We start from the raw sequence: 137,263 nt of genomic DNA, 5'->3' as shown, positions 1-137,263 counted from the left end.
GCACCCTCCTGCGTGGGCTCAGCAGAGAGCAAAGCCTGCTGCAGTACCTGTGATGAGCGAGGTCTGTTCTCAGCAGGTCGGGTTCAGCAGGTGTTAGGAGGAAAACTAGGGCTGTCCCTGACTTGAGTCGTCACAGGAGAAAATGAGCACAGATCCCCAGCAAACGGGTGTGCTGATTAGAAGAGGAGAAGGTGACTTACACTGCTCAGAGGCTCCTATGTCCAAGAGTCAGTCAGGTCCTGGCCTGGCATGGGGTCAGTTCTGACCTCGGACTGCAGGGTCCTGAGGAGCTGGATGTGCATGGTCCCTCTTTTTGGATCAGACTGGCACCTCGTCTGCCCCAGGTGCTGCTGGTTTGAACTCAGCTTACCCTTCCCCAGCAGCACTGAGAAGATGCTTTGCCTCCTCCCTTCCCTCTCCTCCACTGGGACAGCCAAAGGAAGCTGAGAGTGGAGTGGGACGGGGCTGCAGAGGTGACACCAGCACGGGATATGCCTGAGGTTTGGGGGGAGGAGGGCCAGGTGCTTTGTGCAGCACAGGGGGACACTGCCTGTGGGGCACAGGGTCACCAACCAGTCCAGGTTTTGCTGCTCAGCACACACTGACAGCAAATTTAGTGTGATGGTATTAACCACCCTCCCACTGGGGACTGTCCCTGTGTCCCCAGGAGCCACCAGCCTCTCTGTCCGGGGGAGCCTGGTCTGCCTGGCTGACATGGCACAGTTTAAATATGCACTCTGTGGAGGTGGTCTGGGGACACTGCTGGGGCTGCAGCAGCCAGAGCCCCTGGGCAAGGTGTTCTACACCACGGGCAGAGGTAAGGGTCTGTCAGGGCCCTGGGGTGCCATCGGCTTTGGCTGTGCCCTGGGAACCCCTCAAACACCACTCACTGTGCCCAGGGGCCGTGGGACTGGGGCAGCCATTGTTTGACTCGTTTCTGCTCCTCCCGGCACAGCCGTGTTTGCCTGTTTGCCTTCACATGGCACCCAGAGCTGAGCAAACAGCACATGGGGAGAGCCAGCAGCTGGCAGGGAGGGACAGTGCTGGCCGTGTCCCCAGGGCTGCCTCCCCTGCTCCCCCCGCCACAGGCTTTGCAATAAAAACACAGATCCAGTTTGAGCTGGGAGGCTGCAGGGTGGGGATACTGGTGAGCCACGATTGTCAGAGCAGAAGGGTTGTTGTGGGGCACAGGAGGGATTCACCAGTCTGCTTTCAGGGGTGGACAGGACTGTGTTAGCCCACAGATGCTGCCACCCTACTGTGATGGTCGTGGGGATGGCACAAGGATTTCTACCCAGGAAAGGCAACTTACCCCGAATGGGCAGGTGCTGGGAACAAGGGTGCACCCTGGCTCTGTGGCAGTCTGGCCATGACACCTGAACCTGCACCTTCCTCCAGCTGTGTTTGTGTGGAGAAGCCCAGAGACGGTCCAGGCTGGCCTTGCCACCCCATCACCAGCATCAGCAGTGCTCAGAGAAGCAGCTACAGTAGATTGGGGGTCTTCTACACCTCCCCCCCCCTCCCCAACATTGCTAGACCCCATCCTAAAGCACTCCTGGTCATCAGCTTCTCCTAGTGATGAGCTGAAATCCCACCTGCTCCCACTGAACCTGCTCCAGCCTTGGTGGCACAAGGGCCACGATGGTGTTCTGTTGGGAGGCCACCAGCCAAGCTGCAGCAGGACCAAAGGCTCCTGTCATCACACCATCATATCCTACTGCTCATCATCCCACAGTTCCCTCCAGCACACCTACCAGCTTCTCACCTGGCCTGTGCCCCAAAGCACACAGACAACTCCTGTCTGCAGGAAGGTTTCACAGGTGAGTGAGCTGCACCTTGAGAGTGGGTTTGGCCAGCCCAGCTCATGCCATGGAGAGCTCTGCTGCTGCCAGCAGAGTGGGAGTGAAGGCTGCCAAGACCTGTAGTTTGGGTAGACATGAAGCTCCTCTGCCCACAGGGCAGTCCAAAACCCTTTCTTTTCCTAGCTGTGACCTCACTTAGTTTGGCCCCTGATCTTTCCTGCCCACTGCTCCCAGTCCCATGGGAGCATTAGGTGTCATGCCAACCATTCTGCAGTAGCCCAACGGCACCTTCACTGTGATTGTGAGCCAAAGGCAGGGAGGAGCTGCCTGCTGTGGGTGCAGCACTCCATGGGCTGGTCCCTGCGTGGGATGTCAGGGTTGGAGTGGATCCAGACAAGCCCTGAAGGGCTGGATGTGGTGTTTGCCTCAGGTCCTGGCCATGGGACAATGCTGCAGGGATCCTGGACCGGAGCTTTTCCTGTCCTTCCCTTCTTGCCACGGTCTCCCCTTTTCCAAGCTGCCGCAGCAGTGCTGGGGGGTGGGCTCTGAGCCGGGACTGAATGAGACCTGGGGGCTCTGAGCCCTTCCCACCCTCCAGGACACATGCCCAGCCCTGGGTGCCCGTGCTTGGCCGTGGGGAGGCACCACTGCCCAGAGGGCCCCGAGGTGCGTGTTTTCCTTTCAAACAAGCTGTTAGCATTCACCTCCATAAATAAATAAATCCCGGGAGCCCGGCACCCGCCTGCTCCCGGCCATGACAAAGAGGCCAGTGTTTGCATCCAGCTCCTCCTCCAGCGCTGTCAGGGCTTGCTCATCCCGGGGTTTTGCAAAGTCAGGACATGGGCTGTTCTCCAGGCACGAGGGAGCGCGGGCCGCCCCGGGGAGAGCCCTTGGGCTGCCTGGGTACCGAGGCGGAGCAGGTCCTGGGAATGGGAGGGAAGTGGGGAATTTCCACGGCCAGCAGCTGAGCCGAGCCCGCTCGTCGGGAAGCCCAATGACACACGGGGGCACACGGTGGCCAGCCCAAGGTCGGGCAGCAGCGCAGGCAGCAAGGTGCAGGGCTGAGGACAAGCCTACGGGCTCCGTGGGGTGTGTGCAGCATCGGGCACTGTCTCTGGGGCTGCAGGGCTCCTGCCAAGGGTGCCTTAGGAACTGCCCTGTTTCCAGGCAGACAGGAGAAAGTCCAGAGGGTCCTACAGTCCTTCCCCTCCCTGTCGGCTCTTCCTTTCTCTGGGAAATGTGGGTAAGGTGCTGCCTTCATCTGGGTGGATATATCATCCAGTCCTGATTAAAAGGAGTGAGAGCTCTGCCACACTTGGTAAGCCCCTGCTCTGCTGTCCAGGGGATGCACAGCTCTGTGCCAGAGCAGAGGGCAGTGAGAATGGGGCTTCAAAATGGGCCTTGGTTTGGGGTCGCCACTGGCAACCTCAGTGTTGCATTTTATTTCTGTGAGCAATAGATTTGAAGGCAAATTAGTTTCAGGATCAGCACATGTCTGAAGAGTGACAGAGCTCCCCAGAGCCTGCAACCCCACAGGGTCCCATTCCCTGCAACTTAAATGCCCTCTGCAGCTGAGAGACCCACCTGAGCTGCAGGAGGAGCAGGGCTGTGGCAAGGCTGACACATCCCTCTCCTGGGAAGCCACCACTTCAGGCTGATGAGGTGGCCTGGGGTGTCCCTGTGCTGTGCTCTGATGTCCCTGCCTGCAGGATGTCTGGGCTGGGAGGGTGGAATAGCAGAGAGTGGGGTCTGCAGCCACTGGGGGACTGCAGTGATAGCAGGGAGGGAGCTGTGCTCACAGGGCCGGGGCAGGCAGGGGCACCTCAGCCAGGACATCCAGCCCTGGCTTTAGCTGCTGAACCAAGGAACAGGTAAGTGGTGCTGGGGTTATTGCAGCTAAGCTGTGCTAAAAGCCCAATCCCAGCAGGATTGCAAGATCCTTAGCTGCCCTGGAGATCTGGGTGGGTGCCGGGAACCTCCCTGGCTTCCCACATCTCCACCGGGAGTCTGGCCAGCCAGTTGTGAACCCTGGAGCCACGTGCCCAGTGCAGGGGCAGGCGTGCAGGAATGCAGCCCCAGCTGTTGCAGACCCACCAGGCACTTGGCTGGGGGAATCCTCAGGCCCTTGGTTTTGCATGAATTGGTGCTGTGCTTTCTTTTTCCGGGGCAAAGGGTTGCTCTGCGTCCTCCACTCACGCTGTGGCTCTGCTCTCCCGGGCTGACCTGGATGAGGAGGCACTGTTCAGCACTGGCACAGCCTACACCTGCCCTTTACGTAGCTCGTGATCCCACCGTTTGCAAAATGAATGTGTGGGTGGTGCCACAGCCCGGCTGACACAGCACCCTTGGCACCCTCGCTCAGCTCCACGCTGGGGGGCCCTGCCCACAGGCACAGGCTCGTGGACACACACACCTCCCATAACACAAACAGTGCTGGGGTCACACCAGAACCAGCAGCAGGAGGGGAGGGGGTTGCTGCAAGCAGGTCCCTCCACCCACCAGGTCAAGGAGGCACCCAGGGACCCGCTCTGGCACTGGCTCCATCAGCCATGGTGCAGCTCAGCTGTGCCTGGCTGTGCCCTGGGAGGGTGTGGGGTTTGCAGCTCTCCCAAACCCTCTCTTCTTTGCACTTCTGATGTGCCCCCTGCTCTGGGCTGGTGCCCAGCAGCCCTCTGTATGGGGTCCCCCCTTTCCAGGGCATCCCTCTGCCCTCATCCAGGGCAGGTGCTCTCACCTCTGCTCTTCCTCCCATCCCCAGATCTTGGGGTGCAGCTCTACCTGGTGGCCTCCCACAGGCTCAGGAAGTGGTGGACACCTCTTCTGACAATGGACAAAGGTCACAGAAGAAGAAGTGACTGGACAGTCCTTGACCATACTTCAGCATAAAAAGAGAAAATTTCCAGCCATCATCAGGGCAGGGAGGAGCTGCAACCATTTCCCAGGCAGGTGTCTGGAGCAAGGACCAGACACACTCTTGGGGCAATGCTTGACCTGTGTGGGGGCACATGGGGTGAGCACAGGGGCTGTGGCATCTGCCAGCAGGAAAAGCAGCTGTTGGAGAGGTAGAGGAGGAACAATATCCTGCGAAGCATCACCAGATCTCCAAGGTGCCCAGGGGGTCCAATGCCCTGGGATGGCAAAGCAGAAGGGCTGCTGTGCCTGGTCCCTGTGTCCTGCAGGGTCGTGGCCCCCCCAGAAAGAGTTTGTCCAGTTTGGTAATCTGGTGGCAAAGGAGAACCTGGGAGGGCAGGAGGGGGCTCCAGGGGTGTGGAAGTGTTCTGGTCCATCTGGTTACACTGAACCTGCTGGTTCTCAGGCTGGGAAGGTGACAGTGGGGGACACACTGACTGCCAAGGAGGGAGGTCCTGTCCCAGGCAGCGGCAGGAGGCTGTCATGGTGCAAAACCCATCACAGGGGATTTCTGTTGATCCCATCCCGGTCAGGTTTCCTGACCTGACCCAAATATGACCCATCCTGACCCCAGCCTGCCTGTTCCGGCTTTGATGATAATTATGCCCTGCAGACTGTTCAGCCTCTCTGCCACACCCTGTAGGCGGGGGCAAAGTCTGCTGCTCCCCCGATTCGTGCCCCGTGGCTGTACTGCAGTGCCTGGCACTGCTTCCCAACTCCCCCTTCCCGGAGCTCCTGTGGGAAGAGGAGGGGGCTGCACCCTGCCTGCCGGCCCTGCTCTCCCACCCGCAGCCCCTGCGCTCACCTGTGCGTGCCCTGGGCCCTGCAGACCTTGAATAACCTGTTCCCCCTCCTCCTGTTGCCTCATGACAAAGCACCTGGCATGCAGTTCGGAGGTAACCACAGTGGAATGAGCTCACAGCCACTCTGGGGACTGTGTGGGGCAGTCACAGGGTCATTGGAGCTGCAGCCTCTGGCCCCTTCCCCAGCCAGCTTTCCCTGTGGCACACCCTGTGTTAGGTGCCTGTTTCCCAAGGATAAATGGGATTTGCTCACTGTTGGGCATGGGGGGAACCAAGCTGGAGGCTGTGGTAGGCTCTGCTTTGAGATTCCCAAGGTGCTGTTGTAGATCCAAGGGGAGGAACTGGTCTCTCCAGAACCCCAGTTCTTCACAGTTCCAAGTGACCTCTTGCTGTGCTGCACTCTCAGCCCTCCTCACCTTCCAGCTGCAGGAGTTTGCTTTGAACCCTGGCCAGCGTGTCTACCTCATGGAGACCTGGTTGCTGCTTTCATCCCAGTGAGCTCCATCACCCTACCCCTGTGCTCAGGGACTCGTGTCCTTCACACCCCACAGCCCCAGGGACTTTCAGTGGCCTTTGCCTGGGCAACCAGTCAGTTGGGCTGGCGTGTGAGTGACCCACTGTGGTTGGCTTGCCAGTGCAGAGGGGTGCCCAACTACCTCTGCATCTGGGCAGCTGCATGGCATTCTCAGCCCAGCCTGGCAGGCACATGGGAACCTGGAACAGGCTTGGCAGTACCCCCTGAGCAGGGGAGGTGCAGTGCTGGCATGTCGAGCAGGGCCCTATGGGATCTCTGGGTTACATCTAACGGGCAGGAGCTGCAAGAGGACACAGACCCTCCTACTGCCTGGAGGAGGGAGGCACAGCCCAGATCCCAGCTTGGTTTGTGAGGGGGTTGAGCTGTCTGCAGCCCCTTTGCAAGACCTCGAGCTGTTTGGTTTGTTTGGAAGTGGCTGGGCAAGACATTGTGGCTCGTCACTCAGGGCTGGAGTGGCCTGGCCAGATCTGGGAGCTGTTTGTGCCCCTCAGTGCTGTGAATGTTGGAGGTCTCTCCAGGCAAGCCTGTCCCTGCATTTCTGAGCTCCAGCCACCAATCCATGGGGATTGAAACTAGGAAAATAAACAGTGTGAGGTCACACAGCCCTTGGACACTGCCCAGCTGTGCCCCAAATGGGCCCTCATGGGACACACTGGATGGATGGGTGCCAGGGCAAGCAGGGTGCTGGCTAGCACTCCCACAGGTACAAGCCTGTCTTCATCATCTCTGATAAAATGGGCAAGAGTCCACCCATGGTCTGCTTGCACCTTCACCAGACAAGGTTGGGAATTAGCTTCTGGCTGCTGGAGGTTCTGCTGCCCCAAAACAGGGAGCACTCACCCTGTGTCATCAGGTGCCCTTCCCTGTTGCCTCCAGCTGGGCTGGAACAGGGCATGACACACCACTGTGATTCCCTGGTCCCATCAGCACCCCATGGGGATTTCTGCCCATCCCAAAGCCCTTCTCATCCCAGGGGGCTGGGAGCAAGGAGACAGGCTGGGGTGTGGCTGGCTGGCCATGGCATGGCTGGAGGCACCCGGGCACCTTCTGCAGGGGGTGGAGGTGGGACATGAGCATGACTTGTGCCACCACCATGCTGGGTGCAACCTGCCTGAGGGAGTGTGTGTGCCCATGGCTGGGGAGTTGTGTGGGGACTTGTGTGAGTAACTGCGTGTGAGTAACCCCGTGTATAACTGCTTACATGCCTGAGTAACACAGTGTGCATCTCTGTGGGTGTCTGTGTGAACACCTACAGCTCACACACTGTGTGTACCTGTGTGTGTGCAGTGCACTGTGCATGTCCATGTGTGACTGAGTGTGCCTGTAACCCTCATGCTGTGCCTGCAACTGTTGTGTGTCTGCCTTTGTGAGTGTTCCCAGTGTAACACCCTCTGTATGTGCCCAAAACCGTGTGTCTGCAAGTGTCTGACACTCTGTGACCCTCTGTGTGTGTGTAGGTCATGTGTGTGCAACATGTGTGTGCTTGTGGGTAACATCACACGGTGCAGGATCACAGAGTCACAGAGTCACAGAATCACAGAATCACAGGAAGGCTTGAGTTGGAGGGGACCTTAAAGCTCAGCTCGTTCCACCCCCTGCCATGGGCAGGGACACCTTCCACTAGCCCAGGTTGCTCCAAACCCAGTCCAACCTGGCCTTGGACACCTCCAGGGATGGGGCAGCCACAGTTTCTCTGGGCAACCTGTGCCAGGGCCTCACCACCCTCACAGGGAACGATTTCTTTGTAACATGTAGCCTAAATCTCTCCTCTTTTAGTTTAAAACTGTTCCCCTTGTCCTGTCACTATCATCCCATGTAAAAAGTTGCTCTCCTTCTCTTTTATAAATCCCCTTTAGGCACTGGAAGGGGCTCTAAGGTCTCCCCAGAGCCTTCCCTTTTCCAGGCTGAACAACTCCCAATATGAGGATATGCCCACCCAGCAGTGCCACCCCCTCGGTTTCTCTCTGTGCCAGGGCAGAGCTGTGCTGTCCCTGCACGGTGGCACTGCTGGCTGGGGGCACCACTCCCCCTGCTCCTGCAGCAGGCGATGTCTGGCAGGACCCTGGCAGGTTGGGACAGGCAGCGGGTGCCAGTCGCTGCCCCCACCCTTGCTCTACCTGTCAGACAGGTGGGGCTGGACTCCTGCCACCGCCTGCCACCGTCACTGCTGGGAAGGGAGGATGCAAGAGGGATGGGTCTCTGCACAAAGGCTGAGGACCTGCCCACAGCTAGGGTGAACCTTGGGACCTGCCCCCCAGCATGGCTCGGGGGCCAGAGTCCCCTGGAAGCCTCAGGGCTTCCCTGAGTGCGTCCAAGGAGAGGGGACAGACACTCAGCCCCTCCATGTGCCCATCCCCTCTCCTGCTGTGCTCAAAGAACCCCTGAGGCACATCCCAGGACACCCTCCCTCTTAGTCCCATTGCTGGAGAAGGGTTTCTTGCACATGGATCCCAGCAGCCTGTTGGGGGGGAGGAGAAAAAGGGCTTCTTCTGCACATCCTGGGGGACTCAGTGCCCACTTGCCCCTCTGGATCCTACCCAGAACATCTTGGCCACTGCTAGAAGTTGACCTGGGGCCAAACGCTTTCTGTCCATCCTGATGGACCTGGTGCCTGCTCTGGCCTGGCTCCTGACAAGGCAGCACCTCAGAAGCCACCAGCTGGAGCCCAGAGACAGACAGAGACAGGTCTCGCTGTGCTCAGCTGGGTACACTGAGAATACACAAGGAAGAAAACTGGGACAGGCAGCAGCTCTGGCATCTCCACAGCCTGTGCAGATCTCCTGATGGCACCAACCACACTGTGCCCACTGGGTCAGGTGCTGCTCGAGCTCAGAAAGCACCAAGGCTCTTGTTGTCCTGGTGGGGTACAGCGCTGGGACAATGCAGATCCCGTGGGGACAGGATAACTGTCTCAGCCCTGAGGACCTGGCCCCAAAGTCCCTGTTTTTGCACCTCCCTGGGCTTCTTCTCAGTTTACTGTGCTGCCTGCCCCCCTCCCCAAACATGCCTTATGTAATGGCAGTGGTGTTTGTGGCTCCCACAAAGCACGCTCTGAAACTCGGCTCCTTTTAGAAAGGCCTGGAGCGATGAGATCCTCTCATCAGACCCACCCTTTGCCCGAGAGCAGGCTCAGGCCTGGACTTGCTCACCTGCAGTCCTGAAGGCAAAGCCTGGAGGAGTGCCAGCTCTCCAGGGAGCCTGAGGATCACACAGGAGATGCCACCACCACAATGGCATCCCCTCAGCCAGCTGGACACGCCCCAGCTGAGGCCAGAGCTGTCCAGGGTCACCTTGCCCTGGTGTGTGTTGTGGCAGCAAAGACCTGGCCACCCCAGAGGTCAGTCCCCTGGATGAGGAAAGCCCAGGCTGGGGAATTTGCCCCCAGCCAGATCAACACAAAGGGACATCCTTCAAGGTTTTCTGTTGGGATGACCAGGACTGGATCCTGAGCTCACCTCAACCAGGTTCTTCATCTCTCTGGCTCACCCCCATCCTTTGGGGATGGAGGGAGCTCTGCCACCTGAACCCTGAGCAGACCTTTGCCCTGGGGCTTTGGCAGAGAGCTGGGCTGACGCAAGAGCAGGTCTCGTGCTCAGCGGGTGTGCCCGCAGATCGCGGGGCACAGCCATCCCTGTCCTGCTGAACGGGCACACCAGGCAGCTGGAAACCTCTGATGTTCTGTCTGGTGACAGGACACATCCCCTGGGGTGGCAGGTGTGTCACCCTGCCCTGATGCACGGCCGTGGTCTCTGGGACTGTGCTCTTCTAGGGGCTGTGGGAGAGGTTGAGCTGGGAGATGTGCTATGAGGAAAGGCTGAGAGAATTTGGGATTGTTCAGCCTGGAGAAGAGAAGGCTCTGGGGAGACCTTAAAGCCCCTTCCAATGCCTAAAGGGCAAGAGAGGGACTTTGGACAAGGGCCCTGAGTGACAGGACAAGGGGGAATGGCTTCCCACTGCCAGAGAGCAGGGTTATATGAGGATATTGGGAAGAAATTTGGGTTGGAAAGGACCTTAAAGCTCATATCATTCAACTCCCTGCCATGGGCAGGGACACCTTCCACTAGCCCAGGTTGCTCCAAGCCCTGTCCAACCTGGCCTTGGACACTTTCAGGGATGGGGCAGCCACAGCTTCTCTGGGCAACCTGTTCACTGAGTCTGTCCCTGAGGAGCAGGGACCAGCCACTGCGGTCAGCAGGAGCCTCCAGCAGAGTCCTGGTCCCAGAGAAGAGGGAAGCACAGCACAGGTGACATGGGGCTGGGACAATCCCTCCCCATGGGTTACAGGGCACCAGGCTGCAGGGAAAATGCCTGGTGCCAAATCACCCAAGGGGGCAACCAAGAGCCAACCATTGAGGAGCCTGAACCCTTCAGTCCCATCCTGGATGTGCAAGCAAAGGACATGCTAGTACAGCTCTGGGAGCTCTGGCTGGAGGCACAGGATAGGTGGGGTGCAATGCTGCCCACAGGGAGAGGGGAAGATGGGCATGAACAGGCAGAGGCATGTGGCGTGTCCCAGGGTGGTACCCCCATGCTCTGGGGGTGCTCCCTGGTGTCGCTGACTGCCAGCTGTCTCTGGTTCCAGGCAGTCACTGCAGCAGTTCCCCATTCCTCCAGTGGGAACAACCATCCTCTTGTTAAACAACCAAACAGCCCAGGGTTACCAGAAGAGCTCCTGTCAGCAGGCAGCTGCCCTGGCCAAGCAGGCAGCCCTGGCAGGTAGTGATAGAAGTGACTATCAAAGGGCTGTGAGGGAGGGGAAGTGTGTCCTGGGAGCCCAGGTAACTGCAGTTACCCTGGGGAGGAGAGATGCAGCCCCAGGGGGCCTGCCCAGCCCTGGGCATGCCAGCCCAGCCCTGAAACCGGGCTGGGTTGGAGCCTGTTGTGGCAGCACCCTGCTGCAAACCCCTGGCAGCACTGTCCTGTCCAGCTCCTGTGTGATGTGGGTCCCCAGGGCAACAACTCTGCCCCCCCCACATCCCACCTGAGCGAGAGTTCTTCCCTCTGCAATTCCAATTCTGGAAGTGCAGGTATGTAACACAGTGGCTTCCTTGCTCTGCCATCCCTGAGCACTGACCTCGGCTGCTCCCAGGTCAGCATGGGGGGTGCTCTCCTGTCCCATCAGGAGGAGATTTTTCCCAGCATGTTTGTGCCAGCTGATTGTTAGTTTCCTGGAAAAGCACCCAAAACAGTTGGGCAGCATAAATTTCCCAACACTTTTGCTTTCTAACAACTTCCATGTCAGAGTCTGGGTACTCTGGAGCCTGGATCTGTTCATGCCAAATCCTGCACACCTCCTCCAGGTACAGCCAGTCCTAAAACCTGGGAGATATCAGGCTGGGTGGCATGAAGCAAGCCTGACTGGTGAAATCCAGTGGGGAGAGGGTTTCTTGTCACAGCTGCACCACAGGCACCTCTCCCACAGGCTTCCAAGGTTTTTCTCTCTGGATGCTTTTAGGAGGACGAGACCCAACAATTCACACACCTTTCTTTCACTCTGCAATCTTGCTCCCAGAGTTGGAAGGGCTAATTCCCACCTGAACCAGGTACCCCAGGAGGAACAAACTAAAGAAATGTCCCACCAAAGGGATGTTTCCCCCAAGGAAAGGAGACATTGGACATTTTGAACCAACCTTCCTTTTGGGTCAGGGTGCTGCCCTGGCCCCAGACCTGCACTCTCTCCTCCTGCCCCCTCTGTGGATCTGGGGCCAGTCTCCATCCTTGTGCTGCTGGGAGCTCCTTTGCACATGGCAATGGGACAGCAGCTGGAAGCCCTCACCCCCAGTCACTCCCAGTCACTCCCAGTCACTCCCAGTATGGGGGTCAGTCCTGCTCCCTGATCATGCTGAGCCAGAGGCAGGAGGATAAGGAAGGGTGAAAGCCAGCAGGGACTGCAGGGAGCTTGAAGGAATGGCAGTGGGAGCAATGGGAACCAAGGAGATGGTCCCTGCCTCCCGCAGGCTGTCCCCGTCCCCATCACATTCCCATCTACCCTGATCTGCTCAAGGATGGCCACAGTCCGGCTTGGCTGGAAAATCAGGTCGTGCTGCTGTGCTCAGGGGCAGTTCATGGTCTGGCATGTGGGACACTGAACACCTTCTTGCTGGCTCGGACGAAGCCTCTCCCCTCACCCCACTTCTCAGCTCCCACTCAGGACATTTCAGCCACAGCAACCTGCTCTGAGCCCTGGCTTCCAGGCAAGTGCTGGCCAGGGCAAACTGCTCTCCTCTTCCCTAACTGGGACCAGGGACAAGCAGTGTGTGTCCCTTTGGAGAGTCTTGAGGGAGAGAAAACACACTTTAATGATCAGACTTGAAGGATGACTGAGACATTTCCATGGGAACTGCGTTGCAGAAACATGTTCAACCTGATGGGAAAAGTCTCCCAGCAGACCCAGGATAAATGTGAGAGGGGAGGTTGTTTTGAAGGAAAATCCTCTTTTTCTCCAATTCTTGTCATGGCTTGCCACAGACATAAAATCCAGGCACCTCCAAGGAGAATAAAAAACTAAATAAATCATCTATTTTTCATGCCAGTGTGCCAAGAGGCTCTGCTGCAGTGGCTCCCTCTGGACTTGGAGGTCACTGTAGGGGTTGCCCTGAGTGTGTGCCTGTATGTTGGTGTGTCAGTGTGTGTGCATGTCTCCGGCCTTGCTCTCTCTCCTCCAGTCCTCCCTGGCTCTTTGTCCCACAGACCAATACAGATTTCATGAGAGGCTGCCGGGTCTGATTCCCCCGCCTGTGCCCACACACCCCTGCCTCCTCTTCCTCCTCTGTCACAGGGTGCCCACCCAACTGGGGACCCCAAGGGACAAGGGGAATACCTTCATACTGACAGAGGGTGGGGTTAGATTGTATTTTAGGAGACAATGCTTCCCTGTGAGGGTGGGGAGGCCCTGGCACAGGTTGCCCAGAGAAGCTGTCGCTGCCCCATCCCTGGAAGTGTCCAAGGCCAGGTTGGATGGGGCTTGGAGCAACCTGGGCTAGTGGAAGATGTCCCTGCCCATGGCAGAGGGAGTGGAACAAGGTGGTCTAAGTTCCTTCCAAACCCTCTGTGATCCACAGCCTCTGCTCAAACCTCCTGACCGGTGTCCCTCCACTCAACGACGGCAGTGGAGTGACAGGGTGGGCAGTGGGGACACGGGGGGCACAGGAGGCGAGGCAGACAGGTTCCCTGCTGCTGTGGGTGCTGGTTAAACATTGTCCCAGGCCAGTTAGGTAACACAAACTGCAGCGGGAAAGAAATGAAACTGCTTGAGCAAACAAGGCACGCTTGGCAGGGCACCAGGCTGCGTGACAAAGTGCTCCCCTCTCACTGCCAACCTGCTGGGGTTATCTATTGACGGAGAATAAACACCTCGCCCACAACCCCAAACTTCAGGGACAGCAGCCAGGAGCACAGCCGGCTCCTGTGAGACCTGGCCCAGGGCTGGGCTTGCCCCGCTCGCCGTGTCTCCTCCTGGACCTGCTGGTTGCCACCAAGCGCCATCCAAGCCCTCTCCCAAGTGTGCCACTTGTGTGGGCAGCAAGCCCCTCAGCACTGTCCCTCCTGCCACCACATCCAGCCTGCTCCCTGCAGGAGCTCCAGGAGGTCGGGGATGGGCCCGGAGCACCCTCCACTCGCTGGAGCCAGCAGACACCAGCCGGGAAAACCTGTTCCCTGGGGAGGGTTGCGCAAGGATCCTGGCGGAGGTCTGGCTGCAGCCCAGACCACGGGCTGGCTCCAGGTTCACACCCAGGGACTGGGACCTCTTCTTGCACCACAGGGCAGCCCTGATGGCCTCATCCCAGTATGTGGATCTGGGAGTAGTACAGCTCCAGCCCGGCACATCGGAATGCAAGGAGTGGAGGTCTTCCATGTGAGACAAGGTATCCCAGGTGGACCAGCAGGGCAACTCCCCACGTAAAGAGCACTTGAACCCACCCAAAAGAGGCTGGATCTGGCCCATGGGCACCTCCTGCCCCTGCAAAGCAGCTGGGTCACGCCCTCGATGTTACTGCAGCATCTCCAGGAGGATGCTCCAAACCACCAACCTCACGCTTAAGCTGAGGCCGGGCAGGCTGGGACCAGTTCCAGCTGCTGCAGCCACCACAGCTCAGGGGGGACAGCCCACATGGCCCATGTGAGACCTTGCTTTGAAGGGCTTGCTGCTCTCTTTTGCATTGGGTCACACTCTTGCAGGTGTGGGATGGGGAATGTTTAACAGAGCGATGTCTCTGGCACTAATGAAGAGCAGTTGGGGAATATGGGCAGATAGTAATAGGACAAGGGGAAATGGTTTTAAACTCAGAGGAGAGATTTCAATTCTTCCCTGCGAGGGTGGTGAGGCCCTGGCACAAGGTTGCCCAGAGGCTCTGTGACTGCTCCATCCCTGGAAGTGCCCAAGGCCAGGTTGGATGGGGCTTGCAGCAACCTGGGCTAGTGGAAGGTGTCCCTGCCCTTGGCAGGAACTTGAGTGAGATGAGCTTTAAGGTCCCTTCCAACCCAAACTGTTCTAGGATTCTATGATAATGGCTGGATCCTCCTGCCAAAAAGTCATCTCATGCTTTGCAAGGCACCTTTACTGCTGAGATGCAGTAAACTTCCTCTCACCACCCTCCTGCTGGTGGTCTGGCTCCCCTCCTTACTCCCTCCAGGCACTGGCTGAAAGTGTTCAGAAGGATGTGGCACAGCTTTTGCCTGGGCATCCCAGACTTGGTCCAGGTCCAAGCTCCAAAGATGGGCACAGGGTTTTTCTCCTTGGGGGGGTCAGGAAATGAGAGTTCTGTCCTCTGAGCGCCCACATTCATCAGGCCCTGAGCACCAGCAGGAGCTCAGGGTGGCACCAACATTCTCTGGTGCCCAACAGTGTTCAGAAAGACTTGTCATGAAATGCAGGCAGTCTGTGCCAACCGGGAGCCACGCGTGGACCACTGTTTGCCAAGCTCGTGGTAGAAACATCTGAGAATCTGCCTGGCCTCCAAGCCCCTGAATTCCTTCTTGCCACCCTACAGACATATCCTGTAGATTGGAGAGATCCTCCCAGCACCTCTGGGACACCCTCCCTGCCTCCTCACAGCTAGGCTGGCTGGGGGAGGCTGGCATTGGGCAAGAAGAGCTAGATAATGGGCTGCCCACACTGCCAGGCCATCGTGGTCCTTCCCACTGAGATATGGTCCTTGAAGGCACCCCGGTCCTAGGAGAGGCCAGTAAACAGCCAGGCTGGAAGATGAGCAAGACTGAAACATTTTGCAGTACTTGTGCTGCTCCTTGATGTTCCTTCACGTCTCACTGGCCAGAGAGGGGCTGAAGGTGCTCCCACAGCCTGTGACTCCCAGCCAGGCCGGGGATAGTAATGGAGAGAGCTGAGAGATGCCCTCCCCAGATCACCCAAGACTTTGCTTCCCATCAGGCTGTGACTGGCAAACTCTAGTTTGCAGCAGTCCAGGAAAGGTGAGTGCCAGGGCTACAGTTCTGAAGGGTCAAGGTTTAGGGACCTGTGTAAGATGCTCCTGCATGGCTTTGAGCCAAGGCTTCCACATCTCACTCCCAGCAGCCTGGGACAAACTCCCCTCAGCCTGAGGAAGACCCTGTGACCCTGTGCCAGGATGACCAGGACAATCCAGCAGTCAGGACACGGTGGCAGACAGTGTTCTTGCCATGGGACAACCCAGATAACACAAGCCTGGTCCCTACCAGCTCTTTAAGAAAAACAAGAAAAATGACAGGTAGGTACAAATAAACCCAACAAACCAAAAATTTATTCATGTTATGTTCCCATTTGAAAAGGAGGAAACCACATGCACCTTGCAGGTTGGGCTGGCATCCCCCTCTGTGGCGGGCACAGCACCAGTCTGTGCCCCGTGACATCACTTCAGTCCAGCTGAGCATCACCACCTACCACCACACACCTGTGTGCCCCACACTGCACACTCTCACACAGGAACATCTCACTTATGAAAAAATATATCTGTACATTCACTCTGTGCTATTTTTGGCGTCTTACATAAATTAGATGCTACTTCTAGGGGAAAAGGCCTGTTTCTAGACAGAGGTAGCCAGACTGGAGGTATGGCCCTGCTTGATCCTGTCCTCTCCCCACTGAGGGCTCTCTGGGGCCAGGTGAAGCTCCACAACGTTCCCATCTTCTCTCAGCAGGTGCCACACTGAGAAGCTGCTACAGAGGGGGCCTCACCCAACCCACGTGGAGCAAATAGGACGAGGGGCACCTTTGGCACAGCGCAAGGAGAGGGAGGACCCCACAGCTGGGACGATGTCTGTCCAGTCACAGGTGACACAGAGGTGCTGCCCCTCTGCCCAGGCAGGAGACAGGTGACAGCAGGAGACCTGCTGGGCTCTCACGGTGGGACCAGCTGCTGCTTGAACTTCTCTTCCCCTTTGCATCTGTTCAGGCTTTGAAACAGGCACAGTCCCTGTGGCTCCGAAGCAGAGGTACAAAACCAGCAAGGGAAGTCACGGTTTACAATAACCTACTGGAGCCAAAAATATTGGCTCTAAACACCTCAGTGCTGGCAGTCACCAGCACACACGAGCATGCCCATGCAAGGGTCGGAGTTCCACACACTGCACGGAGCAGCAGCTTCCAGGTACAGCTGCAGGTAAAGTTTCCTGCCAAGGAGCCCCCCAAGGGGTTCATCAGACCCTGGCTCATCCAGGACTCCTACAGCTCCTTGTTCCTGTTGAGCACCTCCTCCTCCTTCCAGCCACTGGAATTCTTCCCAAATTTGTACACCAGCCGCCGCCCATCGACTCTCTCCAGGATCTCTCGTTTGTAGTAATATCTGCAGGAGGTGGAGGTGGAATCAAGGCTCTGGATGCAGCCCCACGTGCTGGGGGGATTAGGCTGAGCCCTGGTGGGGCTGACCCAGCCCTTTGGGGCAGGTCCCCCAGGACAGGGGAGGGAACTCACCGCATGGCTCTGCTCAGCTTCTCGTAGGTCATGCTGCTGTTCTTCTTTTTCTGGCCCCAGAGCTGAGCCACCGCTTCCGAGCGCAGGAACTTGAAGACCCCTTCCCGCCGGTCCTCCCACTTCATCAGCCCCTCATTCAGCTCGGGGTGGATCAGGATGTCCCGGATGAACTCCCACAGATGGGTACCTCTTGGGGCTGAAAGAGGAGAGTGAGCTGTAGAGGAGGGAAGGTCCTGCACTTTGGATCTCCCTAAATGGAGACATGGACCTTCCTCCCATCATCCCAAATGGAGCCAAGCAGAGGGAGGCACAGTCCAAGCTCCCAGGCCAGAGGGTTCACGTACAGTGCTTGCCCTTCCGGTTCTCCAGGCAGTCTCTGCTCTCCTTGCTGAGTTTTCGGGGCCGTCCCCGTTTCCGCTTGCCGTGTTTGCTGTCCCCTTTCTTGCTGCTTGTGAAGTCATCTGTGCACACAGAGAGGGGCACACGTCAGGTTGGGCAGGGCATGCCAGGATACAGCCCCCTCCTTTGGCACAGGGATGTGCTCCTCAGCAGCAGAAGCACAGGGGAGAGCTGGTTCAGGGAGGGGAGAGACAGGAGGGACTGCACCCTCTTTTCAGGTCCAGGTAGTAGGGAAGTAGTCTCTGAGAGCAAGGTCTCCTCATTCCCTCCAGCCTCATCCCACCCTCATCTGTGACACCATGCTTAGGGCAGCATGCTGTTCCTTCCCCAAGCCCTACTGCTGCTTTGCATTCCTGCTATTCCCAGTATCATCACTAGCTGGGATCAATACTGAACACTGATTTGCATGCCCAGGATCTCTGGCTGCAGCCTTCACTCACCTGCCTTCCCACTAGAATCACTGCCCAGCTATCCCAGCCCTGCCCAGAGCCTGCACCATCACCCTGCTCAATGGAGAGAAACAGAAGCAGAGTACTCAGGGAAAGAGACCCTTCCCTCCCTTCCCAGTGTGAGGATAGGTGTTCAGGTGTTGTTCCTGTTGGCCAGGTGGGATATGCAGAAAGGTCCCAGCCCTCCCCTCCCAGCTCCTGTCAGGAAGCAAACAACTCACCGTCAGGGAAGAGCTTTGCTTCTGCAGCGTCGAGGTCGAGGTCACTTCCACCGGAGTCCTGAGAGTTGGGGCTGTGGGACATCACAGGCCCTGAGAGGCAAAGGAACAGGGCTCAGACCACCTGCTGCTGGCATCTGGAGGTGTTTCCCCTGCCACCTCCTCCACCATCAGACTTCTGGAAGACCCAAATCCACCTCTGGCAGAATACTGACCTGAAACATCAGAGCTGCCTGGGGACATGGCACCAGGCAAGCAGGTGAAGTCTGTGGATAGGAAAGGGTTTGTGGGCTTCATGTCCTCCAGGGAGTCCTTGGCACAGGGATTTCCTAGCTCTGGAAGGGGTAGAGAAGGGAATAAGGGGTTAGCCTTGCTGCTGTCAGCACATGGTCTCTGAGGAGAAGGCTTGGCCAGGGCCCCTCTCTTACCCGGAGGGATGGGGTCCAGAAAGGTCTGGGAAGTCGTATCCTCTTTTTCCAACAAGTCAATGATCCAGTTCAGCTCGTCAGAGGCTGTGGGGGTGGAGGACTGGGATTAGTGAGGCCTGTTCTGCATGGAGGGCAGTGGCACATACTGGGAGCTGAGCACAGCCCTGCCTGGACTCTGATCTGTGCCCCCATATCCCCGCACACAGCCTTTGCAGTGCCTGGGAAGCAGAGGATCCTGGGCTAGTGGGGGTCTCTCAGTCTCATGCTTTGAGCTGCCAGGCCTGGGCATGAAGGAGACCTTGGGACACTCACTGATCTCGTGCAGGCGGTCGTAGAGCTCATCCCCCAGGGGCCCAAAGATGAGGCGCATCTGGTCCCTGGTGCAGTGGCAGAGCGCGTGCCCGTCCATGTTGCAGCAGGAGAAGTCAATGGAGCTGGCATCGTACTTGTTCTTCTCCACGTGGTAGCTGATCCACTCTAGCACCTGCACCTTGGTCCAGAAGTACGGGAGCTCACTGAACCACTCGGGCTTGTCTGCAAGGGATGGAGAGTGGAACTTAGGGCAGGGTGGCTGTGCCAGTGCCATGTGCGGGCTGCCGGTGGCCACTGGGCACGGTCCAGTGGCAATCTTGTGGGATGCAGCAGGCCTTGCACTTGAAGGGCTGTGGGACTAAAGGGTCCTTAGCGCCCTGCCCTGAAGACAGCGATGACCCCACACTCTCCCCTGCGCTGGTTTTGGTGCCATTCACCCTGTTCATGCTGAGATCTACCCTGCTCTGCTGGTGTGCTCCCCACACCTCCCCCAGCACCATCCCATAATGGTCCCCCATCACCAGGACTGTACTGCCAAACTGCTCCTGGTGAGCCCCAGCAGCCTCTGCTGTGCTGGGGTAGGGGGACTGTGGTTCCCCCATCACCTGTATTAACCAGGTGTGCTCCCAGCAGCCGTGCCTTGTGCCACCCAGGGTCTCCTGCCACAGCCCTTTGGCCTTTCCATGGGGAAACTGCAGTATGGTGGAAGCTGCTGATCTGTCCCAGTGGGAGAAAGACCTTGCAGTGCTCTTCCCAGCCAGTGGCACTGCCTCGAGTGCCAGGTCCCTGGTGCTGCCACTGCCACTCCCCTGGTCCTACCTGTGCTCTGTGCTGGGGGCTGGCTGCTGGGGAGGCTAAGCCCCAGGCTGCTGTCCTCCCCGAGGTGTCCCAGCATGTCCAAGGTTGGCTGCACCTCCTCTGGTTGGTACATGGCGCTGATGTAGTTAGAGAAGATGTTGCTGATCTCACAAGATCCTGCCATCGAGCTCTGTGCCGAGAGATGACAGTGAGCCCCGGCCCCACGGAGGCGGGAGGACCCAGGCCTGCGGCACCCCGGGACAGGGCTGGGTGAGGTCGGGCTGTCCCTCCCTCCACCCATCGTCACCTCTCAGGTCACTTCTGCCAGAAACATCCACCCAGCACCTGCCAGCTGGGGCCTGACTCACCACCTCCTCGGGGGCCGGGAGAGAGGGAGGCTGAGCCGGAGCAAACCGGGGACGTGGCGTCACCCTGCTTTGCAAAGAGCCCTGTCCCCAGCAGCCCGGCCTCGCCCCGCCGGCAGCCAGCGTGAGCGGACAGCGAGTGGCTGTCAGAGCTCGGTGTGGCACAGCCCCTCCGTGGGGACGGGCACTCGGCCCCGCACGCTCCCGAGCCCCATGGCACAGCCGGCTGCCCCGCTGCTGGGGCTCCAGTGCCAGCGGCTCCAGTCCTCTCGACCAGTCGCAAGAAGCACATCCCAGTAACTCTGAAGCCAGAGGGGGACCAAGCCCCTGCCCGGCCCTCGTAAAAGAGCCAAGTCTTGCTGTTGGCTGGGGGCCGGAGGGCACCCGCTGTCCCCACAAAGGGCTGGCAGCTGCGGTGGGAGAGCAGGCGTGGAGCAAGAAAAGACCAAGCGCTTCCCCCGGCGAGAGCGAAGATGCGCAGGGAGGGGAGCAAAGCGTCTGTCCTGGGCTGGGGGACGTCAACAGGCCTCGGCCAAAAATAGCTTTGGTACCTTCTGCGATGGCAAACCCCGGAGCTGCGGCTAATCCAGAGAGGAACACGGGGAGTCGGAGCCCTGCCTGGCCGCTAGCCACTGCTTATGAGCCCCGGGAGGCTGGTGCCGATGGGCAAGCCCTGCCCTCGTCTCTGCTTTTATAGCTTGGGCGGCGTAACAATCTGGCAGCCTGAGGGGAATTCCAGCCCCAAACGTTCATGCTCCCAGATCCAGGTGATTTGCATAATAGCACAGGGTCCCAGCCCTGTGCTGCCTTGCCGGGAAAGCTGGGTTGGCCAGTTTAATCATTGTCAGAGCCCGTGCCCCGCCGGTGCCCAGAGTTTCACCCACACTGGCTTCACGGGCTCTTTTCTCTGCTGCCGTTTGCCCTGCCCGTGTTTGTTTGCTCACAGCAGCAGGTTCACTCAGCTCCCGCAGCCAAAAACATCCCTGGAGCCAGAGCTGGCCCTGGGGGCTGCAAATCCCTGCCTGGGGCTCTGCCCGCGGCAAAGGGGCCGCAACGCTGCCCCAGGCAGCCACAGGGTGTGGGTGCCCGGGTGGGCAGCCCAGCCCTTGCACTCAGCAGGTCTGTGTGGGGGTGCTTGGCCATGCCTGGAGCACGGGCTTGGGATGGCACTGGCACAGCTTCTCCCAGAGCAGGAAGAGAGACCCTGTGACCAAGTGGGACACATGCTGGGATGAGATTCAGGTGGGGATGGAGCAGAGACGGGGTGGGCACCTGAGAATTGCTGCTCTGTCTGTCAGAATGGGTTGATTTTGCCTGGGAAAGGTCTAGGACAGGCTGCAGAGCTCTGATGGCCCATTTCCTGCCAATTCACAGGTGCCTGGCACAGGTAGACCCTTACACCAGGGACATGTGCCAAGGGGCAAGGCAGAATTGTGGGATGCATTTGGAGAATTACCTTGGTGGCTTGTGCCCCTCTGGCCCTTGGGCCCTCTCGAGGTACATTCCTGCTGGTTTTAGCCCCATGCTGGCAGGGGGGACTCAGGCCAGTCCCAGCCAACAGCTTGGCACCCCTTTGCCCAGTGCTGGTACTTTGCTGAGCTAGCCACGTCCATGCCACATGCAGGCTGAGGCAAACCTGGGCACTGTGGGCAGACCCTGGCATCTCACAGCCACCTCTGGCTCTTTGTCACTTCAAACTGGCAGCTGGCAGCAAACCACCTCCTGTGTCACAGTGACAGGCTGTTGCAAACGTGGATGCTCTGCCTTGGCATATGGACAAGCAAGGGCAGGGTGGCTCATGTCCCGTCCCCCTTGTCACATCCCCTGGCCCTGGGGCAGGCAGGGCCAGCGTGCCAGCCAGGAGGCACCAGGTCACGCCAGCTGATCACCTGCCCCAGCTTCATTCCTCTGCAGCACAGTCACGAGTGCTGGGTGCTGCCAGGCCCTTTTGTTTCCTTGGGCACAGCATCCCACAGGGACGTCCCCATGCCTGGGAGCAGCCCCTGCCATCGCTGCCACGGGGCAAGCCAAGACCACCAGGGAAAGCAGACAGGGCCTGAACCTGCATCCAGCCAAGGGCTGAGCCTGGGGCTCCTCCATGCCCGGGCCTGGGCTGCCAGTGCCTGTGGTTGGAAACCTGCCACTGGGGAAGCTTTTTCCATCCATCGTTGCAATGCAGGTGCCCTTGGAGCAGGGTGGGACATGCCAGCACTGTGCCCTGCCCTGGGCCACAGACTAAGGGCTGATGGGGAGGGCATGTGGCACTTGGGAGTCTCCTGCCCGAGCCATGTGCAGCCCAATCCCTGGCTCTCCCCATCCCAGGAGATCTGATGGGTGCCTGACAGAGCTGTCTGGCATGGACCACACTGAGCATCCCCTTTCCCAGGTCTCCTTTCCCTGTAGACCCACAGCAACACTCAGGGAAGCATCGTGGTCAGTCCATGCACCTGGGCTATGCCACTGACGGGAGAGGTGCCCTCAGTGGGTGACACCCTCAGCCCTTGCCGTGTGCCCAGCATGTTGGGAGCCCTCCAGGTCTTCTGGTGCTCATGTCCCACCTTCCTTCCCTTGGGTTTGGGAATCAGGAGGCCAGTGGACCTGAGCAATCCTCCCCAACCCCCTGCAGATACTCTCCAGCTTTCCTGCCCAGAGAACTGCCCTTCTTTCCCCTCTGTCCACTGATGTGCCACACGACCTGGGCCCTGTAATGGGCCATGGGGAGATCACTGTGGGCAACACTCCCTGGAGATGCTGATGCACTGTGCTGGGGGCTTGAGAGGTCATAAGCCTCTCCTGAGGCATCCTCATGCCTTCCCCAGAACCACAGGGTGCCACAAGGAGCAGGATGGTGCCCATGGGACCCTCCTCTGCTGAGGAGCAGCTGCAGCACTGGTGGGCTCAGGGCAACTCCTCCTTGAGCATGAGGATGGGTGGCAGAGGGCTGCCACCACCTCATGGCCAGAGCTGGTAGCTCCCAGGGGAGCTACCCTTGTTGTCCCCTTGCTGCTAGTCCAAGCTCCCAGGGCACCTTCAGGCATGTGGGGTACATGTCAGAGGGTGCTGCCTGCCCAGGCTTGGCATCTTGCTGCAACAAGGGAGAGGTGGCTGTAGGTGTGAAGTGACAGAGTGACATGAGGACTGGCAGGAAAAGGTGTCTGTGGTGCCGTGCATGGCTGAGGCACCAGGTGGGAAGGGGATGCTATGATGTCACCTGCCCTGCCAGGGGTAGTTGGGACCATGACACCCCCACGTTTCTTGACCAAGGATGCTGTTTGCCCTGGCAGAACCATGGTGGCTGTGGGTACGGAGGATCACGCCGAGGTGACAGCCATGGCACAGGCTGAGGGTGAAGCAGGGCATGGTGCTGGGGGCTGGGCTGGCTCTGGGCACTGCCACCCCCAGGGACACCTCAGGGCCGGCCCAGCATCACTCAGGACCAACACTGGTCCAGGGCTGGAGCAGAAAGTTTTCAGGGTGGGAGGTGCCCCACGCGGGGAGCGGGGGTGTGTGTGGGAGGAACTGCATCCGGGGGGTCAGTGTGGGCACAGCCCCGGGGCTGGCGACTGCCGCTCGGCTGCTCTGTCTGACCAGCTCAACCAGGGATAGCCGGCTGGAAAAGAGAAAGTGGAGGCTGCAGGAGCTGAGCCCGGTCCTGCGGGGTTGGAGGTACAGTTTGCTGCCCCCACCTCCCCACCCTGCAGCAGGTTGGCTGCCCGGTGTCCTGGGGGGCAAAAGCTGGTGCCATAGCACCGGTCACCTCCGGTGGCTCAGCAGGCACCGCACAGTGGCACCGTGTCACACACACCCCTTGCATATCCCCCTGACTGCATCTCCCACTGGCCGGGTCAGCGGCGCCCCCACCCCCCAACATCTCCCTCAACATACCCCTCCGGCAGGACCCTGCGTCGCCCCCAGCATCCCTCCCCACCCCTCACCCTGCATCCCCCCCAGAATCCCTCCTCAACCCCTGCATCACCCCCGACGTCTCCCCCAACCCCCGGCCCTGCATCGCCCGCACTGTCGCGGTTCCCCCGCTCCCCGGGCCGTGGTCCCGCAGCCACCGCTGCCCTCTGCCGTCGGCCCCGTGCCACCGCTCCCCTCGGCAGCCTCTGTCCCCCGAGAGCCTTCTCTCACCTTGGCATCCCATCCACCACGAGCTCCGTCCCCCAGGAGCACCTTCCCGCAGTGCCAGGGTCCTGCCCGCCGGGGGACCTGGGTACCCCTCAGGGCGGGGGGTTGACGCGATGCTGCAGGGTCAGGGATGCTCTGACTTCTGCAGGGGTTGGCTGTCACGCTGGGTTGGGGCTGCCTGGTTGGAGCCCTCCTCCTGCTCCTCCTCGCCAGGAGTAGAGCCAGCCGGGTTTGGTCCGGGCTTCCTCCACCTCAGCCCCTGAATTCTGCCCCAGCAAGGTCAGTTGTGCCCCATCTGCCTGAGGACCTGGTGCCTGGAAGGATCCACGTCACCTTCGAATCATGGAATCGTTGAAGTTGGAAAAGCCCTCTAAGATCATCAAGTCCAACCCCAGCACTAAACCATGCCCCCAAGTGCCACATCCACATGTCTTCTGAACACTTCCAGGGATGGTGACTCCACCACTGCCCTGGGCAGCCTGGGCCAGTGCCTGAGCACCCTTTTGGTGAAGAAATTTTCTCTAATATCCAACCTGAACCTCTCCTGGTACAACTTGAGGCTGTTTCCTCTTGTCCAACCTTCTCCCAACACATGGGATTATAGAATCACAGAATGGTTTGAGTTGGAAGGGACCTTTAGGAGCCACCAAGTCCAATCCCCTGTCATGGGGCAGGGACACCTTCCACTCTATCTGGCAGGGCCAGAAGGGCTGCAGCCACAGTCCCCTCCACCTCTGTCCCACTCCTTGGGCCAGGCACATGGGGATAGGAGGAGATGAGGGCTCCCAGGTATGTTCTTCTCTGCCTCAAAGCAACCTCTCTTCTCCATCCCTTCATCTCAGAACATTTTATTTGCAAAGACAAAAAGGCAAAGAACAAACACAGCCATTGAAAAACGTACAGCAGGAGACCGCAATAACTTACACTATTTACAGGAACACACCAAGGTATAAAACACACGCACACACCTCGTGCTCTGACAGACCCAGACCGGGGCTGGGTTGCACAACCCCCCAGAGACACCACCAGCCTTCACAGCAGTTGGCCTCTGGAAACAGCTCTGAGTGAGAAAAGGCATCTGCTATTGTGCTCCTTGTGCAGCAGGAAGGGTGGCGGAGCAGGCGACACGGTGCTGCAGCTCCCCAGCCTTGTGTGGGGCTGGATGGGGGGTCCCAGGCCAGGTGGAGCAGTTGGCAGGGACCAGGGCAGAGCTGTGATGGATGAGGGCACACGCCCTGGGGCAGGAGGAAGGCAGAGGGTTGTATTTTCCTGGGGGTTCGGGTCTGTGCTGGGCTCCCTCTCAGTTACAGGTGAGCACCATGCAGCACCTGGAGGGGCCGGGAGTTCCCTTCCCTCCCCAGGAGGGTGAAGGGGGGCTCAGGAGGGCGTGCAGACTGCAGGACAGAGTGAAGTTCCAGTGAGCTGCTGAAAAGCAAGTTGGAACCCTGTGCTCCACAGGGATCGTACCTGGACCCTGTTCAGCGTAGGGCAGGGGAACTGGGATGGGATGGGGCACTGGGAGAGCACCCTGGGAGGCAGGCACTGGTTTGGCAGCACCAAGGCAGGAGGCAGTATCTGAGACCCCAAAGCAGCTGTGCTCAGAGATGGGGAGAAACAATGTACCTGGGGGGGACAGGATGGGACCCCAGAGCTCCTGTCACAGCTGGCCAGCCCATCCTGTGCCATGGGGGCTGTAGGAGCCAGAAAGGAGACAGTGCTCAGGCTCCCACGGGGGCTCACAGTGGTTTGGGGATCCAGTGCTTTTGGGCTCCTGAGTCTTGTCCACCCCTGTTGTGCAAAGCTCAGCTCTGGGGCAGCCCTGCATCCCCCACAGAGCCTGGAGCCGACCTCTGCATGCTGGGGGTGAGGAGACCCCTGGTGCAAGAGTCAGGCCCTGGGGACAAAACCATAACCCAGAAATTTGAGGAAGGACTGCAGGTATGATCACATGCTTGGCACAAACCAAGGCACCCAAGGGTGAAGAGAACGAGGTGCATGGTGCGAAGGCAGCTCCAAAATGTCCCTGCCCTGAAGGGGCTGTCAGAGAGGCTCAGGGATCACCAGAGGGGACTTCAGTTGTGCAGCAGGGCAAGCCCTGAGCCCCAGAGAGCAGCCAGCAAAGGGATGGAACAGCTCACCCGTGGCCACTGGCAAGCAAAGAGCCCTCATTCCAGCCCACCTCCTTCTCGGCTGTCCCAGCCCACGGCCCAAATCTGAGCTCTGAAGGACCAGAGTCCAAGGGGCCACCCCTCCTAACCCACCTGCATGTGGGGACCTTGTGCTTTAGTGTTTGGGCAGACCTGCCCCCCGAACTGACAGTGTGGCTCAGAGCTTCCCAAACCTCACTGTGCCAGGGGATTGAGGTCCAGCCCAGAGCAGGAGGCAAGCTGAGGGCTCCAGGGCTACCCTCGTTTATGTTCAGTGCCTGGAACTGGACCCAAACTCAACTACGTTTTGGGAGTGGAAAGTCAAATATCACACACCAGAATCAGCTTCTCACAGACCACTCCCAGCCTGAGCAAGGGTTTTAACAGCACCCAGTTCCTGCTGCCATACAGCTGCAGCAGGCTCTGGAAAATGGGGGCTAGGACCAGCCCATTCCAGCAATATGCTTTGCAGGGACATTTCCCAGACAAGGACTTCCCTGCATCCACAGAGAATATCCGTGAGAGCAGAGGCAGGAATGTGGGCTGAGCTGAACCTTCCAGAGGTTCCTTTCCACCCTTCCAAGGGCAAGATGGACCACTCCTAGGCTGCCAATCAACCCAATAATGAACAGCAACACTCCCAGGCCTCAGTCCAAACATCCCACCAGCAATGGGAGCAAAATCTCAGTGTTGCAACTAGGCTGGGAAATCCCACTGCCAAAGGTGGGAGCTGGCAGTGCAGGGGAGCAGGAATCCCACTGCCAAAGGTGGGAGCTGGCAGAGCAGGGGAGCAGGAATCCCACTGCTAAAGGTGGGAGCTGGCAGTGCAGGGGAACAGGAATCCCACTGCCAAGGTAGGAGCTGGCAGAGCAGGGGAGCAGGACACTGGTCCTGCTGCCCTGCCCAGGAGGAGGCAGGTAGGGGGACACAGGGGGCGGCTCAGACATGCAGGAAGGTGGGAGTGAGGCCACGTGTCCCCAGGATGAATTCAAGTGTCAAAACCATAACAATAACAATAATAAAGAGGAAAAAAATCTCCCCACCCCATCCCCAGTACGAAACCCAAGGACGACAGCACCCAGCTTGCACCGTGAGGTAGCTAAACCAGATCAACACCCCAGAAACGCTCTCCTGCATGGGAAACATCACCCCACACAGGCACTAAGACATACACACACACATACACACACACAGAGATGGGATCACAGTCACCCCTGCCCTTGTTCTGGTCAGGACAGGGTGAATTTTCGCAGTAGCCAGGAGGGGGCATAGCCAGGACCCTGAGGTTATTTTAAACCACCTCATGTTGTCTCTTCCAGCTGCGGTAGCAGGCTAAGCTCTTAGGTGAGCATTTTGCATGTGAATCGCTCTCTTTTGTACACTTCTGTTATTAATATTGTTGCTGTTACTGTTTGTTTTCTTATCTCACTGCTGTTTGGAGTAAATTGTTCTTATTTCAACCTATCGTCTTTACCCTGGAGCGGTGCATGGTTTTAGTGGGAGTACTAAATTGGAGAACACCAATCCTATTTGGCACCCAAGGTGGGGCTCAAAGGGTTGAGATAACAGCAGATCTGCTCAGAACAGGTTGGAATCAAATTGGATCTAAGCATTGCTGTACTGGGGACAGAGCCATTGGTCACAATGTTGCTTGGTCTGTTCATGTGGGTGTGGTACCTAACCCTGCATAAATTCCCCTATGTGCGCCTCCAGGTGCTGTTTTTCAGAGCAAGGAGAGGGATCAGAATTGCTTTGTTGATGTAGTGTGGGAATATCAGTTTATGACATGATAACATCAAGAGCAATGAAGGTCATTTGGGATGTGTTTTCAATGTTACTCTCCTACTCTTACCTTTGGGAGTCCATTAATAACAGTACCCAGCCTGTGGGGGGATGGGGGGGCAGGGGAGGATGATTTTCCCCAGCCTTTCACCCCCTTTTACTCCTTCAGGCCTGTTACAACAGCTTTTGAGACTTTTGAATTCCCTTTGGATGTTAAGGAAAGCATGTTCCTGTTGCTAAGCCTGCCAGGTCTCCTCAGTGCAGCCTACACTGTGTTTAGAACCAAGAGATTTCTAGAAAGGTTATTCAGAGATCTGCCCCAAGGAGGGGTAGTCATGAGTGGCATGGAAGTGGGAGAAAAATGGGACAGTTTTGGGGAAAATTCTCTGCTCCAATGGTTTGGAAGTTCACCCCTGAACAACTACAGGACCCTAATAAAGTAACAGAATATTCTGCAAGGAGAATGCTGTGGCAACTCCAGGGAGAAGCAACTCATTGCTGCGTGCTGGGCCCTGGCTGCTATTTTGTCAGACACTGCTTGTCACCAGACAGCACCCTGAGGGGGAGGAGGAGGAAAACAGAGCAACAGGCACCATGGCCACTCAAACTACAGCTGAACCAGAGGAACAATCCATGCTGGTAACAGTCACCCCTGTACAGAACAAGAAATCCAAGATCAAATCAGTTTGCATAGTGAGGGATGAAGAGAAGGAGGGCCCTCAGAACAGGAGGAAGAGGCAGGGCCAGAGATGATCACCCGATCCCCATCTCGGTGAGCTGCAAGATGTCTGAAAAGGTTTCAGCTGTCACCAGGAGAGCCCCTGCATGAAACTAGAGAGTAGTGAAGTCAAGAAGCTGGGATCCCTGTGCTGGGATGTGGGCATTGACCAGGGAATTGGGAAGAGGACAGAAACTCTCAGCCTCTGGAGGCAACTGTCAAGTGTGAGGGAAAGGTGTTCTCTCAAGGATGATCCAACAGTGCACCGAGACAAGTGGAACACACAAAGAAAGGTATCCAGTGCCTGAGAGAAGTAGCTGTGCTGGAGCTAATCCACAGGGATTCAAATAAAAAGCAGGCCCCGGTAGACCCAGAGGAGGTCCAGTGCACACAATCCATGGGGCAGAAGTTTGTACGGGGTGCACCATCATTGTACACCAACTCGTTGGCATTGATGTCAGTGAAAGAAGGAGAACAAACAGTGCCTCAGTCACTAGCTGACTCCAGCAATATGAAGATCATCTTTTTTCCTCCCTACTGACCTGCAACTCCGCTGTGGAAAGACTGTCCAAGACTGTGGACAGACTTGAGCAAGTTATAGAGTAAATGTCTGACGCCCTGCCAGTGTGGATCAGTCTCTGCTGTTGGGAGCAAGTGCCCCCCTGCTCCAGAGAGGGGGGACACACCATGAGATAACCTGTGGTTTTACCTACATGACCACAGAGAGGTGAGGAAATGGGATGGAAAACCCACCTCTGCCCCAGCAGCAGGGGTACACGAGTCGAGAGGAAGAACAACCATCACAGAAATTCTTCAAGGATAAATACCACTCCACTTTCCAGTCTTTTGTCTTCTCAGACAGAAGAGGAGGGTTGATGTTACTTCCCATCCTCTTGAAGGGACCTCCAGTTCATATTTACAAGAAGTGAGCAACGAGTATTTGTGACCAAGACTAGAGGGGCCTCCAGCCAGGTGGAGGAAAGGGGCAGTCGGATCTGCTGGACTGTGTGGATGTGGTGGCACATCAGACCCACAAGAGTATAAGGCTTTAGTGCCCAGTGCACAATGCACCCTGATGCCACTGAGATATGTAGGGGCAGAATCCATTTCTTCTCTTCCAGGGAGAAGGGGCCTCTTCTGGTCAAGGTCACATGGCTGGGGGTCAGGTCAGGGGCTCCATGGTGAACATTTTTTTATTAATATTTTTGTTGTTACTGTTTGTTTTCTTCTCTCATTGCTGTTTTTCAGTAAATTGTTGTTATCTCAACCCATGATCTTTACCTTTTGTGCCTCCAGTTCTCCTCTCCAGTCCACAGCAGGGGACTGGGAGGGGGAGGAGCCATGCATGGTTTTAGTGGGAGTACTAAATTGGAGAAAATCATCCCTAAACCACAACACCCCTCGCTTCAAAGACCCCCCACCTTGGGATGCCAGTGCTGCAGTATGAGCTCCCTCCCTCCACAGGCAGCAGGAGCCTTGAAGCCCCTCAACACACTGCAAGGACTGCAAGGGATGCTCAGCACATCCAGGACTGGCCACTCAGCCCTGGAGCATTAAACAGGCACCTGTAGCCTGCACATGGGAAGAAACTGGTGGTGAAAAGCAAGGCAGGTCCGACCCTAGGCCCCCCAGAGCTCCCCTTCAGCAGGAGCAGCAGGAGATTTCAGGGCAGGCACTGGCAGATCTCAGTGCAGACAGACATCAATGCACATGTGACAGCTGGCTACAGCCAAACACACCCCACCATACACACACCCCCCCCGGCCAAGCAAAGGTTAAACCAGCTGAGGAATGAGCAGGGAAATCCTCTCCAAGACAGGCTTGGGGGGGGGGTGACACATCCTCCAGACCCCCATGTCTGTGCGTTCCTGGGTGGCTGAGGTGCCCCAGACATTTCTGGCTGTGCCCCCAGTTCCACAGGTCCCACAGGCTCCTCACCTCAATACACTCATCAGTCCTGGCTATGCAGGGCTCAGCCAAAATCACAGGGGACCAGTGACTGTCCTGGGCAGGGTCATACACACACATGCCATACGCCCTCCAACAAGGCAAGCCAGTAGGATGGAATTTTCCCCCCAAAAGGCAACCCCTCCCCCATCAATTCAACAGAGATGCTCCTGTCTTTCACGATGCAGAGGAATTCCCATTCTCCAGCCAGAATACGTAAAACAAGGGCTGATAGCAAATGACCTGGGGTTGGTCCAGGTGTCACCATGGCTGGAGAGAGCAGAGGGGAAATGGTCTGTGCTTTATAGGGCAGGTCCTGGAACCCTTGGCCTCCAAGATCCCAGTTCAGTGCTGGTGGGATCACATGGAGAAATCCTTAAATTTGAGTTCAAGTGCTGCTTCTTCTGTGACAAAGGGGAAAGGAGAGCATGTGAGGCAGCACCCATCCTGGAGCCTCCTCGGCCACCCCATGAGAGCTCTGCGTGGCCCAGGGCAGGACAGAGCAGGGGATGGTCCAACGGGCCAAAGGAGAGATGGAGGGAAGCTCCAGTGTGAGACCAGGGCCTTGCCAGCCCCTGGAACAGGAGAGAGAGAGGAAGGAGGCTGGAGAAGGTGCATCCTCGGGGAAACACTCCTGGAGGGAGCTCCCAGCCCCTCATGGAGATGGGATTGTGCATCTGCTGCAGGATTGTCCTTCGAGCGCAGGGAGAGTCAGGGGACTTGTGCGAGACCAGTGTGTGCAACCCCTTCCTTACTCTCCTCCTGGCACAGTAGATTCCAGCTGCTCCAGGCCTTGCTGGGCCCTCTCCATTCCCAGATCCATGGAAGCCAGCAGGCCCAACCTAAGCTAGCTCCAACCCAGGCAGAGGGCCGAGGGCAGAGCCCAGGGGAAGGACAGACAGGCCACCGCAGTGGGGTTGACAAATCCAGCCTTGGCTGTTTTGCCCTGTAACCTCCATTCTTGCTTCATTTCTCCACCTCGAGGGAGTTAATGTGCTGCAGGAACACACCACAAACCCGTGCTGGGGGTCACAGTGTCCAGAGCAGGGCTGAGCAGCCCATCCCTCCCCACTGCAGAGCAGGGTGGGCACGTGGGGAAGAGCCCAGAGCCATGGGGCAGTTGTGGTGACAGCTGGGGTTTGAAGAACTTCGAAGGGAACTGCAGCAGGTTTGTCTGGAAGTTGCCTGACAGAGATCTTTCCAGGCTTGCTGTGTCTCCCAAGATGGGACATGGCAAAGGAGCTCAGAGGTGCCCACCTCCAACTGCAGGGGACAGGTACACAGAGGATGGGGAAGAATAGGAGTACCAGGAAATCCTTCTGCAGCCCCCACAGCAGAGGTGTCCCACGAGTAATGGCTCCAGAGAAGCACCCTCTGTACTTGTGTCCTGGCCAGCAGACACCAAATGTCCTCGTGGTTGTGGAGAAGGACTCCTGCAGGAACCAGCCCCAGAGCAGCACATCACAGCAGAGGCCACACAAGCCCACAGTGGCAGGAGGGAACTGGGTGTCTCCAAGAAGGAGCCAAGGAGCTCTGACCCCCAGAAGTCCTTACAGCAGGATGGGTGAGAGGAGAGATGAAATATTTCCTGGTCACCGGAGAACCACTGAGAAACCTCAGCAGGAGGGAAGGTGGAGCTGTCAGTGCCCCACAGGAGCTGCCAGTGCTCAAAGTATCACATGAGGCATCATCCACCCCGTTGGGTCAGGCACAAAGAAATCCCTGTGCTGGGTTGAGTGCTCCTGTAGATGACCGAGTCCTAATAGCAGGGGGAGGCACCCTGACCTTCACCCTGCTCCCAAGCCTTCCAGTCTTTCTGCAGTTCCTAGTTTGACCCCGCGGGCAACCTCCTCCCACTCCAGAGCTTCACTGTCAAGTCGCTGAGGAACAAAGGTGAGAGGGACAGCATGACCCAGGGGTTGGGGCAGGAGCCCCGCAGACGCTGCACGGAGGACCACGAGGGGACATGCTCCCCTCCCCACCCACGGCAGCATGCAGCCCCCAGAACTTCCAGGCCCTTTTCCCTTGGCAGGAGGTTGCCCAATGCACTTTGGGGAGCGGGCAAGGCCCAATGGGGCTCAGCCCACTGGCAGCAGGTGGGGACAAAGGGAAATGGTGACCTCCAGGGCTGACCCCACACCATGACTCCTGCCCCCCTTGGTCCCAGCAGTGATGTCCAGGGAGCTGCTCTGCTCAGTCCCCCCGGGGCACGGGCTGATTTGGGGGTGGCTGCTGATTCCCAACCCACTATCCATGCAAAGGTGTGGGCAGGCCACGGCTTCCACAGAGTTGCCACAGTGAATGTGGGCACTTGGCAACGAAAAAAAAACCAAAAAGCAAATGAAACCAAGGCAGGGGGTATGGCTGGGACAAGGGGACAAGTCCCTTCTACCAAAGACTTATCAAGTGGGGAAAAACGCAGAATAGTTTCATACCGTGAAGAAGCAGCTCAGACCAGAGAGAAAGGGGGGAAAAAAGAGAGAGAAGAGCAAAACTGACAGTGAGAGGGACAGGGGGAGGGAGAGATGGAGAGAAAAGGGAAGGAGAGACAGAAGAAGAGCACATGAGCAAGAGAGTCAAAGAGCAGGAGGGTCAAGGCAGACTAGTAGCACGGCCCTTTATGGCAAGGACGCGTCGTGGAAGGCAAGGGGTGAGCCCAGGCACGTAATTCCATAACTTTACCCGGCAGTCGCTGTGGCACAGATGGGAGGTGGGGAGGAGGAGAGACAGAGAGAGACAGAGAAAAAGGAAGGGAAAAAAGGGACATGGTCGAAAAGAGGGTATCAGAGTCTTGCTGCCAAAGAGCTCCCCAAGAGCAGCAGAGGATGCCCAGCCCCGGGGGAGAGGGGTCCCTGCATGGGGGGTAACCCAGGGCGTCACCAGAGAGTGGGCAGGGGATGGCTGGGGACAGCTCTTGTCACCGTGGTGGGCAGGCCGTGCCATGGGCAGGCTAAAGTGGGCAAGAGGAGATGAAGGCGTGGAGGGACTAGAAAGCTGTGAGACTCTCCCCTTCCCTCCCTCCCCGCTCCCTGTTCACCCAGCACACACCCACCCAGGCCCAGGGGTGACAGCTCAACCCCAGGGTCTCCCCCTTCCCAGGGGCTGTGGGAGCAGAAAGCCTGAGGCTCACCTGGAGGCAGTGAAGATGTGCTTTGAGTTGGTGCAGATGGCATTGATGGGGCTGTCATGCCCCTTGATCTCCCCGACTGGGGTGAAGGTGTCCACGTTCCAGACTTTGATGACACCTCCTCGGCAGGCGCTCAGCACCATGGGGCGGCCGGGGATGAAGGCCAGGGCACAGACCCAGTCTTTGTGGGCATTGGGGATTTGCTGTAGGTAGGGGCACAGAGCAGAGGTCGTGACCAACCTCAGCTGCAGCACCACCAGCAGCCTCACACACCCAACCTGGTCAGCCTGGTCCTCAGTGGCACCCTGGGATTGTGGGACTGGTGATGCCCAGTTAGGAGCCAAGGGGATGGACTCAAAAGTCAGGGCTTGGTTTCTCCCCTGGGCCGGAGACAACCATCCTGAACTCAGAGGGGAACACAACCCCCCACACTACAGCTGACGCTGAGCCTGTCTGTGGGGGAGCTGGCAATCCCGAGTGCCCTCACCCACGCCCAGCCCAGCATCAGGAATGTCCTCCCTGGTGAGCTCCATGCAGGACACTGGCACTACATCCCTGGACAAGGGTCCCTCCCCCAGACCCCAGCAGCAACATTCCTCTGCCCCACATCACTACAGAACTGGTGCTGTGCTCCCCTCCAGACCTGGGTAAGTTCCTGCTGCTCCAGATCCCACTTCTTAATGCCGTTGTCCCTGGAGCCACTGAAGAGGACATCTCCCTGGATGGCCAGGCACTCGATGCCATCGTAGTGAGGGGGCTCAAAGTTGTGAGTTGGGCCAATGTTGCCCACCATGCCCTCCGTGATCTCAAACACCTGGGGAAGAGCAGGGGGTAACAGACCACAGATGGCACTGGGCACAGAGCTGGCCCTCTCCCGGGGACCTCTGTGTTCTAAGCTCAGGGCACCCAGAATGGTGCTGGGAAGGGGAGTGGGCATTGCCAGCTTGAGGCTCTTTGGGGCTGAGGGTCCTACCACCACCAGAGAAGATCTGTCACCAGGGACAGCACTACTCTGTTGCATTTTACTCCTGGTGAGCGTTTACACTCCCCATAAGCCAAGTTGACAGCTGAGTGGGATCCTGTCTCACTCACCATCTCACCATCCCTGCTCACTTGCCTGGTGCCAGTTCTAATTCAACTTGCTAAAACCTGAAATGAAGGGACAGGCTCCTGCTGTGCTGGAGCTGTGACCAAGTGGGCACAAAGCATCTATATCAGGCAGGGGGGGAGAATTGAGCAGAACAGGGTGAGCTGCTCATCTGGGTCAACCATCACAGGCCAGTCCCAGCCACAGAGTCTGAGGGACAAGAGAAATGCAAATCCTTCTCAGAAGGTGCATTGTGGACCAAGCAAAAGGCAAGATTTGGGAAGAGGATATAAGTGAAAACCTCATATTCAGAGGCAAAACCAGAATCTGGGCTCAGCTTTCAAAAGGAGAGAAGAGACCTCAGGGGTTGCCAACATCTGGGCTTCCCTACAGGACATGGGGTGCTGATCCCCAAGGAAGAGAGTACCTTGACGTAGTGATCTTTGGAACCTGTGACCACCAGGTCGTGGTTGCTCGCTGTCTGGTTCACTGTGAGACACATCACGGGCCCGATGTGGCCGCTCAGCTTTCCCACAGGCTGCAACCTGGGTTCAAGGGCACAGGTCAGCCCCCTCCTGGGTGCTGGAGCTCCTCCAAAGGGCCCTCCCAGGCAGAGACCACCCACCCCCCAGCCAGCACTGGAGCCCCACAGGAGGGGTTGTTCCCTTCGGGGGATAGTGGGCAGGGAGATCTCATTCCCAGTGATGCTGGGGAAGGAAGGCAGTCTGGGGGTGTGCCAACATCTGGCTACACAGCCTGAGAGTGTGACAACATCTGGCTGCAGAGCCCAGGCTGAAGCACAGGGTGTGCAGCTCAGTACCCAATAGGCAGGTAGGAGGGCAAGGGCAAAACCAGGGGATAGTGCTGCTCATCCCTCTTGTCTTCCCCCTTTCTCCTGAGCTCTGCCCAGTGCACAGACAAAGCCCCCACCCCAAGTAGCTCCAGTGCTGCTCATCACTCCTCAGGTCTCATAGGAAAGGGTCCTGAAATTCCTTATTCCAGTCAACTTCCATTACTAAAAAGGCTTTCACTTTTCCCAGGGGGATAATTTCAGGCAGCCACAGGATGTCCTGCCCAGCTCTCAGCACCCCCCTCACCTGCTCAGCTCCCAGATGCGGACGGAGTTCCCGGCGGCGGCGTAGAGCGTGGTGCCTGTGGGGTTGAGGGCGATCTGGTTGATCTGGTGCTCCCCCTGCACGCTGGTGACTGTGCGGGTGGTGGTCCCAGCACAGGCATCCCCAGAGATCACCTGCCCAGAAGATCTAAAGAGGGGAGAGAGGTCAAGGGGGGAGGATGAGTGGAGATCAGAGGCACTGAGGAACTGTCCCCCTGGCCACAATGAGACCAACAGGAGCTCTGTCCCCCAGACCAGTGCCCAGCCTGCAGAGGCAGCCAAGGATGTCGGGTCTGTGCATGACACAGAGCATGGGGCCCTGGTTTCCATCTGAGGGCCATTCTGCTCTCCTCCCATTCCTTTCTGCTTCACACAGGAAGAGCTGGTGAGTGCTGGCATCCAGCATAGGGAAGCAGAGGTCTTGACCTCTGCACCAAGGGGAAAGCACCTTCAGGCCAAGGCAGATGAGCTGAGGCTGGACAGAGAAAGGAGCTCTGGGCCAGAGTGAGTGGGTAACTGGCCCACCATACTCTCCCCTAATGTTTGAGCCCTACTTCAAGCTGGCAGCCACAGCTACAGCCTGCTCCATGCTCCTTTCTGGTCCTCAAACTCCTCACAGAGATCTGAGTTCCCCACTGGAGAGCTTGAGATTTACCCAGCCACGATGCTGTTGGGGCTGTGTCTCCCCTCTGGAGCTGCTGGCTCTCCTGGCCACTCTCAGAGTAGCTGCAAAACCTCTTCAAAGCTCTTGACCCTTAACAAGGGAAAGTACTGGATTCTGCACCTGGGATGGGGCAACCCTGGCTGTGTGTACAGACTGGGGAACAGGAGGCTGGAGAACAGCTGCAGGAAGGGACCTGGGGGTCCTGGTCAATGGAAAGTTGAATGTGATTCAGGAGGGCCAACCATGTCCTGGGTGGCATCAGGCAAAGCATCACTGGGTGAGGGAGGGGATTGTCCTGCTCTGCTCTGCACTGGGGTGGCCTCACTTCAAGTTCTGGGAGCAGTTTTGGGCACCACAATACAAAAAATCTAAGCCATTGGAGAGCGTCCAAAGGAGGATGGGGGTCTGGAGGGGAAGCCAAGGAATGGCTGAGGTCACTTGGTTTGTTCAGCTGGAGAAGAGACTAAGAGACTAAGAGGAGACCTCATTGTGGTCTTCAATATTCTCATGAGGGGCAGGTACCCATCTCTTCACTCTCATGACCAACGACAGGACTTGAGGAAACAGCTGGAGCAGAGTCAGGGGAGCTTTAGGCTGGATATCAGGAAGAGGTTTTTCACCCAGAGGGTGGTTGGGCACTGGAACAGGCTCCCCAGGGAAGTGGTCACAGCACCAAGCCTGAGTTCAAGAAGCATTTGGACAATGCTCTCAGGCACAGGGTGGGATTGTTGGGGTGTCCTGTGCAGGGCCGGGGGTTGGACTCAATGACCCTGATGGGTCCCTTCCAACTCAGCATATTCTATGATTCTGTGACCCTGAGTCTTCTCTGCAGAAGGTCCCCACGGGTTCTCCTCACCCCAAATTCTCCCACAACCTCCCTGTTCCCTAAGGAAGCAGCACTGCAAACTGGCACTAAAGGAGCTGTTACTTGGCCCTGTCCCCAACCCCTGTAGGTCCTGGGACTGGCTCCTGCAAGGCCAGAGATGCCCAGAGTGCCCCAGCTCTCCCAGAGCCGAGGGTACGTACGTGAGGGTGCGGATGCACCGGGCGGAGTCGCGGATGTCCCACACTTTGATGTACGACGTGGACACGGTGAACACCAGCCCCGTGTGGCTGCAGTACTTGATGGAAACCACGTTGTTTGGGTGACCCTTGAGGGAAGCGATTTCCTGGCCCGTCACCAGGTTCCACATTTTGCAGCTCCGGTCTGTGGGAGGAAGAACATTCCCGAGAGTGTCGGCGGGGGGGGTCTCCTCTGAGGAGACAACGTCTGTTCTGAGCATCTCCCCCCCACACAGGGCCAGAGGGAAAGAAGCCAACCAGCCCCTGCACTGGGGCAGGGCAGGGCTCAACGCTGAAGACAGGGACCATCCCTGCAGTGCCCAGCACTTCCCACATTCCCAATGCCAACCTGCTCCCACAGCATCCGCACCTTCCCTGCACCCTCTGCCCACCACTCACCTTTGGACCCCGTGAAGAGCAGCTCGTCGGTGGCGTCCAGGCAGAGCACAGGCTTGGTGTGTCCCTCTGCCACCGAGACACACTGCAGTGGGGCTGTCCGGGCATTCTTGGTGCCACCCACTGGGTTAATGATGCCCCTTCGTGGGAGAGAGAGAACAGGTACAGTGCAGGGCTGGAGAGGCACTGTGCCCACAGTCCCAGGGCATGGGAGAGCTGTCTCACACCAAAGCATCTTCCACTGCCCAGCTGAACCTGGCATGTCTGAGCCAAGGTCTTTGTAGGAAACCCCAGGAGTCTCCCCAGGGGCAGCCCCTTCCCACCTCTGCCCCAGCAATAGACTGGGAAAGGGGGAGGCTGCCCAGTGGCCTCTGCTCTCCCCCTAAACCTCTCGTGCCTGGGCAGCAGAGACTCAGGACAGGTCAGGAGACCCAGCTCACTGGTCCTAAGGTCCATTTTGGGACAAACTGGCCCCTCTCCAGCTGGAAGCTCTGCCGGGATAAATGTTTCAGGGTACCAATATCAGCACCCCAGTCTCTTGGGGGCCGTCAGCCTGCAGTTGGTGACATTTGGAGACAGGGCCCTGCTCCTTTACACAGACCACAAGGGTGACAAAGGGCAGCACCAGTTTCTGCACCCCACATCCCTGTCACAGTGGCTGTTCCTGCAACCACTACTAGCTTTGGGCAGGAGAACCTCCCCCTGCCAAAGCTGCCTCAAAGGGACACTGCTGCCTGTCCCAGGGGACACAGCACCTGCCAATCCCCTCTACTTCAGACATGCTGAGGGTGCTGAGGACCATCAGCCCAACCCTTCCATGTGTGACCCTCGGGACCCTGGTGTGCCTGGTCAGCAAGCACAGCCACCCACAGCCAAGGGACCCCAGGCTGGGCTGGTTTCTTCTTACAGGCAGGGAAACTGCAGTGTGGGGCTGGGGAAGGGCAAGGTCTGCGTTAGTCATGAGGATAAGCACAGGCTCATTAATTTGGGTTTGGGAATCACATGCACGTGATGGTTCTTCCTCAGCTCTGCCCTTACCAATGCCAACCCAACAGCCCTCCCCTGACTCCTGGTGCTTCCACCAGTCTCAAAGTGTCACTGAGTCCAAGGGGAAATCTTGACTGCGCGGGGTGAGATGTTTTGCACTGACTCTGTGTGTCTGCCTGACTAAAAAGCTGCCCAAAGTGACACAGCCCAGACTGGTCTGGTGACACTCCCCCAGCGACCGGGGGCCTGCAGGAGCTCAGGGCACAGGCAGAGTGAGGGGACACCCAGGTGCTGGAGAGCTGCTCACAGAATCATGGAATGGTTTGGGCTGGAAGGGACCCTAGACACCATCTCATTCCACCCCCCTGCCTCGGGCAGGGACACCTTCCACTAGACCAGGTTGCTTCAAGCCCCATCCAACCTGGTCTTGAACACTTTCTGGGATGAGGCAGCCACAGCTCCTCGGGGCAACCTGTGCCAGGGCCTCACCATCCTCACAGGAAGAATTTTTTCCTGATATATATTTTAAATCCCTCCTCTTTCAGTTTAAAACTGTTCCCCCTTGTCCTGTCACTATCTGCCCCTGTAAAAAGTCACTCTCCCTATTTTTTATAAGCCCCTTTAGGCACTGGAAGGCCACATGAGGCTGATGTTCCTTAAGGATGGGGGAAAGTTGGCCCTTGTGTTGGGAAACCTCCACAGGCAGGTGGGTGCATTGGGAGAAACCCAGGAGCACCTTAACCCCAAGGCTGAGCTCTGCACCACAATCTGACTGGATTCCTTTGGGAAAGAGATCAACTCTCCCCAACTCAGCACCAGGGAAGCACAACCAGGCACAGGGAGAACCTGAGATATTTGCCTGGAAGAAGCTTACACAAAGGACACACTGGAAGCACCCAGGGTCACTTGTCCCCTTCCCCCACCACCCCACTGTCCTGCTGGAGAGCTGGGGAAGGCATGGGACACGGTGGCCTCAGGCTGGCAAGAACCCATCAGAGATGGAGGAGAACATGCTGCCAACCCCAAACCAGCCAGTGCCCGCAGGTGAGCCCAGCGCCGTGTTTCCAAGGGCTGATCCAAGCAGGAATGGCTCTAACTTGCAACCAAGGGGACAACATCAGGCACCGGAGGTGGCATGCCAGGAGGGGACAGACACACGAGCTGGGAGTGGGGGAGAGCAGCAAGGTGCAGGCAGAGCATGTGGGGACAGGGAGAGCAGGCACCTGAGACAGAGAAAAGGAGGAGCGGAGGAAGGGATAATAAATAGAAAGTTGTCTATACCTCAGCACCTCCGAGACAGAGGAATCGCTGTCATCAGACCTAGGGGCAGAAAATTAGCAGGATTATGGGAGAGAAAACCCAGACTAGAGGAGGCAGCAGTGGAGTCAGAGGTGGAGGATTGTTATTGCATCCAAGCCAGTGTAGGATAGAGAGGAGGAGGGGAGAGAGGGAGAAAGAGAAGCACACATGGAGAACCAGGGGAGAGCAGAGGAGCAGAGGGCATGTGATGATCAGACAGCAGGTCTCCATCAGGGAACGCCGGCGCTGCTAACAGTGCCCGAGCTGAGGGCAGCACCCAACCTGGGGGAGGCTGGAGCAGCATTTGTGGGTGAATGCCAGTCCATCAGCTTCCTGTGAGCCCTCACCCCCTCACCCCATCCTGTTCCATCGCCTTTCCGGGGCCCCAAGTCTGGCACTGCCCTGTCTCCAGGCAGAAGCCAGGAGTGTGACCTCAGAGGGGGCACAGTGGGCAGGAGCACAGCGCTGGCACAGCAGCTGCTCCCTCACAGGGAGAAGCAGGGGAGGTAAAGTGGTGACAGGACAACTGGCTGGAGCCAACCCAAGTCCTGGTGCTCTTTTTTGCCCCACAGGGTACATGTGTGGTGTCACGGTCTGGGTCCCCCTCACTCACACACTCCCACCCCACCAGGACTTACTTATCCAAGGCAGACCCCTGGCTCTGGGTGCTCGTCAGGCGGGAGAAGACGTTGCGGTCGTTGCGCGGGCGGGTGGGAGGGGAGGAGGGAGGTGTGAACCCAATGTCTGCAGGCCTGAGCCAGGAAGGATCAGAGGGACACGACTCGGGAGCTGCTCACTTGGCACCAGCAGGGCCCAGCAGAGCTGCCCAGACAGCATCCTTCCCCACTCAGCTGGGCCACCCAGCCTCCCCCACCCACATCACCATCTCTCCCAGGCTCACCTGGCAGGTTGCCCACGGTCGTAGGATTTCCGCCTTGTCAGGGGAGAAGTGTCTGAGCCTCGGGACTGCCTGGGACTGAAACGAGGGAACAGAGCAGGGTGGGTGCCTGCCCTGCCCTGGGATCCCTCCACACTGAACACCCATGTCCTCCCCCACAAGAGTAAATAGAAGTTGGGCTGCCCTGGAGTCACAATCACACAGTCAGAGGATGCCTCAAAGCAGCCCTGAGTGCGGAGGCTTTTGGCAGCCCAAGAAGGTTGATAACCAAGAGCAGGGAGTTGGGGACCTTCACACATCCCCTTCTTTCCCTCCTCCTGAAGCACCCTCCTCTCCATCTGCAAAGGATACCAACACACTCCTCGACACTCTCCAAGTCCCACTGGAGAAATCCACCACTGCTTGCTGTAGCCAAGCCTGGATAGATGCTGGACTGGGCTCACCTTCACCCCTCTCCACCTCCACAGGCCAGACACAGCTTCCCATGGGCTGGTCCATGCCTCCACGAGCCTCCCAGTGCCCAGAGACCCATCACCCCATGCTCACAAGGTGCTTCCTCGCGTGGGCAGGCTGACGGTGCGCGACACCTTCTCCTTGTAATAGGGGTCTCGGATGGAGAAGCCGATCCCATCCTCTTTGATCTCCATGAGGGATGCCAAGGACTTGGTGATGTTCTTGGTAGAGACGTCCAGCGTGGGTCCCAGACACTCAGCTGACACCGCCTTCATCTGCCCCGAGAGCTTGGGCTCTCCCTAGAGCAGGGCAGAGGGCTCAGGGCTGGGCAGCGGGAGCAGCCAGTGCTGTGGGGTGGGGAGCTCGTGCTCTCTGGCCACAGGAGGCTGAGCTCCCCCAGGTCACACTGGGATGCCCATCACAGCCAGCTCTCCATGCTCAGAACAAACATACTGACAGCCTATACAGAATATTGGCTGCTTCCACTTCTGCCCTGCACAGGGTCCTCCTGATGCCACTCAGATCCCCAGGGCTGATGTGGTGGGTGTTTCCCAAGTTTCTGGTATCTCAGGACCACAGTACCAGGAGATCTTGGTTCCTCCCATCCAGGGATCAGCCATACTGCCTATGGCAAGCCTGGTTCCCCAAGGTTCAGGCCACAGAGCAGAGGCCTGGAGCATTGCTGAACATCCTTCCATCCCTCCTCCCATTCCCTGTGACAAGGGCCACACAAAAAGGCCAACTAACCTTGAACTTGAAGTCATCCTGGCTTGCTGAGCCCTTCATGGTGAAAGACTGGGAGATGCTGCAAGCAGAAGAGAGCAAAGACAGATCTTCACTGCCAGACTCTCTTCAGAAAGCTGGTGCCACTGGTCCACTAGACTCCTTGGTTTCCCCCCTGCTCCCCAGCACCCGTTCTCCAAGGAATGATCACATCTTCACTTCCCACTGGTGTCCAAGAGACATCTCTGCTCCCCCCACCAAGGGCTGGGCACCACAGAAAAGCTCCAGCGGGGCTTTGTTTATCCTCAGGGTCCCCTGAATGGCACCAGGCATCTTGCCCCAGGCACCACCAGCTCAGGCAGCACCAGGCTGGTGCTTACCTCCCATCTGAAGCCAGGCTGAACTCTGAGACCTCCTCATCCGTGCTGGTGTAGCCGTTCTCTGCGTGAGAGGGAGGCAGCGCATCAGCAGCGCAGAGGGGACCCCACAGTCCCCAGCCCCATCTGAGCCACACAGTGGAGGGGACACCCCAGGCAGCTGTGAGGGGTGACCCCATTCCTGGTCCCTGTTGTTCTGGTGGCCAGGACACACGGCCCTACCCAGCATCACCCTCGAGGCAGGGTCCCAGCCATGGCACCTCCAGGTGCTTCCTGGAGGGCCAGCACAGGGTGGACACCCCACCCCACCCCACAGGCCAGTGGATGAGCACACCTGGCCTGAGGATACACGTGCCCAGCCCAGGTCCCACCTTGCTGGACGTTGTGGATCAGCGCCTGCAGCTCGGGGTGGGACTCAGCCTTCTCCCGCAGGGCGTCCAGGATGGCGTGGTTCTGTGAGGAGCTGGCCACGTCTGTCTGCCGCAGCCGCCCCTCCAGCAGCCGGATCTGGGCCTCCTTCTGGGCTACCTGCAGCCCCTGGGGAAGGACAGCCACACCGGGGCTCAGGTGGGTGTCACAGGTCCCCACCACCAGGTCCCCACCCTGGCACGCTGTGAGAAACCCTGTCACGCTTCCACCCCCCAGCCTGGCCCTGCACCTTGTCGATGGAGGCCTTCAGGAAGTTGTCCAGCAGCAGCCGGGCTTCGGCCAGGGAGCAGGAGCTGATCACCACCGAGGTGTCTGTGGAGTCCAGCTCCTCCTGAAACGTGGAGAAACAAGTGCTGGATGCAGCAGCGGAGCTTTGCCGCTGGACACAGGATGGGCAGAAGGGGCTCCGTGGCCAACACGGCACCTCCATCATCCTACAAGCACTGCCCAGTCCAACACTCGCCCTCCCCAGTCTGCCCAGTGGCTACTGGGGAGATCTGGCCATGGGACTGTCCAACACAACCTGCAGGGTTTCTGCACTGCTACAGAAATTCTGGGGCCAACACTTAATTAGACACCGAACAGATACCAGGCTCACCTGAATACACAATGCAAAGCCTAGTGTGAATTAACAGCAGCTCTCCTTCCCTGCCAATCCCCCAGGTGACAGCTGGGGACAAACCAGGGACAGCACACAGCCTCCCTTTTGGGCTTCAGGCACTGAGGGGGATCAGGAGCTGCACAATGGCACGCCCAGTGTCACAAACGGACACAAAACCTGGATAGCTTCTGCTGGGAAAGAAATCCAGTCCTCTTAGAACATTTCCAGCACATGAAGCTCCTATGGGGACGAGTGACCACCAGCACCATGGGCAGGATGGGGGGCCACAGCTTCCCTACAATTCCAGGGCAGTGGGATGACAGCAGCTTGTCCAGGGACATGCAAGGACCTGCCAGCACTCCTCTCCACAATTAACCACCTAATGAGAAGTGACTGTGTGGGTGCAGCCCCAGCGAGTGTGACACAGCTCAGAGGATGCTCCTGCCACAGAGAGATGCTCTCGCTCTCCCCCTAACAACTGGGCCCAGTCCCACTGCCCACCTTGGTCTCCTCAATCTGCATGATGGTGGCCTGGCAGTCTGAAATGCTGTCGTTGATGTAGTCAATGTTGGCCCCCAGCACCTCAATCTCCTCATTCAGCTCTTGCAGCCCTTTCTGTTCCATGGGGCTCTCTGCCTGCAGCTTCGCCCGCTTGCCCAGCAACGCCTCCTGCAGCAGTGACAGCTCCTCGCGTTTCTGGGGGAAAAGGGAAGGGGGATTGGCACTGTCTGCACAGCCTTCCCCCTGTCCTGCACCCACCACCCGGCCCTCTCCATCCCCAGCACCACGGCCACCTTGATGAGCCTCTCCATGTCCGCCTCGAGGTTGACGATGGTCATCCTCTGCATGACGATGTCGAAGATGCGCCGCTCCAGCGACTGCCACTTGAGGCGGGCAGCTTTGCTGAAGGTCTGGCTTGAGCCCTTCTTGGGGAACTTCTTCCTACAGCCAGAAGGGAGAACAGGCACATAGGCAGCCAGCCACACCGTGCTGGAGAGCTAGGCTTGCCCCAGGAGGACGCTAGGGCTTTGACTGGCCAGAAGCAGAGGAGCCATCTGCATTGTTTGTGGATTGCCCAACTTTTCCATTGCCCCTTAGCAAAGAGGGAAAAGAGACGAGCCCAGCAGGGTTTGTGCCATGGCATTTAATCCTTGTGGAAGGCCAGCCCAGGCGACAGTCAGTCACACTCTACCAGCACAGCCTGTCACAGGGTCATTAGTTTAATACAGGTCAAGTGCACACTAAGAAGCCAGCCTTCAACCTCTGCCACCAGCCAAAAGCCAGCCATGGGGATCCCTGGGATGCCTTACTGTCCACCCACCCAGCCCCTGCCCTGACCTGGCAGGCCGAGCCCCGTTCACAGAGGACGAGGTGTCTCCCAGGAAGTTGTTGATTTTCCTGTTCCACTGGCGCACGATGCTGGAGACGGAGCGAGCACCGGACTCGGGCTCGGAGGAGGTGGTGCTGGCCGAGACCTCTGCGCCCGAGTCCAGCATAGCCGGCTTCTGGCTCGTCCTGCCCGCCACCCGGTCTGACATGGGCTTGGCCAGACGGCGCAGCGCTGACACCTGCCCACGAGGAAGGGCAGAGCAGAGGGTGTCAGCTGGGCACCCCCACCCAGCCCAAACCTGTTGATGTCACTCCGTGGTCCCCATGGGACCAGGAGCGGCAGCTCTGTAGACCCAAACCCATTTGTGCCTCATGGGTTTCCCTCTCCTCCCTCATAGCCCACCCCTGCCACCACGCTCTGCTGTCCAGGATGAGGAATTCTGCTGCTGCCTGCAACCATCTCCCACGTGGTTCCTGAGCCACCAAACCCCTCCCACCCTTTTGGGAACCCCACTCCCAGAGCTGGCCCCCTGTCTAAAGGACAGGGTTTCTCTGAGCCAGGCACTGGGGGCCCAGTCCTGCATGGGGGGGTCTGGGACCTGTGTGGAGACAACCCACTCCCCTCACCTCCTGGGTTTTCCTCCGCAGCACTATTTCCTGCTGCCGCTTCTGAGACTCCAGAGCCCTGATCTGGAACTGCATGAGAGAGAAAGAAAAAAGACACCCCTGGGGTCCTGTCCATTCACCCCAGTGATAGCTTCAGTCCCAGGGCTCCCTTTAGCACAGTCTCACTCCTGATCCTAACAGCGAGCAGGTTCCCAGCCTCAAGCTGGCCCTGACTGCACGTTGACTCCTGCACACAGCAGGGGAGGGAGGCCACAGCATCCCCCATGACTGCAGCAGAAGCTGAGGGAAGGCTTCGGGAACCATCCAGCCAGGTGTGCTGTGCTGGGGCTGCACAGACCCCAGCGAGGCCATGAGCACAGCAGGGCCCCAAGCTTCACCAACTCGAAGTATTTATTGAGCACCTGGAGTGCCAGAGCAGGACAAACACCACCCCCCCCAGCCAGGCCAGCCCCCCTGTACGGGCACACTGGTGGCACGTGGTGAGCTGGGTTCTCACCTCCTGCCGGCGCTGCTCCTTCTTGAGCTGCGCAATCTCCCGGTTCCTCTTGGTCTCCACCAGCCGCCGCCGCTGCTGCTCCTCCCGCATCTGCTTCATCAGCGCAACCTGCAACGCAGGGTTCCGTGTGCCCCGACTGCCCCGGGGCACCCGCCCACCCAGCAGGCAGATGCTCTGCACTTGCCACCAGAGTGGAAAACATTGCTCCGAGTGGGAAGCCAGACTTGTTCAGGGGATCCCTCCCTGCCCTGGCACATCCAGGTACCTTTGCCTTCTTCATCTCGGCCACCTCTGCCTGCAGCTTCCGCAGCTCCCGCTCGTAGCGGGACTGGTTCTTGAGCAGGCGAGCGTGCTCCTTCTGGGCTGCCTGCAGCTTCTGCAGGTCCCGGTTCATCTCCTTCAGCCGCTTCTCATAGTCTGCTTTGATCTTGTTGGCTTTCTCCTCTGTGTAACACTCCATGGTGCCTGGTGGGTGAGGAGAGGGTTTGCAACAGCCATGTACCCTGGGATCCTCCTGCACCCACACACTCTGCCTGGACACACCAGGCATTGCTTCCTCCCTGTCCCACCATAGCCCCCCTCACCCCGCTGTGGGCTGGGGTCTGTCTGGGGATCCTGCTGGAAGGGCCCAGCACGGGGTGGAGACTGCTGGGCTGAGCTGTGCCTCCTGGAAGAGCTGCAGACTGAGACCCAGAGCCACAGCATGGGTGACCCTGCCCTGTTTAGCCTGGAGATCAGCCACAGCACAGGGTCTCTTGCCCCTCAGTTTCCCCAGGTGTCCTCACTGAAGTGGTGGGGGCTCATGAAGTGGTGCTCAGTGCTACAAGAGGCTTTGCCTTGCCATCCTTCTCCAGCACCAGCAGGGTCCAGAGCTCTGTGCTGACTGGTCCTGCTCCCACAGCAAGACAAGCAGGGTCTTGGGGGTCCCAGGGACTTGAGCAGAGGCAGAGGATGACAGAGCTCTACCAGAGCCAGTGTCACATGCCAGGGGTGGATGCTCTGACTCTGAGTCAGCTGGGCAGGAGTGGGAACTGGGGCCTGATGCTGCAGGGGTGGGATCCCACAGGTGAGGTGGTTCTCACTGAGGTTTTGCAGGACCCGGTCCCGCTCCAGCTGCGTGTCCCGAATCTTGTTCTGCAGTAGGATCAGCTTCTCCTCGTACTGATGCTTGAGGGTCTGCAAGCGCCGCTGGCTGTTCTCCAGCTCATCAATCAGCTTCTGCTTGATCTCAATCTCACAGGTCAGATCTGCCAGATCAGCCTGGAAATTCACGGCTGGAGGCAGAGGGGGACAATCAGGCTGGGAGGGGTGGGGAGCATCGCTCCCATGGCCCCACTGAGCCACAGCACAAGAAGAGGGCAGAGGAGCTGACGGGAACCCACATTGCTAGAGAGCAGCACCACCCCAAAGAGCGCTGCAGCAACCCTGGGGCTCTTCCAAGTCCCCCACAGTCCTGGGGTTCTGCCTTCCCAGGAGCAGAGCTCGTTGCCAGAGACACCAGCAATGCCCCCACAATGCCCAGGGCTGCACACAGATCTCCACTTTACCCTTCTCCTCTGCATCCGAGTCTGAGTCCACCAGGCTCTCTTCACTGCCCGAGTCCTCATCTTCATCCTCACGCCCATCCTCTTCCTCACAGCCACTCTCATCCTGCTCCTCCTCCTCCTAAGAGACAAGTGCCTAACATCAGCCTGCAGCATGGCCTGCTCTTCTCTCTGCAGCTCCTCCCTCCTCCAAACTTGAGCTCACCCTACAGCAACGCCCCACAGCCCCCACAGTGGGACTCAGCCTCGCACACCGGATGACCAGGGGCTGCAACACCATTTCTGGACCCCTAGTGCACACTGCTGAGAGGAGCAGCTCTGTGCCCCATCCATCCTTGCATCCATCCCCTCCCAGCTGGGCAGCCCTGCATTGCCCAACCCCCTTCACCTATGTCAATTGAAACCAAGCCACCAAAAATGTGGACCCCTCGCTCCACAGCAGGGCTGGCTGGGGAGCATCCAATTGCCCCCTGCTGCAGCATGGAGTCCTCAGCAAACGACCCTTCCAACTTCCTTCAGGGCCAGCCTGGGCTTGGTCCCTGTCCCATGTGGGGCAGTCACAGTGCTACACACCCAGACAACCCCTCGGTATGAGCACGATGCCCACTCACCTCCTCCACCTCGTTCTCATCTGTCTCCTCCCCGTTGTCCTGCTGCAGTTTCTGCTGCTTCCTTAACGCCTCCTTCTCTGGGCTAAGGGGGGAGCAGAGCAGGGTTAAGTCCCAGTATGAGGGAGCCTGGAAACAGGTCCTGCTGGGACCACCCTCAGCCACCTGCTTTTCCCCCTCTGGGGAAAATGAGCTCTGGAATTGTGTGGTGGGCAAAAAGCAGGCACCAGCAAGGCAGGGCAGGGAGGGGAACCCAGACGTCCAGGTGGATAGGTGAAGCAGGATACCCGACACCACAAGGACCAGCCAAACCCACAGGCAGCCTCTCCACTCCCCAAACCTCTGCCTTCACCTCTTCCTCTGCTGCCTCCGCTCCTTCTTTTTCAGGCGCTCCAGGTCCTGCTTGGCCCGTCGGAGGACATCGGAGGCCTCCGAATCCACTGGCCCCGCGGGGCTGCACAGACCTGCCAGGCCAGCAGCCGGGGAGGAGCCCATGGAGTAGGGGGGCCGGGCAGACGCTCGGGACAGGCTGCGGCGCAGGGACTCGTTCATGGACTCGCTCTCCAGAAGCTTCGTTCTAGGGAGTGGAAACAGGATGTAGTCAAAGAGGGGCCATCCCACTGCCCCCAGTTTGGGTTGGGAGGGACCTTAAAGCTCATCTTATTCCAACCCCCTGCCACGGGCAGGGACACCTTCCACTAGACCAGGTTGCTCCAAGCCTCATCCACTTGCAGGGGTGGGACTGGCACAGCAGCTTTGGGCAACCCAGTGTCTCACCACCCTCACAGGGAAGAATTTCTTCCTAACTTCTAACCCAAATCTCTCCACTTTTAGTTTAAAGCTGTTTCCCCTTGTCCTATTGCTATGTGCTTAAAAAAAAAAAAAAAGAAAGAAAAAAAATCACTCTCTCTCTTTTTTAGAAGCACCATTTAGTCACTGGAAGGGGCTCTAAGGTCTCCCTTCTACAGACTGAACACGATGTGTTTGGATGGCGTAAGCCAGGGATGGATCCTCTACTAAGCCCTTCCAGGTAATGATGGGTCAGAAAGTCACAATGCTGCCAGACAGGGTCCCAGGATCATGCAAGAGACTGGGGTGGACCCAACTTTTTGGGGCCAGCAGTTCCTCAGAGACCCCAGGCACTCCCAACAGGATCACCCCCTCCATCAGTGCCTACACCAAGGACAACAATGGCCAAAGCACTGCCCAGCACCAACACTGGGCCTCCTACAATCCCCTGTAGCAGCAGTGCCATCAGCTGCTGTTCCACGGGGCTCACAGCTCACCCTAGTGACGCTGGAGGCAGCGAGCTGTGAGACACCCAGGCTCGGACCCCAGTGACACACCAGCCCTGCACCCACTCACCTCAGCTCTTCAATCTCCCGGATGTAGTTCTGGATGAGGGTGCCGATGGCTTCGTTACCATCCCCTGCAGGGGCAGAGGCACAGGCGGGTCGAGGCAGGCACAGGCTGTACCACAGACCCCAGCCCAGCCGTGCTGCCTGGTGACCCACCGTGCCATGCGCTAGCCAAGCCTCACCTGCCTTGGCCAGCATCAGGTTGGCCTCCTGGCTCATGAGGTAGGTGACCCTGCTGTTGATGGCATCGATGGCCTCCTGCATGGCCTTCACCCTCATGCGCAGGGCGCTGTTCTCCTTCTGCAGCATGGTGTTCTCGCGGAACAGGTCGCTGTATCCCTCTGCGCCGTCCTCCCCGATGACTCGCTTGCCCTGTGGGACAGGAGGGAAGCCCCTGAGTGCAGGGTGAGCTGGGACACAGGGACCCACCACTGCATCCCTAAGGGCAACCCCAGACACCACAGCAGGGACAAACCTAAGGACCAGAAAAGTCTGAGCTGAACAGGCAGAGGGTGGGAGATGTTTCAGGGCTTCTCCCTGCCTTAGCACTCCCAAAACCTGCCCAAGGTCCTGCTTGTCACAGGCAAGGCACTGTCTCTTAAGCCTCCTGACTCCTCTAGACATTACCCCTATCCATAGGGGCAGGGGATGGGAAGCAGGAGGGTCTGTCCCACTAAACCTGCCCCAATTCAAACATGAGGAGTGGGGCTTTCTGCCCCTCCCTCCGTCTGCTCACCAGGCTCACTCCATCAGCTGGGTTTGCCTGGGGTGGATTAAATTTTCCTCACAGCACCTTGTGAGACTGTGTTTGGGATCTGTGCTGAAAACAGCACTGATTCCACAGGGATGATTTAGCTCTTGCTGAGCAGGGCTTGCACAGCACTAAGCCCTTCACCCTGCCCCACCAGCATTAGGCCAAGGGCATAAAGAAGCTGGGGGAACACAGCTGGGACAGCTGCCCCCCACTGACCACAGGGATATCCCAGACAATACAGTGCTATGCTCAGCATATAAAGCTGGGCAAAGGAGGAGGAAGGGGGGGGATGTCTGGAGTGTCGTCCCAAGTCACCATTACACCTGACAGAGCCCTGCTGTGCTGGGGATGGTTGAGCATCTCCCTGTGATGGGACACGGGGAATGAGTTCCTTGGTTTGCTTTACTTATCAAACTGCCTGTATCTCAACCCATGAGTTTTCTGTTACTCTCCCCAGTTCTCTCCCCCATCCCACTGGTGGGGCAGTGAGTGAACAGCTCCATGGCTGGCCAGGGCAGGGTTAGGGCAGGGTACAGGACCACTCACTGCCTTGTACTCCATCAGTTCCATCTGCAGGCGGGCGATCTCGGCCCGCAGGGCACTGATCTGCTGGCTTGTCTTGTCCTGGTTCACCACCACTTTGTTCTTGATGTTGCGAGCCCGGTTGGCGTATTTGAGTGTGTTCAGGGTCTCCATGAAGTCCCGGTCAGAGGGGCTCACACAGGCAATCATGATGGTTTGGCTTGGGGATGATGCAAGGGCAGGGTGAAAGCCAGTCCCCCCCACCCTGTAGCAGCTCAGCAGCTAGAAAGCCAGGACCCAGCACAGGCCCCATGCCCCCAGACACCCATCCTGGATGGGGAGCCATCTATGTTTTATAACCAAGGTATAAAATGGGTTCATCCCTCCCAGAGCCACAGCACCCACAAGACCATTGAAGCACCACATCGCACAGCACTGAGCAAAGGCAGCTCCCTCTGGTCAACCCACCCATTCTGGGATTGCCAGGGAAGAACTGACTCTTCGGAGAAGTGGTAGGAAATTCAATCCCTCCCATGCAGGGCACCAGCACCTGCCAAGTCCCAGATCTGTGAGGGCTCAGGAGGGTTTTGCATCAGCTGATTCTGCCAAAGCTGCCAATTGCACCTTGGGCTGATGAGGAGCCAAGGCCTTCACATCTGCAGAGTCATGCCATGCCTGGAAGAAGGTATCCCCTCCCCACTGGGCACCCACGGGAGTGCTGAAATAGCTCCTGCATGGCTTCAGAGCCCCTCAGCCCTATCTTCAGAGGGACAGTCCCTGCAGCCCTAGCCCCAAGCTCAGCCCCCCCCTTACCTGTTGCCCCCAAGAGAATCCTGCAGCAGGCGGGTGAGCTTGGAGTCGCGGTAGGGCACGTGCACGACTTTCTTGCTCTGGTCTCCGAGGGCACTAATGACGTTCCCCAAGGCCAGCTACCAACACAAAGGGAAGGCCCCCAAATTCAGCCCTAGCTGAGCATACAGCTGCCACACAGCCAGCATGTCAGGCCTGGGGCATGCACTGTGGCACAGGTTTGGGTTGCACAAGGGGGAGGCGGGGGGCTTCCCTTGCCAGTCTCGCCTTCCCCCCTCTTCCCTGGCCTGTGCCTTTCTCCCATGCTGCACTGAGAAGCAACATCGAGCCCTAGAGTGGTCTTTTTAGCTCAGATTAGCAGACCTCACACTTTTGGGACTTGCACCCCTGTGCCCAGCTGAACCCCTCCCACAGCCCTGCCCTCGGCAACAGAGCTGTGCTCTCACCACTGGCACTGTGAATATTCCTGCCCTCAGGGCCGGGCAGCACGAACCCCAGCCGAGACAGCAGCACCCCAACAGTGCAGAGCAGCTCCGGGCAGCACCCAGAAGTGTCTCAGGCTCCCCCAGGCAGGCTCTGCCTCCCTGCTCCCCCTGCCCGCCGGTGCCAGGCTCGGGGTCGTACCAGCCCGCAGTTGATGGAGATCCCTTCCTTCGCCCTCTCGCCGGTTGCTCCCGTCCGCTTCAGCCTCTCTGAGCCAGCCAGGTCCACAAAGTGAAACTTGGCTGTCAAGGTCTCGTACTCGGTGGCGGGCTGGGATCCATCCAGGAGGCCAGTCACCTCCCCGTTCACCTGCAGCCAGGGACACAGGAAGGGTCACCACCGCAGACCCGGAGCGGGCAGAAGGTGCTTTGGCTGCACTCAGATGTCAGCAAGAGCCTGAGCATTCTCCCTCCACATCCAGCCCCTTGGAGATGGAGACAGGACTCCATGGCTCTGAGCCATCCCTGGGCCAGATCATCACTGCCTTGGATCAGCTCACCCTCAGCTCCCATTAAATCCTAACACTGGCTAAGACTGGAAAGAAGACAGATTTCAAACCCTCTCCCCTTCCCAAGGGACCTCCACGCATTGCCTGGGTATGGGGCCCAGAAACAGCCTGGCCATGAGGCAGCAGCACATCTCACCAGCTCCGGGCGGGCACACACTCTGGTCTGGCACAGGTGAATGGTGAAGATGGCGTGGGACCGGGAGCTCTGCACGTTCATCTGGGTGCTGGCGGTGGTACGGGAAAGAGCTCCCTGTTTTAGGCACTGGATCAGCTACAATGACACCAGACAGGGAAGGAAACCTTGAAGCACCTTTGTAGGGAGTCAGGACAGACCCTGTGCAGCCCAGTGGACACACCAACCTCTCCCAGAACCCCCTTGGGACTGCACCATCCCACCCTGGGAGAGATCTCCCCTTGCCAAGATGTCCCCACACAGCACACTCCTGGCCAGTGGCACCCAGCTGCCACCCCTGCTCCCTGCCTGCCCACCCCACACCCACCTCGTCCTGGGAGCTGATGAGTCGCGACGTGACCCCCGTGGTGTAGATGCTCCCACTGGCATCCTCGTGGATTTTGATGTTGGATTTGCGGTGCCGTGCGTCGGGGTCGCGGGCGCTGTCGAACAGGTCCAGGATCTCCTCATTGTAGAGCTGAGTGGGGTAGCAGCAGGCGTGGGGTGAGCAGGGGGAAGCAGGAGGCTGCTCGAGCCTGGCACAGCAGGGCTGGTGGGAGGTGACCTCTGGCACCCCACTGCCACCCCCCAGAGCTGGGGCTGCACGTCTGCTCACGCGTGTGTGCAAGGCTGAGCAGGGGAGCTGGTGTGTGTGCAGGCGTAGGAGAGGAGGCACAAGCCTGTGCATGCAGAGAGGAGATGATGCACAGAATCCTGGAATCCTTCAGGTTGGAAAAGCCCTCTAAGACCATTGAGTCCAACCGTTCCCCCAGCACTGCCGTGGTCACCACTAAACCATGTCCCCAACTGCCACACCCACACATCTCTTGAACCCTTCCAGGGATGGTGACTCCACCACTGCCCTGGGTAGCCTGGGACAGCACCTGACCACCCTTTCAGGGAAGAATTCTTCCCTAATATCCAATCTAAACCTCTCCTGGTGCAACTTGAGGACATTTCCTCTTGTCCTGTCGTTTCTAACTTGGGAGAAGAACCCAACACCCACCTGGCTCCACCTTCCTGTCAGGGAGTTGCAAAGAGTGAGAAGGTCCCCTTGAGCCTCCTTTTCTCCAGGCTGAGCCCCCCCAGCTCCTCCAGCCACTCCTCATCAGCCTGGTGCTCCAGACCCTTCCCCAGCTCCGTTCCCTTCTCTGGACACACTCCAGCCCCTCAATGTCTTTCTTGTCATGAGGGGCCCAAAACTGCACCCAGGATTTGAGGTGGGGCCTCACCAGTGTCCAGCCCAGGGGGATGGCCACTGCCCTGGTCCTACTGGTCACACCATGGCTGGTACAAGCCAGGATGCCATTGGCCTTCTTGCCCACCTGGGCACACTGCTGGCTCATGTTCGAGCACCCCCAGGTCCTTTCCTTGCCCACCAGGAGCTTTCCTGTTGCTCTGCCCCTAGTCTGGAGCACTGCACGGGGTTACACGATGCACAGGCGAGCTCTGAGCTGCCTGTGCAGGTACCAGCTGGGATGGGATGCCCGGAGGAATGGGGTGTGTGGGCACACCTGTGTGCATCCACATGCCTGTCTGCCCCACAAAGCTCTGAGCTGCACTCTGGGTTGGTTCCTGCTGCCCAATCCTGTCCTGTCCCTGGCCCACACACAGGCAGCTCTGCAGGAAAGGGACATTTTCAGAGCCCTGCCTCCAGAGCCTGAGCAGACACCCGTGAGCTACACATCGCCCTGACTTTCCTGGCTCACCTGAGGAGCCCCAGCCACATGAGCCAGCAGAGCCCCACTCCCATCACAACTCCCTGAGGTCATCTCTGCCAGATGGAAAGGAGATGAGGGGGACCAGGGAGTGCTGGACAAGCAGGGAAAACCCTGCAGCCCCAGAGGGGCTGACAGAGGATGCCCCCCCATCCATATCTTGACCCTGCAGCATCCTCTCTCACCCTGGGGTGGGGGGACACCCCTGCCCATCTGTCCCCTTGCCACCACCACTCAGTATCACCCTCTTGCACTCACATCCCAGTGCAGAGAGCAGGGTCACCCAAGGACTGCAGGTTCCTGGCCAGCAGGACGGATCAGGCTAATCTGTCCCTGGCTGCCCCAGGTGCAACTGGGCTCCTTGAGTGTTTAAATCTTCCCCCAGGAGCAGAGTCACAGGACACGGATCAGCCGGGCAAGTCCTGTGCCCCTGCTGGGACAGTGGGTTGGTGACCAGTGCCTGATGTGGCCACACGCCCAGGCTGGCACAGCAGAGCCATTATCACCACAAAACCCTCCCTGTGTCACCTGGATGAGGGTGGCTGCAGAACAGGGCTTGGCACAGTGGCTCAAGAGCTCCTGGTTCAATGTCCATGCTGCCAGGGTGGACCAACAGCCTTGGTCACTGGGTCACCAGGCAGCAGGTTTTATCCTCCCCACTTGTAACAGAGCCCCTGGGGAGCCTTCAAGCCCCCTCAGCTGGAAGATCCCCCCCACCCCAGGGCTGCCAATTTCCCTGGTGAGCAGCTTTGAAACAAAGCAGAGGAATCCTTGTTCCCACCCTCCCCCGCAGCCACTGGACAAACATCTGAGTCTGAGAGCCAAACCAACCAGGGTCAGAGGTGATGGAGAGAGGGAAAGACTACAGGAAATGCCCACAGCAGTTGTGTGACCCCACACAGGGCTACTGCTCTGTCACCCTCGAGTCCACCTCTTGGTCTGCAGAGATGTTTCCTAGGATGGCCTGGTCCAGAGGCAGCACTGGAGGCATCCATCCTTCCAGTGTCCCAATCCCAGCAAACAGGTCACCCAGGACAGGCAGGAAACTGTCCCCGTTTCCACCCCAGCCCACAGGATCCCCAGAGAGGAGCCTCACGAGCTGAACACAATTGGGAAGGCAGCCAGGAGCTTGGATAGGCCAAGTGATGGGAAGGGAAGGACACAACAGCAACAACATGAGACCTAACAAGGGCTCTGCAGATGAAGACCTAAGTGGGAAGGATTTCTCCAGCAAGGAGGTGACTTTGGGCACTGCTTCCCCTCTCCAGGCCATCAGCATCTGGAGACACCCAGATGTGATGGTCAACAAATCCACCTGGAGGCAAGATCCCAGCACGGAGCCCCTCCCTGCCCATCTCCCATGGGTGCACCCCAGGTCAGGACCCCAACCAGATGAAGCTTGTTCAGGAGCTCAGCTTTGTTCAACAGCACCCTGTGCTTTCTCACCGGGGCATTAAACCAGTTCCCACTCACACCTCTTTGCTCCTTCACCAGAGGAGCAGCCCCCAGGGAAACTGCTGCCAACACACAAGGTCCATGGGCTTCCCAGGACAAACTTCTCCAGGGAATGAAGCAGTTAATAGAAGAGGCTTTTGAATTGGAGAAGCCAGAAGAGAGGCGGGAGAGGATGCATTGAAACACTCTCAAGGTCAAAGGCCATGGGAAATAGCACGGCCCTTCCTCAAATCCTCCCAAGAGTGGCCACTTTCTTCTCTCCCTGTTTCACTGGCAACACCGGTCCAGACACAGGGCAGCAGGTATCCTGCTATCCTGGACCTCAAACAGGGGTAAGACAGTCCAGAGCCCCTGAATCCCCAGAAGACCAAGCCATAGGCCCCTTTCCCATGGGGGGACTCCCTCTACCCAGTTTGTAGCCATCCTGAAGCCAACAACATCCAGGTGCTTTGAGTCCCCGCTGCACCCGCACACACACCCGGTCCCACCACGCCTGCCCGGGAGCAGTCAGGACATGGACTCAAGACACGGGAGCAGAGAAGGACAGGGCAGGGCCACGGTGTCCCTCAGAGCTCCTGTCACCCACCTCCAGGAACTGGGCGCTGACTTTGAACTCGGGTGCTGCCACGCCCTGGCTCTGAGCCGCGCGCTTGCGCTCCTCGATGCCGCTGAAGAGGTGGCCGATGGCCCGCGGGATGATGCCCTGCTCCTCCTCGGAGATGCTCATGTCGAAGCCGGTGCCCATGGTGTACGTCTTCCCCGCGCCAGTCTGTGCAGAGACAGTGAGGGGAGAGCTGGCTGTGCCCCCCCAGGCTCAGCTCTGCCTAATGCACCCCACACTGTCCCCCTGCCGCTCCAGGCTCCCCAGACGCCCTTGCTGAGCCACTCTGATCCCCACCACCACACTGACTCCTACCCCAGCCCTGCCACCCCCTCCTCCCACCCATGGCCACCCCCCACTGCCCCAGCTCTCACCAGCCAGGGATAACTCTGTCCTCTCCACACCCAGAAACTCACACACACTCCACTTTCCGAAGCTCTGCAAGTGCCCTCTCAGTACCCCCAGTGCTGCTGGAGGGCAGAGCGTTGAGGTCAGAGCCCTCAGAGGGGGCAGGGCCCATACCTGCCCGTATGCCAGCACTGTGGCATTGTAGCCCTCAAAGCAGCCCTCGATGAGCTTCCCCATACAGGTGGTGTAGATCCGCTCCTGCCATGTGTCCAGGTCAAAGACAAAGTCGTAGGTGAAGGCCTTGTCCTTCCCCAGCAGCACCTGGGGCTCTCCAGGTGTCACCGAGGTGCAGATGTGACATCCTTCTATCTTCTCTTTGGGCAGCTGGGGACGGATCCTGTGGGAAGAAAAGCAGGCTGAGGGCAGCCTCATGGCTCACCCTATTCTTAGGGACACCAGTCTGGTCCCCAGAACGTGAGCACAGCCCGTGCCGGGCACCAACGTGTCCAGTCCAGCACAGCCAGCTGGTCAAGGGCACAGAGCTCTCCCCTGTTGCCCTGCACTGGTGCAGCCTCACCTTGAGCACTGTGTGCAGTTTTGGGCACCACAATATAAAAAGAATGTAAAGGTATTAGAGGAGGGACATGAGGATGGGAAAGGGCCTAGAGGGGCCATATGAGAAGTGGTTGAGGTCACTTGGCTTGTTCAGCTGGAGAGGAAGAGCCTGAGGTCAGACCTCCTCGGGGTCTGCAACTTCCTCAGGAGGGGCAGCATCAGTCTCTGCTCTCTGTGACCAGTGACAGGACCTGAGGGAAAGGCATGAAACTGTGTCACGGGAGGTTTAAGATGGATATTAGGAACGGTTTCTTCCCTCAGAGAGTGGCTGGGCACTGAACAGGCTCCTCAGGGCAGTGGTCACAGGCCCAAGGCTGCCAGAGCGCAAGGAGCATTTGGACAGTGCTCTCAAGCACACAGTGAGATTGCTGGAGTGTCTTGTGCAGGACCAGGAGTTGGGCTGGATGATCCTCGTGGGTCCCTTCCAGCTCAGGACATTCTACAATCCCTGCTGGAACCGTGGCTGCTGCCGGCAGGGGATGAGCAGCACCTCTGCCCGTGGCATGGAGCAAACAGGGCAGGGGATGCTTCAGCTCCTGCATCCTGCCAGGGCAGGGGTGGGCAGCCAGGCTGCAGCACAGCCCCACTCGCTCCCAACACAGACAGATCAAACTGCAACTACAAAGGCTTGAAAAGCAAAATGCAAAAACACGACGAGACAGTCCCAGCGCCAAACCCACCGTCTGCACCAAACCCCCGCCCAGCCCACGGGCTGTCCCCAGCCCTGGACCCGCCGACGGGACAGGGACAGGCTGGGCTGGGCTGGCTCGGGCAGAGAGCAGGACCCACCCGCCTCATCCCACCCACCGCGTTCAAGCACCGCCGAGAAACGTGGGAGCAGAGCGGCAGGACCCGCACAGACCCCGCTCCGCCTCGGGGCTGCGCAGCTCTGGCTGCCGGTGGATTCACCAGCTGCAGGAAGCTGGGGACTCCCAGAGGGCTCTTAGAGAAAGAGGGGGTTTGGAACCAAGCGCCATGCAAATAGCTCTCCCCAGTGCTAATGACTGCACAGCTCCCCTCCCCGGGTGCTCCATAAACACAGCTATTAATTCCTCCAAACCGCATCCCTGGCAAGCCACATCACGACCTGAGCAGCCGCTCTGTGGACTGGGACTCAGAATCATGGAATCTCCCGAGCTGGAAGGGACCCACAAGGACCATCGAGTCCAACTCCTGGCCCTGCACGGGACACCTCCAACAATCCCACCATGGCCCTGAGAGTGTTGTTCAAACACTCCTTGAGCTCCTGGGCAGCTTTGGGTCCAAGACCACTGCCCTGGGGAGCCTGTTCAGTGCCTGACCACCCTCTGGGGGAAGAACCTTTTCCTGATAAGCAGCTTAAACCTCCCCTGGCACAGTTTCATGCAGGAGCCACTGATCCTTGCCCGGAGGGGGGCAAACCCCCGGGCTGTGTTTGGGGGCACAGGGTGTCCCTGTCGGGGACAGGCAGCAACGGGAGCACCTCTTCACCCCCTCACCCTGCACAGCAGACGCGTGGGAACAGCTCTGCGCCTCCCTGGATATATTTAGCTCAGCAGCCACAACAAAAAAGCAGTTTCTGATGTGCTCAGTCCCAGACTCGCTCCTGTCGCCTTCCCAGGTCCCACCCTCCTCCAGGAAAATTATCCCCGACTTTTAATTACTTTTGGACCAAGACGATGTGGTTCCGCCACCCCCACCCCAGACACGCACAGCAACTGCAGCCCCAAGGAATGGGCAGAGGAACAAACTGGAACCACAGTATGCTTGGGAATTCTTTTTCCTCTCAGGAAAAATGAGAGCAGGTTTTTAGCAAAGTATTTCTTTCTCTCTCTGCCCCCCCCTTCACTCCTCCCAGGGGATTAAATACCTCCAAGGGGAGTTGGCAAGAGGATGAGCAGCAGCACTGGAGGGGTGTGTGCATATTAACTTTCCACAGGGCATTTAGGACCCACCTCCAGCCTGGCCATGCTGGGCTGTTCCAGCGTCCACACACCAACACCAACATCTGCGCCACTCCCCACAGCATCATGGGGATCTTATGTGGCCACCAGGAGACATCAGGTTTCTCTAGGCCAGTGCAGCTGCTCCCCTGTGTTCAACTGCCCCAGCATTCCCACACCAGGGTGTCCCATCCCTGCCCTCCCAGGAAGCACATCCCCACACTGGGCACCTGGCAACGTGAGACCCTGGTTGGGCCAGGGAGGTGCTCATGTGTTGTTCAGGTCATGCCCAGGCACCACAATACCTCCACCAAACAGAGAATCGTGGAATTATTTAGGTTGAAAAAACCCTCTAAGATCACCAAACCAACCATTCCCCCAGCACTGCCATATTCACCACTAAACCATGTCCACAAGAACTGGGCGTGATGCTGTCAGGGCCCAACCTGTGGACGATGGAACTGCTCCCTCACCTGCCTCTGGACACAGCCACCCAACCTGCTCTGCACCTGGTCATGGGCCACCAGCCAGGAGGACAGCTTGTGCCAACCACCAGGACCCACTGCAGAGCCGAGCACACCAGGATGCCGTGGCCAGAAGGGCTGGGACACCACTGAGAGCCCTGCTGCCCCCCTGGGAGTCCACACACAGCACGGACTCCTGTGGTTATGTGGCAATTAGGGACATCCCTGCTAAGCAGCAGCCAAAATTAAGCAGCAGTTCACCACCAGCGTGCTGCCTTGACACCCTCCAGCTCGGCAGGAGTGACCTGAGCCCCAGCTCTCCCAGGCAGCCTGTGCCCAGCCGGCCTCATGCTGGCACTGGTGATGGCTCTTGCCCAAAGCCAGCATGGGGAGGACACAGGCTGTCCTGGGACCAGCAGGGTGCTCAGCACCACCCCCATCTCCCTCCCACCCATATGGATAAACCAACCTCAGCACAGGCAACACCCCGGGCAGGAGAGAGCCAGCAGGAGCACAGTGGCACCGACCACCACCATGCTCCACCCCACCCTCAGCTCCCTGCGAAGGGACAGTGACAAGGGACAGAGCACCAGGACAGAGCTGCACGGTCCCAACCAAGTGCTCCTGCCAAGAAAACCTTCCCAGGCACCCGGCACACCGGGCGGGAGGCCGATGGATGAACAGACAGACAGAGGAGGCTGCAGGGGTAGAAAACATCCCTCCCCAACCAGCAGCTATCACTGGGGCGATGATGGGCGGCGCAGCAGGAGCCTCATCCAGCATCAGCATCCAAACGCAGCAGCACAAGCGACATCCGTGCCAGGAGAGCTGCAGCCGGCACAGGGACACAAAGGGGACCTCGGCTGGAGCCTCTCCATCGCTCCCCTTCCCGTGCCTGCCGGGCTGGCAGGCTCTGAAAGCGCCGTCTCCACGGCTGGGCCGCCAGGGACACCGAGCATCTGGGAGGAAGGGGGAGCGGGTCCTGCACCCCGAGGGGCAGGAGCTCCGGCAGGCACAAAGGGCGAGTTGTTCTGCACCACTGCCCTATGCCAGGCTTGGCTGGCGGGAGCGGAGAGGGGCCGGGAGCCAAGTGGGCACTGTGAGGCAGCTCCACAGGCAGGGTCAGCTCAGGAGTCCCTGACCCCAACAAGAGCAGCCTCCCGGGCAGGCACCTGCCCATCCCAGCATCTCGAGCCCTGCAAGAGGCACAGGGATGGGACTGACCATATGGGGCACAGCCCCACTTCAGGGCTGCACACACCACAGACACCACCAGGCTCCTGTACTCTGAGGGGATGCTGTCTCCTCACGCAAGGTGGCACAGTTTGGCTGACATGTCCTCCTCACCCACATGTCTCAGCTTCCACCCTCCCAGCCCACTACTGTGGCAGCCCCAAGGGGCTCAGAGCATCCTTTGGCCCCCACCAAACTGCCTGCACCCATGGCTAGGCATATGCCAGGCCACAGCATCCTGCTGAGACATGGCTGCCCTGGGGCAAGGCAGCCCTCCCATCTCACTTGGCCATCCCACTCAGCATGGCCCACAGGAGAGGGTGGGCACAGGGGCAGAGGGACCCAGCCTCCCCCAGACCCATCACCCACATCACACAGGGGCTGTTCCAGCTCCCAGGGAGCCTGAGGACACACACCCCTCCCAACATTTCCCAGTGCTGGCAGGGGGCTGCAGGGCTGGGGGCTGCACAGACTAGGGGGTCACTGGGAGATCCTGTCCCTCCGAGACCTCTCTGCGAGGCAGGGAGGCTGCCTGCAGACCCTACAAGGAGCCTCTCCCCTCCCAAGGAGGCTGCCCAGCCAGGCAGGGCTGGTTTCCCAGGGAGCAGAGCCAGGGAGAGGCGGGTGGATGAGTTCCACGGGATTTTCCCTCTCTGTGCCAGGCCCCGGAGGCTTGGAGCCACTACCTCTTGTCCACCTTATCTGCAGAGGGGCAAGGCTGCCCACTGCAATGGTGGTGAGGGGCTGGGCACTGCACCTCACCCAGCCATGGCCACCAGCCACCATGGGCTGGCAGAGGCTGGAGCTGGCAGACCCCACCAGGGCACAGCCCAGCTCTCTGGATGAGCCTGCCAGGACAGGTGGGCTGGGCAAGCCCAGACAGCACCTGGCTCCTCTCCCCACATTGCCTGCATTCATTCTGCTCCCATCCCCATTCCTTGCATCACCTGTGTTCACCCCGCTCCTGTCCCACAACACCCCACTCCCCACATCACCTGCACTCACCCCCCTTCCCCTCCCCTTGCATTCAGCCCACTCCCATCCCCACATCACCTGTGCTTGCCCTGCTCCCATTCCCACTCCCCCCATGGCCCCATACCTGCTTCCCCTGTTACCAGCTCCCTCCAGCCCCCCCAGAACTGCAGGAGCACCTTCCCAACTGCCCAGCCTTGCACACAGCCCCTCTGCCAGCCTTGCTGTCACCTCTGCTCCCTGCCCACTTCACTCTCCTCTGCCCCAAACCTGTCTTCCATGCTTTGCTGCTGCCCTGTAATCTCACCAAGCAGCACAGGGCAGCCAGAAGGGGCAGCTCTCACATCTTCCTGTGCTCCCCCAGCTCACCTCAGGGGTCAAGGACACCCCAGGCATCACAGAGCCAACAGGCAAGGTGGTGTGTGGCACATGGGGCACGGCGTGGCAGTGTGTGGGGCACTCAGCTTGGCCAAGCAGCTCACCAGGACAGGATCAGAACAAAGTGTTCCAGGTTTTCCCAGGTCTCCAGGCCAACACTGCAAGCTGCCCACACCCCCAGGAGCCAGCAGCTGCCCCAGGCCCAAATCCCATGGGGGGATCTGCCCCCTTGCCCGCAAAGGGATCTCCCAGCTTCATGCCCCCTGAGCACAGGGTCCCAGGAGAGGGCTGGCTGCCAAGGGCTGGCTATTTGCACACAGGTTACATTGGACCCAAACCAAGACAAAGTTCAGCATTTAATTATTGTGGCAGGGAAGTGGCTCAGCAATCAGAGAAAATTGAATCAGGCTCCCTGGGGACTGCCAGGTCTGGTCGGCAAACGTTCCAATTAAGAGATATAGCCAGGCACCTCCCAGCAGGAGTGAGCACAGCACAGAGCCACCTGTGCCACTGTGCCCCAGTCAAACCCTGCCAAGGCAGAGGGTGCCACAGCCAGCGCATCTGGACCAGCACTGGGGCAAGACAGAGCTCCTGGGGGACACCCCACAGAGCTGGGGTGCACCCAGAGCCTCACTGGGCACAGCTCTCAGGGGGGACATGCCTTCACCCCACATCCATCCCCCAAGGAAGCTGCCCCAATACCACCCAGCCTGCTCCCCTGCAGGGCAAACCCTGCCACCTTGGACCCAAGAACCCCACGGGCTCCTCCTAATCCTCCCACTCCAGATTTTCCCAGGCTTAGAGAAACCTTTAAATCAGGCCCTGGCAGGCACCATGTGCTGCTCATTAGCTCTGGCAGGAGCACGTGGCGCTGAGTTGCACCATCTGCTCTGAGCTGAGACCCGTCTAGGGCAGGGATGAGGGATGTGCTGCCTGCACAGGGCCAGCACTGGGGACACCCAGCCCGTGGCAGCGGGCACAGACCAGCAGGGCCCAGGGGGATGCACAGGGTCGTGCTCTGCCCAGCCTAGAGGGGAGCAGGAACACACTGAGTTTGGGATCTCCCCAGATCCCCCATAAGCGATTGGCCACATCCCGTGTGGGACCAGCCCAAGGGGACACCACGAGGATGTTTGCAAACAACAGACCCAGGACAGTCACTTGTAAAGGGCTGCAGTGTCCCAAAACCCCAGGCAGTGCCCCTCCCGGGCAGGGTGGGAAGCACACGTGTGTCAGCACACACAGTGTGACACGTGCTCCAGCAGGGCCCCCACTCCCTCCAGCAGGAACAGCCCATGGGGTTAGCAGCAGCTTCAGCAATTAAGAGAGAGGGAAAGGAAATCATCATTCACCAGGAGACCCTGGGTCTGAGGGCCATCAGCCTGACCCTTGGGGCACAGGAATGTCACGGGTCCCATGGAGACAGACAGACAGACTCCTTCACCCAGCTCTGCACCCCAGTGTTGAGGCTCCCACTTCCTCCCAAGCCAGTGAAGCACATCCAAAGGCTCCCTCCCTTTCCCAGGAGTCCCTGTGAGGTCCCCATGCCCCAGTTCCACCCCAGTACTGGTGCAGCCATACTGGAGATAAGGCTTCCCTAGAGCTGGCACACTGGCAGCCTCCCAGCACGCTCCAGTTGCCACTGGGAAAACAACAACCCCATCTTGGCAGAAAATACTGCAGACCCAGAGCCCACAGGGAACATCAGAGCAACTTGCCCACAAGACAGGGGAGCAGGTGGTACAAAAGAGGTGCTTCTCCAGCCCCTCCCTAAAGAATAAATAAATGCCAAGCCCTTGGCCAGCAGGATGGGGGATGCTGCAAAGCACCCAGGAGCAAACCTGGTCCTCTGGCTGGGCAGGGAACAGGGAATGTTTTGCCCTGATGTCTCCCTCAGGCAGGTGCAGCCTGAAATAATGGATGAGCAGAGACCACAGCACCATGGCCTGAGAAACCACCCCATAACAGGAGGGGCCAGGCTGCACTTCCCAGCCCTGCAGCGTTGGGCCAGGGAACTCAGTGCCTGGAGGGCAAAGGAAGACGAGGAGGAGGAGCTCAGCTCCAGCCTTTCCCCTCCCAGACCAGAGCAGGCATGGAGACATCCCACTCTGCCAAACAAAGCCAGGCATGGGTGGTGGGCAGAGATGGCCCCAGCCCCACACAGTTCCATGGCATGGAGGGACAGGGGAGCTTGGGGCCAGGCTCCACTACAGCAAGCTGTGACAAGAAATCTTCCCTGCCATGTCAGGCTCCAGGGAGCTGCAGAGCAGGGGAAGGGATTCCACTGGGATCCCCGAGACCTCAGGCTCAGCCCAGAACCCTCACTTGGAAATGGGGGTGATGACTGTGTGGCATCCACATGGAAAGAGCAGAGGGGCAGATCCCAAGCAAGATGAGGCAGCCCCAGACACACAGCAATGCAGAGCCAGTGTGGATATGGGGACATGCCAGGGGACCAGCTCCTGCTCTGCCCAGAGGGGGAAGGGGTAGCAGGCAGGCCAGTCCCCTTCCCTCCCACCAAGCCAAAGTAAAACCCATCAGCAACTGACCTGGGTGCACAGTCACTCCCTGCACGATGATCTCCTGCAGCAGATTCCAGCAGCAGCTGCCCTCACAATCCACCACATCCCAAATCTGCTGGCTGTTTAACCAGCAGCATGGAGTGTTTTGACAGCCTCCAGCAGGAAACAACCCCGTGGGACCACCAGGGCCAACCCCCCGCCAGCAGGAACAGCAGGACAGGCACCGGCCAGGGCTGGTTCACACCAGGCCCACGGGGGTATCACCTTCCCTCTCCCGGGGCCAGGAGCCATGTTCCTGACAGCTTTGTTTGGGGCTTCATCTCCTGCAATTTTCTCCTGCCTCCAGTTTCACTGCTGAGGTTGCAGCTGGCTAATCCAGCCCCGGCCTCCCAAGATCTGAGGCTCCATGGCATTCAGTTAAATCCCCTGCCAATGGGTGATGTGTGCAGGCACCAAAACCCTCCTCAAGCTGCTTTGCTTCGAGCCATGGCACATCTGGTGGGACCACGGGGTGCAGCCCTGCTCCCCCCTCGCAAGGTTCCGTCCCCTTTCTAACATTTCTGCTGTAAAAGCCATCGAGTGCCTGACTGGAGCCAGGCACAGAACCCCCTGTGCCCACACACCTGGGCTCAGCACTGCCCTCCAAGAGCCTGCCACGGCCCCCAACACCACCCTACAGACTGGAGGGCGCTACACGGTCCTGTCGCTCCCCAGAACATGCACCACCTCCCCCCAGAGCCGCAGAAGGCTGAGAATGCCCAAAGTGAAAGCAAAGAGCAGCAGTGAGAGCAAAGGCTCAGCCCTGCAGCAAAACAGGCACAGGATGGCAGGGGGGGGAAGGGAAGGGGAGGGGAAAGGGGGAGGGGGGAGGCCGCTGCCAGGGCTGAGCTGCCCTCATTAGGGGCAAAGGATGAAGAAAGGGGCTGGGGATGCTCTGCCTGTCCAGCACCCTCGGGATAAAGCAGCCTCCTGAGATCTTTCCTTCCTGGGATCAGGGCTGCTCCCAGCCCCTGCAGATGGGAGACGGAGCACCCTAGGGCTGTGCCCCACATCAGGATGGGCTGTTAGCCTCATCCCACAGGAGCCTGGCACATCACATGCCTTGTGGTGGGATTGCCTTATCTCTCCCTGCATGGCCCTGTGACATCTGAGCAAAGCCAACCCAACACCAGCCAGACTTGGCAAGAGACAGTGTCCCATGCACTGCTCCACAGTGTCCCCCTGGGACCACACCGAAGGGGCTCTGAGCTGCCAGAGCAGCAGGTGGGCAGGAGGTACCAAGCTGTACCCCCACCCCTCCCACTGGAGCCCTTGGACAGCATGGACACTGGCCTAGCACAAGTTGGGTCGAGACCACCTCTCCAGCTGGACCCAAATCTGTCACAGAAGAGATGGTTTGAAAGGGCTACAACACATCCACCTCCTCGGGGACTGACCCCAGCTGGTGCTGGAGACTTTGGACTCACAGAAAGCATCCCGGCAGGCAGAGATGCCAGGACTCTAGCAGGGCTAGAGCCCAGCTGATCCCACCACCTGGCCTTTCCCAGCTCAGTCCCTCAGCCAAGGCCCCCACAGGGTGCACGGTGATGGGCACACGAGTCTGTCCAGTCCTCCTTCCCAAGGAGGAGTTGGGGGTCACTCCCTGGGGCAGAAGCCAGCATGGGACTGCCCTCGTGGAGCACAAAGCATCGCAGCAGGAGTGTCTCCGAGAGCAGCAGAGCACTGGAGGTTGCAGAGTTTAAATAAACTTGAAATCCGACTCAACTTCCTTCCCCAATTTCACAAGCTCCGTTTCCTGCGTCTCCGCAGCTGGCCACGCGTGCTCAGTGCCACGGGCAGCTCTGGCACAGGGGATGCCCCTCTCTCTCCGATGAGCTGGCCAGTTTGGAGGCGCCCTCAGGGAGCAGCTCTGCAGCCAGACAGGCTGCTCAGGCCTCCAGCCAAGGAGTTTAAATGGCCTCTGGGGTCAATACGTGCCATCAGCCCTTCCTGACACTGCAAAACTGCTCGTGCGCCCAACAGGGCTGAGCTCTGCTTCCTGCAGCCGGCACGGGGAGTCCCGTCCCCAGCCCACTGCGGCTGCCAGAGCTGCCACCACCTGACTGCAAGCCTGGAGGGGGCTGCGGGGAGGGGGACTGCTGAGCCTGAAGGCACAGGCCTTAAATCCCTGGCACGAGCCTCAAATCAAGGCTGTGCTCCTGGAGAGAGGGCAAGGAGCGGGGAGCTGCTGCGCTGGCTGCACCACAGCCACCCTTCTGAAGGTCACCTACAGAAGGAAGCGGCAGTTGCTGCCTAAGGAGTGTGGGTCCCCAGGCCCCCCCACTCGGCACCATCGCGGCAGGCGGCAGCTTCCTGCTGACACCGTTACCCCGGCGCAGGGCACGTGGGCACCAGCCCCAGCACCAGCCCCCGCCCGCCCCAGCACCAGCCCCAGCGCCGCCAGCAGCTCAGCCCTGGCGGTTCCTCCCCACGGCGTCCACTGGAGCCAGCAAACTCAGCCGCGCCCACGGAGCCACGAGTCAGACTCGAGGCTAAGGGGCAAGCGAAGGCAGACCCTGCTGGCGGGGAAGGCGGCGGCCGGGGCAGGACCCAGCCCTGCCCTTGCAGACAGTGCAGGTCTGAGCTGCAGGTACAAGGTACACGGACAAATCAGCCCCTGGGCCAGGAGCAGCTGCTGGGCCTGCATTTCCCTCTGCTGACAGCAGCGCTGCTGCAGGTACTGGCCATTTCCCTCCTGGCACGCAGAAAGCCTAAATAATCCCCCTGCACTCCAATACCTGGCTCAGAAACCGGATTCTTTGGACTCCCAGTGTGAACGGGGCAGATGGGGGTCTCAAGGGTAAGATGGGAACCTGTGAGGTCGACAGTGAAACACCACAGTGTTGCTCCTGCCTGGTCCTGCCAGGCCAAGAGAATCAGCAAGAACTGGGGTGCACAGCTCCAGCACTCCTGTTCCTCTGTCCCCATTCCTCCCACCCTGAGGGCTCTCCACCCTGGGACCACAGAGATGGGTTCTGGTGGCCTGTGGCACCTCTTGACATCAGCTGGACCAGCCCCAGTCTTTTGACCTCATCAGCCCACAGTACCTTCCTCCAACACCCCCATCACCTCCTAGTGTCCCCGGCCCTTCCCCAGGTCCCACCTCACTCCCACCAGCAGCACAGACACACAGACCCCGAAGAAATGGCACAGCTGGCCCATTCATGTTATTATGAAGGGACAAAAGAGGAGCTTTGATCCGTGTCCTGCCGCACCCCAGAGGCATTCAATCCCCTCCACGCTCCGATGGCCAAGGGAGGCAGATCTAGGGCAGGTTTGCTCCAAGGGTGGGGGGTCTTGGAGACTCCTGCAGCCCGGCTGCTCCACCGGCAGGGAGTCACCAGCGCTCACAAAGGAAAATCTCACTCTGCTCCCAGCCCAGGACAGGACGGGACCCAATCCCAGTCCCCCAGGGCTGGTGTGGCAGGAAAGGCGAGTGGTCCACAGGGAGAGCACCTCGGCCCTTGCACACTCAGCCCTTGCACACTCAGCCCAGCCTCGGAGCCACCTTCCTGCACGGCGCTGCGACCTGCCGGCTTTGTCTGGCAGCCTCCCTGCTCTCAGCTCTGCTCCTTTGTCCTCCCAACTCACCTCCACCGCATCTCACCAGCTGCCTGGTCCCACCGGCTCACTGAGTGGGATGCTGGCTCACTCCCTCAAGGAAGGGACAGGAGAGGGTTGGACCTCTCTCCTCTCCCTGGTTCCTCACCATGGACACTCCAGCCCCACTGCAATGCTGCATATCCCAACCACCTCCCGGCTGCAATCCTTTCCCCGAGCACCAGCCAGCCCAGGACCCCACTGCTGGCAGACCCTTGAGGGATTAGGAGAGCCCAGCAGAAACGACCCCACAGCCGCCATCCCGAGTGGCACCCACCCCACCTCCCGCATGATGTTAAAAGGCATCATCCCGAGACAAATGCAGCGCGAAGAGGGGAACAGTCTGGCCAGGAGGAAATCTCCACCCCCAGCGCCGGTATCACTCGGTTCCCGGGTCAATGTCCTGGCACGGACACTCTGTCTTGGCACAGCCCACCCTGCCCCTGTGCAGGCACCCCAGCAGCACACGCAGCAGGGGCTGCCGTCACTCCTGCAGCTCCCCCATCCTTCACAGCCACAGCCTGGCCTCAACCCCCGGCTTCTCAGAGGAGCACGGCAGAAAATCCCCTCGGGCTGCTCCCTGGGCGGGCAGGCTGGAGGGGCAGGGGAGCTGGGAGGTGTCCCGGTGCACACACACACGCGTGTACACACGCACACAGCCTTGCACACCCGCATGCACAACACACACCCAGCCCCACACCCACCCGCTCTCCCTCCATCACTGCCGCTGCACCAGCAGCATCTTTTGTGCTCCCGCTCTGCCCAGGCAGGGCCAAGGCAATGCCCCCCGAGCCCCGGCGGGGTCGGAGGCCGCCGGCAGCTCCCTCTGCGAGGTGCGGGTCTGGAGGCGCATTGTTCCCAGCACAAAGACGCCGAAATGCCGCATCGTTCCCCCACCACCCAGGGACCGCCACCCCACCCCCCGGCATCCCGGTGACACTTCGGGGGAGGGGGGATCCAAACCCACCCGCGCCGCAGCCGGGAGCTGCCCATGCTGGGTGCCAGGCGGCTCTGCCGGCGGAGGGGCCGGGGGATGGCGAGGGGGTGGAGGGCAGCGCGGGGCTGCGCGACGCGGGAGCCGGCGGGGAGGTGGGGGGAAGACACCCCGAAACGGTGCGGAGAGAGAGCGGCGGGGGGAGTGCGGGATGCGGCAGAACCCGGCTCGGGGGAGAGGAGGGGGGGGTCTCACTGCCCCGGGAGGGGCACCCGCCAACCGCCGCCTCGCACCCGCGGCTGCAGCGCCCGCCCCGCCGGTCGGGCATCGGTCCCGGGGCGCACCGAGCTCCCCGCGCCCACCCCCGGGATGCGGAGCCCCCCCCGCGCCGGGAGCGCCGAGCCCCGCGCTCACCTCACGGCCACCTTGACGCAGCTGTCCGGGGTCGCCATGGCCCCGCCACCGCCGCCGCTACCCGGGAGCATCCGCGGGGCGGGGGCGGGGCCGGACCAGGTGCGGGGCGGGGCCGAGCCGGGGCCGCGCCCCCGGGAACCCGAGGCGCGGGCACGCGGGCGGGCGGTGAGCGCGCACGGACACACGGACACACGGACACACGGACCGCGCCCCGGCCGCACTCGCTCTCACACGGTCTGTTACACTCGCACCCGCACCCGTCAGTCAGCGCTGCCGCCTACAGGGGCTGCTCCGGCTGTGCTGGGGCTGTACCGGAGCTGTTCGGCTGTAGCGGGGCTGTACCAGGGTTTTTCCGGGTGTACCAGAGCTGTACCGGGGCTGCCCCGGGTGTACCGGGGCTGTACTGGGGCTGTTCGGCTGTACCAAGGTTTTTCCGGGTGTACCAGAGCTGTAACGGGGCTGCCCCGAGTGTACCGGGGTTGTACTGGGGCTGTTCGGCTGTACCGGGGCTGCTCCGGGCTGTAGGGGAGCAGTACTGGGGTTGCTCTGGGCTGTTCCGGGGTTTGTCGGGGCTGTGCCAGGGCTGTTCCGGGCTGCACCGGATGGCATGTTCCGGCATGGTTGGCATCACTCAGACACTTCCATGGCTCCACTGGATCCCATCCCAGAGCTCTGTGGTGTTGAGGGGCGACACCGTGGAGCAGCAGGAGCCAGAGCAGGTCAGGGATGAGCTGGGTGCTCTTGCCAGACCCACTGGGACTGGGAACTGGTGACCCTGGGGGCTGGACAAGGCTGTGACAAGAGCCCATCCCAAGAGGACAGGGGATGAGGCTGGTGGCATGACAGCACAGTGCCACAGTGCCCAGGTGCCAATACAGCTCTCCAGCATGCACAGTCTGGACTGCAAGGCTGTGGAGCCCACACAGCAAGCTGGACACCCACGCAGCAGAGGACAGTGCCCACAGGGCCACTGGCTCCATCCTATGAGCTGGTCTCGGGAGGCTGGTGAGGGAGACACGTACAGTGGCCATCAGGGAGCAGGACTGGGCACAGGCAAGCACTGGGGAGCTCAAGGAGCCCCTGTTATGGCATCCCTGAGTTGCATTAACTTTGCTGGGGCTGATTGCAGTTGGACACACTGCCTGGGGACACGGCCAGGCCCTGGCTCAGCAGGAGAAAGCATCTCCCAGCAGGTGAGAGACCTACAGGGGACCCTCAGCTCTGCAGGTTGGTGTCAATGTCAGGGCAAATAGCAATAGAACCCGAGGGCAAACTGAGGCATATGGAGGTTTCCTTTGAGGAATCCAGACTGTGTCCTGGGAGAGGGACAGCCAGGACATGCCAGCCCTGGTGGCTGACAGAGCCCAGCACCTGCCCTATGCTCTGGGGTGTGGGTACCCTCACCTCAACAGCACTGTCCCTTCACTCTGTCCACTTGTGCTCCTTCCAAGGCTCCCAAGGTGCTATCTCTGCACCCTGTGGAAGCTTCTCAGCACCTGCTGGGATGGGTGAGTTCCAGGGCACATTATGCTGGTACAGCAGCATGGGGATGAGCAGGACATGGCTTGTCTGTTCTCATGCAGGGATGTGAGGAGCTGGTATTCCTCTTCCTTTGTCCCATGTTTGCAAGGACACCTGGTCCAGGGTGCGCTTCCCTCCCTGAACTGCTGATTTTTCAGAGGCTAGACTCTTCCCCACTGAAGCTCCAGGCAAAGAGGGGTAGTGACTGTACCATGATGTTGCTGTGCCTCTCTTCCTACTCCCACCCAGCTGTGCCACAAATCACATCTGTGCTATCACATCTGTTCAGCTAGAATCAACTCAAAAAAGACACACCAAAACCACACACCTCCTGTGCAGCTCCAGACCCTAGGAGAGGGTGCAGAGCCCCCCCCCACACACACTGTATGTCCCCACCACAGTGTCACCCTTCATGTTTAGAGTCCCCAGTGAGCACCCACCTGACTTGGCAAGTGGAACATGCAGTCCCACACCTCCCTAAACCCACTAGACCATGACCACTCATCTCGTCACCTGTAACATCCCCTGGCAGAGCAGCTGCCAGAGCCACACTGCCCTTCCTCAGCAAGGTGTGCCCGTGGGGAGGAAGGGGGGTGAGTGTGAGGGCATGTAGGTCCTGCCCCAGGGTAAGGAAGCAAGAGGAAGGGATGCAGCAGCTGCCTCACACCAACCATCCCTGCTGGCTGCACGGCACAGGGGGAAGCTGCTCTGCCATGGCCCAGCACCAGACTGGCTCTGGTGCTCAGCTGCAGCTGGAGCTCAGAGACAGCCGGTTCCCTTGATTGAGTTAACAAATAAAAGCCGTGCTGGAGAGCAGGCTGGATCATTGATCGACTCCTCCCCCGGGACTCATCCCCTCACTGCATTTTAATATATATTAGGTGAGGAAGAAACCTCCTGGTTCCCAGTTCTGTTTGGCTGCGAGCCCTCAGGAGCCAGATCCCAGCAAAGAGCTGGGCTGGGAGATGGGGCTGCCCCAGTGCTCAGCACCCAGACCCCATGGGGGGCACTGCAGTCTGTAACACAAACCCCTGCACAGCCCCAGAGAGGAACCACCTGAGCTGCTGCTCAGCAGGCAGCACTGGGAGCAGTGGCAGGGACAGGCACTGTGCCCCCACACTCTCCTGGCCCGTGCCCTGCTGAGCCGTGGGGATGTCATGGGATGAATGAGACGTTCCCACACACCGGGATGAGCCATGGATGCCCAACCCCAAGAGCAGTGCCTTGGGGTGGGAGACAGTGGGAGAGGCAGAAATGGCATTGCAGTGTCCAGCTCTCCTCTTGGCCAGCCCCAGGGCTGGTGTCCCAGCTTGGACATGCTCTCATGCCTCTGCCCCATCCTGTTTCACACCCAGCTGGGATAGGGAGCCAAGAAGCCCCCAGGCCCCATTTTGCTGCCCAGCCTGTGACAGATCTCCTCCTTCTCACAGGCCAGGCTCAGCTGCAGGCAGGAGGCCACAGGGTCCAGCTGCTGGGATACCAGGAGACCCCCAGAGCTTGGACTGGAGGCTGCCATGTGAATGGTTCAACGTGGTCTCACATTTGCAGCCCCGTCCCCTGGCTGGGCAGCCAGCATCCATGGGCACAGGCTGTGTGGGCAGGGGGGCAGAGGAAGGAGGGGACGGGATCCACAGGGTCACACAGCAGGAACACTTTAATGACCTGCCCAGCTCTTGCAAGAGCCTGCTGGCACAACATTGTCCTGTCCTGCACCAGCATCCTAGAGATGTCCTAAAAATACTCCTGCAGCTGGCCAGAGCCCCCCAGGACTGCAGGCAGAGCAGGGGAGCAGTGCAGCTCTGCCCCAGCACCCCCTGTGGGCCCCTGACAGGACCGTGCCTGCTGGGCTACTTTGGCAGGTGGCTCACAGGCACGTGGGCAGTGAAGGTCTTTTGGGATGGGGCTGCACTGAGCCCTGGGGAGCCGGCTGGTGACGTGGCTGAGGTGTCCAGGGGGGCAGAGCAAGATTTTGTGCCCTGCAGTGTTTGTCTTTCCTTCAGCAGCTCCACGGCTGCTCTCTCCACTTCATCCATCCCCAGCTGGCTGCTGGCTGCCATCTCGTCCCTGGTCACTGCTACAAACGACGAGTCACGGGCCAGACCCGGGAGGCCCCCAGAGATCAGAGCCTGTGCAGAGGACAAGGGCACAGCCCGTGGGTGCTCGGCCTGGGCAGGTGCCCCACTGCAAGCACCTGCCCTCCCCTCCTCCCTGCTGCCCCCTGTGCTGGCACATACCTGCTGCTCACCCTTGGAGCTAAGCTTTGCCCCCCCCCAACCTCCCATCAGGACCTGAACGTGGTATCCCTGGAATTCCTGCCATCCCTGCCCTTCCCTCTGCCAGACTGTGCCCTTGCCTTACCTCCTGAATGAGGAAGGTGATGGCTGGGGTGGAGGATGTGCTTGGCTCACCACTTTCTCCCTGCTGGAACCCTGAGCTGGATGCTGTTCCTGTCACAGTGCCATCCTCTCCGGGCAGCTGGGTGAGAGGAGAACAGAGCTGCAGCCTGGGCTGGGACACTGCCCAGGGAAGATCTCTCCTGTGATAGTGGGGGGGCTGCAGGTTCTGTCCCCTGTCCCTGTCCAGTGCCTGGCCAGGCACTGCCACCCTGCTGGAGCTCCTGTGCCCAGGGCATCCCAACAATGGGACCAGCAGGGCCATGTGGGCAGAGAGCTGGGAACCATCCCTGACCCCCTGCCCAGGCACCAGCCAGGCATGAGGCACTGTGGCCAGCAAAGGGCAGCCAGGGGAGTGTGGGAGCAAACCTGATGCACCCCTTCTGCCTGCCCTGGCTCTGAAGGCAGCTGGGGAGACAGAGGGATGCTGCTTCAAGCTGTCCCAGCTTGGAGGAGCCCCAAGTGACTGCTGCAGCAGTGGGGTTGGGGCCCAGCTCCATCCCTAGGTTGATCTAAAAGAAAAGCTCTAGCAAGGCTGGATTCACATGAGGAGCCCTTCCCAGCATGGCTGTGACAGCCTTTCCCAGGATGGGAGGGAGGTTCACCCACGTACCCCACATCACTGCCTCTGGACATACATTGCCCCTTTTACCTGCTGAGGGAGAAGGAGAGGCCCCAGCGATGAGGGACCCCCAGAGGTGGCCCTTCGCCTCCTGCTCAGCCTCTCCATGGGTATGGGGTGGTTGTGCTCTGCAGGAGGGAAAGGTAGGGATATCAGATGGGTACAAGAGCAAGGACACCATTACTATGCAGAGCTGGGAACGGGCTCACTAGAGTTCAGCACCACCCAAAGTCCCAGTGCCTGCCCCCTGCCTGTGCTGGCTCCTCACCCACAACTGGGAAGGAGAATTCCCTGTTTGAGGAAATGAACATGGTCTTGTGGCCCTGTTGCCCGGGGGTGGCCAGTGCTCCCCCAACCCGAGGCACTGTCTCCATGCTCCATCACCCCAAAGGGTGGAAGGAAGGAGACGGGTCTCCAGACAGGTCCTGCTGTGCTCAGGGCTCTCAGCAAACATCCAACTTGCTGGGGTCTGGATCTCCTCCTCCCACCTGCCAAACATCAGACCCTTCCCCTGCTTTGGCCCCTGGGCTGGTCCCGATCCCCCAGAAGAGAAACGAAGCCAAGACTCACCCCGTGCCCGACGCCGGGGTGCTGCTGGTACCGTCTTCCTCAGCACCTCGTCCTCATACTCCACCCTGGCAAGGACAGGCAGGTGGGTCAGCCTGAGTGGGGATCACGCACGGAGCCCAGCTCCACCCAGGGGTGCAGCCCTCCCCACATCCTCCACCCTGGGGGGACAGACCTGGAGGGATGCCTAGGACACATGAACAGGGTGGAGACCCCAAAAAATAGGGCTAAGTACATCCTCTTACACTGGTGATCTTTGACCCTTCTACCCGTGCCCAGGCAGTGCTGCTGGCCCCAACCTGGCCTTGGCACTCAGAGACTGGCAGAGAAAAGGGAGAGATGGTTCCTGCAATCCCTGGAGCCCTGCTGTCCACATCCATCCTCATGGCACTGAGACGAAGGAGTGATGGAAAGGACAAGAAGGGCATGTTGGGAGCGCTGGAGCCACCCTGCATGTTCAGAGGACACCTCTGGGAGTGCCAGGCTGGTGACTGGGGACCAGCATGGGGTGTCTGCTCTCCCTGTCCCCTTGTCTTGTCCCCATCTCACACCCCAAGGGCTGCCCAAAGTTCCTGTGTTCCCTTCCACAGCCAGTGCTCAACTCCTCCCCCACTTATTCAGCCCTTACCTGTCCATGAGGAGCCCCTGGGTACAGGACAGGGTACAGCCAGCTGGCAGGACAGCCCCAGGGGAGCCACTGGCATGGCCAGCTCTGGCCCTCCTTGCCTGCCCACCAAAGCTGACCAGCCCTTACCCCTCCAGCCAGTCGCTGCTGTTGGCATTGTTGATGTTGGTGTTGCCTTCCTGGGGGAAGTCATCAAGGAACACGGGGGAGTCAAGGTCCTCACTGCCCACCTCGGTGAACTGCAGGGGCCTCTGGCTGGCCACCTGGGGCTGCAGGGGGCTGCTGGGCTCCATGAAGCTGTCAACCTGGCCAAACAAGCCACCTGTCCTCTGCAACCAACAGGGAGGGCATCAGGGGAGGCCTGGAGCTCCAGGCTGCTCTGGGGCCATTCCCATTGGAGCAGACACGTGGAGGTGCCTGTTGGAATAGCAGTTGCTCTGCTCAGGCCTCAGAGACCACACAGTTCCAAAAGTTATAACCCAGATGGAAAAACTGAGGCACTGAGAGTTGATGGCCATACAGCAGCACTGGCATGAGCCAAGCATGACAAATCCTGTCACCTCTGTGGGACAGCCTGAGCTGTATCTTTGGATACAGCAAGAGGGTGCAACCCTGCAACCCCACAGCTGCCCAGGCTGTCTCTGAGACACTTCCCAGGGTGTGGGAAGTGAATGTGCTCCTGTGACACCTCAGTGTCCTGCCTTAGCCTGGCAGACAATGTGAGTCTCCATTTTTCACCTCCAAACCGGCTGGTGAAAAATGCAGCACACCCCTGCCAGGCACACGAGCAGGGTCCTTTCACAGAGGTGAACCAGGCAGAGAGCAGCTTGCCCAGGATCACACAACCAGGATGTCCTGATGCTCACAGAAGGGGAAGAAGTGCTGATCCGTCCTTGTGGTCCACACTCTGTGGACTGTCCCCCAGTGTTAGTAGCCATGCTGACCCACCACTTCAGAGCTGAGTGGCCCTGAGGGCACTCACCCTGTATATCCCTTCCTCCATGGCAGCCTCCACCATGGCTCTTTCCAGCTCCTCCTCAGCAGTCAGGTCCCCAGAAATGGCCCGATGGATTTCAGGAGCAGCTTCTTCTTCAATACTCCTCAGCCCAGCCTGGAGGGGACAGGAAGGCTTGGTGAAACAGCTTCTGGCCTCCTGCTGTCCCACAGCTGCCCCACAGCTTCTGGGCTCACACAGTGCCACCAAAGGGAATGCCAAGGGCAACCTGACAGAGGGTTGGGCTGGTGATGCCCAAGGGGTGGCTGTGCCTCTGTCCCTGATCTGGGACCTGACTCTTTTCCTTGCCTTGCACCTTTGGGGCCTGGTCTTTTATCTCCACAGGTGATTTCCTCCCTATAATATCAGGAGAGGCTGAGGACATCCCAGTTGCTCTGGCCAGGCACATAAATCCTCCCCCAGCACCCCTCAGGGCTGCTGTGCAGAGAGACACAGAGAACACCAGGCACTGCTAGGGGGAGAGGAGGGAGAAGGCCCTGGGACTGGAGCAGAGCAGGTGGATAAGGGCTTGGATGAGCAGCATTTGGCATGGACATTTGTCTGTGGTGGGAATTTCCAGGTCTTAAAACTACTTGGTGAGGCACCAGACCCTGCCAAGCCCTCTCAGCAATTGGAATCAGTGAGGCAGAGAGTCAAGCCCTTCCTTTGCTTCTGGAGTCACCTGCACTCTGGACACTAAAGTCACCCTCAGCAGTGGGGTCTCATGGCCAGTTAAGTGCTGGTTTACTTGGGGCCACCTCACTTCCAGAGGCTGAGGCACAGGGGTCCCTGTGTGTCACTGCAGCTCTCTGAGTCACTCTGGACTTCCCTGGCCTGGGGGAAGCCTCTTCCCTGATCTGCTGAACTTTCTGCCCACCTCCAGGAAAGGTCACCCCTCCGGCACCACCAACACACCAACCTGGATCTCCACAGGGTTCTTCTTGGGCCGGTATCCATAATACTCCTCCTGGCGCTTCATGAACTTCCTGAAATGCTCTTGGATCAGGAAAGTAGCGTAGAATTTGCCCACTGTCACCTCATCATCTGGAGGGAGGAAACCAACACGATGATATCACCTGTCACAAGGTCTGAAGTGGTTAGAACAGTGAGACCCTGACCAGGAGTCGCTCTGTCCCTCTGGGAAGTGCCACCTGGTGACAATACCTCCAATAGGTGGGATGACCTGGTCCAAAAGTTTCATACTTGTTCGCTTCCAGATTTTTTTGATAATAGCTCGGAGCTCCTCATTGGCCTGTTCAAAGTTACCTGTGAGAAAAGCCAGCAGGACAGAGCAGTTAATTCCCAGGGAAATGAACAGGAGTGAAGACAAAGCATGTGAACACCTGGCCAGTCTCCTCCAGGGTGTGACAGTTCATCTGTGTCCCCAGCCAAAAAAAAAAAAAAAGAGCTTTGTAAGAGCAAGGCTTTGATTTTAGTCAAAATCCTTTAACTGTAGAGTGAGTCAGACCCAGCCAACGGGTGAAGCATTAGTGCCACTGTCTCTGTTCTCATGTTCAACAGCAGATTTTGACCTTTGGTGCTCCCACAGGCTTCACCATTCCTGCAATCCCAGTCTGCCCCCATGTGTGCTCTAAGATCTCCTGTGCTCCTCCCAGACTGCCATGTTCCCACCCCAGCCAAAGGGATGCATTGCACTGTGGAAGACACTGCCAGCACTGCCTGGTCTCACCTGCTGCCACAGCCAGCCCAGCCCAGAGCCACTTGTGGGACAGGGACAACCCACAAGCAGGGAAACAAGCTGGAGGGACACCTTCCCACAGCAGGGCTCAGAATTCCACGCTGCTGGTAAGGAAGGGTGAAAGCAACTCCTCCCCAGCACAGCTAAATTCAAAGGATGGGAGCTGGGCCAGCCCCACTTCTGAGCTGTTCAGGGTGGCACTGGTGGCACTGGTTGATGCCTCAGGGCTGCAACACCTGTGCTTGCAGCTTATAACGTTCCAGATTGGCCTGAGCAGTGCTGTGGCCTGAGCCTGGACCATGGGCTCTGGTCCAAAGAGAGAATTAACAGCATGGAGCCGAGGGTTTGTCCAGAGGGTCTGATCCCACAGGCAAGTGCCCTGAGGTCCCCAGACAGTGGGGGAGTGGTGTGTAACCTGCACCCAGCAGCACAAGGAGGGTCCCCTGGCAGGCTATAGAGGCAGACAGGATCACCACTTACCTTCTGTCTTGATCTTGAGGGCTGTCCTCACCAGTGCAAAGAGGGTGGCGTTGAAGGTGACGGTGCCGTCGCTGTTCAGGGGCATGTTCATGCACACCAGGCGCTGCACAGCAAACCAACAGCTGAGACCCCGGTGGGCAGAGCAGGCTGGCAGCCCCCCAGACACACTGCCTGTCCTGGCCAGAGGCTCTGCTCAGGGCATGGGACCCTCCCAGCCCTGCCTGCTCTGCCCAGGCCAAGGGGCTCTGCACCACCCCTGGCAGCACAGGGGCCAGAGGCAGTGGCATCCCTTGTCCAAGCCAGCTGAACCAGAGCAAGTGTCAGGGAGAGCCACAGGGGAAACAACCCAACCCATGGGGCATAGCTGCCATGGGAGAAAATCATGGAACTGTTGGAAAAGACCTTTAAGACCAAGTCCAACTGTTCCTCCAGCACTGCCCAGACCACCACTAAATCATGTCCCCAAGTGCCATATCCAATTCAAGTGGCACAATTTTAAATCCCTCCAGAGAGGTGACTCATCACTCCCCTGGGCAGCCTGTGCCAGGGCCTGACCATCCTTTGGTGAAAAAACCTTCCCTAATATCCAACCTAAACCTCTCATGGTGCAACTTGAGGGTGTTTCCTCTTGTCTTGTTACTTGAGAGAAGAGACCAACTCCCACCAGGCTTCAACCTTCTGTCAGGCAGTTGTAGGGAGCAAGAAGGTCTACTCTGAGCCCCCTCTTCTCCAGGGTGAGCCCCCCCCCAGCTGCCCTCAGGGAGAGAGGAGTCATTCTGCACTGTGCTCCCCCCTTCCAAACGTGCTCCAGGCTGCTGTGAGGGGTCTGGGGATCAAATCTCCTGATGCCTTTGCCCAAAACCCAGGAGGAATTACACCAGTGCCTGAGGCCCTGCCCATGCAAGTCACACGTGAGGCCTGGATTCCAGGATGAGCTAAGCCAGGAAAAGTGTATTCCTGTCAACAGTCAGGGTTTCCCACTCCCTCAGTGCTATCAGCCCTTGGGAACAGGCTCCCACAGCCCAGCTGACACGGCCACGTGCTCAGGCACCCCTGCACCAGCTGAGGATGTGGGGCTCTGCAGTGTGGCTTGGGAGTCCCCCTGTGCTGAGGGCTCTGGGCAGAGCCCAGCCCACCGGTGCCACCCCCTTGGGGTGGGGGGTGAGCACGGGGAAGGCCTTATCTTCAGCAACCTGAACCATATCAGCTCCATGCAGGTCAGCAGCACCAATCCTTGCCCCTCAAACAACCCCCTCCATTAAACAGGGTACAAGCCATGGCACTGGGACACTGCCTGGACTGTCATTCTCAGCCTCCTGGGGAGGACACGGGGACAGCTTGGGGAAGGTGTCCCTGTGCCCACACACCCTGTCACTCCCTTGGCTCTTACCTTACAAGCTACACGGTGTGGGCAGAACTTCCCAAAGCCCAGGGGAGGTTGGATACGCCTCAGCAGAGTCACCACATCCAAGTGTTTGATTCTACCCCTGCAGAGGAAACACACCACATCAGCAGGGAGGTGGCAGACCCATGGTGGCTTGGGGAGGGGCTACGGGGGCTCATCCCTGGGGTCTGCCCTGTGCTCCTGCAGTGGGCAAATCCCTACACTTCCATATGTTCCTCTTGAGGAAAGCAGCTGCTCCCTATGGCACCTGGCAGCAGGTAAAGGTGTGCAGTGGCATGGGAAGAGTTGGCAGCATCACCAGAGCTGGATGAGGAGGGAACTGAAAGTGTCATATTCCCAAACATCCTCAAGCCTTGTATCAGCCCTGGAATATTCTGGCAAGTCCACATCCACCTCTGAGATGCTGAAATCTAACTCCTAGGCAGTGCCACAGCTTACCCTGCCACATGTCTCATGGAACCTGAGCCATGAGACCCTGCCACCCCTCTCCATGGAACACCCTCTCTGTGCCACTCACCCCCCAGCACTCACTTGGCCTCAGGGTCGTACTCAGCCCAGATCCGTTTGAACTCGTCCAGGTGATGGGGCCCAAGGATGGACCAGTCCCGGGTCAGGTAGTCAAAGTTGTCCATGATGACAGCCACGAAGAGGTTAATGATCTGAGGGCAGAGGAGTGGGTGGGAAGGACCCAGTTAGAGCAGAGACCTGGCAACAGGTACCATGAAAACATGGGCAGATGTGTTCAGGAGCAGAAGGGGCTCGGGTTCCTCTGGGATCAGGGGATGCAGAGTGAGGGTCTCCCATGCTGGGAGGGACCTCCTGCTCAAGCAGGTCATGTGAAAGGGCAGGCACAGGGCATCTCATCCCTCTCCACCCTTGCAAAGGTCAGCACAGACACATCTGGATGGCAGCACATGGAGGCTGTGGGAAGGAACTAGAGGGGGATCCTGGGTCCCCCAGGAGTGCAGTGCCAGTTTCTAGCATGGCTGGGTGGGTGAGCTGGGGGATAATGCCCCCAGGAGGAGGGTGCTGTGGGCCCACCCCATGAGACTCATGGCTGACAACACCGGGGCTGCCCAGGCAGGACAGGGGTGCCAAAGGGAGCCCCGTGGGAGTTGGCATACCAGGAATGCACAGAGCATGTAGAAGCTGATGAAATAGAAGTAGGCAAAGCCGGTGCCACAGGTGTACTCCTCGCCCTCGGCATACTCCGACTCGGGGTCGCAGCGCCGGCCGTAGCTGCAGTCCAGCAGGATCTCCTGCCACGCCTCGCCGGTGGCACACCTGGGGACAGGGGATACCTGCTGTCCCTGCCTGTCCTGGGCAGGAGCCAGCCCAGAGTGCAGGTGAACGGGAGCTGCTGAGAAAGCAGTAGTCAGGATTCTGGGCTTGCTGCTGTGGGGCCACTGAGAGCTTCAAAGTGAAGTGTCTGGAATCAAGGAAAGCCTTGGGCTGAGATCCTGCTTCCCTGTGAATTTCCCCACAATACACAAATTAAAATCCGGCCTGGGAAGGGAATATTCAGGACAGCAACCCCAAAATGTCACTCTCTTCTGCAGCCCAGCAAACCAGGCAAACCCACAGCTTCTCCTGAAATGCTCCCACTGCGGCAGGAGATCGTTCTGTGAGACAAAAAAGAAATCAGCTGCAGAAATGCTGGTCTCCCTCACTCCAAACTGGGGGTTCCCACTGGCTCAGAGCCCAGCTTGCTTCTGGAGCTGCTCACAGACAACACTGACCTGAAGAGCAGCAGCACAGCTTGTGGAAAGGTCTGGAAGTTGTTGTTTCGGTTGATCTGTGTCCCGTCCACCATGGCAATCTTCCCAAACATCTGTAAATCACAATTGTGAGGTCCTCAGCACCCTTTCTCAGGCACTGACCACCCTCCAGAGAATCTCTGGTCCCTGAGCTCCTTTTCCTTGTCTTTACATGGCTTTGGGCATCCACAACAGAGACTGAGACCAGGGTGTGGGCGCTCTGCAGCTCAGGAGCTACTTGGACATTCCTGCCTGTGCTGAAAACAACACTGACTACAACTGCACTTTAGCTGGGCCACGGAAATGAGGCCTCATGAACCAGCACAAGCACTGCTGCCAGGTTGTGCCATTGACTCCCAAAGTGCTCTTTGCTGCCATGGCTACACCCAGAGATGGGAGGTTGCTGGGGTGACAAGTATCCTTGCAGACCAGGATAAACCATCATGTGCAGGTCCCATCATGTGCAAAGTCCCAAAGAGGGCCTGGCAGAGGACCCAGTCCCTCCCTGTCCCACCTCCCCAAGTACTATCAGGCTCAGGGCACCTGCTCAAGACCAATTCCCCTCTCACCTGCATCCCGATCACAGCATAGATGAAGAAAAGCATCACGATCAGCAGGGCCACGTATGGCAGAGCCTGTGTCAAAGGGACGTGGCTTGTGTGAGACACCAGCCCAGCACCAAGGTAAGCCAGACACAGGGGGTTGGCTCTGGAGCTGCTGCACAAGGCCAGCATCCATGTCCCCATGTGGGGAGGGGACAGCTCACCCGCTGCTCCAAGCACCCTCCTGTGGTTCCCACACATGGGAGGCTAATGCCAGCTCCCAGAGGAGCACCTGAGCACACCCCAGGGCTGAGGGAGCTGCCCACGTCAGGGCTGTGAGCTGATGCTGCAGCACACCCTGAGGTACCCACCTGGTGCAGAGCCCAGCCTTGCAGGGCCCAGGGCAGATGGGCCTGGGCCAGTGCTGCCAGTGCCCAGCCCAGCTCTGACACACAGTGCTGTCAGCCAGGGAGTCCCCACACCCCACCCACATGGGCAGTGATCTCCTACAAACTACAAACCCCCAGCCCAGACTGGAACCAGCAGCCTGCCAGCACTGGAGCCTTCCTCTTGTGCTGGGTGAGGATGGGCTGCTCACCCTGCAGCCTGAGGATCAGCCACTGCCGCCAACCCTGGGCACATGCATGTCTGAGAGGGGAGCACTGCTCCTCACAGACCTGGAAGGACTTGATGAAGGTCCACAGGAGGGTCCTGACACCTTCCCCACGGCTCAGCAGCTTCACCAGCCGCATCACCCGGAACAGTCGGAAGAAGGTGATGGAGACACGGGAGTTGTCATCAGAGTCCTGCAGGCAGAGCACAACAGCTGGAGGGCAGCGAGTGCTGAAGCCTCCAGGCTTTCAAGGGGATGTTGAGGTCCTGGGGAGAGGAAGGGTAACGAGATCCCACCTCCAGGCACCAGTCATGGTCCCCATAGCCTTTGCCTGCACAGAGGATCAGGCTGCAAAGGGGATACGCAGGCACTTTTCCCCCCAGGCTTCCCAAGGATCCCACCTCCCCAGCCCCCCTGACTCACACCTCTGACACTGGGACACTGCAGGAATGAAGGCATGCTGCCACATGGGCTGGGAGAGCTGTGAGGGTCACAGGGCCACCAGGGACAAGCTCAGTCCCACCAGGCTCTCACCCAGCATGTCCTGTATTTGTAGGGTGAGGTGTAGGGTGGGCACCAGGCACAGGAAGGGTTAATGACAGCTGTTTAAACACAGAAGGGCTGTTTTGAGAATGGCCCAGCAGGATTTTCACATACCAAAGGAGGGACTGAAGGCAGGTGGCTCTGGGGGTGCTGCCCAGTGTCACCCTGACGTGCAGTGATGCCTATTCTCTGTGGGCCCGCCCTTGGAGGGGTGAACAGCCATGTCCCAGGGGTTCAGGGCAGACTGGTCAGGCAGGAAGGCAGCCAGCAGGCATGGCTCCTGGTCTGACAGGACCAGTTTTTGTCTGGGAGCACCTAGGATAGTGGCAGTTGGAGATGCTGAGGGCTTGGTCACCTGTGGCCTTGATTGCTCCAGCATGGCACAGCCTCAGCCCGTCTCTGCCACCAGCAGCCACAATCAGACCCTCCTGGCACTGTCTATCTGGACTCAGTCACCACCTGTGATACTTTTCCCACTGCCCTCTCAGCCTCCCAGAGCTTTGCTGCTGCCATGGGATGCCCCTCACTCCCATCACCCAGCCCACCCACTCCCAGCTACTTCAGGGCAACAAAATCCAGCTGCAAACACCCCTCCCTGCAGCTCCACCTTCCCCAGTATGGCATATGTGAGTTCCCAGGCTGCACTGGATAACTCCCATCTCCTCTCCTACCTCTTTCTTTTGCCTTTCTCTTTCCAGGTGCCTCAAGCCCATCCAGCGAGTGCAGTGGTCAGGAACATCCCATTATCCCCAGTGCACCACATTCCCACCACCAGGATCTGGGCAGTGCCCAGGGGAGACCAGCCTGCACTCCCAGCACTGGGGCCCTGTGACCCCTGGGAGGAAGGTCCAGCACGTGGGAGCCCTCAGCCAGCCCCCTCCACCTTTTCAGAGCTCCTGTGGGCCAACCCAGGACACCCCTACACCACTGAACCCTCATGGGGATCTCAGCTTGGCCCACTCAGCCCCCAGGACATCAGGATGCAGCCACGGTGCAGAGGTTGCCCCTCTAGCCATGGCTAACAGTGCCAGAGGCTGCATCCCTTCAGGGTTATGGAGGCAGGGTGGTGGGCAGAAGGACCCAAGGCCAGCTTTCCTGCCCGACAGGGACACCTCTGATGGGTGCTCTGAGATGGCAGTGCCAGGGGGTGAGATGGCAAAGGGCAGAGCTGGGCCACCAGATGGGCCCAGGAGGACTGGGGAACAGCCCAGAACCTCTTAGGGTGGGAAGGGGTGTCTGTGTAGCTGGTGTGTCACCCCAATTCCCTCTCAGCAAAGGCAGAGCTATGCCCCAGAGGGAACAGCTGGGTGTGGTGTGCCTCAGTGACATGCAGGACACATGCAAACACTGGCCAGGGGCAGCAGGGCAGCAGGATGCACAGCAGGCACGTGCAGCTCATATTTACAGTGCCATCACAGCCTCCGCCCAGGCAGTACAATCCACCACTGGGGGCAAGAATAGTCTGTCAAGAGAACAAGAGAGTCAGCAGAAGTGAGGCAGGGTGGTAAGGGAGAGAGGGAGGGAGGGAAAAAGGGAGGGAGGGAAGGATGGGTAGTTGCACAAGAAGACAGACAGAAGAAAGGGTAAGATGGAAACTGGGGAGAAGAGGAAGGGCACAGGGGAAGGGCAGGCAGAGCTCCACCATCCCCTGGGGTCACGGGCAAGGTGATGTGACTGTTGACAAGCAGAGGCAGCATGTGGGTGGTCAGGGGAACACACTGACCATGAGGGACTCACCCACCTCTGTGCCCCACTGCATCTCACCTGCTGTGACACACACATTTAGGGCAGGGCTGTGCAGGCCAGGAAAGCTGGTCCAAACCTCAGTAATTCTGCTGCCTCCCATGGACACCTCTGGGTCAGGCCCATGGATTTGGAGGCAAGCTGACCCACTCAGCCAACACACAGCTCCTCCACAGCAAGCCAGGCTGCCCCAGCAGGGCAGCTCAGACATTGAGGCAAAACTGGTGCAGGTTTGCCAGGAGTGAGCACCAAGACCAGCAGTCCCATAAATGGGCAGTAGGAAAACCCTCTGAGGCTCCTCAAAGCCAGCCAGAGACATGCTGCTCTCTGCAGAGAGCCCAGGACACTCTGGGGGACTGGGACACAACACCAACCCCTGCCCCTCAATGGGGTGGTCCAGCCCCAGGACAGCCCAGGCTCATTCCTGGGGTCCCAGCAATTGAAGAGGGGTTGGGTAGGTGGAGGGGGTTGGCCCTTGTCAAGGGGCTGAGCTTCCAGGGCAGGCAGTGGCAGGAGTGACATAGCAGCAGGAGCACTCCAGTCCCCTACACTTCAGAGTCTGGGGTAGCCCTTTCAGAGGGGTCCCCATCCCTACTTCCCTCTTGCCTCAGACCCCTCAATATCCCCCAGGATCTGGGGGGACTGAGATTAGCTCCGCTGGTTAGAGCATGGTGCTAATAACACCAAGGTTGTGGGTTTGATCCCTGTATGGGTCATTCACTTGAGAGCTGGCCCTGGTGATCCTTGTGGGTCCCTTCCAACTCAGAATATTCTGTGAAATTCCTGTGAATTCAGCAACTGGAGAGCTGTGAGGATCTGGCTGGGGTGGGTAGCAGAGGGCTCCTGACAGCACAGCTCTCCCCTGCTTCACCCTGACAGGGGAAGATGTGAGGCAGGAGGAGAGAGGCAGAATGGAGAGAGAGAGGAGGGGAGGGGAGGGGAGGGGAGAGGAAGGGAGAGAAGAGGAGAGGAGAGACTTCACAAACCGATGTCGGGTGCCTGGGTGCCACCAGGAGCGGTCTGGCTGCTGTGGGGTGTCACCCACCACCCCCACACTGCTGTGAGAGCACTGCAGCCCCCCAGGTGAGCTCTGATGGGTGCTCTGATGGCTGCAAACAGCTTCTGGGGACCAGAGGTGACAGACCCACCTTGTACTGACCTCTGAGCAAGGAGGAGACTCACCGGAAGGGGAGGTGAGGTTGTCCCCACCCCAACCCCTCGCCGTGCCTCCTAATCCTAATCTCAATCCCCCTGCACACCACCAGATGGTTGAGAAACACTTGGTGATGCTGGGAGAGTTGTGGGCTGGATGGAGGAAGGAGCACATGGAAAAAAGGTGGGACAGCCCTGGGGGACATAAATGATCACTGCCAGAGCAGAGTCCTTGTGACAGAGATCCCTGGAGACCTTGGGGGGCTGGGGAAGGAGACCAGTGCTCTTAGTGCCCCTTTGTACAGCCCTGGGGAAAAGACCCAGGGAGCTCAGCCCACACAGGACCATTCTGCCTGGCTCTCTGCACAGCCCTACTGTCAGTGGTGCTGTGGCACACAGAGTACAGCTCCTGGGCCAGTCCCTGCCAGTCAGGGCATCAGACTCCTCCAGGCACCCGTGACCTGTGTCCTGGGCATCCCCACAGACCCATGGCCAAGCACAGCAGGATTTTGGCATCTGTGCCAAGTGGTCTCTTGCTCCCCAGGGACTGAAAATCTCTGCCCAGTGGAGGGCCTTGAGCACCCACTTTGAACTTCAGTTCTGAGTGACAGCAGGCTGGGGAAGGGTGTAGTGATGCCCAACAGGTGACAGGAAACCAAGTCACAGGTACAGGGAGCTGGGGGCAAGGATGGGGACCTGGGGGAGATGGTGACAGATGAAAGCTGCTGGCACTGGGATGAAACCTGGGAGCTCATCAAGGCTGAGAAGCCCAGAGGCTAGAGGATGGCTGTACCAACATGCAGGTCTGTGCAGAGAGGAGCACAGGGCTGTCACAGGAGAGGAAGGCAGATGGTTTTTGCTTATCCCAGCTCTGTGGGGCCTGGACCACCCTCCAGAGAAGAAGGTGACTGCCCCCAAAGGCCCCTGAACACCCTCACCTCCCTGCACAGAGAAGGTCTGAAGGTGACCCTGCACAGGGGTGGCAGGGGCAGCAGCTCTGCCAGACCCAGCCCTGCAGCACACTGGAGCTAGTAAGGAGCTCCTGCAAGGAGACACATGCCAAGTCACTGGAGAGGGTGAATCCATCACCTGCCCCATCTGACAGCTGCTTCTGGAGTTACCATCAGCTCTGCTGGATGCAGCACACACCTCCCAGGGCAGGGGGGCATTTTCAGAGCCAGACACGGGTGTGGATGTCCCAGTGCTATGGAAGGCAGGGGCATGCTGGCTTCCTAGCACTGTTCTGAAAATGCTCCCAGCAGAGCCCTTACCGTACAGGCACTGCCTGAGGCACCAGCCCCACAGGTTAAATGGTGCAGAGCTCCTGCAGTGGTGCCTGGAGTACACACAGGCTCACATACACCACCAGCTGTGTATGTGGACGGGCCACTGTGTAAAGGCACAAAGAGGACACCAAGCAAATGCCTTGAAACCTGAAGCATCTGATCCTCCCCACGGGTCAACAGTGTTCTGTGGGGACAGGGAGCTGTGGGAACCCTTTTCCTCCCACCTGAACTGATCTGAGGCTGGATGTGTGGTTGCCTGGCCAGGGTGAGTGGGGCAGGGGCTGGCATGTAGCCTGCTGCTCATGGTTGAGTCCTGAATGACTGTTTTCCATAGGATCCCAGTGCCTACAGATCCAGGAGACCAGAGGGGAGGGGGCAATGTGACATGTTGGCCAGCTGGGGATGTTCAAACAGTGCTTTAAGGCTCAAAGGGCCACAGCTGTGGCCCTCTCCACTCACTCATGCCATGGGCTGATCCTGGCTTGTCCCTCCTGAGAACCAAGCAGGGCAGGCAGAGAGGAGAGGGCACCAGCACCCTGCAGAGCTGGACACGACCCCAGCACCCCTGGCTTGTCCCAGAGCAGGTGCTGCAGTGCAGTCCTGGGTGGGGACACCCTCGTGCCCGAGCCCCCTGACACTCACATCAATCTCACTGAGGATGACATCGATGATGCTGCCAATCACTATGAGGAAGTCAAAGACATTCCAGGGGTCTCCGAAGTAGCCCTGTCAGGAAAGAGCCAGAGAAGAGGAGTGAACATCTAAGGGTTTACGCCAAAGAGGAGAGAGATGCTGGAGTCCAAAGGAAGGGGTACCAGAAGGATCCTTGCTGACTCTGCCCCTCACAAGAAGGGATGGTGGTCAGACCTTGCATCCTCTGCTCAGTTGTTTGGTCCCGTCTTGCAATGGAGTGAAATGAGGAAGGTGGACCAGGGTTGCTAGAGCTATAACCCCACCAGTGACATGACCCTGAGGATGGGAACAAGGGCCAGCAGGACTGGGTCAGGTCTGGCTAGCAAAGGTAGCCCTGACAAGCAGTACTCCTTCTAGAAACTTCCAGGTCCTGCACATGGGGATGCCTGAGGGTCTCACAAGGAGAAGTTCTCTGGAGCTGCAGGGCTAGGAGTGCTTGTACTCCAGAAATGCCAAATGCAGGATAAGTGAACCCCCTGGCCTGGCCTGAGACCCCTCCTGCCCTCCATGCTGACCATGCCCTCCTCTCACCTTGGCTTTAAAGGCCATGAGCTTGAGGACCATCTCCAGCGTGAAGAGGATGGTAAAGGCCACATTGAGGATGTCTGAGACGTGGTTCATTTCTGGAGACTGGTTGTAATGCTGAGGATAAGGCAGAAGGAGCCATGTTAGCTGACGGCAGGTCCAGCCTCCGCTGTGAGCTCAGAGGTGTGTGCTGCATGCAGACCCCCCTCCCACAGACAGGCCTATGGCTCAGTAAAAAGGAAATTTCCCCCCCTGCAGCTCCTTCTCTGGGATTCCCACATGCCACCAGTCCCACCATGAGCAAACTCCCCCTAACCAGAAGCTCTCCTGGGGGCTGCAGGGCTGAGCCAGCCCACCCGCTGCCACAGACACCCCTCCACCCCCCACGGTGGGCACTGTGCCCCTCACCTGCATGCCCAGGCAGATGGTGTTCAGCAGGATCAGGAAGAACATGAGGTACTCAAAGTAGGAGGAGGTGACCACGTACCAGATCTGGTACTGGTAGGGGTTCTTGGGGATGTAGCGGCGCAGCGGGCGAGCCTTCAGCGCGTACTGCACACACTGGCGCTGGGGAGGGCAGGGAGGCAGGAGCTGTGAGCCCACCACAGGGCACAGGGCACACACTCAGCACCACCAACACTCCTGCACATCCCCACAGGCCCAAGCTGGATCCCCCTTCTCCTCCAGCCCAGCCTCATGGGCCAGGTACAGCAGCGGGTCATTGTATCTGCTGTGCTTCCTGCAAATACACCCCAGACATGGGACGAGTTTCCAAAGTCACCTCTTGCCTCCAAAAATGGCAATGTTGCCCTTGGCCTGACCCCTCCAGCCTGGAGCCTGCCTCCTTATCCTGGCACTTCCCCATGGTCTCTCAGGGCTGGTCAAGAGCATCCTGAAGACATCACACGAGCAAGGGCTGAAGGGGGCACTGAGATGGGTGAGAGCAGGCCTGTCCCACCCCAGCAGCCCAGGGCCATCTCTGCTGGGTTCCTGTGTGGCTCACATCACCCCAGCACCCTGAGCTCAAACTGCCTCAGCACAGAAGCGTGACAGCACCCCTGGGGCCAGCAGCCACTCCTGCCCAGTGTCCTCCCCAGCATGTCCCACGTCCTCTGCCAATGCCTCTGCTGCTTTCAGCCTTGCTGTCCCCAGCCAGAGTGACAGCACAACAGCATCACAGCAGGGCTGGTGGCAGAAGGTGCCTCTGGAGATGGTCTAGTCACAGTTCCCTGCCCAAAGCAGGGCCAGCTGGAGTGTGCTGCCCAAGACAGTTGGCTTTTAATACCTTCAAAAATGGAGACTTCACAGCCTCTCTCTGGGCAGCCTGTTCCAGTGCTTGACCACCTTTACCACAAAAAAGGGCCTTTTTTAATGTTTAAATGGAATTTCTTATATTCTTCAGTTTGTGCCTTTTGTCCTATCACTGGACACAACTGAAATGAGCCTGGCTCCATCTCCTCTACACCTTCCCATTAGGTATTTATAGCCATAGGTAAGATCCCCATGAGCCTTCTCTTCTCAACACCATACTCAGCTCCCAACCTCTCCTCATATGACAGTTGCTCCAGACCCTCAGTCAATCTCAGTGGCCCTTTGCTGGACTCACTCCAGTACATCCATGTTGCTTTTGTACTGGGGAGCCCAGAACTGGGCACAACCCTCTGCTCCAGCTCACTCTGGGCACCCTACCTGTCCAGGGTGCCCCTGTCCTGGTCCCCCCTGCCCTTCCCTCAGAAAGTTTGTTCTGTGCCAGCCGTGGGTCCAGCTGGCCCTGCCCCAGCAGCAAACAGACCCGGGGGCAGGTTCAACTCATCTGAGTCAGCAGTGCCACCACAAAGAAGGGCTGATCCAAATCAGCCAACCCCAGCAGTGCCAGCTCCAGGGATGGTCCTCCTTGTTCTGTCCCAGCAGTCCCATTACCTGGTTCTTGTCCAGCTCACAGTTCTTGTACTCATTCTCCCCCTGCTCCTGGAAGGTGACAATGACAAAGCCCACAAAGATGTTCATCATAAAGAAGGCAATGAGGATGATGTAGATGATGAAGAACATTGCAATCTCCATCCTGTAGTTGTAGATAGGGCCTGCATCCTCAGCATTGGTGTCGATGGCCATGTACAGCAGCCTACAGCAGGGAAAGGGAGGCAACAGAGATCCTAATTAGGTGGGAAAGACCATGTCTCCTCTTGAAGGTTATGGAGAGCTCTGGGGACATGCCAAACCCAACAGCAGTGGGACAGGGCTGCTGGGATAACCTTGCCAGCTCCACAGCCACTGCCAGGATGGCTGGCCCTGCTCCTCATCCTGGGCAGCTCTTCTTGCTTTACCCTGCCCAAGGCCTGTGGCAGTGCCCTGCTCCCAGCACAGACCTTCCCTTGGCACAGACTCACTCGGGCCAGCCCTCGAAGGTGGAGACCGTGAAAAGTGACATCATGGCTGAGAAGACGTTGTTGAAGTGGAAGTTGCTGTGCACCCACATGCGCTCCTGGACCTCAATCTGCGTGGGGTCTGCGTCCACATAGTTGATGAACTGGCCCCTGCAGCAGAAGGGACACAGTGCTCACTGGCAGGGCCCCCCTCAGTCCACACTGCAGTGCTGGCCCAGGCCTCCTTAGTCCCTGGGAGGGGAGGACTGTGCTTGTTCCTGATTCACCCCAGGGTGAAGGAGAACAGCATGAGACCTCTTTTTGGATGCAACATGCCCATGCAGGAACACAAGTGGCTCCCACTACATCCCACCCAGCTCCCATCCCTGGCCACTGCCCTGCTGGGAGCTGCAGAGAGCTCTTACCTGCACTCCTTCTCTGTCAGTTTGGATGGGTCTGTGCACCTGTAGAACTTGCCCTGCATTTAACAGAGACCAGAAGTGGTCGTGGTGTTGCTGTGACTTCAGAAGCCCTGGGGAGTTTTGACTTTTACCCAGCCCACAGTCAGTCCCTCCCCTGCCACCTCCCTGCAGACTCTGGCTCTGGCCTCCCACCACCACTGGCCTCCCCACTCTGCCCTCCAACACAACCCAGCTCAGGAGCCAGCCCAGGCAGACCTGGGCTGGGATCAAGAAACGATGCCTAGTGATGGGAAAAAACCTTCCATGGCCCTAAGCTGAGGCCTACCTAGCTCATCCTGTCTGGGAGTCAACTATTTTGGAAAACAGAGAAGACAGCAGTAACTCAAGATTAACTAAAAGCTAAGGTATGCTGACAGGTCTGCTCAGTCTGCAGAGTGCTCTGAAAGCTCTCCCCACATCAGCTGAGAATTTCAGCTCAGTTATTAGAACAAAGCTGAGCTCAGCCAGGGCCAGCTCTGCCTTGGAGCCACTGAGGCCCAGACAGCAGGAGTGGTGCTGTGAAAAAGGAAACTGTTTGCATCCAAGGCACAGAGGAAATCAGTGAGAAGCACTACTGCCTCAGAAAGAGGAAGCCAATGCACTAAATGAGGTGAGGCAGCTGGGCCCTTCACAGGTGCTGTCTGGACCCTGAGAGCTTTCTGCCCTCTCCTCACTGCAGGCTCTTCTGCCAGGGGGGCTGGTGCAGCTGGGTGCCCTTACTGGGGGGACCCCACTACTGGCAGACACCACCCCCAAGGTGATGACCAGGAGAACCTATCCAAGATGTGCTCGAGCAGAACGTCCCTCCTGCCCGCCCGAGACACCACTCACCTTGAAGAGCTGGACCCCGATGCAGGCAAACATGAACTGCAGCAATGTCGTGACAACCACGATGTTACCGATGGTCTTGATGGCCACAAACACGCACTGGACCACGTGCTGCAGAGGACAGTGCACACACACATGAGCATGTTTGGGGTGAGCCCCTGCTCTGTGTCCCACACCCCCTCCCACTGCGGGGACGGGCCCCAGGAAGACTGGGAGCCTGTCAAGGGCAGAGGAATTGGGCAGACCCCTTCCACAGGTGGGGAGTGGGAATTGTGAACAGAGTCCAGTGCCTGCCACAAAACCTCCCAGGAGGACTGGCACAGGCTGAGGGCCCCAGTCCCAGCCTCCTGCTTACCTTCAGCCCCTTGGCCCTGTTAATGGCTCGCAGAGGCCTCAGCACCCTCAGCACCCGCAGGATCTTCACCACGGAGATGGTACTGGACCTGGGGAGGAAGGCAGAGCTGAGCTGGGGCGATTTCTCTGACACAGCCCCACCAAGGAGCCACAGAGGCCAGGCTGGAGCCAGGGCTGAGGGGAAAGGGACAGCAGAGTAAAGCAGATGGCACTAGGCCATCACCCCACATAAGGGACACTTGCAGCCAGAGAAAGCAGCTACAAAGTTTAATTTCTACCCAAATCTTCTTTACCTTTGACACTCAAGGAGTTTGTCTGTCTCCCAGTTGTCCATGCCCTGTCCCCCCAAGCATAACACTATGAACACATGGGCAGCCCTTGGGCCAACTGCTCCTTCCCCACCCACCACCCCCAGCTGCCCTGCCAGCCTGAACAGACCAGTGCCCATTCCATGGCATGGGGAGGTGCTTACTCGAATCCCATGGAGATAAGGGAGACAGCGACCACCAGTAAGTCAAGGATATTGAAGGAATTCCTGCAGAAGGAGCCTTTGTGCAGGAAAGCACCATAGGTTGTCATCTGGGGAGCAGAAGGAGTTAGGAGAGAGGCCAGGCAGGGCTCAAGGTGCATGGTCCCTCCACAGCCCTGGGGTTCACAAGGGGGTCCTCACAGCTCCATGGCTTGGGGACCCTGTCCTTGGGGACCTCTGCAGCCTGGCAGGAAGTTGGCTTCAGCTGGAAATCCTCTGTGTTGCACTGGCTGGAGACAAAACTCTCCCAGTCAGTCAGCAAATTGAAGAGGAGAATAGTAAAGACATTTGGAGTGGGAGCAACATGCAGCAGTGGCTTGGACTGCTGTTTTTCTCCACAGATTCCCACTGCTTTCTCTTTCTCAAAGTTTTTCTTAATGGCACGTCAGGATGAAAGTCTGATCTGTCCCCATGTCACAGCACAGCTGACTTGGCTGCCTGACCTCACTGGAGGGCTCTGGGACAGGTCATGCACCACCCACGCTGCATGAATGAACTCTGGAGATGTGAGGATCAGCCAGCAGTTTCTCCTCACTGGGACCCTCAGTTTGTGCCCAAAGGGCATGACTGTCCATGGCCAGAGCAGTCTAGACCCACATGCTGGGCCATGCCCATGGCAGAACCATGGAGAGAAGGACTCACCTTCAAGACGATTTCGACTGTAAAGACGGAGGTGAAACCAATGTCAAAGTATCCAAGAATCTGGGGACAGAAGCACCAGAACTGGATGAGATTTGGGTGACATGGGAAATGCTTCTGTGTGTTCAAACGTCCTGGAATTGTGGTTTTGGTTCCACGTTGTGGACTGGGGAGCCCATCTAGCTCAACTGAGTCTGCAAACCCAGTGTCAAGAAGATTCCTGAAGTTCCCCCAGCTTTGCTGGTTTTCTCCAGTGCAAAAATCCAACCTGGAGCTGGGACAAAGCTCTCCCTTTCAAGGTGAGTTAGGCTTGATCTGATTCACCTGAAAGCATCTGATCTCCAAAAGCACTGAGTACCCTGGGAAGGGGTTGTATGTGAGATCTCTCAGTCCCTGCCAGACTCATTTGTGCCTCAAGGGGCTGCAGCCACGGCTCCCACAGGCAGCATTCCAAGGTGCTGAACACACCAGATGCCCAGTTTTCCACCTCACAGGACATCCCTATACCAAATAAGTCACCACAGGCTCAAAATAAGGTAATCTTGCACAGCACTCCCAGGTGGATCTCTTCACCCAGAAATAAACTGAGACACAGAGCAGTAAAAACTTGTCCCAGAGGCACCTTGAACGGAAAACACATCCAGCCTCCTCTGCCAGAGTGCACTGCCCTCCCAGAGGCAGGGTTGGAATCACAGCCACCTGCCCAGGGATGGCACCTAGCAAGTAAGTCCCTGCTTACTGGGGAGCTAGGGACTCCATGAGGTCTTCCCCACCCATCCCAACCCTCCACGTCTCCAGGGGCACCTTGTTGCGGAAGGACTCGGCCCGGATGGGATCCTCAGCTGCCAGGGAGATGCTGCTGAGCAGGATGAAGAGCAGGATGAAGTTGGTGAACCAGGTGGCATTGACAGTTCTGTGGCACAGCACCCGAAACCTGCCAGGGATGGAAAGGCCATGAGATGCTGCAAGGGGCCAGAGGGAGATCAGTCAGGGCCATGGCAGCCTTGAAAAGGGTTATGGCCAAACCCTGAGGACAGGAAGGCCCTAGGCATGGAGGGATGTCTGTGTCAGTCCATCCACACAGAAGGCTTTTCCCCATGAGCTGGTTGCCTTCAGAGCTGGCAAAAACACACAAACAGGACCCCACTGGGAAGGATCAGTGCCAGAGGCACCTGGATCAGGCCTGGTTTCACAAGGCAGGGAGAAGGGGCAGTGCCTACTTGTTGGTTGGGCTGAAGATGAAGAAGGAGCTGGCTTCAGGCATGGGCACAGCCTTCTCTTTCAGCTGTAGCTCTGCAAGGGGACGTGGCCGAGGACTCAGGGGGATTTCAGGTTCATCTTCCTCATCATCACCTGTGGGGTGGCCATGAAGAGGGAAAAGGAAAGAATTATCCAGAGAGGGAGGGGGAATATGACCTTATGGCCAATCTTCTGATCCCGTGATCCTGATGTGGCATCTGTGCCAGAAGGACCTCAGTACCCCAAGGCTGGCAGAGGGTCATCACATTCTTTGCTCTTCACACACCATCCCTCTGCAATGCCTCCTCACCTTTCCTGCTGCCCTGCCAGGGACAAGCCTTACCTGGGAAGTCTGCAGAAGGGTAGGGGTCTTTGATCTCGTTGACATTGGATTCAAATTCGTCCACTTTCAACTGAAACAAGGGAGAGACAGAGAAGAGGAGATGCAGCTGCATGTGCCAGTTGGCCAGACCCTCTCGTCTTGGAAGCCATGTGGGACAAGCAGCATCTCTGCATTTGGCCCATAAAAAAGCACATGAAGTGCTGGCCCAGGTTGGAGCCAGGTGAGGGAAAACACCTCAGGGATGCTGCAATCGAAACAAAGAGCAGCACCAAGAGGATGGGAAATGGGAACATCTGCTGGGCAAGAGCCTGGGGCCATGCAAATATACCAGGGGTGGAATAAGATATGGAGCAACTCCTGGGTGAGCTTCCATGGGGCATCTCTGGAAAGTGGATAGGGAAGTAGTTGCTGATGAGATGCTTCTCAGAGGCAGTTCAGCACACAGTCAGCACAGATTGCATATTGGGGGTGCTGGTGTGGACATAAGGGAGATCTGGAATGCTTCTGACTTGCTCTGCCCCCCCACACACTGGTGTGCACCAGCCCACCTCAGCCACTGAGAACTGGCTGTGGCCAAGGAAATGAAATGGAGGAAAAGGATCCCCAGCAATGGAGTTGTTTCACCAGGTAACGTGTCCTGCCTGGGCCCAGTCACCAAGAGCCCCCATCAGCAGTGGATGCTAAGGTGAGGAGACACTCTGGCCAAGAGTCCAGACCCAGGCTAGCTCCAAGCCTTTGTCCATCCTGGCTGGTGGGAGGAGGAGCCTGGTCCCTCCTCAGGAGCTCTACATGGCCCAGCCCCACCAGCACTGACCTTGGCTGTTGTGGGGATCCCTTCTCCCTTTGCTTTCTGCTCCAGCTTCTTTGCCAGCATCTGCTTCTCCTCTTCAGACTTCTCCGGGTAACCTCTGAGAACAGAGCAGGGAAGAGCGGGAAGTGAACTCTGGGCAGGGGCCGTAGGCAATGTCATCTGCCCCTCCCACCAAAGCACCAGGTCTGGGAGCTCCCATGGGCAGGGACAGCAGTGCTCACCTGGACATCTTCCGCCGTTTGCGTTCCTCTGCTTTGGCCTTCTGGGCTAAAGTCAGGCTCTCAGCCTCAGCCAGGTTATCGACAGCGATGGCCAGGAAGACATTGAGGAGGATGTCTGCAGGAACAGTGCTAAGGACGTGGACTTGGTTCCTGGCTGGAGGATGCGGCCAGAGCTGTCCATGGTGTCCAGGGTGCCCTGAGAATTCTTCCTGGAGCTGAGCCCTTGAGATAACCCTGGTTGGTAATCTTTAACCAGCACCCTGTGAGCACTGAGCTCTGGGCTGGCTGCCCCCATTCTGACTGAATCCCTGCCTGCTGGGCATCCAGACCTCCTCCAGGTGTTCTTTCCTCCACATCCCAGCCCTCAGCCACCACTAGTGCAAGCCCTGAAGCCCATGGTTTGTTCCACTGCTGTTCAGAACTGAAAAGCCTTAGGCAAGCCCTGAGATGCTGACAGAAGGTTCTCCCCTTCCCAGTCCTGTGCAGCTCTGGGACTGGGTGCAGGGAGCCTGGGCCTGGCTTTGCAGGTAGAGGATACAGTTCCCACAAACGAAGAGGATGATGAAGTAGATGCAGACCAGCATGCCAGGAAAGGATGGGCCCCCATAGGCCATGATCCCATCGTACATGATTGAATTCCAGTCCTCTCCAGTCAGGATCTGGGAGTAGAGAAGCAATACAGACTCAAGAGCCTCTGCAGCAAAGCACAGCAGTAGCCCACAGGCCAATCCTGCCCTTCTGGCTCCAGTCCCAAACCCTCACAGCCCCTCCATTCCCACAGTCAAACCCTCTTCCCTGCTCAGCCCTGAACCTGAACTACTGCTTTTGACTCCAGTTGCATTTCCCTGCTCGTGTCTCAAAGCCGCATCACCCCCACAAACCCACATCCCCCTGAGACCCAGCTCCTGCCTGGAGACCCACAGCCCAGGTGAGACTCCCAGCCCCCTGCCCTCCACTGCCCTTCCTGCAGCCCCAAACCTGGAAGACACTGATGAGGGCCTGGGGGAAATTGTCGAACGTGCTGCGCCGCACTTCCATGTCCTCGAAATCAAACTTGCCCCCAAAGAGCTGCATGCCCAGCAGGGCAGCAACGGTGATGAAGAGGAAGAGGAGGAGGAGCAGAGAGGCAATGGAGCGGACTGAGTTGAGCAGGGAGGCCACCAGGTTGCTCAGCGATGTCCAGTACCTGGGGAGAGGAGAGACAGGAGCGTGTGGGAGGTGAAAGAGTGGGGAAGGCTGTGGGGAGGAACAGGCAGGCAGAGGGAACAGACCAACTGGCCCAAGGGGATGTGCCAGCAGCCCAGCAAGAGGGACTCTGGACCCAGGCTGGGCACTGGGACAGGCCCCAGGAGGAAGCAGTGAAGCTGCAGGTGTGGTGTGACAGGCAAGATTCACTGTTGCCTGCACAGGGCACCAGCAGGTGGGGTGGGAAGAGAGGTGAACACACGGTGAGTTGGGGCCAGAAAGAGAAGCCAGGAGCCCTGGCCCACAGCATCCCCATTTACAACAGCCCAGAACCCAGACGTAGGGTGGGACCTCAGCTCTGTTCTCACCACTCCCAGAGACTGTCCTGGAGACAGAAACCCCCAGCTTGGCCTTGTTGCTCTACCCAGGAGCTACTAGCTCTGCTCTGAGCTGCAGCCCTCCCTGGGGACAAGGCCAGTGATGTCCAGGGACCCTGAGTGATGCCTGGGCACCGTGAGCTGCCAGTGCCCACAGAGCTCCCTCCCCAACCTGGTGATCTTGAAGATGCGGAGGAGCCGGATGCAGCGCAGCACGGAGATGCCGAGGGGGGACAGGGTGCCCAGCTCCACCAGGATGATCTCCAGGATCCCTGAACACACCACGAAGCAGTCGAAGCGGTTGAAGAGCGACATGAAGTACTGGCGCAGCCCCAGCGCGTACATCTTCAGCAGCATCTCGGCCACGAAGAGGGCAAGCAGCAGCCGGTTGGAGTTGTCTGGGGAGGGAGGTACAACCTCAATCCCAGTGTGGGCAGGGCAGGCAGGGAAGGAGGGTGGTGCTGCTCTGCCCACCAAGCTGTTTTTCGGGGAGTAGGATGGATGAGGAGAGGGGTGATGCCTGTGCACAGCAGGCACATGGACTGGGTGTGTGCACGTGTGTCCATCCCTGTGCTCCATGTCCCTCTGTGTGTATGTGTGGGTGGAGGTGCAGGCAGCGTGGCTGCACTGCATGAGTGTGTGCCACGTGTGTTTATGGTACAGTCTACACTCTCTGTGTGTTCCCCGTGCAAACTCATGTCCCTAAGAGCACACACACTGTGTATGTTTGGTGTGAGCTGTGTGACAGTGAAGTGAGGATGGTGCACACACACTGTGTTCAGGTTCTGTGTGTGTGTGTGTTTAACAGCCTCTGTGCCACACCAGTGTGTCTTTGCATGCACAGCAAAGAGTTCACACGTCTCCAGGCAGCACAGTATCCTGGGCCCTCCCTCTCTCTCAGGCTCTTTGCTTACCTTGCACGACTGTCAACCAATCTGGCTGCATGTGGTGCTCAGAGGCAATGGAGAGGGTGTTCAGTGCCACCATCAGGATGACAAGCCAGTAGAAGAACTTGGACTTCACCACATCCCTGCACCTCCTACGAAACATTCGGTTCCAACGCCTCCACTGACGGCTGGAGAGATGGCAAAGGATCAGCAAGGCCAGCCAGCAGGCCAGCCCCATGTCCTTGGGCTGTGCCTGCAGGGCAAATCCACCCCCGCTCCCTCCTCCAGGGGTCTTCCCTGAAAAGGGATGAGGACCATAACCTGCCCCTGGAGCTCAGTGCATTCACTCAGGCACTGCAGTTCATTCACACAAACACCTCCTGGCTTCATTTTGGGTTTCAGCACCTCTGGCTGGGGGCTACAGGCACAGCTCCCAAACTACCTGCTGTGCTGCATGGGCCAGGAGGGGATGCTTGGAGCCTGGTCCCACAGCAGCTGTTCACCTTGAAGTGCTTTTTGCCAGCACCACAGCAAATTCCCTGTTTGCAGCCCTGCTGTTTGCATCTTCACCTGAGCACCAGCCCCTGGCTCTCTCCCAGAAACTGGTGGCTGACCAGGAAAGCCTGGCCCAGTCAGGCCACCAAGTGAGGGACAGTGCAAGCCCCCGTGCACAGCAGCAGGTGGTTCAGCCAGAGCATACTTACAAGTAGAGAATCCACTTGTTCATGCCCTCGATTTCATACAAGCTCTCTGTCTCTGACCCTCCTTCATCCAATGGCATCATACCTAGGAGGGAATGACATTCCAGGCTTTTCTTGGAACCCTTGGGAAGAACACATGGGAGGGAACCTCTTCCAGGAGCACACCAGGAAGAGCTTCCCTACCAGAAGTGAACACAAGCAGTGCCATCCCAGGGAGCCAGCATTTAAAGTTCGTGCAGGAGGCTTTGAGGGTCAGGAGCAAACCAAGCAGGAGGCACCAGGAGCACCTGCCCCTGCAGTGAGAGCAGCTGCAGCCCAGACAGGGACAGCAGCAGGGACTCCAGCACAGAGAAAACTGAGGCCAGTTGTGATCTGAGCACAGGCTGAACAACAGGGGTTTGTAAGAACACAGGCCACACCCGTGGAAGAGGTGTTTTATCTGTCCCACTGTTTCCCAAGGCTCTTTGCACACATGGATCACTCAGCTTGAGGCACAAAAGGTGCTTTCACCAGGCAGGGTGGCATGGCAGACACTGCAGCTCTGTGGTAGAGCCCCCCAGGCCTTGCTGAGCCTTCATCTAGAGCTTGTATATCCACCTCCTTTCCTGAGCCACTTCTAATCCCTTGAAATTGTCAAGTGATGGCAAGAAATTCATGCATCTGCTGTGTGTGAGCTCATGACCCTGCACTGTGTCCCTGCACACCAAGGGCACACACTCCTCATGCTCCTCATGGCCATTTCAAGTCCCTCTTTGCCAAAGGAGACTCAGGCCTTGTTCATAGTCTGCAAATATTAAATACAGCAGTTGAGGGGTAGATTTAGCATCAGGACCAAGATATTGCTAGTTTGGGTCAGGTTCAACAAAATGATTGGGGAAATAAAAAAAAAATAAAAAGAGGGAGGAAACCGTTCTGCAGAAGTCAAAGCTTTTTGTTTCATGGGTTTTCAAGCAAAACAAGTCTTTGTGACTCCTCCAAAGGTTTCCACATTGCCTCTCTAGGATGGTGTTAGGAACCCAACCCTCCCACTAAGGGTCTGTGGCCAGGCAGAGCTGGTACCTTCTCCCCGGGCCCGATCGCTGTCCATGACCTCTGCGTGGGTGATCCAGTCCATGTAGCCCTTCAGATCCTCCTCCAGCTGCTGCTTCTCCCTCAGCTTCTGGAACGTTCCCCGGGACTTGGCCTTCTCCCGCTCCTTGGTGAACTCCCTGGGACAAGGGAAGCAGCAGAGGGAGACTCAGGAGGGGACATCGTGGAGGTCAGGTACCAGAGCTCTGGCCTTGTGGAAAGCTGAAATCCTGAAATACCCTGCCTAGGCTGCTCCAGGGACTTTCCCCTTTCTTGGCCCTGCTCCACAATGCAAGACCATCACCTGATGCCTGATGACAGGAAAGGTTTCTTCCCCGCCACTGCTGCTCTTTGGGACCTACAGTTGGAAAAGCCAACTGACACCAGATGTTGGAGGCTGGGGCAGCTCCCCAGCCCTGCCAAGGGTCAGAGTGGGGTCTCACCCATCTGGGGGGCAGAAACCTGCCTCAGGCTCTCCATGTGGGGAAGGGGAGCTCATCACATGAGGTGAACAGGACGCTCTTTTCATGGTAACATGGGAAGGGCAGGTCTGCCAATGTCCTTGCCCACTCTTCTCGTTCTGTTTCAATTAAATTCTTTTCTCTCCTGGTATCTGGCAGGACTGTAGGGCTGCTGCCCAGCCATGCTGGGGTTGCCATGTGTTAATAGGTCTCAGACACTGTAACAATAATTTTCCTGATCTCAAGATAATTTTGCTATATTTGCAAAAATATTTCAGAACCTTTGCTGTGCCTACAGCTTACTCCAGGATCAGATGACTACAGTCCAGCTTGTCCTGCTGTTACAGCTAACTCCACACAAGAGTCAGGTTCCTGTGGTCCACCTTGTGCTTTTAAACTTGTTTTATTTATGTTAATACCCAATTTGTTTTAACCTTGCAGTTGTATGGTGCTTGCCATAGAAGAGGCCTAACCAATCCAAGTAATTAGGGTATAACTGACCCTGTGAAGATGATTGTGATCCACTTGCACATGCAGGACTGAAACATATAAAACAGACCCTAACCCTACACAGACCTGAGGAGAAAAGCCCCCTTACTCCCAAGGACAAGACACACTTCCCAGAAACAAAATTTGGATGGTGGCAGCCACACAGCAATGCATGAGTATCACATCTCAGGTATTTAACTGTACTACTGGGGGAATTAGCACTTATTGAGTTTGGCCTAGAAGAGCTACAATCATCATAACAGACTGATGACAGCTCGTTGGTGTATTTGGAAGACTGCTGAAGCATTAATTAGACTAACAATCATTCTCTTGGATCCCTGACACTCATGTTAAAGATGTCCTCCTTAGGCTGGCCATAAGCACACAAATCATGTGTGCTCACAGCAGGATGGCAGCTGGGGGTACCAGTGAGGAGTGTCCAGCCCCACTGCCATGGGGTGATGACTGCTCCCCACTCAGCTTTGCTTGCTGTGTGTGCTGGCAGAACACAACACGATCCCCAAATCATGTGCTCCAAGGCTGGGCTTGCTGACAGTTGCTTGTGCCACAGGAAAAAGATTTCTGTGCTGGGAGTTGAGCTGAAACCTCAGGCACTCATGGACACTAACAAAAAAGTAACTCATGGATCAGGTTCTCTAAGCATGCAAAAATAAAAAAGGGAGAGGAATGAGGGAAGAAAAGGATCAGAATTTTCCCAGGCTTTTCCTTGTATAGTTCAAACCAGCTAAAACTCCTTTGCTGGAAGAGAAAGGATAGGGTGACACTTACCCACTGAGCACCCCCAGCACCAGGTTGAGCACGAAGAAGGAGCCAAGCAAGATAAGGCTGACAAAGTAAATCCAGGGCCATTCATTCCCCATGGCATCATTTACCTGGCAAGGAGAGATGCAGGGGAAGCATTCTGAAGGCACTTCCTGCTATGTCCCCTTAGGGCCACTCAACAGCCTCTATGATCTTTGCCCCCCCCGAAGGGAGTTCATGGGATGGGTGGCACACAAACCTGGTTCTGAGCCCTGGCTGCTTAGAACTCTGTATCTGGTTTTAGCAGAGGTAAAGCCAGACCCAAGCATTTGGGGAGCAGATTTAAACATCAGCCCCAAGCCCAAGCCTCAGCACAACAGTCTCCCAAGGACTGCAAAACATGGGGCTTTGCTGGAGGGGCACCCACCAGTCTTTGCTGTGCCTGGCCCACACCCCTTCACAAAGGTGGGACCTGGGCACTCTCCTGTCCACCTGAACAGCAAGGACAGCTTAGACAGTGCCTGCAGGGATGCAGAGACATGCCTGGCGTGTTCTGGGATGTGCATCACAGCAAGAAGGTTGGTGGGGCAGGTTGTCTTTCACTGGCAAGGAGTCTGAGCCCTGCCATGGGGTCCTGTGTCCAGGAGGGCACTCCCTGCCCTGAGGCAAGGCCAGCATCAGCTCTGCCAAGCTGAGCACCAAGCCCAGGTGCTGGAGCCTACCCAGTAGAGGACTTCAGTCCATCCCTCCATGGTGATGCACTGGTAGACAGTGAGCATGGCAAAGCCAAAGTTGTCGAAGTGTGTGATGCCGTTGTTGGGCCCTGGCCAGCCGCCGCGGCACTCGGTGCCGTTGATGGAGCAGTGCCGCCCGTGGCCGGAGTTGGTGCATGGGGCTGGCTTCTCTGATCCCACCGTGGCAATCACATCTGAGGGGCAAAGCCACGGTGTGAGCAGCAGGTCAGGCCAAACAGAGCAGCCTCCACCCACCCCACGCCCCGCCTCCAGCAGCAGCCTGCCAAAAGGGGCCCATTGCACCAGCCCTCACAGCCAGCTGGGTGCTGTATCAAACATCCTTCAGTCCCACCAGCCACACAGAGATATCTCTGCCACATTTCCCCCCTGACACAGCTCCACCTGTCCCGAGGTAGTAGCAGGTCTTGTGCATCCTGCCCTTGAATAGCTCCTGCCCGACAATGGCGTAGATGATGATCATGAAGAGGACCAGCAAGGCGATATGGAGCAGGGGCACCATGGCCTTGATGATGGAGTTCAGGACGACCTGAAGGCCTGCAACAGCAGAAGGGAGAGGTCAACCACTTCCTAAACAGCTTTGTGTGCACCTTGCATCCCTGCTAGCCCCACTGACAAGCAGCCTTTGAAATGCCCCGTGCCAAGGGAAGAGCGGCACTGGTGGGGTGGGACTGACATCTCTGAAGGAAGAAATCCTTTCTTTACCCACCATACAAGCACATGGAAGAGTTCAGCAGAGCCAGGTAGTGCTGGAGGCTGCTTCATGCCCCTCCATTTGTTCTCCTGCACTCATCCAGGCTGTACTCACACGAGTTACAGAAGAAGGAGATCCCTGCCCTGAGAAACTAGAGCAATGTCCTGGCCACTTTCACACCATCCATCCAAAGGTGCTGACACTGAGGCCATGGAGGCAGCTAGATGTGTGCCAACCTGCAGATCCCCAGGGTTGACAACTGCCAGCCGTAGGGACGAGCAAGAACCTGTGGCTCCTCTACACCTGCTTCGTGGGTGGGCTTGATCCAGCAACAACAAGAAGCCCATCCCTTGGCTCCCCCACCCTGGCCAGGGGTTCCATCCACCCTCCAGCCCTTCCTGACGGCAGGGCACACCCAGCACCCACTGGGCACTCCGGACACCAGGCGCAGGGGTCTCAGCACACGGAACGCTCGCAGCGCCTTCACGTCAAAGCCGCCTTTGCCCCCCGAAGACCCTCCCTGCTTCGCATTGACCTGCTCCAGGGTCATGGTGACGAGCCTGAAAGAGCCAGGGCACAGGGAAGGAAGGAGGAGAAGCAGAAGAAAGGACAGGGAAAAAGAGAAGGGCATGAGAATAGAAACCAAGAAATCTGAGCTAGAGGATTTAGAGTCCCAGATGCGCTCAGCCTCAGCCAGGGAGCAAGTCCAAGTCCAGCTCCCAGGCACAGCTCCACTGCTGAGAGCTGGGGCCCTCCCACCCGCTGTGTGCAAACCCTGGAGGACCCCATGCCACCCCCATTCTCCAGGGCAAGGAGATCTAAGAGGCATGAAGGAGTCAGACAGGAAGAAACAGGAGTTAGAGAGGATTCCAGTGGATGTCAGGGCAGGAAAAGGGGAGAAGGCCATGAACTGAGTCGAGGAGTTGCCCCCTGCAGCCATTAGAAAAAATGATGTCCCTGATGGGCTGTGAAACAGGCCTGACACAAGCTAAACAAGCAGCAGCCTCCCATCTTTCCCTTACCCTAGAGTTATGATGGAAAAGTCAAGCACATTCCAGCCGTTTCGGAGATAGGCATCCGTGTGGAACAGAAAGCCATAGGCGATTATCTTGAGCATCGCCTCGATGGCAAAGAAGATCAGGAAGGCGTACTCGATCTTCTCCTGGGGATTGCAAAGGCAGGCAGGAGAGGATGCTCCATTAGAGCAGACTGTCACCTCCCCTGGTGTCCCCACCGTGCACGGCCTGACTCAGGATCAGTCCCTGCTGCCAACCCGTCTGTGATCCCCCGTGAACACCAGGCAGCACCGTGGCTGCCCTGGGCAGGAGGGGTGGCATGCTGTGTCACCACATGCCACTTCCTGGCCTGCAGCACCATCCCCTCACCCCTTCAATGGCCCCCTGCCAGACCCTGCCCCACAGCTGTGGGTACCCGTTCTTACAAACTACTCCAGCACAGCCACCACTTCCCAACCCCGCACCCAAAGGTGTCTGGCCCAGGGCACTGCTCCTCTCTGGCTCTCCTCCCTGCTGCTCACCGTCCCACTCCACCACAACCTTCCTCCTGCAGGCAGCACTGACACCTTCTCCTCATCCTCTCCAGCTGAGGACTTGCTGGCTGTGTCCTGAAGACCTCACACAGTCCCCATGGGACACGCCAGGCTTCCCTTGTGCCTGGGGTCTTAGGGAAGCTCCCAGGGAATTGAGGCCAGACATTTGCCTGGCCAAGTGAGCTGCTAGAAATGGGCCTGGGGACTCACTGGGCAGAGGTGCTGCACCCCCTTCCAGGCAGGACCTGGCATCCCCACTGCAGGGGCTCGGCATGGCCCTGCAGACACAGAGCCAGGACAGCTCATGTGTCCCTGGAGCGAAGCCAAGAGCTGCCTGTGCCCATCTGGCTCTGCCTGTCACTGCCATCACTGCCCTTGCTGCCAGAGGCTGGGATTAAAAGCCCTCAGAAGCAGCCAGTTGCATAAAGCTATTTATATTTCTGATGTTCCATGGTCTCTCTCTTCAGCCTACACCCCTTGGAGGGCAAGGAGCATCTCTGCTTGGACTCTCCAGGGAATTGCCTCCAGAAAGGCAGAAACATGTCTCTGAGACCAAAGGAGGACTAGGTGTCCCCTGGGGAATGCTGCAGGGCTGCAAACACACCTTCTTCCCAGGGTCCCCATGACCTGCCAAATGGAAAAACTTCTCCTTTTAAGAAGCTGGAGTCAGGGCTCAGACAGAAGCATTACTTGCTCAATTAACATACTCAAAAGCAGTGGCTGAGCCAAGTGTCCCCATATGACTGTCACCCACACAAGCACCAGTTCCTTTTGGATCTGAGGGCAGCCATGGGAAGAGCAAAGACCTTGGCACTGCCTCTGTCTTTAAGGTTTTCACTAGGGCAACTCAACACTGCTCACCTCCCACCCTTATCAATGACAGATGCCACCTAGGCTGTTCCCCAAAGCCTGCCCTTGCAATCCCATGCAAATACAACTGTCATGAGGATCATTTCAGGTACAGAGAGGCTGCAGAGCCACTCCAGCAGCCACTGGTGTGGTGGGGTGTCTCCCCAGCTGCAAATAGAGGAGGAGAAACAGGGAAGCTCACTGCAAGCTCACTGCTCACTGCAAGCTACAGCTGCTGAGGCTGCTGAGTGCCAGGATCCAGCACTGCAAAAGCCAATCCCATGCCCTGATTTTCCAGCAGGACAGACTCAGGCTCCAGGGTCTCTGACTATCAGGATCTTCCTCTGAAAACCCCTTGCCCAGAATCAGAAGGTGACTTGCTATTCCTTGGAGGGTCTCTTTGAGAAGCCCACAGCAGATGAACAGTGCTTTGGCCAGCTCCAAGGGTATTTGCCCAGCAGGTCCAGGCAGCAAGGTTCAAACCTGGGCCAGGGAAGAGCCAGCAGGCAGCCCCCCTGCCCTGGCCATGCTCCCTCAGCCTGGGAGGAGGCATAATGGTTTTACTCCCTCATGGCACCAGCTCAGTGCTGTGCTCTGCAGACACAGCCACATCCATGGAGCTGGATTATCCTGATCTGTCCTGCTGGGGTAGCCCCTCTAGTACAAGGAAAACTTTTGACATGGCCAGTAGGAAGGTTCTGTAAAGCAATGGAGGGATCCCCATCACTTGTTCTACAGTTGTGGGCCCAGTTCCCCCAGCTTATCTGGCTGTAAAGTGGGCATTGGTGTCACCAGGGCAAGAGGAGCCAGGCTCCAGGAAGACACTCCACTGGCATCTTCATCAGTGGGCTGAGGTGGTACAGCCTTTCAGTGGGACAGGTCGTGGCAAACACTCTCTGGATTCTCCAAGTGTTATGTGCAGCTGCAGACCTCAGAGAATCACAGAATCACAGACTAGTGTGGATTGGAAGGGACCCTTACAGGTCACCTAGTCCAACCCCCTGCCCCAGGCAGGGACACCTTCCATTAGTCCAGGTTGCTCAGGGCCCTGTCCAACCTGGCCTTGAACACTTCCAGGGATGGAGCAGCCACAGCTTTTCTGGGCAACCTGTGCCAGGGCCTCACTATCCTCAGTGTATAACATTTTTTTCTTATAGATAATCTAAATCTACCCTCCTTCAGTTTAAAACCATCACCCCCTATCCTATTGCAACAGACTCTGCTAAAAAGTTTGTCCCCATCTTTCTTATAAGCCCCCTCCAAGCACTGGAAGGCTGCAATACGTCTTCTCCTCAGAATCTTCTCTTCTCCAGGCTGAACACCCACAGCTCTCCCAGCCTGTCTCCACAGCAGAGGGGCTCCAGCCCTTGGAGCATCCTTGTGGCCTTCTCTGGACCCACTCCAACAGGTCACAATGTCCTTCTCGTGCTGGGAACTCCAGAGCTGGAGGCAGCACTGCAAGGTGGGGTCCCACCTGAGCAGGGCATTCAGGATGAGTGAGTGGTGAGCTCTGCTGGCCCCCCTGAAGGGTGAGATGAGAGGAGCCTTCAGGCTCATCTGCCTACCCAAAATGCCAGGGTGACCACAGAGGTGGCAAAGCCACAAGCTAGGCAGGGTGCCAGCCCTTGCCAGTGGCCCCATCCCAGAATGAGGAGGAGGACAGAGGCAGGGGCAGCTCATACAGATGAATCTGCACTCCAGGTGCCAGGTACCCAAGCAGCAGCAGTTTCTGTGGTCCCACACATCGAGTCAGTGCATCCAGAGGTACAGGCTGTTCTCACAGCTGTTAGAGGACTCCAGGAGTTCAAGGGTGACCCCAGGCTCTAGGAAAGCCACCTGCAATCAGGACTCTCCTGCAGCAAGTGTCCTGTGCCAGCCTCTGGGCACAGACCCCAACAGTTCTTCAAAGCCAGCACTGGACCAGCAGCCTCTGCTCAAGGACTGTGGGGCTGCCCAAACATTGCTGTTTTCAGTGCTCATGAGACAGTCCTGGAGTGACACACGTTCCACAGGGCTCACAGGCAGTCACAGCCCTCCAGAGCAGGTGGAGGGGTGGGGCTCCTGACCCCACATCAGATGCCCTTATTCCCATGGGCCTGATTCCCTGAACTGTGCCTGAGACTGTGTTCAGGTTTTAAAACACAGAAATTCCTTAATCCCAGGGCTGAGATACAACCCAAAATGGTGGGATTTTCAGAAGCATACTCCTTGACATCAAACATCCATTCTCCCTAAACATAAAGCCATTATCTTTAATGGCTTTAATACCAGCAGAGTGCCTACGGAGAGGCCATTACCTGTGTTATTTAAATTGTCTTCTTGACAGCCTGAGCTCCAGCTCTGTCCCCCACTCACTGGGCCCCATGTCCTACCTGATACTCTTATAAAGCCCGTGGGACTCAGCACAGCTGCTTTGGGTGCTCTGAAAGGGTGGCCTCCCCCTGAGCAGTCACCCTTGGGTCATGCTAGTGGGGAAAAACTTCAAACTGAAAAGAGAGTTGGCTTTAAACTGACAGAGAGTAGGTTTAAATTAAATATTAGGAAGAAATCCTTCCCTGTGAGGGTGCTGAGGCCCTGGCACAGGTTGCCCAGAGAAGCTGTGGCTGCCCCATCCCTGGAAGTGTCCCAGGCCAGGTTGGACAGGGCTTGGAGCAACCTGAGCTAGTGGAAGGTGTCCCTGCCCATGGCAGGGATGAGCTTAAAGGTCCCTTCCAACCCAAACCATCCTATAATTTTATGATTCTATGAAAACCAGGTATTTCAGTGTGTCAAACACACCCAGGAGGGGACCAACTGCCCTGGGAGACAAACTCTGCTCTAAATTTGCCTTGATTTCTCCACTGTCCATAAACAGAGGATGGGCAACCAGCTCACATGCAGACATCTGTGTTTTCTTGGGTGAATCCCCCTGAATAATCTACCTTGCTAAACACACTGTGAACCTGCTTGCTCCTGCAGCAAGGCTGCCAGTGAAAAACAGTCTGAAAACTCACTGATAATTCTGGAAACTCGAGTAAAAGTGAAAATAAATGGTGTGAATTATTGAACAAGTCAAAAAGTCAAAATAATTTCATTGGGGTTGAAGAAAATATATTGATTCCATTAAAAAGAGACAAAATTAGGTGAAAACAGCATTACAAAAAAAAAAATCTTCTGGATCAGGAGAAATCTAATCTAAAAAGAATAATAATTAAATATGTGGAAATTAAACAACTGTATTTCTTCCAGGATAAAGAAAAATGGATTCTTAGAAGATTTACAGATTATTAAATATCATTTTTTTAACGCCCCAAAGTGAATTCTGATTAACCAAGCTTTCATGAGACTAATTCCAAACCTAGTGTAAACTCTGTTTGCAAATCTTCCCTTGCTGGCTGTGGAAAGACAGAGCTGTCCACATTTTCCAACCTTGCAGGAAGGAAGTGGCAGCAGAGGTCTCCCAGGAATCCCCTTTTCCTGAAACTCTGCTTGCTGGAGCCCCTCAGCTTTAGAGTCCCAGTCCTGCTCTACACAAACATCATGTCCTCACTGCCCTGACTCAGTTTTCCCTCACACATTTTGCCTCCTCAATGATTTCAGGGTCTTTATATAAACTCGACCCTCTCCAGAGAGGACTGGGCAACGGAGACAATTAAAAAAGGGTCAGGGAGAGATTAAATGCATCACAGCACCTCTCTGATGCAGGAAAAATGCCTCAACAAGCCTTTGTTCACTCCCTGCAGGCCCGTGCCAAGCACAGCCCCAGGTGATGGGGCTCAGCTCTCAGCTGGGTTTGCTCATACAAAGCCACCAGAACTTGGTGACAAAGGGACACACACAAGCAGGGATGAAAGAAGAGCAGCCTGGGGCTGCCAGGCTCCTGATACCAAGGGCTGTTGGCATGGCAACAGGCTGAAAAATCCCCCAATAGGGTATAGCATGAGTAATCTAATACACAGTAAGTAGAAATAGAAGGAATTTCATTTACACGTGGCAGTGCTCAGTTCTTTCCCACCTGTCTCACACTCATGGAAAAGGCTGTTGGTCCTCAGGACGCATCAGCCCCTGTCTGGGAGCCCTGTGAGGGCAATGCCACTCCATCCCCCTGTCATGCCACAGTGCCACCCACTGCTGGGCTTCCCCCAGCTCTGCCCTCACACGTGCCTGGTCCGAGCCACATTCCAAACTCTCTCCCCATCCCCGCTGTCCTCATCTCCTGCTTCCCGTGGTCAACCTGCCACAGCTTTGCTTTGCCTCTTTAACCTCTCACCTGAGGTAACTGCACCTTCCAAACCATGTTATGCCCCCTTGGCCAGGGAAGAAACCAAAACCAGTGTCCCTCAGTCCACAGGGATTAGGGGAGATGGTCAGACAGGCCAGGAGGATGAAAGAACACCCCAGGAATTAACCCTCCACGGGGATTTACCCTGAGGAGTCCCAAAACCAGCAGGAGAGGACATTTCATTAAAAAGGTGCATTTAGATGTTTTGATTCAGTCATCAGACTCAGTCTCTCAATGGAAATCAATGTGGATTGAATCACAGTGGGGATCTGAAGAGTGGAAAGGGCTGGCAAATCAAAAATAGAGCAAACTATTGATTTGTACCACATCAAAACAACATATTCCAGGCAAACTGGAGTGACTGAGGAAAAAACCAGAATAATGATTGCAAAGGAGTGACCTTTCTGCTTAACAGAAATGGGTTTTTTCCCTCATAAAGTAGCAAAACTAAAATACAGTTTTGAAAGGAAAGGTCAGAAAAATTTATTCCATAAATGCTGAAACAAACCACTTGAGCCTTTCTGGAACAGGGTGTTTCCTTTTCAAAGTGCCACGATGAAAAACAGAGGGAATTTTTTTTTCTTTCACTTGCATCAATTCTTCCTTCCTGTGCACTTCACTCACCGACCTGCTGCCTTTGATCTCAACTCAGAAGGCAGTTTCAGCCCCTCTGAAAACCCATTTTGCAGTCACTTCTCCCTCCCCCCCACTGCCTCCCTCTGACTCTGCAGCAGCTCTGGCTGGACCAGCACTGTCTGACTGCAGCCCCAGGTACCCTCACCACAGGTATTGCCCACCTTGCACCCACGTCAAAGCAAGAGACCAGCCCTGCAGAGCCTGCAAAGCCCTCAAAAGGAGCCCTCAGCTGCCCGGGACAGTGGAAAGGGCTCTCCCTTACCAGGCTGGAGTTGGCGACGTTGGTGTCATCTTCAGGCATGGGCAGGTAAATGGCCAGGGCAACACAGTTGGCAAAGATGGTGAGGAGGATGATGATCTCGAAGGGTCTGAGAGGGAGTGTTAAGGAGTGGAGACAGGAAAGAAACAGCAGGTTTAACCCTGCCCCTGCCCTGCCTGGGTGTGTGTGGGGAACCAACCTCTCCCTGGGGCAGAGCACAGAGAGAGCACTCAGAGCTCACCCTCAGCTGAGACCTCACCCTTGGGTGCTGCAGGGCTGGGAAACAGCACAGAGGGGCAGCTTTGGCACGGGACACACGGGGAGGGAGCACAAACCAAAAGGCTGCACTGGAGGAATAACAAAGGGATGGGCAGCTTCCCCCTCCTTATCCTTCAATAAATCATCCTGAAGGGTCAGGACCCTTTTGCATAATGTAGGCCCTGAACCAAAGCATCCCCCTCTGGAGCGTGCTGGCCCTGGCTCCCTCTGCACTCAGCATCCATGAGGGAGACACGGCTGAGCAGCACCTGCTGCTCAGGTCTCAGGTGGGCTGTGTGTCCCTGACTGGCAGGTATCTAGGGGCAGGGTCTCCTCCAGCAGAACATCCCCAGGTGTCCCTACAGCCTCACTGCACCAGTGCAGGCAGTGCTGACCCTAGGAGTGCCAGGGGTTGGGAGTGAACAGTGCTCAGCCTGAAGACTGTGCCACTCCCTTCAAGGTGGAACTGTGCTGTTTGGGCCCCATGACATCTCAGAACAAGTGGGGTGACTTGCTATTTCCCTGTGAAGACCCTGGGACTTGGTCACTCCCAGGCTCCTGCTGCTGTCACTGCTCTGCTTGGGCCACTGAAACCTCATGGTCAAGCTCCAGCTACCACCTTCCTGAAGTCCCCAAAGAGCTCAAACTCTGGCTTCAGAACCTTATTCGCAGCCAGACTCTCACCCCAGGGCCCCCCACTTTCTGTTCCCTCCAGGATCCTTCCCTGAGGCCTGCCTTGGGCTGTGGTGGCCACACCACTGTCCAATCCAGCATCACAGGGCAGGGGGCACCTGGGGGAGCATTCCATCCATACCAGCCTGCTGAGCTGGCTGAGTGCTGTCAGGTGTCACCCCAGGCTTTTTTCCTTTTCTGAACCTTTCTATCCATCAACCTGATGACACTTTAAAAACTGAAGTCAGATGGAAAAGCTGTTCCCCACTGTGTTCCAGGCACTGGGGCAAAGCTCAGGGGTTGGAAGGTTCCCTGCCTGCTCTCCTTGAAGGGTGACCTCGATTGTAACTGGAGCTGGAATCCACTTGCTGCTTATGACTCTGTGAGTCTGGCACTGTTATTAGGTAGAAATGCAGTGGGACGGATTTAACCAAAAAAAAGAGGCATGTAGTGTCACCAGGCACAGTGTCTCTGCCTCCTGCCACTGAGCCAGAGCCTCAGCATCCTCCTCATCTACTCGTCCTGCTATCTCATTTCTTCCTCTCCAACAGTCTCCCACCACAAAGCATTCAAGGGTCCCCATATCTCCCTTGCAGAGGGAATTAGGCCTTAGTGTCTTGTGGCTCTGTGGTCCCCCAGGGTCTCCAGACTCCTCACCCATCTGCCTTGAAGTCCTCCTGACTGCAAAATGACCTGGAATTCCAGGGTGACATCACATGTCCCAGTAACTGTCGAGTTGCTGGACCAGCTGTTGTGCACACAGTACCCATTAAGTCGCAGAACACACAGATTTTCTTGTTCTAACAAACATGTTTTTTGAGATGTGAGCAAATTTCAGCATAAAACCCACTCTGCTTCAAGTCAGTCTGGCTTTCACCTGCTCTGGGCTGAGTAGAGCGACACTCTCTGCCCTCCAAACTGCCTGAAAAAGACCCTGTCCCACTGCTGGGGCTCAGCTTTGTGCTCTGACAGCAGCAGCTATTCAGCAGCAATGGCTGAACCCAGGGGCCAGGTATCCCCAGAGAAGATGGTCACAGCTAATCTCCCCTTGGCAGCCTGCCTGGCCCCGCAGACCAGAACAACCCCCAGGAACTGGAACGACCCTGTCGTGCCTCGCACACCCTGATCCCTGAGCGAGGGCAGCCAGGTGATCAGGGTATAAATACAGCCAAGGCCCTGGAGAAACCTGATTCCCTGGACCATTTGTCCTGCACAGGTCAGAACCACCTGCACAAGCCACCTTTCTGGTGGGGCACCCACCTCTCCCCTCCCCTCTCCCCTTCCAGAGCAGTGATGTGGGAAAGACCCCCACTGTGCTATGCACTGGCTCTGGCATGTGCTGGCCCAGGGGGAGGAATGTGTTGGACCATGCTGGAAGATGTAAGTCCTATTTCCAGCTCTTCCCCTGCCACTTGGGTGGATGGAGAAGTTTCTTCCCTACTCAGTGCCTATTTAAGACACAGGCACAGTTCCCTTCCATGGGCTCGTAGAACAGCCCTGTTCTTTTTCTAGAGAAACACAAAATGAGAATTCCCCAATTTTGGCTCTGCTCCCACTCCTTTGAAGGACAGAGAGTGCCTTTGCAGTAAAGGAACAAGGGCTCAAACTGCAGCACCAGCAGAGCTGTGAGCATGCCCCCATACCTGCCAGCCACTCCCTGGGCATGGTTTTGGTGTCCCCATGGCACTGTGTGCACAGCAACACAGCCAGCCTAAGATGACCAAGCCACCTCCAAGAGGAGTAAAGCCTGGCCAGGGCTGGGATCATCCCACCAAAGCCAGGAATACACAGATAAGTTTCAGCAACTGCAATGAGGAAATCATGGTGGAAGAACATTCCATTTCCCAGAGTCCATCATTTTGCTTGAGCCCAAATGTTTTGCTGAAATAAAAGTGTTTCATTTCCCATTCTCTTCCCTTACATAAAATATAGGTGAACAAAGCAATAGTTCCTGGATGTATGGCAGAAATATGGCATTTTGGTATTCCTGAGCTACAATGCCCCAGTGAAAAGATCAAAGAGCAACATCCAAACCCCATCCCTCCATTAAGTCAAAGACACTCAGAGGGACCCTCCCTCTGAGCAGTATCACCCACAAAAGCCTTCACCCTGTGACAGGAGTGCCAGGGATGGGAAGGGGAGCTGAGAGGACAACGGTGTCAGCAAGGATATGGGGGACACTGGCCAGGCCCCCCTCAGTGCAGAGCACAGCTGTGGGATCAGGCAGGAGGTGACACACACAAAGAGCCACCCCAAGCAACCTTCCATGGTCTTGTTACCCACCCCAAACCTCTCTCCCCAGGTGACCTGTTGTCTCCAGCTCCACCCTCAGCTCCCCCAGCCTGACCCCATCCCCACCCCAGGATGGGCACTGTACCCCCTCCTCATGCACCAAGTGCCCTCCCCTCTCAGCGAGCTGTCCTGTTTCTCCCCAGCACACAGCATGTTCTCTCCCTTCTCCCCAGGCTGTCCCTGCCTGTCCCTGCACCACCCCATCGAAGGTCCCCATGGCCTGACCCGCTCCTCAGCCCCAGCTCTCCCCACCAGCCTACTCATGCCCCAGTTTGCACAGCCCACACATCCTACCAGGGCTCCCTGAGTGCCTCACTGCCTTTCATAGACCTGATGAGACACCCAGCACGGGCTTGAAGCAGGTTGACAGCTCTCCTGACCCCCAGCACCCACACCCAGCACCCTGCTCACAGGCACACACACACACACATGTGCTCCCAGGTGCCTGCAGCCAGAGGATACTTCCACTCCACGATGCTGATGCAGGCCTTCCGCAGGGGGTTCTCCAGGGTCAGGCAGAACAGAGCCCTGGGTGGCCGAGGGGCTACTGGTGGCACCGGCTTCTTGGACTTCTCCTTCTGTTGCCTCTTCCTCACGTCATCCTGGGGAGAAGCAGGCTCCATGGTGTTGCTCCCCCCGCCGTTTCTCCCCCTCCTGCCCCACGGCCGAGCCCCTCTTCCTCAGGTCCCAGCCAGCTGGAGCTCCGCTGGGTCCCCGTCCCCTCAGCACAGCGGGGCAGGCGGCAGGGGACTGGGGGCTGGAGCCTGCACTCGCATGTCCAAACACACAAAGCACGAGGTTAAATTTAGATCCCGGCCTGGCTCTGGGTGCTGTCCCAGCTCCTGAGGCAGCAGAAGGGCCCCTGCAGCTGTTGCCTCTTTACCCAACACATGGGGAGCTGGGCGAGTGCTTCGCGTGCCACTGCCTGGGCTGGGGGTGGGACGGGCTGCCCAGCGCTGGGCACACGGTCTCTGAGAGAGAGAGAAGTGCCTGTGTCCCAGGTCAGCTCTCTCCCCAGTTCCCCTGGCTTTCCTGGCCTGCACTGGGAAGCACTGTGCATTTACTGAATCACACTATTGGGGCTGAGATGGAGAACGCAGCTCTGGCCAGTTCCCAAAGACAGTTTGCCCCCAGTCCGATCAGCCCCCTCTCTGTAGGATTTCACCTTCACTTCGTGCACGTTTCTCACCTGAGCCCCAGACCATGTGACCTCTGGCCTTTGGGGCTGGGTCCATTTCACTGACTGAAGACCCCAGTCTCAGAGCTCTACGAAATCGTGGTAAGCCCAAAAAGTGCTGTGGCTTGTTTTTCTGGAGGCACAGAGGAAACCCTTGGCTGACACCGGTCACTCAAACAACCCCTTGCTCAGCCTTACAGAGGTAAGTCCTGCATACAGGATATGGAGGATGCCAGGGGATGCAGGAACCCCACAAGCCTGGGCTGGATTGTGTCCTGGCAAGTCAAGCTGGGCTTAGGAAAGACCAACTGGATGAATGGTATGAATAGGTATGGTAACTCCTGAGCTAGGGCAAGGACAGAGGCAAGTTACCTTTCACAGCAGGGGACTGAGGCAGGAAGAAGTGTTGTTCCTGGGGGTTTTCCTGGCGTTTCCTAGACTGTCAGCAAAATAACTGCAGCGATCTTATTACCTTAATGTCCCCCAGTAAATGGTCCTACAGATGTTACAGCAGGTGGGACTGACCGGCTGTGCCCCACTCGACCCCGTGCATCCCAGGGTGCTGCTCCACCCATGGCACTGCCTCGCCCACAGCTTCCTCTCCTTTGCTTTGTTCCCCATTCTCTTTGCTCCCCATTCCGCTGGGGAGGGAAACGACTTGCCAGGTGTGCAGCCGGCTGCGCCGAGGGCCAGGAGGGAGTGACCAGGGAGCGAGCTGATCCCCGCCCACGGCAGGGAGGTTGCATGGGACAGCCACTCCTGCAGCTGCTCCAGCCAGTTCTGATGCACTTTGGAGGAGGGTGCCCTCGGCTTAAAGGGGTTCACAGAATCACGGAATGGTTTGGGTTGGAAGGAACCTTTAAGATCATCTTGTCCCAACACTCCTGCCGTGGGCAGGGGCACCTTCCATTAGGCTTAAATTAGCAATATGCCCCCTCCTACACCACTCTTGCATTTTGTGCGAAGTCAAGTCAAATCATTTCTGCTGCGAGGTCCAGCCCCGTCTCCTCGTGAGGCAGGTCCACGTGTGTTCGCACTTCTCCCTTAGCCCTCGTTCCCCCTCTAAACCCCAAGCGAAAGCCACGAGCCGCATTCCCGCTGCTGTCTGTGCAGAAGAGCCTTTCCCGCAGGGCCGCGGGGCCCATCTAGCGGGGATCTCCAGGAGGAGCATCTGCCCTGGGAAGCCGAGGAGGAGGGCGGGCGAGCGGGGCGCGGGCAGGGGCTGGGGGGGGACCCCCGAGGTCCCTCTGATCCCCCCGTGTGCAGCCTCCCCCCTGGGCTAGCACAGGGCTGTGCCGGCACCCACCGACCCGGCTCGGCCCCAGCACACCCGCTGCAGCGCTCCGAGCCATTCCTACCCACCTCCTGCCTCGGGAAACCTCTCCAGAGCCATCCTCCTCTCCCTCGCACCCTTCCCCCGCCCGCTCCATCACAGCACGGGCACGGCCTTGAGAAGGGTCCCAAAGGCAGGGTCCGACTCCGCCCGAGGTCATCTCCTGCCGCCGAGCCGAGCAGAGCCGAGCCCAGCCAAAAACTGCATTCGCCGCTCCCCGTCCCGCTCCGCCCCTCTCCCCGCCCTGCTCCTGCCCCTCTCTCCACGCCCGCTTCTGCCCCTCTCCCCGCCCCGCCGCCGCCCCCCCCCCCCCCCGCTCTTGTCCCTTTCCCCGCCCCGCTCCTGCCCCTCTCTCTGTCCCGTTCCAGCCCCTCTCCCCTCCCTGCTCCTGCCCCTCTCCCCACCCCGCTGGGGTAACTGTACAGTCAAGGCTTATGAGGAGCCCCTGAGATGAAGAGGGCACAGGGGAGATGCACCACCCCAGCTGGGCACCTGTGCTCGGCCTCGCTCCTGCCTGGACCGGGGGTTACAGGGCTGTGGGAGGATCCATCAGTCCACAGCAGGGACATGTTTTCATTTGCTGAGAGTTTGCTTCCACAACCCCTGCTCTTCTCTTGTTGAGTATGGCCTGTGGAGATGCACACGTGGTCTTCATATTTAGGTAGACAGAAAGCACTCCTTTACCAGGGTTGAACCCACAAACCAAAACCCCTTATAAGAAGGTTTGCTCAAATCCTGGAGTAGATGGAAATACCTGCACTGAAGACAGTGACAAGGTAAGGCTGTGACTCAAAGGGTTTTTTTGAGTTTTCTCAAAAATGTCATGGACAGTATGTAAAATAGCTCTGCCCTGAATTATTTGATGAGAGAATGAAGTCTTTGGGTCATAGAAGGAGAAAGAGCCACTGCCTGCCCTGTACTTGGGAAGAGGGTCTTCTGGCAAGGCTACTTTGAGCATTTTTTTTTAAGATTCTGCCATCTAAACAAACATGGCTTTCATAGTTGGTTTATACATTCACACAGACAAGAGTTTAAGCAACCCTTTATTGCATAAACATCAAAGCAGTCACTGCCTCCCAAAGCAGAAAGCACAAGAAGAAACAAATATGGTTTCAGTGACATCACCTTCCATTTGTGCACTGTTCCTGGACCCAGCCTTCTTCTGGGAAAAGGACTCATGAACTAAATGGCGAAACATTTCCCTTTCCCAATAGGCTTTCCAACCCATAGTTTCCTCACAGGGATGCTGCCTGCATTCTAGGCTGTGCTTGGTCAACTTCCTCAAAGGATGACAAGAAAAGCCACATTCAGCTGGGCCAGATGTCCATGTTTCAGTGCCCTGTCCCTCACACCAGCCAGAAGCAGATGCTCAGGCAAATTTAAGGAACAAGGTTGTGTTTCATCATAGTTTCTGTTCTCTCTCTGTCAGTGAATTGTACTCCCCACCATAGTCAGTGACTGTCATAATCATAAGGCAACACAGTTCTGCAGGTCTGATACAGCATTCATCAATTTTTGTATTTTCTCACTTCAGACACTCCAATAAAGATAGGCAAAAAAATGAAGGAAGGGGAGGGAGGACTGGAGGAAGGGAGGGATGAAGGAGAATAGAGAAAGACACAAAAAGAGAGAGAAACACTAAATGTTGCAAAGCCCTGTTAGTTAAGGTAACAGAATCTTGAGATGGGATTATGCAAGTAAATGGCTGAAATTCCACCTGTAGTGCCCTGCTGCTAAGCCTTGTTTGTATTAAGCCACCAGCTCTAAGTTCTCTATTTGCATTGCAGCAGTACAAAGGCCTTCCAGGGTCAGTCAGCATAGCCAGCACCCTCTCTACCTTAATAATATGCTTTTAAGTCCCCACACCCATCCATTTCTGTAGCCTCTGTTCCAAACACTCTCACTCTTCACCTCTGGTGATGCTGAGAAAACAATCGATGCCTGTGGAGTGATTTAGCAACCCTTGACAAAGGAACTCAGGTTTTTACCCTGGCAGTGGTTTTTCCAGCCGTACCTGGAGAACAAATACATTATGCAATTTGAGGATTGAATAGGTCATAAAAACAGACTTGGTTAGTCTTTGAGAGTCTTGGGCGAAGAAAGGTGGGCATGAAAGAATCTAAGGGAGCTGGGGGAAGAGAACAAAAAGGGAGATCTCTGGGAGAGGAGGGAAATTTAGGGAGCTAGAGCAGGTGCTGAAAGTGAGGACTCCTCACTACTTTCGGCTCTAGGAGAAGGACTGTGCTAACCTTTACCAAATACAGCTTCTCACCCATTGCTCCCTCTCCCCCCCCGCCCCCCAGTTAGTAGCAGGATTTTTTTTATCTCCTTTGCCCACTCTTCCCCAGTGTCCACTGCAAATATCCTTACCAGGGAGTGAGGCCACGAGCCTCTTGAGCAATCTTCTTGGCACACCGAATATCATCCTCAATATTGTCGTCTTGCAATTCTGTAGAGAAAGGAGAAAAAGTCAGTGTGGAGGAAAGAGGGCCAGAGGAAGAGCAGGGACAGATTGGCAGAAGGAAAGGTGTTCATCAGGAAGGGAAGGTGGGACACTGAGAAGATGGATGAATAGAAGGACACATGGATAGAAATGCCCGGAGCAGCTGCTGGGCAGGAATCATGGACAGAGCAGGTGCTTTCAAGGAGTGGACAAAGAAAAGCTCTTTGTTCTGTCCCACCACTTACTTGAGCAGCTGATATGGCAGGCATTCTTGGCTCCAGCTGTCCTGCCATCGTTACACCAGTACTTGCTGTTGATCTGGAAGATGCCATAGTCCCTGCTCGGCCCGTTGTTGTTGTAGGCTTTGGTGTTGTAGCTGCTCTCGTATTTTATCAGGCACATCCCTGCAGGAGGAGGAGACATCCCACAGGAGAACATCAAACTATGCCCAGGGTAAATAAAAGGAAAGAAGGATTAAGGGCGACTGAAGTTCTGAAGAAGTAATTAAACTGGTGATATTGTAAGCTTGAGAATTGGATGGGTAAATGCTTGGAAGGATGAAGCTCTGGCTGGGAATTTGTTGTGTAAACTAAACAAGGGAGCACAGAAGGGGATGAGGAAGAGAGATGATGAAGTCAAAGGAATGGAGGGACAGAGTAGTGCTGCTGGAACATCACAAAGAAGTTGAGAGGGAGAAGGGTGGTACAGGCAGAGAGGTCCAATGGCAGCTCATCATACTCACAATCAGCAACAGTTTTGCCCACAAAGCCCTCAAATCCATTCCTACGTAGGATCTTCACCATCTCACATCGGGAGATGGTTTTTCCCTGGGTGCCTGGCAGAGCCAGAGCAAGGAAGGCAAGAAGGAAGCCGAGGAACAGCATTGACTTTCTCATCATGCAGTCCACAGCAAGATGTGCCAAAGCAACTTGAGCTGTCTGTCTGCCAAGGACTGCCTTTTATTCCTTCCTCCAGGAGGAGGATCAGTTGGCTAAGCAAGCATGACTGGGAAGTCTGGGCGGTCTTTACAGTAAAAAACCAATAAGGAAGTGGGCCAAACTCCAAAAAAATTCCTGGAAGGTGCCAGTAACTCTTTCACTGGTTCTGCAAGGCTGAGGAATTCCACAGACAATCCAGCAGTCCTCAGTTTGATATTATTCCAAGTATCATGGATCAGAGGTTGTGGTTGCCTTGTGTGGGTGTCATGGCTTAACCCCAGTACTCTGCTGAGTTATTCAATCTCTCCCACTTGGAAGGATGGGGGAGAGAATCGGAAGTTTAAAAGTGAGAAAACTGGTGGGTTGAGACACAGACAGATTAATGGGGAAAACAAAAGCCATGCACGCAAGCAAAGCAAAATAAATATTTAACACACTTCTTCCCATCAGCAGGAAGATGTTCAGCCACCTCCAGGAAAGCAGGGCTCCACCAAATATTAACAGTGGCTTGGGAAGACAAACACCACCTCTCCACATGTCCCACTCCTTCCTCCTTCTTCCCTCAGCTTTATACACTGAGCATGATGCCATATGGGGTGGGCCAGTGTGGGTCAGCTGTCCTGGCTGTGTCCCCCCTTGTCCTGGTTTAGGAATGGTATTCCCCAGTGTAGTACTCCCACTAAAAAGACCATGAGCTGCTCCCCTCTCTGCCTCCATGGGAGGCACAAAAGGCAAAGATCACGGGTTGAGATAAGAACAATTTATTGGAAACAGCAATGAGATGAGAAGATGAACAGTAACAGCAACAGTATTAATAACAAAAGTGTGCAAAAGAGAGAGCAATTCACATGCAGAAATGCCCAGTGTGAACCATGAACAATGAACAAAGGTGGACAAACTGCAACACTTTTCTGATGAATATGTATATCCTGCCTAATAAATACATTTATGTGTTGAGCCAGGGGTGCTCATTAGGCAGGAGCTCTCTCTCCTGCATCAGGCACCATAATAAAGTAATGCCTGCCTAAGGCTACATTGATCTTAAGGAGTTTCATTCCCTAATTTCGGTGACACAGGGAGCTTTAGGAAACCAGCAAAAGGGTGAAGCAAGTGCAGATGCAGGTGGGTGGGGGGAGGCTGTGGGCAGTGATGAAGCACCAACAACCAGAAATCTGAGGGCAACCAAGAGAGACATCAGAGCCTTGGAGCAACTGATTGAGGGAGTTTCTTATCCAAGATATTGTGTTGGAATTGCTACTTTCCCTCCAGCCACAGAACCAGACGTGTCATCTTAGTGGACAATCAGGTTGCTCAGCCACAATCTGGCCTTGGTCAATCCATGGTGACTGTTTCAGTCCCCTTCTTGCCCTTCATGTACTTCTGGGAGGATGGAACCCATGATCCTCCCATGGCTTGAGGAGAAGGGAAACTACCCAGGCAGATGAGGTTAAACACTGGCAGCACAGTGAGCAACAGAAAGAAAAGATTCAGTGGGAGTACAGGAAAAAGTAGCCTAAGAAAAATAACCATACAGGCCACCACATTGCCTGTGGAAAATTGGGAATTGAGACCATATCCTTCCAGACACTTCCAACTGCTGGGTTTCAGCCATCCCACTCATTGTAGGAATTATACAGCCCCCACCAAGATTTTGGTAGGAGTTACACAGAGGCCACTGCAACAGGGCTTGTCCCTAAATTGTGCTTCATAAAAAGAATCAGAGAGGGTTCCTTCTTCTACTGTGTTTATTATGCAATGGTAGTTACAACTTGAGCTTGGTGCCTCCAAAGAGAGGCCCTGCTTGTCGACTGCTAAAGGATTTTATAGTCTCTATAGGTCACTTGATTTCCTGATGGTACTTCTGCTCATCCAACCCCGTTTGCCATGCCAGGGCTTTTCTCCTCTGATTCCTTCTAGCAGCCTCAGGGCCCCCTTTTTGTCTGTTTCTGAAGACATTTTGTTGCCTTTAGTTACATGACATCCCATAGTTAAAGTTTTACTTGTACTTTCTTATCTACTGCTTACAGTTCTAGATCAAATAAAGGCTAAAATACAATTCCTGGGGCCTAAGGCTTTATTTATTTTAGTCAATAGTGCTAAGCTATGGCACAAATTAGTCTCTCCCTACACATTTGTGACGAAGGAGTAGAGGTTTCCATGCATTGTGCCGTCATCTTAAACCCTGGACTTGTGGCTTCCACTCTCCCTTTTCTGGGACAGGACACATATATCACTGTTTCAGGTGTTTAGAAAAGATGGGTTGGAAACAACCAGTCATCAACTCATAGAATCATGGAATCTCCTGCCTTGGAAGGGACCCACGAGGATCATCGAGTCCAACTCCTGCAACTCCTGTCCCTGCACGGGACCACCACAACGAGCACACCGTGCGTCTCACAGCTGGCTTGGTGCTGTGAGCCTGTTTCAGTGCCTGACCACCTTCTGGGCTCTGGTTCTTCACCCAGAAGGTTCTTCACCCAGAAAATTCTTCACCTGGTTCTTCTGGACAGTTACAGGCTCTTCAGGAGGGGTAGGCAGGGCAGTGGGTGTGGCACTTGGCATTGTATGTGATAGAAGGGTTAGAACGTCTGGAGCTCCCAGTTGGCACAGTTGGGAACCTCTGGGTAAGAATCAAGGGGCAAACAAATAATGCAGATGTCATCATGGGAGCCTGCTACAGACCTTCCAGCCAGGATAGTGACGCCAAGGTCACTTCCAAGTCAACTGCACTGGCTTCCAAATCAACATCCCAGGCTCTATCTTAGGCCTTGTGCTCTTCAACATCTTCATTAATGACTTGGATGCAGGACCTGAAGGGATGATCCTCATGGGTCCCTTTCAACAGAGGAGATTCAATGTTTCTGTGATTCCTAATATATTACCTAAAACTCCCCTGACACAGTCCCACATGCATCCCCTAAAATCAGCATTGGGCTGCCACACCATTTCCCCCCATTTCCCTTCTTGCCCCTTGTAAAGCTTCAGGCTCTTCACACGAGCTCATCGAAGGGTTTTTACATCAAAAAGACAAAAAGCTTCCAAATCCAATGGATTCATTAAAAGGGGCCTTCAATTCTTTTATGCTTCGAGGCCACACACGGGACAAACACTACGATGCTTCTCAGAGGGCCAAAATAGCATACTGGCAAACTTTGGAAAATAAGGGAGCTTGGTAAAAGCTTAAAACAATCATTCAGTCAACATAAGGCATTTCACAAAGCATTGAATTAGCAAATTCCAACCCACTTCAGCTTTAACTTACCCAAATATTCAAGAAAAGGAAATTAGGAGAAGAGGAAGAAGTAAAGAAAGAGAGAGAGAGAAAGAGAGAATTATTGCTACCACCTTAGATCCAGTGTAGATCCAGCTACCAGAGATCCAGGAAGGGCCATGAACCATGCAGTGGCCACACGGTGTTGGTTTAATTTGCTCTGGACTCCTGTGGAATGGGGCAGTGCACTGTCTCCCCTTGGCAGAATTTGCCCTTTCCCCCCCTGACCCCACCCAGGATAATTCCAAGCTATTGATAACTTTTTAATAACTTTTTTTTCAGTCCCTCACACCCCCTGCCCTTTCTTCTTTTGCATTTTCTTCCTCATTCATCTTGGATCTTGGTTGAGGCTTTCTGGGTTTCCATCCTTCCATGAACCTGCACTCGGTAAATGCAGGTGTACCACGGGTTTCCCCAGTTGCTCTTCACGAGAAGTTTGACATATGAAAAGGCTCTGGGAGGCAGCACATCCTGTGAAGAGCAAAAACGGGAGCATTAAAAGCCACGGTGAAATCACCATGGAATCAGCAGCCTGGCAGCCCTCTTCCTGCTCAGGAACAAGCTCCCAAAAGCAGGTGGGAGCAGCAGGGGACATCTGAGGCTTGCTGCTGGTGCCAGGGCTCCTGGGGAGGCTGGGGACAAGGGAAGGCATTTGGCATCATCCTCTGCATGCCAGCCTGGCTGGGGCTGCATCTTCCTTCCCTCTGCCCCTTGCTCTGTGCTGTCAGAGGGCCTGGGGAGGTGCTCCAGTGCAGCTGGTGTGTGACCCCACTGAGCTCCTGCAGTTCCTCCTGGCAGGCTGAGAGCAGTGGCAGAGAAGGGGCATGCTGTGCTGGGAGGACACTGCCCAGCTTGTCAGCAGGTCACAGGGTGGAAGCAACAGTGATGCCTGACAGCTTGTGCCACCACTCATCCCCCTTTCTCCATGGCACGAGGTCGTTGCTTGGGTGGACTGGCTGCATGTGCATCTGGCAACTCAGCCCTCCAAGCCCCTCCAGGTCTCTGTCAGGTGGTCCATGACCCTCTGCCCAGAGAGGAAACCTTCCCACCCTTCCTCCCATGTACTTGCAGGCAAACCCATTTTGCTCCCTGGCATCTGTCCCCCGTGCACGGAGTGTACCTTCAGAGGGAAAGTCTGCATGGGCTCTTTTTCCACGCTGTAGGTGAATGTCCCCAGGAGAGATTCTTCTTCTCCGTCTGCATCCACTCCCTCGGGGGCAAAGCACGAGGAGAGCAGCTCAGACTCATCCCAACAAAGAGGAAACCTGCCTACCCAGCCTTTCCTGGGGCTCTACAGTAGTCTGGAACTGGTTAGGGTAGAGCTCAGGCTCGGTCAAGAACTCTTAGGTGCTTAGCCAGAACAAGTCTTAAGAAGGATGAACCTCTCAAGCCCTTGAAGTGTTGCACTTGGGCACTGCAATGCTCAGGAGAGAGCTGGACACAAAGCTCAGAGGATACACAAAAGCAAACAAGACCCTGTCCTGGCTTCCCTCCAGGCCCAGAACCCCCCCAGGAGTGCCCAGCAGACTTACAAAGACAGCGATGTCTTTGGGGGCACTGATGACGGTCCCACTTGGAGAGACGTCTTTGGTGATGTGCTGCACTGTGATGGCAGTAGGGTGGACTCGTGCTGGCAACTTGATGACCACCTGGCCCTGATGCCCACTGAAAGCCCAGCAGCTTCCTGGGGAAACATTTGGCTGCAACCAGAATGCAAGAGCAGTGAAGTGTGAGGGGTTGGGACCAACACAACTGCCCATGTGGTTTGAAGTGTTGGGGCTGGAGTGTCTGTGGGCTTTATTTCAGCCTCAAAATAAGGAAATGGACAGAAGTAGAAGGCCTTCCCTGCCAGCCAAAGGGGGAATCAGCATGACAGGACAGAGAATACTGATTATGAAACCAGCCTAATCGGGGCCAAGCAGAAACACCTCTGCCCAGGGTCTCTGTGGGGCATCCCCCCTGCTCCCACCACCCACCCGTGAAAAGTGGCTCTTAGGGATGAGTGTGGAAACAGGGTGTCTTGATTTGTTGACAATGTGTCCCTGGAGGCAGGACCTCTGATGGAATGAAAACCCCTCCCCACAAATTATGAATTTTTTTTTAATTATGAGGCGTTCGAGTGGAGTATGAAAATGAATAAGAATTTTACTAAAGACAGAGAACAAAACAACAACCAAACAATAACAGAAAAGCTGGGGGTGCAGTCCCAGGAAACAAAGAGAGCAAGTTCCCATCCTGCCAGCAGCTTTATTCTCCTAAGTTCTCGCAGTATTTTTCCTGGTGGGACCCCTCCTCCCTCCCTGCTCCCCACCTTGGGGTGGGGGAAGGTGGTGGTCCCCTGCACTTCTCCAAAACCACACGATGGTGTGAAGAAATTTAGCTAAACCATAACACAGGGTCACCAGGAAGAAAGAAAGCCTTTCACCCAGCTGTGGCTGAGGACTGTGGGCAGCAGGTACAGCTCAGTTCAGCTCCACTCCCCTCCAAAGGGGAACCACTGCTTCCCAGCCCTGCCTTCCAGCTTTGCTTTGAGGAACCTGATCTACACTGTGGCTTGAGCAGCCCCTGAGAACAGCCCCCAACTTCATAGGAAGGAAGGAAACTGGCACTGATGATTTCTGCTGAGATACCTGCAGAATAGTATCAGGAGGGTTGGCAGTCCAGAAGAAGTATAAAATCCTGCAGACCCAACTCTCTCTGCAGTCGTAGGTCTGGGAAGTTCTCTGAGTGTCAATGGTGGCTCCTGTAAGGAAGGAAGAGCAGATGGCTGCAAGAGGCTGCAGACTGAGAGGGCCTGGTGCTCAGACACCTTTTCTGATGCCACTGCCCAGCTCCATGTCCTCATCTCCCCATCAGTGGGGGTGCCTGGCTGCACAGGGCAATGACAGCCATGTCACCACATGCCTGGTGACTGCTTCTCCCACGGGCCTTAGAGTGCTGGGAGGCAGCAAAGAACAACCCAGTCATTCCCTTTCCAAGTGCAGCAGAGAGGAGGAGAGCCCCTCCCCAGCACAGGAATGTGGGGGGGCAACCCCAGAGTCATCCTTATGGAGGACAAGGACAGGACACAGACAAGCACAGGGCAAGGAGACCAGAGCTTGTGTCCCTACCAGAGCTCTTCAGGGCCCAGTCAGTCTTGACATAGGATTCCAAAGTCATCTTGGTCAATTCTTGGGAAAGCTGTGAGCAAACACAGGAAAGGACCACATCAGTGGACAGTTCAGCACGGCCAGCAGTGCCCACGGAGGCAGAGCTGGGTGTCAGACATGCAGGGCAAGCTGTGCCCCAGAGCTGTGAGACTGTGCTGACGTGAGCCACGAGGACTGAGCAACAGCACCCGTGGCCACAACAGCCTGACCCCACCAACAACCCCAAGGAGTGCTGCCGTGGGAGTTCTGCCCAGCAAAGCCTCTTTCCCTAAAATGCAGGGTCACTTTCTTCCCACTACTGATCTCCACCCTCAGCTGACCAACCTCCTCCAGTAGAAGCTGCAGCTTTTGGGTTTCAGTCAACGTGTCTGAATTCCTGCAGGAACAGAAAAGCAGATCTTGTCAGAGCAGCCCATCCGCTTGGTGAAGCACCTGAGGTCAGTGAGGAGACACTCGTGTGCTTTCCCTGCTGCTCCAGTGCTTCTCTCCATCCCACAGTTGAGCAAAAGGCAAAGGAGGGAAGTACAGGAGCCTTTGTTGTTTGGAAAATGGGCAAAGTCAGCTAACACATCTACACAGACCCAGTTCCAGTTCAGGAAACATCTCTTACCAGAAGGTCTTCAAGCCCACTGGAAATACACTTGTCAGCTCCTGCAAGGGAAAACTGTCCATTAGAACATCCACTGCCAGAGCCACCAGGCTTCCCAGGAAGACTTCCCTAGGAAGACACAGCACAATCTGCTGCTTCTTTGGGTCACACTGCGTGGAAGCAGAAGAGCCCGGGGTTTATCCAGCCACCATCAGCAACACTCTCTTGCAGGAGGTGCCCATTCCACAAGAGTCACCAACCTGCATCAGTCCCTTTGTCAGTAGTGTCCACGCTGGCAGGGAAGTCCCACAGAAAACTCCAGCTGCAATTCACACCACAAAGGAACTGTTACTGGACAGGGTTGGCAGCGAACCCTGAGGGCCCATTGTCTCCTCCCTGCTGCCCTGGCAGTCAGGCAGCAGGTTAGCTGAAGGGTGTGGAAGGGAGGGGTGCAGAGAGAGGCCGTGCCTGTGACTGGGGCTATCAGCCCAGGCTTCATCAGACATCACAGCTCGGTCTTCAGGTGTGCTCAGTGCCCCAGAGCTGCTCCCTGTTTCCCCTCACTGCAGTGAGCACCAGGCTGCACGGGCTAGGAGAGGTGCCCCCTCATCCATCCCCCTGCACAGCCCCTTCCCTCTGGGCACCCCCAATTCAGCCTTGGAAATACCTCCACCCTTCTCTTGCAGCCTTGCACACCATTCAGTCCAGTGGCCAGAGCAGAAGCGTGGCCATGAGACTACCTGGGAAGTCTTACTGGTGATCCAAATGTCAGTCCCAGTCAAGGACACACTCAGGAAGCACTTGGGCCACAGGAGTTTCCACCCATAATGGCCCCAAAGGAAAGCTGGCATCCAGCACAGCCAGACCTTTGCTCTCAGCTGTTTGCTCATGAAAACTCACCAAGATACACTGAGAGCAACAAGGCATAGACTTTAAAGCTCTTCTTCTGCTGGACTATCTTTCGCCTGAAAGAGAGGGAGTCCTGGGGCTGTCAATGAGCCAAGTCTTGGGCAACCTCCTTCACAGCAGGGAAGCATAGGAGTGTTGCCTGGCTTTGCTCCCAGAGCTTTCCCAGACCTGCACAATGTCTTGCCAGAGCTGGGGAAAGTCCCCTGCAGACACCTGGCTCTGCCCCAAATGCCTGGCTATGTGGTAGTTTGTCCTATCCCAGCCAAGGCTGGGGGCTCTGGCTCTGGTGTGCCAGTGACACTGCCAAGGGGCTTTGCTCTTGGTGCTTCCCGAGAGTGGCTGCAGCACAACAGCACCCAAGATTCAGTGCCCAGGTGAGAGCCCCGGGCTGCTGGCTGAGGAACACCATCGGTTCTCCCCTCTGCTTGCACTGGCCCTCAGACATCCCCATCCTGCCCCCTGGCCACAGCAGAAACATGCAGTACTTACGCCTTGAGGATGTATGGGCTCAGATGATTTCTCCCCAGGAAGACAAGGTCATCTGCCAGTTGACAAATCTGCCTCAAGAACATCCCTGGGCAAAGAAACCGTAGAAAAGTTGTGCTTGTCTCTTGAGGTCTTGTCTGTAGGATGCTGAGCCAGCCATGGGCACTGGGCCCTACAAATCCCTCCATGGGGTGAAAAGTGCAGCACCCTGCACCTCTCCTGCCCTTAGTGAAACTGGGCTGGAGCTCTGGCACAGCACAGCTCTCCCAGTTCACCCCAGAGGATGTCACAGCAAGTGTCAGTGAGGAGCTTACTTGCAATTTCTTTGACCTTTTCCAGATGAAGGTTCACCAGAGCTGCAGTGAGTGGAGCATCTGCACAGCTTCCAGGAGAAGAGAAGCAAGCTGGTATCAGCAGTCCCCTCCAGCAGCACAGCCCAGTTCTCACCCTGTGTCTTCCTTCTCACTGGCCCCCGACCCAAACCTTCCCCTTGGCAGGCATCTCTCAGTGGCTGTTTGGAGAGGGAGCACGGGGTGCTCTCCCCACCATGGCAGCTCCACCTCTTCCCTGGGTGCTGGTGGTCTCCAAAACCCTCCCTTCCCCATACAGAGTGAGCCAGGCTTTTGGCCTAGACCTATCCCCACAGAAGGAAGACTTTGCATGCCACAGGGCTGATCTGTCAGCTTCCCCGTGCTGCTCCAACCCCACTGACCTCGTTGTGCCACGTCCATCCTACCGCCCCAACCCGCCACCCCAGGCAGGAGCAGCCGACCTCATACCTGCTTCTCAACTCCACTGTCACCTCTGCCACCTCATCCTCACAGCCCAAGCAGCGTCTGGCAGACCCACGACGTCTTCTGGGGGGAGCCTTTCTCACCATCTCCGGGCTCTGGGCTCAGCTCTGCACCCTCAGCCCCTTCAGTGGGGTCTGCCCAGTGCAGCAGCCACAGGGCAGCCGTGGGTTCTGTCCCTGTGCCACAGGGCTGTGCAGGCACACAGCTCTGACCTCACAGCAGTGGTGGCTCTGCTGCCACCACAGGGGTGCCCAGGGCGACAGCCACAGGGGGACTGTGGGTTCTGCCCCCAAATGCAGTGCTGGTGGGACTGCCTTAGTGTTGGATGGCTGAGCCCACCAGCTAACAAGCAAGTTCATAGAATCATAGAATCAGCTGGGTTGGAAGGGACCTTTGAGATCATCAATTCCAACCCTTGATCCAACCCCGCTGTGGTTCCCAGCCCATGGCACTGATGCCATGGTCTCTTTTTAAAAATCTCCAGGGACAGAGGATCCACCACTTCCCTGGGCAGCCCATTCCAATGTCTGACCACCCTCTCTGGAAAGAAATTCTTTCTAATCTCCAACCTAAACCTCCCCTGGCACAGCTGAAGACCGAGCCCTCTTGTCTTGCTGATGGTTGCCTGGGAAAAGAGACCAACCCCCAGCTGGCTCCCCCCTCCTGTCAGGGAGTTGCAGAGAGTGAGGAGGTCTCCCCTGAGCCTCCTCTTCTCCAGGCTGAACAGCCCCAGCTCCCTCAGCCTCTCCTCAGAGGACTTGTGCTCCAGTCCCTTCCCCAGCCTCGTTGCTCTCCTCTGGACCTGCTCCAGCCCCTCAATGTCCTTCCTGAGCTGAGGGGCCCAGAGCTGGACACAGCACTCGAGGTGTGGCCTCACCAGCGCTGAGTAAAGTTATATACAAAAAAGCAAATGATGCTCGCAGAGGGCCAGGAATCATAGAATGATAATGGAATCATGGAATGGTTTGGATTGGAAGGGCCACACGTGTCAGAACTCTGGGAATTATTACGTCTCAGCCTCAGCACCACCTGCACTGCCAGGCCCACAGGTGGGCATGGGGAGGGAGGATGAGCCTTCCTGCTGCTCCTGAGGCCCTGTGCTGGGGCCTGGTCACCTTATGGTAAAGGAACCACAAGCCCTGGAAGGTGTGAAGCCCAGTTTCTTACAGCTTTGTGGGTAAAAGACAGATTTTTGGTGCCCAGTGAGTTAACTCAGAGGTGATTCTGTGTTTGGAACAACCATTTCTTTTCTATCAATTTCTGTTACCTATAAAAGGTTAATACAGTTGCCTTTGCTGGACAGAAGTATTAATTTGAGCTTGTTTCCTCTACCCAGTTGGTCCCATTGCACTCCCAAGTTTTGGGAAATTTATTATCTTCAGGACTTGCAACTCCTGCCAGACTGGGTGTGATCATGGCCTCAAAATAATTACCAGATAGTACCATTACACGTGTCTCATTGTCCCATTTCCTGCCCTAATAAAACATCTTCAACATCTCATTTCTTCTCTTTTTCCTCATCCTGGCTTACCCTCAGCTGCATTGAGAGGCTTTTCACTTCTGATTTACAGCCTGGGCAATATCACCCCACGCAGACCTGGCATCACATGCAAGATCCTGTTTGTTCTCCAAGAGAAGGAAACCACAAGGACACGGCCTCTGTTGCATCCCTTTCCCTTGCAGGTCACCACAACCTGCTCTAAAAGGGACTGTGCTGACAGAGGGTGAAGGACAGCCCCTGGTACCCTCCACACTGACTCACACTGGCTCTGGTCCCACACTGATGTGCAGCAAGAGGAAAACTGGCAGAGAAGCCAGGTTTTGGACAAGGCAACAAATCCTGGGATTTCTGATCAGAAAGACCACATAGTCCTGCTGTAAGGGAAGCAAAAGGCCTGACTGGCAAGCAAGGGAGATGTGCAGGAAGGTGAGGTGGCAAGCAAGGAGTGCTCCTCACCCAGCTTAGGGCCTTCTAATAAAACCCATGGTGAGAAAGTGAGAGGACCAGGCTTTGCCAAGTGCAAGCACAAGAGCTGGAAGAGACCCACCTGGCATTTCTGCCTGCATATCCAACAAAATATGCTCATATATGCACCAGAGTCTTGCATAACTGAAGAAAGGATGCCAAAACTTGGGTGGAAACCCAAATCCTTTGCCTAGTGCTGATAAGGGCTGTCACTTCTCCTCCCACCTGTCTGCTTAGTAAATACGGCCACTGCTTGGAAACCAGTCATGTGCCAATGCTGAATTTTGTTATCAGAAGAAAACTCTCTTGCTTATTAAAAAAAAAATTTGCAAAGATGGGAACACAACCAGGGACATACAGAGATGGCAACTGGGGCCCCAAGGCAGTTCTGCAAATATCACTGTTGTGCCTCTTATGGATACACTTGATCCTCAGCCCCACTTTGGATCAGACTGACTGAGGAGCAGCAGCCCCGTGCCCTGGGGTGGACTTGCAAGCTGGAAAGCTCCTGGCTCAGGCACAAGGAAATGAAGGTGCCTCGGAAAATATTTTGAAAGGTGGTTTCAAAGCCCCAAATTATGCAAGATAACCAAACTACAGAACAAAATGAAGCTAAAACAAAGACATTTATCTTCTCTACCCTACTGACTAGCAGCCAACTCTGTAAATATTACCATCAGGATAAGCCCAGTTTGGGCTGTCCCTGAAGTGCAGCTGGACTGCACAGCAGTGACTCTCCCCTTGAAATGGGGCACCACCACTGTCAAAGTCTGAGGCTAAGGTTAGACCTAGCTGAACCTAGGCTTTGTAAGGGGTTTAGAAATCCTCATTGCAAGGATCTTTCTTACCCTCTCTTATCCTGCTTATGCAGCAGCTCTTTTGTGCTTCCCTTTCCTCTTCCCCTTCCTCAGCTTTGGGCAGCTGAAGAACATAGACTAAAATCCCAGAATGGTTTGGGTTGGAAGGGACCTTAAAGCTCATTTCATTTCATGGCAGGGACACCTTCCACTAGCCCAGGTTGCTCCAAGCCCTGTCCAACCTGGCCCTGGACACTTCCAGGGATGGGGCAGCCACAGCTTCTCTGGGCAACCTGTGCCAGGGCCTCACCACCCTCACAGGGAAGAATATCTTCCTGATATCCAATCTAAATCTACCCTGTTTCAGCTAAAATCTATTCCCTCTCGTCCAGTCACTCCAGGCCCTTGTCCAAAGTCCCTCTCCAGCTCCCTTATAGGCCTCCTTCTCCTAAATATTTTCTTGGTCATCTCAACTTTCTACCTTTCAAACAAGTAGCTTATCTCAACAGGACAAGGACAGATAGCACTGTTTTAACCTCAAGTAAGCAAATATTTAAACTGTTTATTTAAAGATAAGAATTAAGAGGACTGGAAAAAATGACAGCTACATGGAAAGTGAAAATTCAATTTAGTGCTTAAGCAACTTGAATCCTGATGCTGCAGCTGTAGCAGAGGGCTGACACAGATCATGATAAAACCAAAAATCCTTCCACTAAGCTTTCAAATGACAACATAACTCCATCTGAGGGAAGACAACATCTGTATAGGGAAACATAGCCATATGTCTATAGTGCACAATGTTTCTCTTAACAGCACCAAGAACTTGCTGGTATAAAAAATTACAAATTTTAAGTGCTATTTTAAAGTAATTTACAGTTCTATCAACAGGAGTGAGAAAATAGTCAAGAATTTGACTTTCAGAATGGGAGATGATTCATGACTTTCTCAACAGCTTTTACTATGGATGAAGCTTACACCTCTCCATTTGGGAATGGCACACCCTGTTAGGATTGGGCTGGCTGGCTTGGTCAGCCTTGCAGTTTTTCAGTCAGAGAAGAGAAAAAAAACTGATGAAGAACTAAGCAGACAAAGGCCAGCAGGTATCAGCTCCAGCTAACTTTCACCTGGGTGCAGAATGAAGCTTCTTTCTAAAAAAAAGAAACAAACAAAAATAAATTGCATCTCTATCAGATATTGGCTTTTCTAGCAAATGCCTTTTTTTTCCACCCTTTGCTTCACTAAAAAGCTCTTTTGCCCAGACCATTTTGTTCTCATGCAGAAGCAGGAAAGCACTGGGAATCTTGCACAGTTGCATAGGGAAGCTGTTGCCCACTCAGCTCTACAGCCAGGTTCAGTTGTCCTTGCCTTACACCCTAACAGGTCACAGGGGGGCCATGTCAGGAGAGAGCTGGGTCTGTTAAATGTGGAGAAGAGAAGAACTCATTGTGGCCTTCCAGTGCCTAAAGGGGGCTTATAAAAAGGCTGGAGAGGGACTTTAAATACAGGCAGATCGTGGCAGGACAAGGGGAAATGGTTTTAAACTGACAGAGGGCAGGGTTAGATTAGATATTAAGAAAAAAATGCTTCCCTGGGAGGGTGGTGAGACCCTGGCACAGGTTGCCCAGAGAAGCTGTGGCTGCCCCATCCCTAGAAGTGTCCAAGGCCAGGTTGGACGGTGCTTGGAGCAACCTGGGCTGGTGGAAGGTGTCCCCCCATGGCAGGGGGTGGACCTGGGTGATCTGTAAGGTCCCCTCTACCCCACACCATTCTGGGACTCCATGCCTCTATGATTTTTCCATAGTGCCCTTGGTCACGTGAGGTCACAGTGTGGGGTGGGGGGTGTTCTCCTGTGCCCTGGGTGTTTGTGTCCCAAAACACCCTCAGTGGAACACTGAGGCAGTGTCCCAGTCCCCCCAGCGAGGGGTCACTCCTGGCTGTGTGTGTGTGTGGCTGTGGGACCATGTCTCACGTCCACTACAGGTTCTCCTCCCTGCTGAGCTCTGACGTGGTCACCTTCCCCGGCCCCAGCATCGCCCTGGGCGAGCTCAAGCACCGCATCATGGCCTGCAAGAAGCTGAAGGAGGCGAACAGCGACCTGCAGATCCTCAATGCCCAGACCAATGAAGGTACCTGGGGATGGTGGGCATGTGTCTGGTCCCCACACAGTCACCCTGGGGCCCATCCAGCCTGGGGAGTGCATGGCACTGGGAGTGCGAGTGACTCCAGGGATTGAGCAGGGTGGTAAACCCAAACATGGGATTCACAGAATCATGGAATCAATTGGGTTGGAAGGGACCTCTGAGATCATCAAGTCCAACCCTTGATCCAACCCCGCTGTGGTTCCCAGCCCATGGCACTGATGCCACATCCAGTCTCATCCTAAAAACCTCCAGGGATGGAGAATCCACCACTTCCCTGGGCAGCCCATTCCAATGGCTGAGCACCCTCTCTGGAAAGAATTTCTTCCTAATATCCAACCTAAACCTCCCCTGGCACAGTTTAAGACCGAGCCCTCTTGTCTTACTGATAACTGCCTGGGAGAAGAGACCAACCCCCACCTTGCACATTGATGTGCAACGTAGAGTGATGACAAATTTTTCTGTTTTCCGGAATTTCTCAAGGTAAAATGATGATGAAATGTGGGAGGATATTTCAGCACAGAGAAGGCTGTGGGGACACACCAAAGCAGTCACCCAGTATCTCAAGAGGGTGTATTAAAAGCAGGGTTTTCCCATCTCAGGTTTTATGGGCTACTCTGTCATGGCAAACACCTTTACTGCAATAGTTTGAACAGCTGGGATTGTTTCCAGATGAAGTGACTTGTTACAATAATGGTTGATGTTTAGAACTGGTTTTTTATTTGGATTCTGTGATATCTGTTGAGTTTGACATTCCTAAACTGAGGGGCAGAGGGAGAGGCACTTGTTAATACAGCCAGATAGTGACAGGACAAGGGGCAATGGTTTTAAACTCACAGAGGGCAGGGTTAGATGAGATATTGGGAAGGAATTCTTCCCTGTGAGGGTGCTGAGGCCCTGGCACAGGTTGCCCAGAGAAGCTGTGGCTGCTCCATCCCTGGAAGTGTCCAAGGCCAGGTTGGGCTTGGAGCAACCTGGGCTAGTGGAAGGTGTCCCTGCCAGTGGCAGGGGGGAGGAACGAGATGATCTTTAAGATCCCTTTTGACCCAGAGCATTCTGTGATTCTGTGTTTCTATGACATTAAAGCAAACTGGGCAGATTTCTCTGAATCTGGCAGAGAAAGCTGAAAGCAATGGAAATGAACAGATGTGATCTGTCAGTCCCGAGCCCCAGCAGTGCAGGTGAACTGCTAAAGCCATGAAAAAGATGATGCAGAGGTTTCAGACTTTAGCCAGGTGCCTGTTTGGTTGCAGATAAGCTAGTCTGACTTTAGGGAGACTGCTGTGGCTCACTTTTCTCCAAAGATCTACTGGATTTGTAGACCAGCACAAGCAAAAGCAACTCAAGCCAGATCAGGAAAGAACCTCCTGAATTAGCAACTGTCTTTTAGTGACCTTGGAGAGCATTTTGCTGTTGGCATTCAAACTATTTACAAAAAAAAAGAAAGATTTTGTTATTTTAGTTTGATTATCAAACCTGAAGATTTCTTCAAAGGTTCTGTTTGTGTGTTGAGACAACCAAAGCACGATGTTGCATCTAAAATTTTGCTTTCAGATATCTAAAGGGATATTAATACCCATTCCCATGAATATCCATTCTCATGGGGTTTTTTTTCTTGTGTTTTTTTTGAGAATACACTGATGCCAATGCCCTGATCCTGAAGAATTCCTCAGTGATAGTGAGGAGAGTCCCTGCTGGAGCAGGTACAGCTGCCAGCAGAGCAGAAGCTAAGTGAGTACCCACGAAGCACTGGATTCCTTGTGACGGGTGTTAGTGTGTGAGCTTTTTTAGTGGATAATTCAGACTGTATATGTTAAAGCTGCAGTTATTTTGTGTTGTTATGCAGTAGATTTTAATGTATATGCCCCAAAGGCAGCAGA

General features: G+C 56.9%; 6 protein-coding genes across 10 annotated transcripts in view; 1 reads left to right on the top strand and 5 right to left on the bottom strand.

Moving 5' to 3' along the window:
* Positions 1 to 15,775: 15,775 nt before the first annotated feature.
* On the bottom strand, positions 15,776 to 20,586 carry ELF3 (E74 like ETS transcription factor 3). The gene is made up of 9 exons (XM_027665775.1): positions 20,477 to 20,586; positions 19,582 to 19,750; positions 18,763 to 18,984; positions 18,451 to 18,534; positions 18,238 to 18,357; positions 18,026 to 18,115; positions 17,301 to 17,417; positions 16,957 to 17,152; positions 15,776 to 16,828 (listed from the first exon to the last, which is right to left on the bottom strand). Exons 2-9 carry the CDS (start codon positions 19,742 to 19,744, stop codon positions 16,708 to 16,710), a joined length of 1,113 nt encoding a protein of 370 aa, XP_027521576.1. The 5' UTR covers positions 19,745 to 19,750; positions 20,477 to 20,586; the 3' UTR covers positions 15,776 to 16,707.
* An 8,953-nt stretch (positions 20,587 to 29,539) lies between these two features.
* Positions 29,540 to 70,369, bottom strand: KIF21B (kinesin family member 21B). Of its 4 annotated transcripts, none has more exons than XM_027665750.1 (35): positions 70,294 to 70,369; positions 57,375 to 57,597; positions 56,838 to 57,020; positions 53,407 to 53,556; positions 53,043 to 53,177; positions 52,540 to 52,707; positions 51,919 to 52,034; positions 51,130 to 51,325; positions 50,012 to 50,201; positions 49,837 to 49,900; positions 48,824 to 49,048; positions 48,475 to 48,556; positions 47,867 to 47,984; positions 47,402 to 47,593; positions 46,585 to 46,784; positions 46,320 to 46,427; positions 45,824 to 45,892; positions 45,206 to 45,435; positions 44,662 to 44,809; positions 44,369 to 44,563; positions 43,496 to 43,597; positions 43,209 to 43,374; positions 42,841 to 42,901; positions 42,485 to 42,542; positions 41,831 to 42,036; positions 41,288 to 41,362; positions 41,025 to 41,138; positions 40,369 to 40,407; positions 38,104 to 38,240; positions 37,669 to 37,849; positions 35,962 to 36,126; positions 35,292 to 35,409; positions 34,421 to 34,591; positions 33,781 to 33,980; positions 29,540 to 32,530 (listed from the first exon to the last, which is right to left on the bottom strand). In XM_027665750.1, the coding sequence occupies exons 1-35, from the start codon at positions 70,362 to 70,364 to the stop codon at positions 32,476 to 32,478; spliced, it is 4,911 nt and encodes a 1,636-aa protein (XP_027521551.1). In that variant the 5' UTR covers positions 70,365 to 70,369; the 3' UTR covers positions 29,540 to 32,475. The 4 variants fall into 4 exon arrangements, with proteins under 4 accessions (XP_027521551.1, XP_027521552.1, XP_027521549.1 ...); XM_027665748.1 differs by lacking the exon at positions 29,540 to 32,530 and adding an exon at positions 32,550 to 33,342; XM_027665751.1 differs by lacking the exon at positions 40,369 to 40,407.
* Positions 70,370 to 73,450: 3,081 nt separating this feature from the next.
* CACNA1S (calcium voltage-gated channel subunit alpha1 S) lies at positions 73,451 to 116,016 on the bottom strand. The gene is made up of 44 exons (XM_027665725.1): positions 115,856 to 116,016; positions 112,175 to 112,280; positions 105,640 to 105,779; positions 105,044 to 105,177; positions 104,308 to 104,460; positions 103,894 to 104,099; positions 103,199 to 103,302; positions 101,451 to 101,599; positions 100,395 to 100,476; positions 99,718 to 99,878; positions 98,976 to 99,201; positions 98,220 to 98,427; positions 97,780 to 97,900; positions 97,242 to 97,356; positions 97,024 to 97,117; positions 96,210 to 96,279; positions 95,848 to 95,980; positions 95,432 to 95,561; positions 94,631 to 94,690; positions 93,932 to 94,038; positions 93,461 to 93,548; positions 93,109 to 93,216; positions 92,242 to 92,294; positions 91,841 to 91,987; positions 91,374 to 91,575; positions 89,862 to 90,020; positions 89,460 to 89,570; positions 88,878 to 88,961; positions 85,460 to 85,516; positions 83,576 to 83,704; positions 82,926 to 82,991; positions 82,339 to 82,430; positions 81,724 to 81,883; positions 81,131 to 81,258; positions 80,585 to 80,681; positions 79,195 to 79,297; positions 78,180 to 78,281; positions 77,935 to 78,059; positions 77,004 to 77,132; positions 76,151 to 76,350; positions 75,400 to 75,464; positions 74,860 to 74,957; positions 74,173 to 74,289; positions 73,451 to 73,940 (listed from the first exon to the last, which is right to left on the bottom strand). Exons 1-44 carry the CDS (start codon positions 116,014 to 116,016, stop codon positions 73,662 to 73,664), a joined length of 5,559 nt encoding a protein of 1,852 aa, XP_027521526.1. The 3' UTR covers positions 73,451 to 73,661.
* Positions 116,017 to 118,933: 2,917 nt separating this feature from the next.
* LYZ (lysozyme) lies at positions 118,934 to 121,285 on the bottom strand. The gene is made up of 4 exons (XM_027665726.1): positions 121,089 to 121,285; positions 120,592 to 120,750; positions 120,274 to 120,352; positions 118,934 to 119,917 (listed from the first exon to the last, which is right to left on the bottom strand). The coding sequence occupies exons 1-4, from the start codon at positions 121,243 to 121,245 to the stop codon at positions 119,857 to 119,859; spliced, it is 456 nt and encodes a 151-aa protein (XP_027521527.1). The 5' UTR covers positions 121,246 to 121,285; the 3' UTR covers positions 118,934 to 119,856.
* Positions 121,286 to 124,812: 3,527 nt separating this feature from the next.
* LOC113957897 (SUN domain-containing protein 5-like) lies at positions 124,813 to 130,698 on the bottom strand. Its single transcript, XM_027665756.1, has 12 exons — positions 130,468 to 130,698; positions 130,003 to 130,070; positions 129,692 to 129,776; positions 129,194 to 129,258; positions 128,554 to 128,615; positions 128,315 to 128,355; positions 128,029 to 128,080; positions 127,666 to 127,735; positions 127,186 to 127,298; positions 126,088 to 126,255; positions 125,676 to 125,765; positions 124,813 to 125,026 (listed from the first exon to the last, which is right to left on the bottom strand). The coding sequence occupies exons 1-12, from the start codon at positions 130,566 to 130,568 to the stop codon at positions 124,880 to 124,882; spliced, it is 1,062 nt and encodes a 353-aa protein (XP_027521557.1). The 5' UTR covers positions 130,569 to 130,698; the 3' UTR covers positions 124,813 to 124,879.
* A 4,385-nt stretch (positions 130,699 to 135,083) lies between these two features.
* LOC113957895 (E3 ubiquitin-protein ligase RBBP6-like) overlaps positions 135,084 to 137,263 on the top strand; it is a 14,273-nt gene continuing 12,093 nt past the window's right edge. For both annotated transcript variants that reach the window (XM_027665754.1, XM_027665753.1), the window contains exons 1-2: positions 135,084 to 135,371; positions 137,015 to 137,114. In XM_027665754.1, the coding sequence (XP_027521555.1) occupies positions 135,206 to 135,371; positions 137,015 to 137,114 (266 nt within the window). In that variant the 5' untranslated portion in view covers positions 135,084 to 135,205. The remainder of the gene's footprint in view (positions 135,372 to 137,014; positions 137,115 to 137,263) is intronic.

Source organism: Corapipo altera, unplaced genomic scaffold (assembly GCF_003945725.1).
Source record: "Corapipo altera isolate COAL_440 unplaced genomic scaffold, ASM394572v1 202, whole genome shotgun sequence".
NCBI lineage: Eukaryota > Metazoa > Chordata > Aves > Passeriformes > Pipridae > Corapipo > Corapipo altera.
This window is presented reverse-complemented; position numbering and strand designations above follow the sequence as displayed.

Bases quoted from the DNA above. Each gene is read 5' to 3' on its own strand.
- ELF3 (XM_027665775.1), bottom strand. From the start codon at position 19,744: ATGGCAGGATCTTGTGAGATCAGCAACATCTTCTCTAACTACATCAGC. The intron at 18,985-19,581 runs GTAGGACCAGGG...CATCCCTTGCAG, and splicing joins GCCCCCAGCACAGAGCACAG to ACAAGCCCGAGTGGTTCAGT. The intron at 17,153-17,300 runs GTACGTGAACCC...CTCCTCTTTCAG, and splicing joins GAACCGGAAGGGCAAGCACT to CCCCAAGAGGTACCCATCTG.
- KIF21B (XM_027665748.1), bottom strand. From the start codon at position 70,364: ATGCTCCCGGGTAGCGGCGGCGGTGGCGGGGCCATGGCGACCCCGGAC. The intron at 52,035-52,539 runs GTACGACCCCGA...TTGTGTTGGTAG, and splicing joins TCTCCATCAACTGCGGGCTG to CTGGCCTTGGGGAACGTCAT. The intron at 41,363-41,830 runs GTGAGCATGGGG...CCCTCGTTTCAG, and splicing joins CCCACGCGAGGAAGCACCTT to TCCCAGGCAGTCCCGAGGCT.
- CACNA1S (XM_027665725.1), bottom strand. From the start codon at position 116,016: ATGGAGCCTGCTTCTCCCCAGGATGACGTGAGGAAGAGGCAACAGAAG. The intron at 99,202-99,717 runs GTAAGCAAAGAG...CTCCCTCCCCAG, and splicing joins TTGGTTGACAGTCGTGCAAG to ACAACTCCAACCGGCTGCTG. The intron at 95,981-96,209 runs GTAAGGCTTGTC...GCCACCCCACAG, and splicing joins CCCTTCTGCAGACTTCCCAG to GTGATGATGAGGAAGATGAA.
- LYZ (XM_027665726.1), bottom strand. From the start codon at position 121,245: ATGATGAGAAAGTCAATGCTGTTCCTCGGCTTCCTTCTTGCCTTCCTT. The intron at 120,751-121,088 runs GTGAGTATGATG...CTCCTCCTGCAG, and splicing joins GGGCAAAACTGTTGCTGATT to GGATGTGCCTGATAAAATAC. The intron at 120,353-120,591 runs GTAAGTGGTGGG...CTTTCTCTACAG, and splicing joins CTGCCATATCAGCTGCTCAA to AATTGCAAGACGACAATATT.
- LOC113957897 (XM_027665756.1), bottom strand. From the start codon at position 130,568: ATGGTGAGAAAGGCTCCCCCCAGAAGACGTCGTGGGTCTGCCAGACGC. The intron at 129,777-130,002 runs GTAAGCTCCTCA...TTCTTTGCCCAG, and splicing joins AAAGGTCAAAGAAATTGCAA to GGATGTTCTTGAGGCAGATT. The intron at 128,616-129,193 runs GTGAGTTTTCAT...TGTGAATTGCAG, and splicing joins GTTGCTCTCAGTGTATCTTG to CTGGAGTTTTCTGTGGGACT.